The sequence below is a fragment of the Rhizophagus irregularis genome, chromosome 21 (genome assembly GCF_026210795.1).
Source record: "Rhizophagus irregularis chromosome 21, complete sequence".
Taxonomy (NCBI): Eukaryota; Fungi; Glomeromycota; class Glomeromycetes; order Glomerales; family Glomeraceae; genus Rhizophagus; species Rhizophagus irregularis.
Genome location: NC_089449.1, coordinates 3,556,539 through 3,670,206, shown reverse-complemented (window position 1 = coordinate 3,670,206; position 113,668 = coordinate 3,556,539). Strand labels below are relative to the sequence as shown.

At 27.3% G+C, this 113,668-nt stretch overlaps 30 protein-coding genes across 30 annotated transcripts; 13 read left to right on the top strand and 17 right to left on the bottom strand.

The window, feature by feature from the left end:
* The first annotated feature begins 2,043 nt into the window (after positions 1–2,043).
* Positions 2,044–7,744, top strand: OCT59_014203 (uncharacterized protein). Its single transcript, XM_066142016.1, has 11 exons — positions 2,044–3,535; positions 3,750–3,988; positions 4,089–4,094; positions 4,176–4,352; positions 4,438–4,749; positions 4,862–5,635; positions 5,713–5,845; positions 5,927–6,079; positions 6,169–6,736; positions 6,806–6,905; positions 6,970–7,744. The coding sequence occupies exons 1-11, from the start codon at positions 3,211–3,213 to the stop codon at positions 7,378–7,380; spliced, it is 3,198 nt and encodes a 1,065-aa protein (XP_066002085.1). The 5' UTR covers positions 2,044–3,210; the 3' UTR covers positions 7,381–7,744.
* Positions 7,745–7,960: 216 nt separating this feature from the next.
* OCT59_014202 (uncharacterized protein) lies at positions 7,961–9,319 on the top strand (the record flags this gene model as incomplete). Its single annotated transcript, XM_066142015.1, has 5 exons — positions 7,961–8,037; positions 8,355–8,442; positions 8,519–8,636; positions 9,061–9,224; positions 9,299–9,319. The coding sequence occupies 5 exons, from the start codon at positions 7,961–7,963 to the stop codon at positions 9,317–9,319; spliced, it is 468 nt and encodes a 155-aa protein (XP_066002084.1).
* A 67-nt stretch (positions 9,320–9,386) lies between these two features.
* Positions 9,387–10,233, top strand: OCT59_014201 (uncharacterized protein; the record flags this gene model as incomplete). The annotated part of the gene is made up of 3 exons (XM_066142014.1): positions 9,387–9,411; positions 9,973–10,143; positions 10,220–10,233. The coding sequence occupies 3 exons, from the start codon at positions 9,387–9,389 to the stop codon at positions 10,231–10,233; spliced, it is 210 nt and encodes a 69-aa protein (XP_066002083.1).
* A 227-nt stretch (positions 10,234–10,460) lies between these two features.
* Positions 10,461–11,368, top strand: OCT59_014200 (SM-like degradation of cytoplasmic mRNAs and positively regulates transcription initiation; the record flags this gene model as incomplete). The annotated part of the gene is made up of 6 exons (XM_025309253.2): positions 10,461–10,524; positions 10,644–10,712; positions 10,812–10,927; positions 11,021–11,156; positions 11,262–11,274; positions 11,350–11,368. The coding sequence occupies 6 exons, from the start codon at positions 10,461–10,463 to the stop codon at positions 11,366–11,368; spliced, it is 417 nt and encodes a 138-aa protein (XP_025179643.2).
* A 7,346-nt stretch (positions 11,369–18,714) lies between these two features.
* On the top strand, positions 18,715–20,283 carry OCT59_014199 (uncharacterized protein; the record flags this gene model as incomplete). The annotated part of the gene is made up of 5 exons (XM_066142013.1): positions 18,715–19,063; positions 19,116–19,228; positions 19,301–19,431; positions 20,016–20,140; positions 20,222–20,283. The coding sequence occupies 5 exons, from the start codon at positions 18,715–18,717 to the stop codon at positions 20,281–20,283; spliced, it is 780 nt and encodes a 259-aa protein (XP_066002082.1).
* Positions 20,284–23,157: 2,874 nt separating this feature from the next.
* OCT59_014198 (uncharacterized protein) lies at positions 23,158–23,845 on the bottom strand. Its single transcript, XM_066142012.1, has 2 exons — positions 23,470–23,845; positions 23,158–23,397 (listed from the first exon to the last, which is right to left on the bottom strand). Exons 1-2 carry the CDS (start codon positions 23,797–23,799, stop codon positions 23,326–23,328), a joined length of 402 nt encoding a protein of 133 aa, XP_066002081.1. The 5' UTR covers positions 23,800–23,845; the 3' UTR covers positions 23,158–23,325.
* A 2,713-nt stretch (positions 23,846–26,558) lies between these two features.
* On the top strand, positions 26,559–27,785 carry OCT59_014197 (uncharacterized protein; the record flags this gene model as incomplete). The annotated part of the gene is made up of 5 exons (XM_025330321.2): positions 26,559–26,765; positions 26,828–26,897; positions 26,967–27,139; positions 27,211–27,544; positions 27,625–27,785. 5 exons carry the CDS (start codon positions 26,559–26,561, stop codon positions 27,783–27,785), a joined length of 945 nt encoding a protein of 314 aa, XP_025179646.1.
* Positions 27,786–31,862: 4,077 nt separating this feature from the next.
* Positions 31,863–33,029, bottom strand: OCT59_014196 (uncharacterized protein; the record flags this gene model as incomplete). The annotated part of the gene is made up of 4 exons (XM_066142011.1): positions 31,863–31,912; positions 32,138–32,675; positions 32,745–32,793; positions 32,890–33,029. The coding sequence occupies 4 exons, from the start codon at positions 33,027–33,029 to the stop codon at positions 31,863–31,865; spliced, it is 777 nt and encodes a 258-aa protein (XP_066002080.1).
* Positions 33,030–52,935: 19,906 nt separating this feature from the next.
* On the top strand, positions 52,936–53,652 carry OCT59_014195 (uncharacterized protein). The gene has a single exon (XM_025316820.2). It carries the CDS (start codon positions 52,969–52,971, stop codon positions 53,263–53,265), a length of 297 nt encoding a protein of 98 aa, XP_025179650.1. The 5' UTR covers positions 52,936–52,968; the 3' UTR covers positions 53,266–53,652.
* Positions 53,653–59,414: 5,762 nt separating this feature from the next.
* OCT59_014194 (uncharacterized protein) lies at positions 59,415–60,508 on the top strand (the record flags this gene model as incomplete). Its single annotated transcript, XM_025325749.1, has 4 exons — positions 59,415–59,450; positions 59,532–59,588; positions 59,680–59,985; positions 60,053–60,508. 4 exons carry the CDS (start codon positions 59,415–59,417, stop codon positions 60,506–60,508), a joined length of 855 nt encoding a protein of 284 aa, XP_025179651.1.
* Positions 60,509–62,151: 1,643 nt separating this feature from the next.
* Positions 62,152–62,600, bottom strand: OCT59_014193 (uncharacterized protein; the record flags this gene model as incomplete). Its single annotated transcript, XM_066142009.1, has 3 exons — positions 62,152–62,178; positions 62,308–62,423; positions 62,498–62,600. 3 exons carry the CDS (start codon positions 62,598–62,600, stop codon positions 62,152–62,154), a joined length of 246 nt encoding a protein of 81 aa, XP_066002079.1.
* A 51-nt stretch (positions 62,601–62,651) lies between these two features.
* OCT59_014192 (uncharacterized protein) lies at positions 62,652–63,830 on the bottom strand (the record flags this gene model as incomplete). Its single annotated transcript, XM_025331949.2, has 5 exons — positions 62,652–62,804; positions 62,891–63,015; positions 63,112–63,273; positions 63,435–63,445; positions 63,814–63,830. The coding sequence occupies 5 exons, from the start codon at positions 63,828–63,830 to the stop codon at positions 62,652–62,654; spliced, it is 468 nt and encodes a 155-aa protein (XP_025179652.2).
* Positions 63,831–64,587: 757 nt separating this feature from the next.
* On the top strand, positions 64,588–65,176 carry OCT59_014191 (mitochondrial 54S ribosomal protein mL59; the record flags this gene model as incomplete). Its single annotated transcript, XM_025316822.2, has 3 exons — positions 64,588–64,868; positions 64,988–65,048; positions 65,129–65,176. 3 exons carry the CDS (start codon positions 64,588–64,590, stop codon positions 65,174–65,176), a joined length of 390 nt encoding a protein of 129 aa, XP_025179654.1.
* Positions 65,177–65,306: 130 nt separating this feature from the next.
* OCT59_014190 (uncharacterized protein) lies at positions 65,307–67,053 on the bottom strand (the record flags this gene model as incomplete). Its single annotated transcript, XM_066142008.1, has 10 exons — positions 65,307–65,423; positions 65,499–65,667; positions 65,747–65,814; positions 65,884–66,028; positions 66,098–66,210; positions 66,289–66,405; positions 66,494–66,633; positions 66,704–66,764; positions 66,896–66,975; positions 67,044–67,053. The coding sequence occupies 10 exons, from the start codon at positions 67,051–67,053 to the stop codon at positions 65,307–65,309; spliced, it is 1,020 nt and encodes a 339-aa protein (XP_066002078.1).
* A 118-nt stretch (positions 67,054–67,171) lies between these two features.
* On the top strand, positions 67,172–68,385 carry OCT59_014189 (uncharacterized protein). The gene is made up of 7 exons (XM_025316824.2): positions 67,172–67,323; positions 67,421–67,506; positions 67,575–67,613; positions 67,691–67,813; positions 67,902–67,992; positions 68,081–68,113; positions 68,187–68,385. Exons 1-7 carry the CDS (start codon positions 67,203–67,205, stop codon positions 68,285–68,287), a joined length of 594 nt encoding a protein of 197 aa, XP_025179656.1. The 5' UTR covers positions 67,172–67,202; the 3' UTR covers positions 68,288–68,385.
* OCT59_014188 (uncharacterized protein) lies at positions 68,362–71,978 on the bottom strand. The gene is made up of 14 exons (XM_025316825.2): positions 71,869–71,978; positions 71,717–71,786; positions 71,592–71,643; positions 71,463–71,506; positions 71,356–71,389; positions 70,930–71,253; positions 70,775–70,852; positions 70,057–70,682; positions 69,937–69,984; positions 69,819–69,866; positions 69,622–69,741; positions 69,314–69,541; positions 68,940–69,243; positions 68,362–68,837 (listed from the first exon to the last, which is right to left on the bottom strand). The coding sequence occupies exons 1-14, from the start codon at positions 71,873–71,875 to the stop codon at positions 68,622–68,624; spliced, it is 2,199 nt and encodes a 732-aa protein (XP_025179657.1). The 5' UTR covers positions 71,876–71,978; the 3' UTR covers positions 68,362–68,621.
* Positions 71,979–72,109: 131 nt separating this feature from the next.
* Positions 72,110–73,946, bottom strand: OCT59_014187 (40S ribosomal protein RACK1). Its single transcript, XM_025316826.2, has 6 exons — positions 73,836–73,946; positions 73,724–73,750; positions 73,561–73,605; positions 72,947–73,362; positions 72,354–72,738; positions 72,110–72,265 (listed from the first exon to the last, which is right to left on the bottom strand). Exons 1-6 carry the CDS (start codon positions 73,870–73,872, stop codon positions 72,228–72,230), a joined length of 948 nt encoding a protein of 315 aa, XP_025179658.1. The 5' UTR covers positions 73,873–73,946; the 3' UTR covers positions 72,110–72,227.
* A 160-nt stretch (positions 73,947–74,106) lies between these two features.
* Positions 74,107–75,559, bottom strand: OCT59_014186 (uncharacterized protein; the record flags this gene model as incomplete). Its single annotated transcript, XM_025316827.2, has 4 exons — positions 74,107–74,684; positions 74,780–75,154; positions 75,231–75,368; positions 75,443–75,559. 4 exons carry the CDS (start codon positions 75,557–75,559, stop codon positions 74,268–74,270), a joined length of 1,047 nt encoding a protein of 348 aa, XP_025179659.1. The 3' UTR covers positions 74,107–74,267.
* A 560-nt stretch (positions 75,560–76,119) lies between these two features.
* On the bottom strand, positions 76,120–77,597 carry OCT59_014185 (uncharacterized protein). Its single transcript, XM_025316828.2, has 5 exons — positions 77,439–77,597; positions 77,253–77,362; positions 76,856–77,179; positions 76,754–76,778; positions 76,120–76,674 (listed from the first exon to the last, which is right to left on the bottom strand). Exons 1-5 carry the CDS (start codon positions 77,557–77,559, stop codon positions 76,307–76,309), a joined length of 948 nt encoding a protein of 315 aa, XP_025179660.1. The 5' UTR covers positions 77,560–77,597; the 3' UTR covers positions 76,120–76,306.
* Positions 77,598–77,807: 210 nt separating this feature from the next.
* Positions 77,808–80,038, bottom strand: OCT59_014184 (uncharacterized protein). Its single transcript, XM_025316829.2, has 8 exons — positions 79,812–80,038; positions 79,503–79,681; positions 79,318–79,423; positions 78,929–79,247; positions 78,599–78,853; positions 78,451–78,525; positions 78,152–78,377; positions 77,808–78,080 (listed from the first exon to the last, which is right to left on the bottom strand). Exons 1-8 carry the CDS (start codon positions 80,014–80,016, stop codon positions 77,976–77,978), a joined length of 1,470 nt encoding a protein of 489 aa, XP_025179661.1. The 5' UTR covers positions 80,017–80,038; the 3' UTR covers positions 77,808–77,975.
* Positions 80,039–80,160: 122 nt separating this feature from the next.
* OCT59_014183 (uncharacterized protein) lies at positions 80,161–81,825 on the top strand. The gene is made up of 6 exons (XM_025316830.2): positions 80,161–80,450; positions 80,526–80,758; positions 80,840–80,931; positions 81,019–81,155; positions 81,246–81,359; positions 81,430–81,825. Exons 1-6 carry the CDS (start codon positions 80,190–80,192, stop codon positions 81,508–81,510), a joined length of 918 nt encoding a protein of 305 aa, XP_025179662.1. The 5' UTR covers positions 80,161–80,189; the 3' UTR covers positions 81,511–81,825.
* Positions 81,826–83,730: 1,905 nt separating this feature from the next.
* Positions 83,731–85,488, bottom strand: OCT59_014182 (uncharacterized protein; the record flags this gene model as incomplete). The annotated part of the gene is made up of 1 exon (XM_066142007.1): positions 83,731–85,488. The coding sequence occupies one exon, from the start codon at positions 85,486–85,488 to the stop codon at positions 83,731–83,733; it is 1,758 nt and encodes a 585-aa protein (XP_066002077.1).
* A 1,794-nt stretch (positions 85,489–87,282) lies between these two features.
* OCT59_014181 (uncharacterized protein) lies at positions 87,283–90,426 on the top strand (the record flags this gene model as incomplete). The annotated part of the gene is made up of 6 exons (XM_025331950.2): positions 87,283–87,495; positions 87,555–87,624; positions 87,841–88,019; positions 88,105–88,435; positions 88,518–89,033; positions 89,114–90,426. 6 exons carry the CDS (start codon positions 87,283–87,285, stop codon positions 90,424–90,426), a joined length of 2,622 nt encoding a protein of 873 aa, XP_025179663.2.
* A 3,816-nt stretch (positions 90,427–94,242) lies between these two features.
* Positions 94,243–96,869, top strand: OCT59_014180 (uncharacterized protein; the record flags this gene model as incomplete). The annotated part of the gene is made up of 6 exons (XM_066142006.1): positions 94,243–94,482; positions 94,541–94,610; positions 94,832–95,010; positions 95,094–95,424; positions 95,507–96,031; positions 96,109–96,869. The coding sequence occupies 6 exons, from the start codon at positions 94,243–94,245 to the stop codon at positions 96,867–96,869; spliced, it is 2,106 nt and encodes a 701-aa protein (XP_066002076.1).
* A 683-nt stretch (positions 96,870–97,552) lies between these two features.
* OCT59_014179 (uncharacterized protein) lies at positions 97,553–97,807 on the bottom strand (the record flags this gene model as incomplete). Its single annotated transcript, XM_066142005.1, has 1 exon — positions 97,553–97,807. One exon carries the CDS (start codon positions 97,805–97,807, stop codon positions 97,553–97,555), a length of 255 nt encoding a protein of 84 aa, XP_066002075.1.
* Positions 97,808–98,437: 630 nt separating this feature from the next.
* Positions 98,438–98,877, bottom strand: OCT59_014178 (uncharacterized protein; the record flags this gene model as incomplete). Its single annotated transcript, XM_066142004.1, has 3 exons — positions 98,438–98,452; positions 98,521–98,750; positions 98,829–98,877. The coding sequence occupies 3 exons, from the start codon at positions 98,875–98,877 to the stop codon at positions 98,438–98,440; spliced, it is 294 nt and encodes a 97-aa protein (XP_066002074.1).
* Positions 98,878–100,541: 1,664 nt separating this feature from the next.
* On the bottom strand, positions 100,542–101,211 carry OCT59_014177 (uncharacterized protein; the record flags this gene model as incomplete). The annotated part of the gene is made up of 2 exons (XM_066142003.1): positions 100,542–100,976; positions 101,188–101,211. 2 exons carry the CDS (start codon positions 101,209–101,211, stop codon positions 100,542–100,544), a joined length of 459 nt encoding a protein of 152 aa, XP_066002073.1.
* A 1,592-nt stretch (positions 101,212–102,803) lies between these two features.
* On the bottom strand, positions 102,804–105,621 carry OCT59_014176 (uncharacterized protein; the record flags this gene model as incomplete). Its single annotated transcript, XM_066142002.1, has 5 exons — positions 102,804–104,362; positions 104,451–104,784; positions 104,889–105,070; positions 105,154–105,226; positions 105,394–105,621. The coding sequence occupies 5 exons, from the start codon at positions 105,619–105,621 to the stop codon at positions 102,804–102,806; spliced, it is 2,376 nt and encodes a 791-aa protein (XP_066002072.1).
* An 814-nt stretch (positions 105,622–106,435) lies between these two features.
* On the bottom strand, positions 106,436–109,136 carry OCT59_014175 (uncharacterized protein; the record flags this gene model as incomplete). Its single annotated transcript, XM_066142000.1, has 1 exon — positions 106,436–109,136. The coding sequence occupies one exon, from the start codon at positions 109,134–109,136 to the stop codon at positions 106,761–106,763; it is 2,376 nt and encodes a 791-aa protein (XP_066002071.1). The 3' UTR covers positions 106,436–106,760.
* A 1,556-nt stretch (positions 109,137–110,692) lies between these two features.
* Positions 110,693–112,229, bottom strand: OCT59_014174 (uncharacterized protein; the record flags this gene model as incomplete). Its single annotated transcript, XM_066141999.1, has 5 exons — positions 110,693–110,889; positions 110,973–111,062; positions 111,223–111,386; positions 111,553–111,622; positions 112,016–112,229. 5 exons carry the CDS (start codon positions 112,227–112,229, stop codon positions 110,693–110,695), a joined length of 735 nt encoding a protein of 244 aa, XP_066002070.1.
* Between the last annotated feature and the right edge of the window lie 1,439 nt (positions 112,230–113,668).

The window sequence follows — 113,668 nt, the reverse complement described above, 5'->3', positions numbered from 1 at the left end:
GGAATTAACAATGTATAAAATTCGTAATAATATTATCATATGTATATCACATTAAATACATGATTTTTAAATGATTTCTTATTTCTAAATTCCCATCCCCCCTCAAATATTCTCCTGTAAATCGATCAATGAACCAATAAAATTAAAAATATCTTACTTTCTTAATTTAGGATGTTATTTTCGCTTGAAAAACTTAAATTAATTAAAAAAAATTCCAGATTTCATTCTCGAATTTTATAACAAACAAGGAAAATAATAATATGTAAATAAATATAAATAAATAATAAATAAATATATAAATATGTATAATTTTTTTTTTTTTCCCTCTCCTTTCGCATGAATTCGAATGCTAATAATATTTGAATAATTCGAATATTCGGCCTATTCTTAATTTACCATAATCAACAACGTGATGGATTCACGTGTTAAAACTTTGCACAAAAAATAAATAAATACAAGATAATCATAATCATAATTTTAATATATGATGTAAGAATTTATTAAAAATTTGATTAACCTATTATGATTATTTTAATGTTGTAATGTTTCAAATTACATTTTTGTATTTTTGCTTAGTTGTCGGTACCCGCCAATAAAAATAACTCCGATATTATTTAACTTAGATTAAACTTAAACTATACTAGGTAAAGAATTATAACAAAGTGATTGCCTTTTATCGTCATTATTGTTTACAATCAATCTAAATGTATTAAATTTTAAAATATAAATTAAAAATTAATTTTTATTTTATAAACTAAATAATATAAATAAATATTTTTCTATATTTAATACAAATTTTTTAATTTATTTTCCTAACCTAATTAATCTACTAACTTAGTGTAGATATACCATATTTGGTTTTGTGGTTTTTGGAAGTTTTTTTTTTTTTTTTGTTTGCATCTCAAAATATTTCTTCCAAAGTTGGATTAGGAATATAAGAATGCAATGATATTTAAAAAAAAAATGTTTGTGATATCATCTTTTATTTATTACACAAAAAGTAAAATATTTATTATAATTCCGAAAAGAGTATATAAAGCGCCAAAATCATCATTTTTTTAAGAAAAAAAATTTTTTTATTATGGTAAAAGTGATTAACAATGTGCGTTTGATTTATTTGTGTTTGTGTTTTTTTTTTATTTTAATAAATAGTAATAATGTATTATTATGTGTGTATATGTACGTAAATGTGAATGTATGTATAAGTGTATATATAATACGTGTGTAAAGTATTATATATTATTATTATTATATATTTTATATATTTTCATTGAGGTTCTAGAATTTTAAAAAAGTGACTTGGGAGTGATCCTGCGAAAATGTAAAAAGTAACCGGAGTAACCAGGGCGAAAAAAAAATAATAATATAATAAACAAGCTAGTACAAATATATTTTTTCGAATTTTAACCTGATGAGATGAGATTTTATTTTTAGGATTAATTTTACCGCTAATTTTACCGGTATAGTTTGCCGTTAATTTTACCTACCGTTAATTTTACCGCCAATTTTACCATTAATCTTACCATTAATCTTACCGTTAATCTTACCGGTATTCTTACCGGTATTTTTCAATGATTATTGGTGCTAAATTTTTGTTAATTTGCCGGTTATTTAATGCATCCCTGTTTATCATTCAATTCATTTATCATTCATTCTTTTATAATTTTTTTTTTTTTTTTTTTTTTTTGAAACAATAAATAATAAATATCTTGAAGATCCTAATTGATATATATATAAAACCGTTTTAGCTTTATAAATAAATATGTGACTTTATTATTTAGGATCATCAATCACAACTCCTTTTGGTCCTTTTGGTGCAAGTAAATCTCAAATCCGTCCAAAGGTCTTTTTTTACCCCACTCTTCTAATTTAAGTTTAATGTGTTCGCCACATATATATACTTTTTTTTTTCCCAAATAATCTCTGTATATGTTATTTATATTATAGTTTTTTTTTCTACTTTAAAAAATTTTTTTAAATATATATAAAAAATTTTTTTTTTTTGTGCATTCGAATTTTTTTTTTCTTTTTTTTTTTTTTTTTATAACACTTAATAACACTTAATATACACACATCCCCTCTAAATTATGAAATTCTTTAATATGATATTCTCGAACTAAAATAACTAAAACATAAAACCAGAATAAATCAAAATTTACCAATCCACACGGCTGAATACAACAGAAGGAGTTTCATTATGATAAAGTGCTATTAGAAGAAATACGGCACACCAACATAACAACAACACGACACACCGACACAACAAACAACTATTATTATATATTAGGCTGGATGTAATTTATAGTCTGAAAAAAAAAATTCTTTCTTTGGTTTTTAACCGTTCCCTTTTTTTTCCTTTTTTTTTCTCTCTGGAAAAAAAAATTTTTTTCCTTTATACCGTTCTTATTTCCCGTTCCCAATTTTAAAATTTTTTTTTTTTTTTATTATTATTATTTTTATTGTTATAGTTGTCGTGGTGTCGAATTTATTTATCTTCCTCGCTTTTTTTTATATACTCTTCTCTTGAAAACAAATACCTTCGTGGCGTTCTCAGAATCTTTAAAGTAAAAAGTGTAAGTCTTTTTACTAAATTGTATCTTAACATACACATTATATACGTATACTTTTTCTTCAAATAAAATAATAAACTTTCTATAAACTTTTTCATAAACTTCTCATAAACTTTATTGTAGAATCATATTAAAAAGATTTGTTATTAACCTATTTTTTACTTTATTTCCAAACTCAAACTTCTAACCTTTTGTTGTTATTTTTACTTTTTCCTTACATCACTTAAAAAATTATTCCCTCAACATTTAAAAGTTCATTCCGCTCCTCATATAAAAAAAAATCATTATATAGACTCAACCTTATAGAGAAAAAAAAAAAGAAAAATAAACGATATACTCCTTTTTACTCTTTTTTTTTACGAAATAAATAAATACCAAGAAAAAAGAAAAACTATTCAACTATTCAATTATTCATATTGTAAAGAAAGGATTTATATCTTTATTTTTCTGTAAAAAACTTATAATATATATATTATAGACAAGAAAAATCAACAAGAGACAAAAATCTTATATATATTATTCCTTTGTCTAGTATTTAAAAAAAAAATATTCTTTAGCTAAAAAAAAAAAAAAAAAAACTCTTCCCTTGTGGAATAATATAATACATCCCAAAAGTAATAAAGTAATTTGATAATTAGGAATGATCCCAGAAATCCCAAAATATTACACAACTAAAGAACGTTCTTCTTTAAGACGTTCTCTCAGAATCCAACGACGTGATGATAGGAGAAGATGTGAAGAATTAGAACGAAGAGCTCTTGAAGAAATGAGAGCTCAGGCTCATGTACCTAAAAGACTTACCAAACAGCCTATAAAACGTCCTACGACCACTAGTACTTTATCTCAAACATCATCAAAAAGGTCAAAGAAGAAGAAAGTATATCATGATCTCTCACAAACAAATACTACAAGTCGTTTGTTGAGCATGCCTCTGGATTTACTATTATATTTATTGGAGTTCCTTGGTATTTATTATTTTATTTATCATAACATTATTATGTTCATTGTTATGTTGCTAATTATTTTTTTTTATTATCATCATCATCTTCCAATTTGATGTCTTTCACTTTACTATAGATGGTAAAGTATCTTTTACTATTTATAATTCTATTTATGATTCTATTTAATGATTTGTTTCAAGAATTTGTTATACTAAATGTTGTTGTAATGTAACTTTAGGACCTTCCCTAGCGGCAATGGAACGAGCATCCAAATCGCTTTATCATATAATACGTGGACAACATAGCCCTTATAGATTCTTGTATTATAAATTATTGGCTACTTATAATCCTATTGATGAATGCGCTATGGAAACTGGTGAACAACCTGAGAGAGCTATTCATGCTCCCGTCTTACCAAAGATCAGACAATCAGTTGTCAAGCAAGAATCAAGAGAATTTAAAGTATCCGATTGGAAGGTAATTTATCGTTTATATAATCATACCTTAAATTATTAAATTAATGTACTAACTCTTAACTATTTAATTTTAATAATTGAATGTTTGTTCAAAAATTTAGGTTCAGGTAATTATTAATTAATTTTATTCATGCTTTTATTTTATATTTTATATTCTAATAAATCTTTTTTACAAATTTATTATTTAGTTTGTTGAATCATATAAGTACTACGTTACAGAAGTTTGCACTGTTTGTGGTGAACCAGGTGATCCAATTCCTGTATGGGAAGTTCGTTTGTGTAGATTTTGTGTCGTAAGACAATTGATCAATAAGAGTGCATTATACGCATTCACATTGTCCTCAAAGGAAATTGAAATGCTTAAGGTATGTTTAAGAAATATTATTATTATGAATATAAATATTATGTTCTTAATTTTTATTTATTTATTTATTTATTTATTTTTTTTAGCCATGGAAAACCTATGTATATGATCTTGGTATGAATTGTACTTTTTACCTTCGAAATCATCTCGATCATTTGAGACGACAAAAATATTCAGACCCTCAATCCGATTTGGACCGTGATGTTGAACAACGTCAATCTGAAAAATTTGCAAAGGAAAATTTTAAACGCAAGAGAAAACAAAAGGAACAAGAAGAATCTTATAATGAAAGAACACAAGCAATTCTTCGTTGTTTTAGAGATTCAAACTTGAAAGAAGAATTATCGGTCATGGAAGAATGGTGGTTCCCAAAGGAACTTAAATTGGAAATCCATGAGGTACTTTATATTTGAAATCACGGGTAATGACCATGACATCATTACACGAATTCACGTGATCAGTATGAACTAAATATATTTATTTTTATTTATTATTATTTTTTTTTTTTAGTATATTTCAAATAAGACAAATAATAGTTTGGCGCGAAAGCGACTTCGTTTATCTACTGGTCAAGATTCTAATGACGATATTACTACACCTTCCAATCCTCAAACAAAAAGTAAAGCATTACGAAAAAATTTGGAAGATATCATGTTTGAATTACAAACTGTTGTTGTCCCTAGAGTAAAAAGATTAATGGAATTAAATAGACTTCTTTTGGCGAATGGCATTTCAATTGTTGATAAATTACGTATGGAATTAGATTTAAAAACAAGACGATTTTACGATGAATTTATACTTGGAGGAGGAATGTCTTCACCACTTTTATCTTCACAAAATTTTTTAGAATACCCATTGACAGTTGCTCGAACATGTAATGAAATCCTATTATACTTTAACCGAGAGAATATGTTTGAATCATCACTTACGCGAACATGGTGTGAGTCAATTAGTCAAAATAATATTGCGTGTTGTGAGGCAGATCGTCAAAGATTTTTACGGGATGCAAAAGAATGGTGGGCAAGACGAGGAAAGAAACCTCCACCGGAAAAATGTGGAGAATTATATTTGGCACGTGTTCGTAAGAGACAAATTTGGTTAAAGAATGATATGTCTTTAACTAGAACACAAGAAAATTGGAGAAGACAATTATTGGAAAGGAAATTAAGAGAGAAAATTGACTGGTATTTCACAGATTTACCGAAATGTATAAAAGAGTTGAGAAATATATATGAGAATAACTTGAAGCGTAGAATGAAGAATAGTGAAATCTATTTAATGAAGGTGTGTATAATTTGCGACATGGCGCAGTAAAATCACTACATTACTTAAGTTTTAGCTAAATCACTTTTTTATAATAGGGTATTTCTTCACAAATTGAAATGTTAGAACCTCCAGAACGATTAAAGTCCATGTATTGTGATTATGAAGATTTCATAAAAGATTGTAATGGATTTTGCTCAACTGAAGATGGTTATTGTGGTTGCTTAGAATGTATGTATAAGGAATAAGTTTATGATTGTTTTCTATTTATGAATTAATTTGATAGATTTAATTAAATTCATTTAAAATTAGATGCTGCAAAGGACATTATTCGAGCAAATACAATATTGAGACGCAAGGAATGGATGAATGCTGAATTGAAAAAATGTAAAACAATCAATTTCCAAGGTCCAGATTTGCTGTTATGTACTGAAGCAAAAGAAGAATATCAGTATGCTACCAGAAGTAAGTTTTCTCAACAATCCTTAAAAAATTTTTTTTTATATTATATGAATAATTTCCTAAAAACAAAATTATTTAATATTTTTTTTTAGACATATCCGTTCCTAAAAGAGCAGCATTAGAATTTATTATACGTGCTGAAACATTCATGCAAAAATTACTTAGAGAAGTCTCAGAGTTTGCTCCAGAATTAATAACTTCTGAAGCGCGCGAGTGGTACAAACGATGTCTCGGTACTATATCGGACTTCTATAAACCACCAAGACGCCCATGTACTTGGACAGCATACACAACAAATTGTTTTTATTATGAAGTGAACAATCTATCAGATAGACCTGATATTGATGAAACCATTGAAAAGATTAAGGAATGTGAACGAATTAGAAACAGTCGATTGAAAGAGGTTGATCGTGCCGCGACTGAAGCAAAATTAAATTCAACTTATTGGAATATAGCAATGATTAAACGACCGACGGATGGTGTGACATTCCAAACCAGAGTTAGATGGATAACTACAAATGGATGGTTCACATTTAATCAGTTAGCTCAAGCCTGGGTTTACGATGAAGAACGCTCTCCGTTGAGTCACCTTGAACCATACATCAAGGAAAAGGTTAAACATATGGAAAAAGAAATACGAAAAGAAGATATTGCCTCAAGGTAATTATAATTTATTATTACATTTCTTTTTATGATATATATATTAACTAATCTATTATAATGTTGCAGAATCAAGGATCATCCAGAATATCAAGCGATATTTACAGAAATTGATGAAGATGCAGATTTCTTTTTACGTGATACATACGAAATCTCTACTATTTATAAGGTATATTGATTAATAATGGCTAATATTTACAAATTGTCAATTATTAACAATTATTTATTTTTAGGTTTCAAATTTATACAAAGCTCACGTGGAGGATGTCAAACCTGGTATTGATCCCGATAAGGTCGTGCGACAAGTCATCGATCTCATTAGAGATGTTAAGACTGGTGTGATAAGTAAAAGTAGTTTGTTCGTTGCAGATCGTGAAAGATTCGCCGAAGAAGATGACGATGATGATGATAACGTCATTGTTGGGAACGTAAACAACAGATTTATCATTGCTATTGGAAACAACAATAACAATAATGGTAATAATTATGTTGCCGTTCCTACAAATGGGACTACGAATACGACCACGAATACGGCCCCGATCACTTATGCCGCTGCTACTGTCGCATCAATTACATCCAATAATAATAACAATAATTCAGCAACGGCTGTACCAAGTACTGGTGGTTCATCAATTTCAATTTAATTATGAAATTTTAAAAATTTTTTAATTTTTAACTGCACTTATAATACTTGTACTATAGGGTAGTTCACTTTATAGGTTAATGGGTTAATATTCGTATTTACAATTGGTGAATTGGTTTAATTATCACTGGTTCCTTTTATCCTTTAAAAAAAAAACAAAAAATAAATTTCGAATTTTTTTTTTTTAAAAGTAATTGAAGAATAAAAAGAGTAATTTTTTTATTTTAAACCCCCTTTCGAACAATCCCCCTGCATACAGTTAGTAATTTTTTATTATTGATTGATTTTTTTTTTTATCTTTCCTCCCCTTTATTTTTTTTCTATTGCACCAAAAAAAGTTCGCATTTCTTTTTTTAAATTTTTTTAAAAATAAAAAAAAAATACAAGATTGTTAAAATTATTTTTGTATAAGAATTACCTTTTATGTTTAATAGGAAATTTAAGTATGAATTGTGAAACCTGAAAAGAAAAAAAATTTCATTTACAAAAAAACCTGGTGATAAATTCCAAATATATACTTGTGAAACGTACAAATGATATAACTGATATAACTCGAATAAAATTGTTTTTTTAAACACGAAATGGAAGAATATAGGATTAGCGATGATGTATATGAACAAATAAAAGATTTCTCCTGGTTAACCGAAGAACAAGACTTGTTAGTGGATAAACTAATATTAAATAAAGAAATAAAAGAACGTTATATAAAATTTAGGTTATGTAAAGGATGTAAACAACCTAAAAGTGCTGCTGATTGGTGTCGGCCATGTTATTATAAACGATTTCAAGAAGATTTTGAAAATTGGACTAGTTGAAATCCCGCAATTGATAAAATTTATTCAAAATATACAAATAAAGGCTAACATTAAAGATGAATGACCTCGAAAATGTTGAATATTTAGCTAAGGGAGGTTTTGGAACCGTCTATAAAGCAATTTGGAGACAATGAAGAATACACACTTGGAATTTTGATAGCAATCGTTGGAAAAGAGATCGAAGTCAACGTGTTGTTTTAAAATATATATACAACTCACAAGATAATATAGCCGAATTTTTAAGAGAAGTAAAATATCTTTTTTCTCCGATTTTTTAATTGAATTAGCATTTTAAGCACTGAATTAACGTGATTTATTTTTCAGGTTGAATCACATGTTATTGCGAATGAATGTGGAAGTGTCGGAGTGATTCGCTGCTATGGTATTGCTAAAAATCCAGAAACAAATGAATATATGATGATAATGGAACAAGGGATGAATGGTAGTTTAAGACAGTCTCTAGATGAGAATTTTAGTTCACTGAATTGATTCTTGATATGTTGAAATGGATGTCATGGGGGTCTTTGCAGCATCCATAAACGAGGATTAATTCATCATGATTTTCATTCTGGAAATATAATAAATATTGCCAATGCAAAGGTTTCTGTTACTGATTTGGGATTATGTCGACCATTGGATGCTCAAAATAACGATGTGTATGGAGTTTTACCTTATGTAGCTCCTGAAGTTTAAGAGGAAAAGAATATACTCAAGCAAGTGATATTTATAGATTTGGAATCATTGCATATGAAATCTGTACGGGATTACCCCCTATCATGATATTGCTCATGACAGAACCTTAGCTATTAAAATTTGTCAAGGATTAAGACCAAAGTCTAATTATAAAATTCCTCGATTAATTTTAGATATAATTTATCAATATTGGGATGGTGACTCTCTAAAACGACCTACAGCAGATGAAATGGCAGCTTGGAATTTTGATAACAATTGTTGGGAACGATATGGAAGACGTGTTGTTTTAAAATGTATACATAACTCACAGGATAATATAGCCGAACTTTTAAAAGAAGTAAGATATCATTTTCTCCAATTTTTAATTAAATTAGCATTTTAAGCACTGAATTAATGTAAAATTTTTTTCAGGCTGAATCACATGTTGAATGAACGTGGACGTTGGGGAGTGATTCGTTGCTATGGTTTTACTAAAAATCCAGAAACAAATGAATTTATGATGATAATGGAACGTGGGATAAATGGTAGTTTAAGGCAGTATCTAGATAAGGATTTTGGTTCACTGAGTTGGATGAATAAGTTGGATGCTATGGATATATGATATATGGTCTTGGTAAAGTCCATGAACGAGGATTAATTCATCGTGATTTTCATTCTGGAAATATGATAAATGTTGGTAATCAAATTATTTCTATTACTGATTTGGGATTATGTCGACCAATGAATGCTCAAAACAACGATACGTATGGAGTTTTACTTTATGTAGCTCCCGAGGTTTTAAGAGGAAAAGAATATACTCAAGCAAATGATATTTATGGATTTGGAATCATTGCATATTGAAGTCTGTATAGACTATAGGGTTACCCCCTTATCATGATATTGCTCATGACAGAACCTTAGCTATTAAAATTTGTCAAGGATTAAGACCAAAGTCCAATTATAAAATTCCTCAATTAATTTTAAACATAATTCACCGATGCTGGGATAATGACCCTCTAAAACGACCTAATGCAAATGAACTGGAGATTTTACTTGCTTATAAGGGAGAAATTATTGACGAGGAAATACTGAGATCTGTAAACAAGCTGAAGAAGCAGATGAAATTAATAAAGATTTACCATCATTAACAGCACTTTTATCAAATACTAATACACTCTCATATACTACACATCCTCAAGCAATTTATACAAGTAGAATTTTAGATTTTATAGATCTTCCAGAATCCAATTTAATCAATCTAAGAATTGATTTTGAAGGTATTTACATTAATATTGTTTTTAAAATTTTTTAATTAAATTCATAATTAACTTTTTATTGTATTTATGTAAATAGATGAAAATAATTGATAAAAGAAGTCAAATTTTTATTTCATTAATTTACAATAAATTAATTTTAATTTGATATTGAAAATTAATAAATATATATACTGTATTATTTATGAATACTTGGTTATTTATAAATTTTGAATTAACTAAATATAATTGACACAAGGTGACATATGATCACGTGAAAATGAAATCTACTAAATAAATTGCGGGGTTGTCGATCTTCATTTTTTTTTAAAAAAAATATAATGGATAATTTTATTCCAGGACAGATTTTTACAACTTCTGCAAGTTTAGTAGATAGTGTTGATAGTAAGTTTTTTTTTTAAAAAAAACGTGGTTTTAATATAAATTATATAAAATAAATTATATTAAGTTTGTAAAATTATATATATATATACATATACACATATTTTTTTTTAAAAAAAAAGGAAAATTGTTAGTAGTGCTTCGAGATGGTCGCAAACTTATTGGTGTATTAAGGTCTTTTGATCAATTTGGTAATAAAGATTCTTGTTTGTTATAATATGTATTATAAAATAAATTTTTTTTTTATTGAAAAATATTTTTTAAATTTTATTTTTTTTTATATTTTGTAGCAAATTTAGTTTTACAAGATACGATAGAGCGCATATATGTTGGTGACGCGTATGGAGATATACCGCGTGGAATTTTCATAATTAGAGGCGAAAATGTGGTTCTATTAGGTGAAATTGTAAGGGGTTTTTTTTATCGAATGAAATTTATGAATAACTAAATTTACCTTTTTTAAACTTACTCTAAAATTACAATTTTTAAAAAAATTTAGGATCTTGATAAGGAGGATGAATTACCGCTTCGACAGGTACCAGTTGAAGAAATTCTATTGGCACAACGAGAGGAAATGGAAGCAAGACAAAAACGTGAAAAACTTAAGAATAAACTATTACATGATCAAGGATTTAGTGTGGACTTTACTGAAACTGATTTATATTAATTAATTACATTTTATATACGTGTATATATTATATTGTAATATTCTTTGTATATTTTAATATGATTGGAGTTAGTTTTTAGTATAAGGTAAACAACAGATTTATTTACTCCCTTATAGTAATGTGAAATTTTTATTAATTAATTTTTTATCTTATAAAGTAGTATATCGATCAGTTCATGATGCGACTTCCATCAAACTTTGTATTTAATTTACATACTCAAACTAATATGTTCGTAATTATATATCTGACAAGGATAATTTTTTTATTCTGATCAACTTTATATTAAAAGTCTCTTTTTTTAATGGTATATTTTCATTATATATCAATTTAATCTGTATTGTATTTAAATATTATATTGTATTAAACAAATATAGCACAAAAATAGTTTATTACATGGTTTAATACAGGAGCGGTCGGAATAGGGGTAAGAAGGATACGAACAACAGCCTCCTATTGTAGGAAATCCGGTTTCGATTATATAAATTTACTTAAAATTAATTACTTTCTTGCAGAGAACCGCATGAATCCCAGAGAGGGTTAAATAAAATTATTTACAACCAAAATTATTATTCTCACTATTTAATGAATAATGAATTAAAAACATCATGTAAATAAATATTCAGACTATTATTCACTTTTTTCCAATATTTAATTATCTCTCAAAGGAATTCTTCTTTTATTTGATAACAATTTGCTCTAAACATTTTCTGTGAAGAAAATTAACAGACTTTATCCACCAAATTATTGAAAAATTTCTCTATATACAACCTAATAGTAATAAAATTACCTTAAATAGTAATAATGATAATAACTAATAATAAACAATAATTAGAGAATCTTTTTGTCGTATAGTTTTATTTATCAAATGACATTGATTTTTTGTTTTCTTAAAGAAATGTCATAAAAAAATTAATGCTATGAAATCTTTGATAAAATGACAAAAAATAATCTAGAAATGTGGTATTTATTTATCAATGTATTTTTTTTTACTATAATATTTAAAATTATAAATTAGATATAAATTTACATTTAAAGCATAAACTTAAGTAATTTTATATTAGACTGTAAATTTACATATACTGTACATTATTGTATCAGGAATTCTGAGAAATTTATAATTATATATTTAAAATTTTTTATTAAAATATATTTAAGTTTACAATTTAATCGCGAAATGATCTAAATAATACAAAGTCACATGTTATATGTAACTTTACTCAAATTAAGTATTATTAAAATAGAAGAAAGCCATGGAATATTAGATAACTTGGAAATTACCTATTGTAATGCCGTAATATAAGATAGGTGGTTAATTTGTAGATCATAAAGGATATGATTAATTTGTGATTTTAGATAATTATGAATGAAATGATCGTTTTGATTGGATACCTTAAAAGTTACTAAATACAGATCCTTATAAATAACAGATCAATTTGATCTCCCCCCAAAAATGAAGTTACGAATTTTGAAAATAATTAATAATTACCATTTACCTTTAGAATAGATAATTTCGATTCTTTTTGCCTTTTTCTTATGATGAAAAAGAGCCACATTAATTAATTTAATGGTATTATTTAAAGGGTTTTAATATGGGGAAACTATCGCATTCTGAAATTTTAGGATAAATATTTAATCGTTATTTAATATTATTAAACCAATCATAGACTTATTTTATCAATATCTAAGGTGGCAACGTGACTTATCACGGGTTTAGGTATTACACTATAAAAGAAAATGGTCGTAGGAAATAAGTGATTAGCATAGTGTAACATACTTATTTATAAATATGTTTGTAATTTTCACAATTTCCCCTCAACGTTTGATGGATTGAATATTAATTATTAAAAGTTACCAAGAGTATGCTCATGGTGCGCCTGAGTTTTAATTAATATTCAATTATTGATAGAAGTAATACCTTAGGAGAAACTCTCGCCAAAAATAAATCAATCCTTTGTCACGATTTATTTATTTTATTTTATTTTTACTTTAAAAAGGCCGTTATGGAAAAATTATATAATACATTTTAAATGGGAGAGACTTTAACCTAGTTGTGAAGGAAAGTCACGTGATAGGCGTAGTACGCACTACGCAGTAAAGTAGAAGAATATTAAGTCAAGTGATTAAGATATCAGCTGATTAATTTGTAGATCATGACGAAAATCTATAATTAGAAAACTTTACAAAAGAAGAAATGAGATTGTAGATCAAAAATGAAGAAAAATTAAAATTTCAAAAACATGAAAAGTATCAAGTACTAATACTTGGAGTTTTGATGCATATATGAAAAGAAAATTTCAGAATTTGACATAAAACATAGTAAAAGGGTATGCGTAGTTAAACTGAACTATTAGAAAATAAATCAATTGGTGAAAAAGATGTGCAATGATAATCTGTAGTTACTATATACAGATTCTTATAAATAACAGATCAATCTGATCTCCCCAAAAATGAAGTTACGAATTTTGAAAATAATTAATATTACCATTTACCTTTAGAATAGATAATTTCGATTCTTTTTGCCTTTTTCTTATGATGAAAAAGAGCCACATTAATTAATTTAATGGTATTATTTTAAGGGTTCTAATATGGGAAATTATCGCATTCTGAAATTTTAGGATAAATATTTAATCGTTATTTAATATTATTAAACCAAGCATTTATTTATAAGACTTATTTTGTTAATATCTAAGGTGGCAACGTGACTTATCACGGTATTACACTATAAGCTGTAGGAAATAAGTGATTAGCATAGTGTAACATACTTATTTATAAATATGTTTGTAATTTTCACAATTTCCCCTCAACGTTTGATGGATTGAATATTAATTATTAAAAGTTACCAAGAGTATGCTCATGGTACGCCTGAGTTTTAATTAATATTCAATTATTGATAGAAGTAATACCTTAGGAGAAACTCTCGCCAAAAATAAATCAATCCTTTGTCACGATTTATTTATTTTATTTTATTTTTACTTTAAAAAGGCCGTTATGGAAAAATTATATAATACATTTTAAATGGGAGAGACTTTAACCTAGTTGTGAAGGAAAGTCACGTGATAGGCGTAGTACGCACTACGCAGTAAAGTAGAAGAATATTAAGTCAAGTGATTAAGATATCAGCTGATTAATTTGTAGATCATGACGAAAATCTATAATTAGGAAGCTTTACAAAAGAAGGAATGAGATTGATCAAAAATGAAGAAAAATTAAAATTTCAAAAACATGAAAAGTATCAAGTACTAATACTTGGAGTTTTGATGAATACGGTTGCATATATGAAAAAGAAATTTCAGAATTTGACATAAAACATAGTAAAAGGGTATGCGTAGTTAAACTGAACTATTAGAAAAAGATTTTTCTGATTCAATCAGTGAAAAAGATGTGCAGTAGTTACTATATACGGATTCTTATAAATATCCGATCAATTTGACTTTGATGAAAAATCAGAAGCATATTATTGTTCCTACTTTAGATTAAGAGCATTTTCTCATCTAACAATGTCAGTAAAGGTCCGTTTAATTAAACAGAATGTTAATTAAGTATGTTTGCTGTCTAGAACCATGATAAGTTGGACAATTTGGTATCTCCTTCGGGTAAGGTATCAGTACGTCCTCCTCTCAATCTTCATGGAACTGGGTAAACATAATATAATTTAATTCTTCTTTTATATAAACGTGACCTGAATTCAAAGCGTCAGAGAAACACATTTCGTAAACGGATTCCTAGATTAATACGGTCCCGATTTTTATAAATCATTAAAGGACTTCAATCTTCCTTTACGTACTTTATGTAAAAAAGATGGAAAAATTCCATTACCTACGTACTTTACGTAAAAAAGATGGAAAAATTCCATTACCTACCAATTCGTATTTGTTATTTAGGAAATACGTTTCTGAAATACGCAAAAAAATGTTAAGTACAAAAATGAGCAAATAGATTTAAAATCTATATTTAAAGTCCTGCGATTTTCAGTATGGCAACTTATCCTCTAAAGAGCGAGGGAATTTTGCTTGAGATATCTCTAAAAATAATTAAATTTTACTTAGATATTTTCTTACAAAAACCCTTTGAGATTTGAAAAGATAATTATTTCTTTATAAAACTCAAATTTAATTTGCATTAGAATAATTAGTAAGTAATTCTCGTCATTCACCAACAATTTGATGGTTTCTTATTTTACGAATTTTTCCTTTTTCTTTAAAAAGTTTTTTACGAATTTTTGTTATAAATATCCTAAAGTTTTATCAGATCCTTTTTTTTTTAAAAAAAAAAAACTTTTGGCATCAAAAAAATTATTTTAAGATGAACACGAACGAACGCATTATTAAATTAATTGTATTCGGATTCATTGTATTCTTTGTTTGTATTGTTTGTATTGTTGTTGTATATAACAATTATGACATGAAAGCGGACTACCAACAATTCAGTCTAAAATTGTCAAAAAACCGCGACGAAGACTACATGAATGAAATCGTAATGAAATCACACTACCGTAACGAAGTTGTCTACGAAGAAACCGTAGCGAAGTCATATTACCGTAACGAAGTTATCTATGATGAAATCTACATTTGTAACGAAAAAACCCGTAGCAAAGTGACATTACGACATCCATATAATTGAATATTACAAAAATTTAAATGCTCAAAATTTTTACTACTATATATAAATATTCCTTTTACATATTTTAACATAATTTAACTTCAAATTTCATATTTTAATTATTTTATTTTTTATTTTTATTTATTACGAATATAAATGCTTTATGTTCCTTTATAAAGTTCAATTATTTTTTAAAAGTTGTGCAAAAATAAATCGTATTCTTTTAATAATTTGTTAACTCATGTTTTAAATAAATGAGTGAATAAATCGGATCGCGAATATTTTTTAATCCAAACTATATTCATATATGAACCATTTTGTATAATTGATATGTATATATGTATCCTTTCACCACTTGATTCTACGGTTTACTTATGGTTAACGAATGTTAAATGATATAGATATATTATACGAAATATTCCAAATATTTTGTCGAATACTTCAAATTTTGTAAAATTTAAATTTCGTTCGATTAAAAAGTTGAATGTATAATATGATTAAAACGATTAATCATATTTTTGAATCTGTCCTAATTGTTACCTTGCTATTTTTCGGTAAAATTACTAATAAAGCATTTATTAACGCTACAATTTCACTTCTAAACGATGACTAACTAACAATATGAATTAGCAGTTTCAAAATCCATGTATCTTTGAATATCGAATAGATTATTTTCATACATTAAATTAATAAATTAATTAATATAATTCTCGAATTATTTTTCTTTTTGTTAATTTTATTGCTAATTCTTAAAATTTTTCTATATTAGCCACATGACTCGCCAAATCAATATTATCACACCTTTTGAATTATCTTCATCTCCTGTAGATCAACTTTTATATCCTTTTCGCCACATTTTCTTTCAGCTTCCGTCAGTTAAACCTATTATATCCCAAGAATTATTTTTGATCTTTCGCTTAGCATATATTTTTTCTTTTCAACACCTAATCCTTGAATGATTGATAATTTTGTTAAATCTAACTTTTTTTTTAATTAAATTCCCTTCAATTTCATTAACCTTTACATTACTCCCATTTTCTATATTTAAATTGTCCAATTCTATATTGTTTATATTAGTTATTATTATTGTTTATGTTAGTTATTTATTTTGTTTTATTATTCGCACCCTCTAACACCAAATTCGTCTCCTTAACCTCTAAAATGTTATTATTGTTGAAATTGTGAATTTTAGTACAAAAATCTCGTACTATTATTTCTTCACCCGTTGTCGCTATTATCTATTTTCTCGATTATTATCTTTTTCAGACATCTTATCTTTAACTAATATTCCTTCAACATGTGTAGTTTCGAAATCTGAAAAAAGTCGTACTTTGTTTGCAGAGTTTCATAGAGCTTCAATTTCTTTTTTATATTTTCTTACTTCTATATCATATCTTCTTTCAAAATTACTTTCTGTTCTATAAATTTTCCATTTCGTCTTCACATCTATCTTATATTAACTCACACAACCTTCTTATAATGATAACGTATAGATCTTGCTAAACGGAATCCAGTCAATATTTACGAATAAGATCTAATGTTAAACATTTCAGCAATTAACAACGAATCTTCAGATGGAGTTTCCAAGTTTAAAATACCATAATAATTAAGTGTATTGTGAAAAGAGAAAAACTATATAAATAAATACTTACCATCTAGTCTGATCCCTCACGTAACAATTGTTGCATATTATTATTAATTTTGTCCTTAGAAAACTTTTTCTTGATTTAAGAATGGTCAGAACAACTTAAGGTTCCTGTTCCATTCGATTTTGTCCAATCTGAGAGATCCACAATTCGGAATTCAATTGACCTGATATTTAGTGATTAGGTAAACACATTATGCAGTCACAATAACATACTGCACTCGCAAATTATCTTTTTTTAATCGTTCAATAACATTTATTCAAATTTCTTCGAGATTTAGGTTTGAGAAAAGTAAGGCAGATACCTGCAATTGCACATTAAAAGATGACAGATATGATTAAAAAGGTGGTTCAAATAAGCGAAGATGTTCTCATTATATTATTACCTTACTTGTAATGATTTTGTCAATTTCTGGTCAGTTTGAAATCACTTCTGTGCGTGCTGACAACCTGACGCCAAACATCAACGCGACTGTTAAAAAGACCCGTGATCCTGTGCTACGATCAACACATAAACCTCATTACGCTTAATAAGTGAAAATGGTGGTTTTGTATTTAGTTTGTAAAATTCTTTATTGAATTTTATTTTTCCCTATAGATTATTATGATAAAGTTACATGCAGCCAGGTATTGATAAACCACTTGAATAAAATAATGTCATAATCGAGTTTAGTGTTTATGAAGATGTGTTATGAGTGCAATTCATCGATGTTGGGATGATAACCCTCTAAAACGACCTAAAGCAAATGGAACTGGGAATGTTATTTGATTATAAGGGAGAAATTATTGATAAGAAAAATACAGAGATCCGTAAACAAGTTAAAGAAACAGATGAAATTAGCCGTAATAAAGATTTACCATCATTAAAAGCACTTTTATCAAATACTAATACATACAAGTAGAATTTTTAGATTTTAAAGATCTTCCAGTAAGAAGGTAATTTACATTAAATATTATTTTTAAAATTTTTTAATTAAATTCATAATTAACTTTTTATTGTATTATGTAAATAGATGAAAATAATTGTTACTACATTTCTTATCTTCTTCAATACACATTATTAATAAGTCAAAAACTTTTGTAACTTTAGATGACATTTAATGTTGAGATGTAGACCTTCTAAAGTGAAAGAAATATTTATTTATGGAAGGGATTAACAAACGATTAGCACAACACTTCTAGTACATGTTTAAAAGATAAAAGAACTGGATAATAAATTCCAAATATATACTTGTGAAAACAAATGATAAAAATTGGAAGGCAATTTTTTTTAAACACGAGATGGAAGAATATAGGATTAGCGATGATGTATATGAACAAATAAAAGATTTCTCCTTTCGCAACTTGACCGAAGAACAAGAATTATTTGTGGATAAACTAATATTAAATAAAGAAATAAAAGAACGCTACAAAGAATCCGGGTTATGTAAAGGATGTAAACAACCCAAAACCACCGTTTCTTGGTGTCAGTCATGTAGTTCTAAACGATTTCAAGAAGAATTTAAAAATTGGACTAGTGGAAATCCCGAAATTGATAAATTTATTCAAAGCATACAAATAAAGGCTAACAAAGAACAAATTATAGAGTGGATTGAACACAAAAACTTCGAAAATGTTGAATATTTAGCTAGTATTTAGCTAGGGAGGTTTTGGAACCATCTATAAAGCAATTTGGAAACAAGGAAATATATACACTTGGAATTTTGATAACAATCGTTGGCAAAGAGATCAAAAACGTGTTGTCTTAAAATGTATACATAACTCACAGGATAATATAGCCGAACTTTTAAGAGAAGTAAAATATCATTTTCTCCAATTTTTAATTGAATTAGCATTTTAAGCACTGAATTAATGTAAATTTTTTCAGGCTGAATTACATGTTATTACGAATGAATGTGGAAGTGTCGGAGTGATTCGCTGCTATGGTTTTACTAAAAATCCAGAAACAAACGAATTTATGCTGATAATGGAACGTGGGATAAATGGTAGTTTAAGGCAGTATCTAGATAAGGATTTTATTTCACTGAGTTGGATGAATAAGTTGGATGCTTTGAGATATATAGTACTTGGTATTGGTAAAATCCATGAACGAGGATTAATTCATCGTGATTTTCATTCTGGAAATATGATAAATATGGCTAATCAAATTATTTTTATTACTGATTTGGGATTATGTCGACCAATGAATGCTCAAAACAATGGTACGTATGGAGTTTTACCTTATGTAGCTCCCGAGGTTTTAAGAGGAAAAGAATATACTCAAGCAAGTGATATTTATGGATTTGGAATCATTGCATATGAAATCTGTACTGGATTACCCCCTTATCATGATATTGCTCATGACAGAACCTTAGCTGTTAATTTGTCAAGGATTAAGACCAAAGTCCAATTATAAAATTCCTCAATTAATTTTAGACATAATTCACTGATGTTGGGATAATGACCCTCTAAAACGACCTAAAGCAATGAACTGGGGATTTTATCTGTTTATAAGAGAGAAATTATTGATGAGAAAAATACCGAGATCTGTAAACAAGCTGAAGAAGCAGATGAAATTAATAAAGATTTACCATCATTAACAGCACTTTATCAAATACTAATACACTCTCATATAGTACGCATCCTCAAGCAATTTATACAAGTAGAATTTTAGATTTTAAAGATCTTCCAGAATCCAATTTAATCAATTTAAGAATTGATTCTGAAGGTATTTACATTAATATTGTTTTTTAAAATTTTTTAATTAAATTCATAATTAACTTTTTATTGTATTTATTTATGTAAATAGATGAAATGATTGATAAAAGAAGTCAAGAAAATTGTCAAAGAAATAGAATTTTTTTCATTTAATTTTAATTTATAATAAATTAATTTAAATATTTTTATATTAATAAATATATACATTTTTAAAGAATCATCAAATATTGATTTTGTCATACTTCTCTATTTATGTACGAACTAATTTTAATTATGTTAATTAAATCTTTTGGATTTAATCAATCGTTAATAATGTTACTTTGATTGGACTACATTTCTTATCTTCTTCAATACACATTATTAATAAGTCAAAAATTAGATGACATTTAATGTTGAGATGTAGATCTTTTAAAGTGAAAGAAATATTTATTTATGGAAATTTTATAATTAATACAAAAGTGAAGGATTAACAAACATTACAATACTTCTACACGTTGGTCTTGTAATTATAGACCGGCATTCACCATGAATCTGTGTTCTCATGTCATTCCTGGGTAAGAAAGATCAAAAATTTAAACAATCAAATAGTAAAGTCGAAATGAAACAAGAAGTATTCATAGTATCGAATTTTTTTCTATTTTGTCATTAAAAGATTTTATTAATTTTTATGTTAATATTATAATTTTTAAGATACCACTACTCTGTCCATTTAACAATCATTTTATTTTATTTGATGAATAATAATTATTTATAATTTTCATTTTCCCTGATTTTTCGATGTTTTCTCATTTCCTTAAGCCATTTTTTTTAAAAAAATCACGTGAACCCCATGAGACAGGTTTACCGTATTTATCGCCAAAAAAATTCAATCAAAAATAGAATTTTACCAATACAATTTTTTTAAAAAATCCTTCTCTTGGTCCATTTATTATTTCTTCACTTTATTCATTCATTTTTTCCTTTCCCATTAATTATAATATAATGGGTATTATTTTTAAAGATCAAATTAATTAAAAAATAAAAATTTTAAGTCAAGACTTTAGAAACGCCGACATCTTATGTATGCTAATTTTCTTTATATCAAAACCCGCAAAATTATTGAAGGATTATAGGGGAGAACGTCCAACATAAAATGGCCCACGGAGTCTCACGCCTGTCTTGGTAAATATTTTACTTTAACTTCATATTAGTACATTATATATTAATGTTTTTATTTAACATTAGAGGGCAACTACGGGAAAGTCTATACGGTTAGGGAGAAGTTTGAAAGAGAGCTTTCCCAGTAAATTGGCTAAAAAGGAAGGTTTGGACGAGGAACAAGGTCATTCACCAAAAAACGAAGCTTAAAAACCTGTATAAAATGACAAAGTTCTTGAATGGTTGAGAAGACGAAGAAGGCCAGAAAAAAATGAAAATGATAATTAGATTAGCCTTAGACGAGAACAAAATTCTTGATGAAAGTTTCATAAGACAATCAAATTCACAAATTTATTAAGCTTGTGAAAATGATATTAGATATCGTGAGTAATTTGACGGCTTTTTTCTATAATAAATTTATATAATGATTTAACTTATTATTCTGTTTCATTCATAGAATTTGAAAGTATTTGATATGTTTATGAGTGATGAAATCATGGTCATATATAAAAAGTTCTCTATTGATGCAGTATATGGAAAGTTTGGATGGTGAGAGTTAGCTCAACAGGAGAAACGGACGTTGGAGTGATCTTGCACTCCAGAATATAGCTTATACATCATAGTTTATTTTAACTTCACATTAATACATTATATATGTATATATATATATTTTATTTAACATCAGAGGTAACTGCAGGGAAGTCTATTCAGCCAGGGAAGAGCTTCCCCATAGGAAATTAGCGCAACAGTAGCAGAGAGATGATGGACGAGGACATTATATGCCAAAAAGGAAACTATACGAAATGAAAGTGGAAGATATAGAAAATGAAAGAGTTCATCTCAGATTGATGTGACCCTAGTTTAGAATCATGTAATGCAATTTTTAAATTTCACCTTTCAATTGGATAGAGGCGCCCATCAACCTTAGATATCATAGTTTCAAATCTCTTCGTGACATTCTTGTTATATAGAAATTGCAAAGAGGTTTCTGTGTTCAAGTTGGAAACCAGTGAACAAAAATTCTCTTAAAAGTATAATAATTGAAAATGAATATCTAGATCTGATAATTTATCACGTTGGGACAATTAACTTTTTGTATTCATCAACACCTGATGATTGTAATGGTTTTTCATTTGATTGAAAAATTATAAGTACAATTTTGTAATACATTTTGTTATAAATGAATTTTATATGATTCAAAATTTGAAGGCTTTAACGTGAAAATCTATACATCACTACATACAAAAACAAAGTATTAACCAGAAATAATGATTTTTCCAAGAGAACAAAATGTCAACCAATTGATTATCATTAATAATAACAATTAAACGCTGAAACAGTTCTCAGAATTATAAAATTTCATCAATGAACTATCTTAAAAATGTCATTAATTTAATAGGTTTAGTTATAATTTTATGTTAAAAGTACAAATTTGCAACATAGATATCTGATTACTATTAGAGAATCATATTAATGAAAAAAAAAACAGCAGATTTTTGATAGTTTAGAATTTAGTTCTTTCTTAAATGAAATCAAATAAAATTTTCTATAATTATATATGGTATTTGAAACAATACAGGGATTATTAATCCAAGAATAATCTCCTTTTATAACAATCTTAAGTGGATCCTTCAGTATATAGTACAATGAAAAATAGATCTTAAAGAAAAACAGAAGACTAAGTAGCGACCTTTGGTAACAATATCGAGTACTCATCCTCTTGATTGAGGATTTCTTCGTCTCTCCAAACGATATTCTTGTAGTTATTTGTATAAATACTCAAATTGTTTTATGTGAAAGAATAGCAAACTTTCCCCATAGAGGAGGGATAAAGAATTTTTTAAAAACATTATAACAAAACATTTGGTTAATCTTAAAAGATAGCAATTCTGAAAATGGAAGAAATTGATCACTTTATCACCTTGTACACATTAATTTTAAATTAATGACTTTACCATATTTTTTACCTAATGTTATAGGAAGAGACGCAAAAATGATTTGAATATTGATAAAAGAATAAGATAATTTATTTACAAATATTAGATAGCCCATTATATACTAGAATTGTTTAATACAAAACATTTGAATGTAAACGGCGATAAAAACAAATAAACTTGAAAGTGAATTCATCTAAAAAAAAAAGAAATTAATGATAAAAAGAATAATTTGAACATAAGAATATTAAGGTTGAATAACTTTTACCAAATCAATGTATAAAAACTTTTCCCGATCACTTTTACAAAAATCGGTAAGGTCAAATAAATATTCTACGATAAATAAATAATCTTTATCGATTTCCAAATGACCGAATAAAGGGTGACTCCATTCTATGATATATGGTTTGTAATCAATTTTATGAAGTTTTAAATGACCGAGTAGACCGTAATTCACATTTGCGGAACATTTATGTTTGATGAATAATGTAATTAGTTTATTTTCAATTGGTTCATTATGTAAAAGAGCAAATTGATAGCCTATATTGAAGGTATATAACATTATTAAACATAATAAAATAAATTTAATTAAACGCATAACTGATAATAACAAACGAAGATAAAATGAGAATGAAGAATGTTTATGTTTATTAAATTATTTTTTGGGCTATTTATATATTTTACCGTAAAAGGCTGATTAAGGTACCGTACAATACTATAAAAGGTAATTTAAATTATTCTTTACTTTTTTAGTAAATTACGTATGGATCTGTAGAAATCTGAGGAATAAATATGGATAAATCTGAATATGATAAAATATTATATTCTTCTTGAATAAGAGACGTGATTTGCATATTGATTATATTGATTAAAAGACCATTTTCTAATTTATTACAAAAAAATTTAGATGACTCGTTAAATAAATAAATAAAAAAGAATATAAGTAATATATTAACTAGAAATATTTACATGTAAGATTACTTCTTTTATTTTCAATTAATAATGAAGATGATTAAAAATAAAAAAAAATGATATCTAAAAAAAATAAAAAAGATATTTTAAAAAAAAATGAACATAATAACTTCAAGATTGATACTTTACCGAAAGATTCAATTTCTATATAAATTTTGACAATTCTCCCTTCGATCGATTTTATGAAATTTGAAATGGCCAAATAAATCATGTTTCCATTCTACGTTATAACCTTGATCTAAGGCATATTTTGTTAATAAAGCAAAAATTATTAAAATTTTAAAAATCTCCATTATTAAGGAAAATAAAAAAAGGAAGTATATTTTAGTGTCATATTTAGGGCATATTTATAGAATAAAATCAACAATAAAAATATTATTTAGTTGATTCGTTTGAACAAGCGGGGTAATTGATTGCATAATGAGATCATTATATACATTGTAGACCATTGTTCATTAGTATGTATTAATATACATTTTAAATAGATCGACTAATGTGTTAATTCATTGTATGAAAATTATTTCCTTTCCCGGATGCTTGGTGATACAAGATGAGTCATTCAATGAAGGTTCTCGTGATACGCACATCATTTACTCATATATTCCCTGTATTTTGTGCATTTTAAAATGTATTATTTTGTATTTATCGTAGATGAATAAATGCTTACATAATAAATATGGGATAAAATAGTTTACGTTAATTCATATGTTCAATATTAAAAATCTTTACATTGTTTACCAAATTGGCAAAGTTGTGTAGTCATTATTATCTTATTTTATTGTTATATAGCACTGTACATTACTGTATTTACGTTTATGCAGCTACATGTGCTCCCATTATTATATTATATATATTAATAATGATATTTTACGTTAATAATATCAATTATGTGATATTATTATTTAATATATCGTTAAGTCATGTGGATTAATGTTATAATACACAATTAGACAGACGCCAATTAAATAATAATACATGGTTAACATCGTCATAATACACAATTCAACAGACGTCAACTAAATAATAATACGATTTTAGCCATCGTCAGCATTTAAAAAATTTTATAAATATGTTTTTCCTCGTAAAATTCCAAATATTTTATTTCTTAAGTAATGGATGTCTGTTTTACGGTCATCGTCATTGTATCGCTTTGCAGTATAACCTATATCGCAAAATATTCAATCGATAACAATTATAAAATTGAGGCAAAGATGCAGTATCTTGATTTATCTTTGTGTAGAAATCAATAAGAATTATTGCGGTAAGTTAATTTTTAATTATGCTATCTAACGCGAAGTCGAAGACATTACCTAAAAAAAAGAAACTATTTTTTTGCAATATCTTCTATATTCGAAATTTAAAACCAATTTTATGACATTTTTAGTCCACAAATTTGTCTATATTCTTTAATTACACATTATTATTATCTTTTATTATATTTTTAATTACAGTATATTTATTTAATTGTTTTTTTAAATTGTATTATTGTATTTTCAGAATTCAGAGTTTTAATCTACGATAAAACTATTGTAGTATTGTTATTACTTGTATTATTTATTTGTCAAAAATCATTAAACATTGTGATAATTATAATAATGAAAACTTAAGTATGGCTGACGTTTAGATTACAGATTATGTTTCTTTTTCATTTTTTTCTTTTTAAAGATGGATAAAAGTTTATCAAAAAAATCTATTATGTATATTACAAAGTTTAAATGTTATTTCACAATGGCCCAGTCAGCTCAGTCGTGAAACACTATTAAATTGTGTTCAAAACTTCGTATAACTGATTGACATTTGATCAAAAAATTAATCAGGAATCGAAACCGGAAAAAATTTACTTCTTTGAAAGTACATCATGAAAGCAAATTACCATATTACAGTAACACGTGTATCAATTGTAACCAATGTAACGCAAAGATGAAAAAAGTACAACTGCAAAAGCAATACGATTATGCAGCTTGGCTGAAATCCACTTAATGTATGTTACATGAAGAAAATTGTATAAATAGAAACGAACTGCTGATATTTTTGACCTTTTGCTCGCTTCTTTCATTATGAACTATTAAGTTAAAGTGAAGTTCCAAAACGACCTCTTTGCATAACTAATTCCCTAACGTTACGCTGGGAACTATAATTTATTTCACTTTTAACTCTGGATTTCATATAAAAAGCGTTAAGAAAATATTAATTTGTCATCAATATAATTTTGCGGAAGATTTTAACATTGGATACTGCGCCATAAAAATGGTTTTTTTTTTACTGCGCATAATTTTTTAATATAAATACGTTCCTCCATTTCCTTCCTTTTCGGAATCAAAAAAATTTTTTTAAACGTCCAATTTTGCATCACGTGCATCATACAAAAATGAATTTTATATTTATATGCATCAGTATCACTACGTCACGCCAATTCAGTTACATTTCGATGAGATATTATTGGATGACAGGAAAATCCACTATTATGGTCCTCAAGATCTTAAGATCCTTCCGGCGACTATCGACTCTGGAAGATCTGCTTCGGTTTATGCTGCAAAATGGAAGAATACATCAACGATATATGCAATTAAAAAATCTGTTGATAATAAAGAAGTGTGTTACTTATAACAATTCGTTATTAAAAATAAAATATTAAGAGTTCCTTTTCTTTCTAGATTTATTTAATGAATATGGCTAATTCGCATAAGAATATAATTCATTTTCACGGAATTACGAAATCAGACGGTAAATTAATAATTATGCATTATCTACTATGATAATTTTTTATATGTTGACATTTTTTAATATTCTTAGATGAAAAAAAATATTCGCTTGTTCTTGAATACGCGGACGGCGGAACACTTAGAGATTATTTAAGAAATAATACTATAACTTTTAAATGGAAGGACCAATTAAAGTTTGCTAAAGAGATTGCAAGTGCGATTTTATGGTTACATGATGATAGGGAAATCGTACACGGGGATCTTGTAAGTACAATAATGCTATTTTGTAATTCATTTAATTAAAATAATTCACTATATTGTGCAATTATTTTTAGCATCCCAATAATATCCTATTACATCAGAATACGATAAAAGTAGCGGATTTTGGCCATTCGTGTCTAAAAGGATCAGATAATAACGCTGGAACATATGGCGTAATACCTTATATAGACCCTAAATTTTTTGAGACTCATTCATACCGCAAAACCGAAAAATGTGATATATACAGCTTGGGAGTATTGTTCTGGGAGTTAACAAGTCGAAAATCACCTTTCGATTTTGAAAATAAAAAAGATGATGAACATCCTTCTATTATCTTAACGATTCTTAATCGTTTAAGAGAAGAACCTGTTAAGAACACGAATGCTATATTTGTTGAACTATATCAAAGTAAGTATGAAATAATTGTTGAGCAACGATTCCTTTAGAGCTAATATAAATTTTCTTGTTGTTGTAAACTAATTGAATAGAATGCTGGGAACACGAACCAGATAAACGACCAGATATTCACCAAGTAAATTCAGAACTTGATAGCATTGATTCTGAAAACATCGATGTATCTACTGTTTCTCCTAAAAAAAGCGAAGAAGAAAGTAAAGAAACGAAGTTTGTACACATTCGTGTCAAATAGATATAGATAAGATTTGCCAAAAGCATTGAATTATTTATATACCCTTTTTTAGATTTTCCGTTATTTTGCTGTTTTACTATTCTGATTGGGTACCTTTTTTTATCTTAAAATTTACAAAGAACATTTATTTCTTTTTAAAGTAAATAAAATGTTAGATTTTTATTATATACTATTTGTGCGACATTCAATAACTCATTTTAATTAAATATGGCGCGATTATTAATTTATTATACATAACTTTATTTGAATCCAAAAAAATGCATAATATTATTGCATTTTGTGGTAGCATAGTGGATCTCATGAAACTGAATAGATATTCAACGCACAACAATATATTTCATAGTCTAAAATATGATTCCGCATTTTTATCTATCAGATAATATACTGTTTTGTCAAAACGAAAAAATCTTTACTTCGGTGAAACATATGTTCCAAGTGTGAACACTATTAATGGTCAAGACAATCTTTATTACGTCATTTTCCCTTGTATATGTGTTTCTAGAAACCGAAAATCCTACCAAGCTTATTTCTTATCAAGGATATTTATTAAGAATATTCGATAACGGTCCTTTGTACTTTTGTTTCTTGTTTCAAGCAATAGCTCAAATTCATCCATAGTGATGTTATAATTATTATCTAACAACTCTTCTAATATTTTGATCATACCATCTCGTTCATCTAGTTCAAAGCCTTTGTTTTAAGAATTCGCTTCTCGAATAAAGCATTTTTTGCTTCATACCATTCACTCTTGCCTAACTCGAATAATAAATAATTTTATGTAATCTCCAATACTTTCACTGTTTAACGTGTCTTTTAACTAGTTTCAGTGTCACTTACATACCGTATAATGCATACGTTATGTCGATCAAATCTATTCTATTACGATTTGTTTAATCAAATTATCCATTCTAATGATCGACCATTTGTTTAATCGGTTTCCATTCTAATATTCTTTAAAAATTAAATTACCCTATTCGTTTAAATTACTTTTCATCTGGATATAAAAGGATCTGATTGGTGCTCTATAATTTCCATTTGTTTAATCAAAATTATTCATTTCATTTTGATGATCATCCATTTGTTTAATCTAATGAATAACTGATTACTCTATTCGTTTAAAAGGATCTGATTGGTACATGGTGATACTGCGCAGATTTCCCTGTAGAACTATATTAAGGATAAGTTTATCAATTTTTTTTTTACGGTTTCAACTTTTTTTTATTTTTTTGATAATGGAAAACAGATATATTTTGATTTTACTTATAATTATAGTTTTTATTATGTGGCTTGATGCATCATCAAAACATGCACTTGATAATTGTACTTTATATACCGCCATATTCATATTTCGGTTTTCAATTGTTTGGAACTTCAAATTAGGGAAAATTTTTTAAATGCGTAAAAAAATAAAATAAAGAATCTAATATTTAATGCCGTCTTCCGTTAAAGATTCGCAAATCAAGAGCCTGGACCTAAAAAGAAAGAAAGGTTAGAACAAATGAAAAAGAACAAACAAAAAAGAGAAATAAGAACAATATGTGCCATCTTCCGTTAAAGATTCACAAATCAAGAGCTGGGACCTAAAAAGAAAGAAAGGTTAGAACAAATGAAAAAGAACAAACAAAAAAGAGAAATAAGAACAATATGTGCCATCTTCCATTAAAGATTCGCAAATCAAGAGCTGAGACCTAAAAAGAAAGAAAGGTTAGAACAAATGAAAAAGAACAAACGAAAAAGAGAAATAAGAACAATATGTGCCGTCTTCCGTTAAAGATTTGCAAATCAAGAGCTGGGACCTAAAAAGAAAGAAAGGTTAAAACAAATAAAAAAGAACAAACGAAAAAGAGAAATAAGAACAATATGTGTAAAGCTCCGCATGAGCCAGCTTGAGCTGAGCCACAGTCTGGCTTGGCTCAGCTCAAAAAAAAAATTCTGGCCTGAGCCAGAATAAGCTGAGCCATAAAAATTTCGGCTCAAGCTAAAGTGAGCTGAGCCGAGCCATAAAAATAATGGCTCAAGCAAAGCCAGGCTCGAGCTTTATCTTCAGAAAAATGTTTTGCAACATTTTTTATTAAAGCATTGAAATAAACGTTGTGAAACGTTTTTTCTAAAATAATATTGTGAAAAAAACGTTTTTACAACATTTTTTTTAATTCTTTAATAAAAAACGTTTCGCAACATTTATTTCTAAAATAATATTGTAAAAAAAACGTTTTTGCACCGTTTTTTATTAAAGAACTTAAAAAAACGGTGTGAAACATTTTTTTCTAATATAATATTGTGAAAAAAATGTTTTTGCAACGTTTTTTTATTAAAGAACTTAAAAAAATGTTGCGAAATGTTTTTTTCTAAAATAATATTGTGAAAAAAACGTTTTTGCAACGTTTTTTACTAAAGAATTAAAAAAACATTGTGAAATGTTTTTTTCTAATATAATATTGTGAAAAAATCGTTTTTGCAACATTTTTTTATTAAAGAATTAAAAAAAACGTTGTGAAACATTTTTTTCTAATATAGGGGGTCTTCACAAAACCCGTGATTGAGATTGGGATTGAGATTGGGATTGAGATCTTGAAATTGAGATTAACGTTTCAATCTTGATTCACAAATTTTTGTGTTACATTAGATTAATGATTTACCGTTATGCTTTAAAAATTTTTTTTTTGTACTTTCTTTTAAAATTTTACATAAATTTTTATAATTACATATTATTTTCTCAGTAATGAACAGGGAATTCCAAATTTCAATTTGTATATTAATAATCATTATACTTATTAAATATAATGAATTTGAAGAAAATTTAATTGCTACTTATCAAACTGAACAAGAAGAAGAGGAAGAAAATTTTAACATTTTACCTTTAAACTTGCTATATTTACAACTTAATAAAATAGAAATTAATGAGTGCATCAATTTAAGAAGATTAAATAGATCAATATCTCAGTATTGGTTTAATGAAATATGTTTAAATATGCAAGATTTTGAATTTAAAAGACATTTTAGGTTAACCAGGTCTACATTTGAATGGTTATGCTGTGAAATAATACCACATTTAAGAAGAGAAATTACAGGACCTGGTATAGTTGGACTTGCATGGGAACAAAAGGTTGGTGCATCATTATGGTTTCTTGCTACTGGAGAATGTTTTAGGTCTATAGGTAATAGGTTTGGAATGGGAGAATCAACTTTTAGTTATGCATTAAGAGATTTTATTAATGTAATAGTTACAAAATTTCTAGCGGAAAAAATTGTTTTTCCAAATACAGAATCAGAAATTAATGAAATTACAAATGGATTCAAAGGTACTGGAAGAATTCTTAATGTTATTGGAGCTATTGATGGTAGTCATATACCAATTAAAGCACCTCATCTATTTCCTGTAGATTATTTTAATAGAAAAGGATTTTATTCAATTGTTTTACAAGCAGTAGTTGACCATAAAAAAAGTTTTTTAGATATATGTGTTGGTTGGCCAGGTTCTACACATGATAGTAGAATTTTAGTAAATTCTAATCTATATAATAAGTTTAATAATTTAGTAACAACTTTTAATAATAAATACATATTAGGTGATGGAGGATATCTGAATCTTATATATTAGTTGGTTAATAGTTCCTTATAAAGATATAGGTAGAGGATTAATTCAAAAACAAACATATTTCAATCATAAACATTCACAAACAAGAATCAAAGTAGAACAAGCTTTTGGTTTATTAAAGGGTAAATGGAGATGTCTTCTTCATAGTTTAGAAGTTTTATTTGAAATAATACCACATATCATAACTACTTGTTGTATACTCCATAATATTTGTGAAGAAAGACACGATTTTTTACCACCAGAAGAACAATATCTGAATATCATGATACAGGAACTGATGTAAATAGTGAAACAAATGTTAATGAAACATCAGAAGGTAATGCTATAATAAGAAATGCAATATGTGATTTATTATGGAATAATCATCAGAGGAGATATTTAAATACAAATGATAATTAAGTAATAAATCAATGAATTAAAAAAATTGTTACAAACATATATTTTCCAATTTATTTCATAAAACATTTAAAAGAATTACATTATTTATTATTCAAGTACATGAAATTTGAAGAAAATTGAGGTAAATCATCTATAAATTGAATTAAAATTAAATTAATTAAATTAAAATTAGAATTGAATTTAATATAAAAAATCAGATTTTGATCGTAATATAAAAATTTGAATTTGTACATGACACAAAAATCAAAATTTAAATGTGACACAAAAATCAAAATTTGAACACAACACAAACATTTGAATTTGAACGTGACATATAAATAAACTTAATATTACCATTGGAATTAATAATAAATACCTTGTAAATTTTTTTCTGATTGATTATTTGAATTTCCTTGAGAAGAACTCAAACATTTTGTAATATTATTTAATAAACCAAATAACATCATATCTGATTGATGTTTCATTATAAGCAATTCTGACCTTTTCCTTTGATCTCTTTTTTCTTTTTCTTCTCTTCTTTTGTCAAATTCTATTTGCCTAATTTCTTGTTGCTCCATCCACTTTTGAATAGTATTTTCCAAAATAACTCCATGATTTTTGGATTTTTTTCTGCTTTGATTATCTACATTAACATCAACTTCTTTATTTTCACGTTTATTTGTATATTTTCTACCAATTTTAGGGAATTTATATGTAATTTCTGTCTTGTTATTATCTTCAAAATCTTCTTGTGCAAGATCAAAATTTTCTATTCTTGGTAAGGGTACAGAAGAATCAATACAAGATTTTGGATTTAATGTAGGCCTATCCTTATTCAAAATTGCCTCAATTTCTTCTTTATATTGAATAACAATGGGAGGTCTACCACTTTTTTTTGAAGCTGCAAGTTGCGACTTAAATAAAAAAAAATTTATTAATAAATTTAAATAATAAGTAAAGAAAATTTAATTTTAAATAAAAACCTTATAATTATCTACTAAATTCTTCCACTTGTTAGCAATTTGAACAACACTATAAGATTGTTCAAATTCAAAAGTCAAAAAAAAAGCTTCGGCATCTTTCCACTATTGAACACTCTCTGAATTAGATGTAGCACCATGTTTATACTTTAAATCTTCAAGCTTTTCTTTATGTTCAAGAAGAAAAGATAATAAAGCTTTAATAGCTAGTTCAGTCCATCTGATTCTTGAAGCTTTAATAGGTTTCTCAGTATTTTTATCTTTTTTATTTTCGTGAGTAGATTCCATTTTTTTTTATTAAAAAGATCACCAACTTTTAGTGTTTAAAAGAAAATAGTTTAAGGAAAATGACAAAAAAAAGTTCGCATTTTGCGATAGTTTTGCATTTAAAAAGTATTTAAATAAAAAATATGCATACATTTTTTAAATTGAAAAAAAAAATTCAAGAAAATTTGCCAGGTTAACGAAGTTAATGCTAATCTTATTCTAATCTTACTTGATGAGTAAGATTGAAATTTCATATAAAATTTCAATCACGATCAGCTTGAGATTAAGCTTAATCTCAATCACGTTTTTTGTGAAATCAGATTAACCTCTAATCTCAATCATAATCTCAATCACGAATTTTGTGAAGATCCCCATAATATAGTGAAAAAATTGTTTTTACAACATTTTTTTTATTAAAGAATTAAAAAAAAATGTTGCGAAACATTTTTTTCTAATATAATATAGTGAAAAAATCATTTTCGCAACATTTTTTTATTAAAGAATTAAAAAAAATGTTGCAGCTTTTGAGCTAAGCCTATTACTGGCTTGAGCTTTTTGAGCTGAGCCTATTACCAGCTCGAGCTCATTTCAAGCTGGCTTGCGAGCCACTGAGCCAATTTAATTGTGTTTCAGCTCAGCTCAAATTGAAAAGTTCAAGCCAGCTCATGAGCCAGCTTGGCTCATGCGGAGCTTTAAATATGTGCCAACTTCCGCTAAAGATTTGCAAATCAAGAGCCAGGACCTAAAAAGAAAGAAAGGTTAAAACAAATGAAAAAGAACAAACGAAAAGAGAAATAAGAACAATATGTGCCGTCTTCCGTTAAAGATTTGCAAATCAAGAGCTCTAAAAAAAAAAAAAGTTACTAGAACAAATGAAAAAGAACAAACGAAAAAGAGAATAAATAAGAACAATATGTGTTATCTTCTGTTAAAGATTCGCAAATCAAGAGCTCGACCTAAAATAAAAGAAAGGTTAGAAAAAAAGAAAAAAAAGAATGAAAAAGTGAAACAAAAACGAAAAAGAAAAAAACAACTCACATGTGTGTGCCATTTTTCATTAAAGATTTGCAAATCAAGAGCCTGGACCTAAAAAGAAAAAAAGGGTAGAACAAACAAAAAAGAAGAATGAAAAAGAAAAACAGGAACGAAAAGAAAAAAACAACTCATATATGTATGCCATTTTCCGTTAAAGATGCAAATCAAGAGCCTGGACATAAAAAGAAAAAAGGTTAGAACAAACAAAAAAGAACAAAAAAGAGAAACAAGAATGAAAAGAAAAAATGACTCACCTGTATGTGCTATTTTCTATTAAAGATTCACAAATCAAGAGCCAGAACTCAAGAAGAAAGAAGGGTTAGAATGAACGAAAAAAAAGACAAAGGAAAAAAAAGAAAAGAACGCACCTTGGAAGAGCTGAAATGCTAAAGAGCCAGGTCCTAAAAGGAAAAGAAGCCTTCCATTAAAGATCCAAGCCAAAACTTAAGAAGAAAATGGAGTTAAAATGAATGAAAAGGGGAAGGAAAAAGAAAAAAAATGCACCTTATAACTAGAGAGCTGAAATAATTAATAAGGAAAATAGTTCAGAAGTCTCCAGAGTCCAGAGAATGCTCCTATAAAAAAAAAGACAATAAAGAATATTAGAAAACATTTTTAAATGAAATTAACAAAAAAAATAAAAAAAATCCTTACAGTGCGGTACCTCTATAATCAACCCAATTTTATAGTCATAATTTGACATTTTCAAAAAGATGTCACATTAGCAAAAAATAATATTTTAAAATTCTAACCGATAATTTTAATAAAGCATATCAAGAGCTTTTAAACTTATTGGGTTAGATTAAAAAATAATAAATTTTGCTAGTGTTACATAAGTTTGAAGTTCAGGTAATTTATTATGATGGGAAAAATTTGAGAATAAGTGATTTTTGTGTAACATAAAAAAAATAATCATTTGATAGTGCTTATTCAAATAAATCATTTTAGCTTATAAACTTACTCATGCTTTATTAAAAAAATTTTGAAAAAAAATCAAAAAAAGTTTTGGTAGTTTTTATTTATTACAAATTATATTATGCTTATTTCTCAAAAAGGAATTACAGGAAAACTTGCTAAAAAAATATAAATCCCATAGAAAAGTTCCTGATGATATACTTAATCAAATTACTTTTAAATAATTATAATGAATAATAAATTATATATAAAAAATTATGCATAATTCTAATTAACATTAAGTATTACATTAGCCAATCAAATTTATTTTAAGTCATGTGATTTTGTATTATGTCAGCAAAAAAAATTGAGAAAATTTTTTTACTTGCTTAATGTATTTATCTTTTTAAAAGCTATCTAATTTTAAAATTTTAAAAAATTCTGACCATTAGATCACAAGATATAAGGGGTACCTATTATAGAGGTAATGCACTGTACCTTTTCATTTTTAAGGGTCCAATTTTGTCTTTAAGGGCATTCTTACAAAAATACTGTGTCACTTAGGATTTTTAAGATGTTGTCTATATATGAAGCCAAAATTAGGTTAATATTGATTTTCAAGATGATCAAAATGGATAAAATTAATTTGATCTTAACTCTCAAAAGTCAAAATAGTTGAATTAAGCCAAATTAAAATGTTAAATGACTATCTTCAATTATCATAAAAATAACAAAAGTGTTTTGAGAATATTTCAGCTTCTAATCATCCAATTTTAATGATCTACAGCTCATTTGAAAGATCTATTTAAGACGATTCATTCAAATGATAATAAGATCATATAGATAGCATTAATATTGACAGTGCTATCATTGTTTAAAGATATAGATGTTTTGCTTATTATTACAGGATCTGCTGATTGCATTTCAATGATTTTTATATGATAAGATTCATCTCATCAAGAGGATTCGGTTCACATTACTGACAATCATTTTACCAACAATCGTTTTACCAACACTCACCGACACTGACAAAATAATCATAATTTTGTATGCAATAAAATAAAGTAATATTGAAATAATTAATTATTTATTTTGCTACTGTTTATTATTAATTGAAAAATTTTCTTTTTTAAAAAAAATTTTAAAAGCTTGCTATTAACATATATTAAACACTTTTCTTACTTGTATCTTGTGAAGCTATTAGGGTTAGGGTTAGGGTTAGGGTTCAGGTATTTTATACAATTCATAGTATGATATTTATTTCTAAATTTCTTTCGTGTTATATTTTCTAACTTCAGAGCGTAATTTCGCCACTTTAGTCAAATGAAATCAACTTGTTTTATTAAGTGAAAATTGTTCAGCGATGTCAAAACTATTTATATCTTGAATATCATAAGCGTAGGTATAATACTATTTGTGTTTTTTATAATAACAATAATTTTTGAATTTTTCATTTTTCCGTTTGTTAACTTCAGAGCGTAATTTTACTACTTTAGTCAAATGAAATCGACTTTCTTTATTAAGTGAAAGTTGTTCAGCGATGTCGAAACTACTAATATCTTAAATTTCATGAGTGTAGGTGTAATACTTGTGGAGATATTCGCGTTTACATAATGGCAATAATTTTTGAATTTTGAATTTTTTGTTTATTGGATTCAGAGCATAATTTCACTATTTTATTATATATAAATATCATTAGCATTTCACATTTTGTTATATTAAACATATATATAATGATAATTTTAAACATTCAAATATATAAAATAAGAGTAAACATATTAATGACGTAATTTTTTGTAATTTGGTTAGTGAATTTTTTTTTAAAGTTTTTATTTTATATATTATGGTAAATTCTTTTATATTAAATATGTATTTTAACTGAAGTGGATAGTGAAATAGTAATAAATACTGTGGTAAAATGAGTGTCAGTAAAATGTACATGTCGGTAAAGTGTATCGCGTTGGCCCTATAAAAAATTTTTATCCGAATATTTCCATTATTTCTCCGTGTCTTCCGTAAAAATTCCGTGAAAATGATACATTCACGGATATCCGTGTTAGCGAGATGAAAATTTCCATGATTTAAGGCTATAATTTCCATGAAAATGATACATTCACGGAAAAAACATGGAAAGATAATACACGGATCAGATTTTTTACAGGGTGGGTATTAGGATATATAATTTTGATTTGGAAGTGGTAAATTGTAAACCCATTATTTTTGATAGCCTGCGCTCCCTTAAGAGTAAATGAAAAGAATTTCCTTTCCCGACGTAAAATTGGGACTAAATTTTTATTTGTATGTAAATATGAAGCCAATAACACCTACTTTAAAAACTATTGTACTAATAAAAGAATCCATGCCGTGATAATATTTTTTATCAGGCAATTTCACCTTCAAATCTTTTCTGACTGCACGTTACTTTATCAACATAACTAAGAAAACAATTTAAATATGGAGTTTTGTAAACTTAAAACATATAATTTCCTTCTCACTTACCAAGTGCAGATTTAGATTATGTGCTAAAAGTAAATGTTACAACGCGAAATTTAACTATACTGAAGATTCAAGCTCACCGTTTGGGCGTTTAATATAGAAAAAATCAGGATCCTGTCAAACACGCACGTGTGGACAGTGTGGTACAACAAAAGGATTCACAAGATGCATAAATTTCACTCCTTAATATGTGCTTTAGCATTGCATATGATTAATTCAACCATCAAAATTATCTTTATTAATTTAGTACACAATAACATAGCAATCTATCGTGACTATAAAGTTGAAACGCAATATCAACAATTAATTGTTTAAATTTGATTCAATATAATAAAGAAAGAGGATATATTTATTTATCTTGCAAGTTAATAGAAATATGCCACGAAATCAATTTATCCTGAGTTAACGGGACTAAAGAAATAATATCTGTGAGTTAACAGATTAACATGTTAAGTTTAAATGTCAGAAATAATACAGACGAAATCAAAATGGCAAACTTTATCTAAAATTCTTTGTAACAGATCCAAAGAAACTTGCCCTATAAAAAATTTTATCCGTTATTTCTGTAAAAACTCCGTGAAAATGAGCCTTTCACGGATCCATTCACGGAAAATGCAAATAAATTCCGTGATATAAAGTTATTAATTCCGGAAATATGAGCCTTTTACGGAAAAAAGATGGAATAAAAAAACGGATTGACTTTTTTTACAGGGTTGAACTTGAAGTATCTTTCATCTAAAGGACATACTCTTAGAGTCCATATCTATTTGATTAATCGGTTTTTCTTTAAACATTTGGCTGTTCCAATGGGCAATTGTATATAGGTTCGAATATATGAAATTTATTCGTTTGAACAAGCGGGGTAATAATTAATAATTGATTGCACAATGAGATCATATATACATTGTTGACCATTGTGACAAAATAGTTTTCGCACTATTAGTACATTTTAAATAGATCCACAAATGAGTTAATTCATTGTATGAAAATTATATCCTTTCCCGGATGCTTGGTGAGTCATTCCTTAATAAAATGTCTCGTGATATATATTTATGCAGCCACCGTTTAAAATTAATTTGCTCCAAAGATCATACTTCATAACTAAATTATTATATTATATATTTTCAATTATGTGATATTATAATTTAATTATTATTTAATATATCGTTATGTTATAATACAAAATTAGACAATTAAGTAATAATACATGGTTAACATAATAATTCGTCATAATACACAATTCGACAGACGCCGACTAAATAATAATACGATTTTAGCCATCGTCAGCATTTAAAAAATCTATAAATATCGCGTTTTCCTCGTAAAATTCCCAAATATTTTATTTCTTAAATAATGGATGTCTGTTTTACGGTCATCGTCATTGTATCGCTTTGCAGTATAACCTATATTGCGAAATATTCAATCGATAACGATTATAAAATCGAGGCAAAGATTATGCAATATTTTGATTTATCTTTGTGTAGAAATCAATAAGAATTATTGCAGTAATTTTTAATTACGATATCTGACGCGAAATCGAAGACAAAACCTAAAAAAAAAAGAAACGAAAAAAAATCAAAAAAAAAATTTCGAGGCCTTTGAAACTTACCGATCCAAAGTGCAATATCTTCTATTTTCGAAATTTAAAACCAATTTTATGACATTTTTAGTCCACAAATTTGTCTATATTCTTTAATTGTATTATTATTATTCTTTATTATATTTTTAATTACAGTATATTATTTAATTGTTTTTTTAAATTGTATTATTGTATTTTCAGAATTCAGATTATTTTTCCTATTTTTTTTGTTTTAATTTACCATAAAACTATGTAGTATTGTTGTTTCTTGTATTATTTATTTGTTAAACAAAAAAATATTTACGCATTAATATAGACTATTTAATTGAATTAAATAAAAATCATTAAATATTATAATAATTATAATAATGAAAAACTTAGCACGTTTAGATACAGATTATGTTTCTTTTTCCATTTCTTCTTTTTTAAAGATGGGTAAAAGTTTTATCAATTAGAATAAAAATCTATTATTAGCTAAAAAGGTATAATTAAAATCACAGCGCAACAGGAATCGAAACCGGAGAAAATTTTACTTCTGACTCCCAAAAAAAAACTTTCCCAATTTACCTATTCGTGTTACCCTTTTAATCACAAAACCATGTCTGTCACATGCCAGCTGAAGTATTTAGAGGATGAAGTTCCAAGAACTTAAACAAACTTAACAATTAAAAAGAGAGCTGAAAAATATTGATAACCATATAGATACTATAGATACTATCATCAAGAGTCAATATATTGATGACTCAATATTTCCTCCTTGATCTTATTGCGGCAGACTTCGGAGTACCAGGCGGTTCAACCAAAATAATCGAAAAGTATTTAGTCAAGTAACAAGCTTCACTTTTACACGCGATCTATATCTACACCATATTTAATTTTATGCTTTTTTTTCTGTTGTTATCAAAGATACATTCGCGTTATTGTAGATCCTGTTACCACCTAATAACGCGAATTTTTGATAACCATTTTTCATCCTCCCTCATTTTGTTTCAGCTTTCTTGGAGAATCTCACAAATCTCTTTGGTCTAATGGTATGTTTGTTAATACAAAGCATTATCTAATTTCAGTACACCATATTTACGGGATTTTTTCTAAACCGTGTCAGGTAGCTTTATCAGCATGACTTACTACTTTGTTAATGAACTTATGAATGCTATGAATTCTATATGTAAACTTTGGAAGTTATTGAAAAAAAATTCATAGTTATGAACAAAGCCTCTGAAGTATTGATTTAACTTGAGAGGAATACTATACCTATCCCTATTCAAGATTATACATCCAGATGTTAAGTTTTGACACTTAATCTCTTCTTCAGATTCCATAAACGCGCAAGAGCTTGTCAGAATGTTTCGTTTGAAAGAGTCGATCAGGAATACTTCGTCAGTAAGACCAGTATTTTATCTTGTGAATTTTTAACCATAAATCGGTCGGTGTCAACAAACGCAGCAGACTTGATTCAATAAACTGGTGAAAGCCTCTCGAAATGGAAAAAGAATAAGAATCTTGTTGTGAAGGATCACACAATAAGACATACCTCGAAAGTCAGATCTCAGCGTATTTAATGAGGAGGATATCAGATATGCCTACATTCCCACGTTAGTACAAACGTTTCTTGAAGTAAAAAAAAAGAAAGGTTTGCTGATGAAGACGAGTTCATTTATTAGATTACATTATCATCCTTATTCAACACTAACAATTACGTGAACTCTTTGCATTATTGGGTTTTATTTTTATGTAATGACTTTCGATAAGAGTCTGTGACCATCTTCAAGATTGGTTTTGCGTCTTTTTTCAATGAAAGCACAAAGATGTACCATCAACTTTCATACATCGACTCAAAATTTATAAGAAATCATCTAAAGAAGTATTTAGATACAGGTTCATCTTTAACAGTACATATGATTGACATGGATGGTACTTGAAGTGAACATCACCTGGAAGTGTCATGCTTTACAGTTCCTTAACCTAAGAAGTATTTATGATATGAAAGTCTTCCATCGAGATGTACATCAAAACATATTATTGGGTGCTAGTGAAAATGTTATACTTACTGACTCCCAGTCAGTAAAACGAACAAGTGTCCTACGAAGAACAATTTCATTTGCTTAACAATGGCCTTAGTGACTCAAATCTTGAAAATCATGTGATGAAAGTGAGAGATTATTCAGCACTATATGATAGAAAACCATGAATACGCCAGATATTTTAAATAACAATATGAGACTTTTACCACCCTGAAGCATCTGATGACTTGCACCCTTCATACGTACACTGTTCATTCTGCATAATCCAATAGAGCTGCCGACTAGAGTGATAAAGTGGATGGTATGGATAGAGTTGGTAAATAATGAAAATTACGACGTATTGAAAATTGATATTTTTAATTCTGGTACATGAATTTAATTATTAAAAGTGTTGAATTTAGGGTTAGATTTGATAGCATTTCGATGTAATGTGAAAAAAGATATTACATTATAAATTTTTGTATCACAAGCATGAAAAATCTAATGACCAAAAAATCACGTGGTAAAAATTTGTTGTAATATTAATATTACACAAATTTTTGTACTTAGATAAACGATATAAAAAGGCTGGAAATTTTACCATGTTCAACATATCAACATATTCAATTTTTTTTCTATTTTTTTTCCTATACCTTATGACTCTTACTCCAATGGAACTTTTTCATTCTTTAATAAAAATACTTATTATGATTTTATATATAATTATTATTTTTCTTATATTATCTGTATCGATTGTTGTATCAGACATGATAAAACACATAATCGATCATGATTATAATATTGAAGCGCAAGTCCAACAAAACTTTATAAGGTTGATTAGAACCTAAAATTAAAATGACTAAAAAACCCACAACGAATTCAACTTTTTAAGGTTGATTAAAACCCCAAATTAAATACCCAAAGTTGATTAAACCCCCAAATTAAATACCCAAAGTTGATTAAAACCCCAAATTAAATACCCAAAGTTGATTAAACCCCCAAATTAAATACCCAAAGTTGATTAAAACCCCAAATTAAATACCCAAAGTTGATTAAAACCCCAAATTAAATACCCAAAGTTGATTAAAACCCCAAATTAAATACCCAAAGTTGATTAAAACCCCAAATTAAAAACCCAAAGTTGATTAAAACCCCAAATTAAAATTAAAATTAAAATGACTAATAAACCCAAATGATAACGAATTCGATCATGGTTATAATGTTGGAAGTGCAAGTCCAACAAAACTTTATAAGGTTGATTAGAACCTTTAAAATAAAAATGACTAATAAATCCAACCAACGAATAACCTTAAAGAAAACTAATGATTAATGAATAAAGAAAAAACCCCAAGCGAACTTACGATACCTAAAGAAATAACGAAGCCCAACCTAACAAATAAAGAAATCTAAAGAAACCTAAAGACAAACCCTAAAGATACCTAGCAACAAACCTAATGAAAATTCTAAAGCATCAAAGTCTGACAAGTTTTAGCATAATGACCGTACTGTTTGCACTTTACAATCTTTCCATACTCATGTCCTTTGGTGTTGCCATTATCGTCAGCATTTTCTTTGTTGTCTGTTGTAGTATGTGTGCTATCCCTTAATATCTGTTTGCACCCTAGATTTAACCTTTTTGGTGGGTACCCTTTATGCCTAGTGATATATTAGAATTGGTAACAAACCGGTAACATCAATAACATTATCATTAGTTGTCATAATTTTTTCTGTACATTATATCATATAGCTCTCAACATATATCAGCTTTAATGGCTGAATCAATAATATTTTTTGATAATCCAAACAGTTCTGTTTAAAAGTACTATTAGGATTAGATATTTTCTTTGGGATTAGAACGTAATATAACGGCCGACATCTGTTGTATAAGTTTTCTTGTTTGTTATTAGGCTCAAGATACCAGCGAGGTGGTAGCTGAATCAATGATTTATTAATATTGATTTATAAACCAAAAATAAAGAATAAATTTGATTCGTCAACTTACTTCTAATAATTGATGCCAATCCATTACATAGTTAATATCATAGCATATCGATTGATAATGTCATCTACCCGACCAAATAATCTATTATATAACATTAGCATTACGATCAATTTTGAATTTTTCGATTGTCCTTCCCCTTTAACATAATCATTAATGTTAACCATCAAATTGCATAAAGAAGTAGACTGATCAACTTTTATCATGTATTTACTTACTAATGAATTCGATTCTTTGTGTGCTTGCACATCACCCGTAAATTTATTACGTATCCATGAGATAACCCATGATTTTTTTACTAAAAGTTTCTGTTATATATTTAGTTGATTCAAGATATTGAACAAGTAGCTGCATCCATCAAGATTCAAATAATTCCTTACATAAAGAATTTCTACAAGCATAAAATTTGTGCCAAATTCCTCAAAACGAGTTCCGAATTTGCCCCTTTAAATTTTTACGAAGATTTAAATCGATATGGAAGATACATAACAAGTGGTTCGTATTGGGATAGATTTCCTTGATCGCACTAAATCAAAAATGGATCAAAAGGTTCTAATGTTTCTTCTTCTATAATTGCAGAAGTCGCGATCCTTGTCTTAAATTGATTATCTATCACAGCAACAACACAATGCATCATTCGGAATCTGTTTGTGTTTGATGTGTATCTAAATTACTAAATCATGGAACTGTTCATTGTGATGGTGGCATCCACAATAAATGATTTAACTTTCTTGAAGTAGGTTCTAAGTGTGGTTGCCCAAAATTGATATATCGCATTATATAAATCCTTTTTATAGATAGTATAGTTAGGACAATCATGTTTAAGTAATGGATAAATAGATCTGAATCCATTCGTCCTTGTATGACATATTTTTCTATGTCAAACAACATTTCCGTAATTAACTTCTGAAATCTTGGAGTTATTTCTTGTATACTTGAGGTAAGAGTATGGTTATGGTTATCTGCAAACGAATTTATCTTAACAATGTTACTTGATTTAGGACAAGTAACAAAGGACATTGTGTACGCTATGAAGTTGCATTTCGTCGCTAGATATCTGTGGATTATGGACGCCTGATCTTGATCATTCGTAAGTAATATTATATATTTCATCCGACTAGTCCTAACCTTAAAATTGAATCCCTTTTTTTTTGCGAAATTATCAATCCAGATTTTAAATTCAATTTTTAGCTCAAACAAATCCTCCGTCTCTTCAGAATCAGTATAAACAATTCATTCATACAAAAATTCTCCTCTGTCAAAGAAGGCTGCCCATTTCAAATGATCCTGATATTCATTAACTAGACTTCGAAGGTTGAATGGATGACTAATAAACCAAAAAAAAAGGAAAAAAAAATAGAAAGGTTAGCCAAAAAAACAAAAAAAAAGTAACAAACATTAGCCGAAAACAGAATTATTTACCTGTGGAAAAGAAATATCGGTATTAAGGTATGTCATTTGTAATCATCGTGCCTTTCTTTGATCTGTATTGAATATTAACACGTTTGATGTTGCAGCATTCCAACAAATGTTTGGTTTAGTTTAACCTAGAGGCTTTTTTTTTTGTTCTTTCAGTAGCAATCGCAGTAATTAGCACGTGATGTAACTATAACAAATGGCGAAATACGATTGTTGTACAAACATATGTTGTATAGCCTCAAATAGTAATTAAATAATTAAATAATAATTTAAAAAGCTACTACGCGGCTACGCCTAAAATTGAGCGGGTAATTTATACTGTAATTACCCAACATATTTTTGTTGTAGTTCAAAAAATCACAGAAATTACCCATGTCCTTCAAAGTAACCTTAATTTATTCTAAACAACTTGGAGATTATATAAATGTTGAAGATTTTCTCTGATTAAAGAAGCAAATATATGCCTAAATATCAGGATATATTTTTATCAGTTATAATCATGATGCATTGTATGAAAATTATATCCTTTCACAGGTGCTTGGTTTCATCGATGCCTACAGTCAGCCCTTTCTATAACGAATTTTAATATAACGAATTTCACGATATAACGCATCTTTAGTGTGGTACGCATTTAATCATATAAAAAAAAATTGTTACACCGAATTTTACTAATAAAATGCAGTATAAGTGTAAAACGTTGAACTTATAAATTCACAGATGTAAGTGACCCTTTTATAACGAATTTCTTTTAAAACGAATTTTTTTTTTTATTATAACAAAGATTTTTGCAAGATAAATTTAATATAAAGGGCAGTTTGATGCTGGTTTTATGAAATTTTTCTCAAATAAGCAATTTTACCACTTTTAATTCATTTTATCAAAGATAGATTATTTATGTTTTAAATTTTCCTTTGCTTTCATGTTCTACAAATGCTTATGTTTTGATTTTCCTCTATTTTACTGAATTATACCAAATTTTTCCAATAATTCGTTATCTGTTATAGCATTCTCATAACGAAGGCCTGATCGGCCCGGACGCCTACTTCGTTATATCGAGACAACTCTCAATACTATGCGACAAATCAGAGTTGAATGCAGACTTTCCTAAATACCATGACCAATAATGTTCAAGAATTGTATATCCTTTTCAACTATATAAGTAACTTTTACCAAAGTAACTAAATGCAAATTTTGATTTTCCATATTTTAGAGGCGTGCAATCTTCATGTGTACAAAGTGTTCGAGAAAGAATCAATTGCCGACCAACTTTCCCACAAATGTTCTGAGACTTTTAACAGTATACTAGCCTTATTTGTTCGTTTCTTACTATAAAGGGGGCCAATACTAATGCTTTTTTAATGTTCTACGGCTTACCGACAACCAGGAACGTTTTAGATTGATGGAATAGTTAAGTAAGTTCTTGAGGCTCAAGATAGTTTAGGCAAATCCTGTAAAAACACGTTTATTATTAGCTTGGGTTATATTCTAATATTTAGATTTAGCAATTGTGATGTGTAATATCAGAAAAATGAAAATATACTTAAAATGTAAAATACTTTTAGGTATCTGCAATATTAATTTTCAAATTAACCCATTGTAAAATTCCGCTATCAATCAAGTCAACTAAATATTGATAGAATAAATTTCTTGTAATAATTCGCGTAAATTTTATGAATCATGATTCACATGAAGATAAATATAAAAGTGTAAGATGTGTAAATGAAATCAAAAAATTTCAAGGAAATTTCTAACTTTCTTTAATCATAATAAAAATCCCTTATTCTTTTTTGTATTATTATTATAATCCAAATGGATTAATTATGTAATTCTAATAGTATATCAATAACCTTTATCAAGTATAAAATCTTCTACCATCAGTCAATCTCTTTGAATTTTTCCGTTAAACAATCCATTAGCACCATTATTTTTTTTTTCAACTTGTCTAAAATCTGTTAAATATTTAATTTCCCTGAATAAACCTGTCAGAATTGGTTAAATATTTAAATTACAATTTAATATGAAAGAACACTGATTTAAATAATGATAAATTGCTGAAACAGCTACTTTAATTGAAGAAATATTATATACTGTATTCATCGCTATTTTGCTAGTAAAAATATTGTGGGGTTTCTACAGCACGTATTCAATTACTAGTATAATATTTGTATTTTTAATTCAAAAAGGTTTTTTTTTCCAATTTATCACTTGAAATTTTATTTCAAAAATCATAAAATTTAAATACTATAACTTACTAAGTTTTTTAATTAGATTCTTTTATATTAAACAAAATAAAAATTATTTTATAAAAATATATAAAAAGAAAATTAATATACAAAAGAAAAACTTATAAAAAAATAAATCATATTTAGATAAATATTTATTGGTTAACAAATACAATATTCATAAAGAGTAATTCTTGAACATTTTTGAAGGAAAGACGTTAAAAATGATTTGAATATTGATGAAAAATAATTTCTAATTATTACAATATTTAGATGAACTTTTAAATAAATAAATTAAAAACATTTAATTAATTCTATACCCTTTTTGAGGACTCTTATCTATGTCAGTTAAAAAATCACTCCGTATTGTATCTCAGTAAATATTAAAGCTAGAAAAATAAAATTATTATCATTGGATTTCTCTCATTAAGACGAACTTAAAGGTATAAATTTTCATTAAATTTGGATTGTTAGTTAGCTAAAAAATAGGGGTATGTAGTTTAGAAATTTTTTAAAAATACCCCTGAAATAAGCCATTTGTTCAGGGGATCCTCCTTTTTGTGTATTGCTTTCATTATCAAAATAATTCGAATTTTAACTTGTTTCTCGTAACAAAATTCCGTTATTTTGTAAAATCAATATAAAATTTGATGTTAAATTCACTGTATTCTTCAAACTTAAATTCACTCTAACTTCACAGGAATCACCAACGTGTTCTCCGAAGTACAGGTATTTACAAACCTACAACATAGAATTCCTACCATTTTTAAAAATATTAATGAGTATAATTACGGCTTTTTTTTTTAAATCCTTTTACGGATGCTTGATAAAGTCAATCAATGAAGGACCTAGGATAAATTCATAGTGTAAGAAATGCTTGTGACACACCCCTCATAAAAATTAATTTATAGTAATTTAATATAACAATATTTTTAATGATTTTCATATGGTTCTCAAACTGGAGCAGTAATCCCACACCCGTGGTGTAACCGGGCTTTACTATTTTTAGTAACAGAAACCCGTCCCAACCCGTCCAAGGTGTGACAAATAAGGTGTGACAAATAGAGATCAGACTGCAAAAAAAATTCTAAGTCGCTGAGATAAATATAAACAACGCGTTCCTCACGGTCACGTGACATGTGACAATAAACATCACCTCGGTTACACCACGGGTGCGGGATTATACAGTAAATCCTCAAACTGTTCTCAACATATCTTCATCACAGTGATCACACGTGTCACATCCTTTTCGCCCCTGATATACAATTTCCGGTGGAACTAAGAATTTTTATTATAAAATAAATAGCCATATTCTAATTCTTTTTTACTAGGTTTCAGTTTTATTTTGTAACAATGGTACATCTAATAAATAACATAATTAACAATTTTACTACGATTGTCTCTTTAGCTATCGTATGTAATAATAGTGAGAAATTTGATAATGGTATTATGTTATCATTTCTGTTAATTATAATTATGTATTGTAATTTAGCAAAGTACACAATTGATGATGGCCATTATGATTTAGAACTCGATATTTCGAGTCAGTACGTTCTGAAACTTCAAATTAAGGAAACGATATTAAGATAAAAAAGAATAAGTAAATAAATTATAATAATGATGATGATTTAAAAAAACCAATTTTTGTGGGAATACTCAGGAAAAATTGGAAAAACCAATTTTTTGTTGGGAATACTCAGGAAAAATTGGTTTTGTTGGGAAAATTGGAAAAACCAATTTTTGTTGGGAAAACGCAGGAAAAATTGGAAAGCCCAAATTTTGTTGGAAAAAATTGGAAAAACCAAATTTTGTGGAAAAAATGTTTAGTTTTTTAAAAAATGTGTAATTTTTTTAAAAGAAAGATTTTTTAAAAAGATGCATTTAATTTTTTATAAACATGTGTTTTTTAAAAAAGATGTATTTAATTTTAAAAATGTTAGTGAACTTCTAAATGTTACTAAATTTTTAAATTTATTAAATGTTATTTGAATTTTGAAAAATTACAAACTAATCTAATCGACAACAAATTGATGGGTGGATACTGGATAGGTTAAGAAAAACAACTTTTAATCAAATTAAAAAATGAATGAAATCGATAAAAATAATTTATCAAATAGTTTTACAAAAAACATTAATGATAAATACTCCAACGTAAAAAAAAAAATTGGAATAATCCGATATCAATAAACGAATGTTTAATACAAATACATAATGAATGTAGGTAAATAGTATATTCAAACTTTGATCACAAAACAAACTAATAAATTAATTGCACGGAATCTATACTAATAATTAATGAAATAAAGATGATTTATTTGGCCAAATAAAAAATAAATCAATCGAAACTCACGTAAAGCTGATAATTCAAGAAATTATTGTAGTAAAAGAATTTGAAATTTTGATATTCGAGATTTCAGATTTGAATATGCACTATCAACTACATAATTATTACAGGAAATGAAGTCATTTTGGATATCAATAAGATACGAATTTGAAATTCAAGGAAAAATATAAAGTCAAAGGTAAGTACTAACCAGATTATGACCATAAACTATATGTGGACGCCTATAAATTTTACTATTAAAGATTTTTCTGATTAAACTATAGGTTAACTCCGTCTTATAATAAATTCCATACTCAATTGATATGTTTTTATACTTCCATAAAATTAAATTCTTCCTATCATTGACACCCCAACATTGTTTCTTTCATGTGACAGTTTGTTTTTTCTAAAAAGAATTTTCTCCTTAGTGTTTTTCAAAAAAGTGAAACTGCTACATTATCTTTCAAATTATAGAGTGTTTATTTGAATTTTTATATTTTTCAAATGCTAAAATGTTAATTAAATGTAAAGTTATCAAACTTTTAAATTTTCGGATTTTTTAATAGTAATGCCTTCGCCAGTTGAAAAGGCACGTGAAATACGAGCCCAAAATTAAAAGAGAATAAAGACAATGATTTATTTATCGTTATGTTATTGTATCTATGTATAGTATAATAATTAATAATAGGGTTAGGAAAATATAATGGGACCAATATTATTGTTGCATGAGATTTGATTTTACTATGCTTTTCATATGGAACATGATCTTGGACGTCTGCATAATAACACAGTTATTAGTTATTGGGTAGGGGGGTTAAAATATATTCCGAACTGCTTCGCAGTTTGGTGATATTTCAACCCCCCTATCCAATAACTATTATTTATGTATTGTATGTAATTTAGCAAAGTACACAATTGATAATGGTCATTATAATTTGAGAAATCAATATTTCGAGTTAGAACGACCTGAAACTTCAAATTAAGGAAATGATGTTAAGATAAAAAAGAATAAATAAATAAAAAAAAATAATGATAATGATTGTTAAAATTAAAAAAGATAAAAATTGATAATATAATTTTGATAATTATATGTATTAGAAAAATGATTTGAATTTATTAAAAATGTAATTAAATTTTTTGAAAAGATGTACAAGGAATTTTTTGTGAAAAAGGGAATTTTTGTTAAAGTGAAACTTTAGAAGAAAAAAGCAATGTAATCCAAGAAAAAGATAAAGAAATCCAAGGAAGATCTAAAGAAATCCAAGAAAAATATAAAGAAATTCAAGGAAAATCTAAAAAAATTCAAAGAAAATCTAAAGAAATTCAAGAAAAAGATAAAGAAATTAAAGAAAAAGATTAAGAAATTGAAGATAAAGATAAAGAAATTGAAGATAAAGATAAAGAAATTAAAGATAAAGATTAAGAAATTCAAGTAAAAGATAAAGAAAATCAACAAAAAGAAAGGAAGTTTTTCTGAAAAAAGGAATGTTTGGTGGAAAAGGGATTTTTTTGTGATAAAAGGAATTTTTGTGAAAAGGGGAAACATGTTATTTAATTTTTTAAAAAAAAGTTAGTGAACTTCTAAATGTTACTAAATTATTATCGCCGTTTTCAGAAATATAATAATTTAGTCTACACGTGAAATTTCGAAACTCGAAATTTTGGTCAAACTGTGTAACATAAACTATCCGAAAATTTTGTTATGAATGAAGAAATAAGTGATTATAAAAAACTCTTTAACATTTGAAAAATAAAAAGTATAAACCAAGAACTTGTATTTAATGTTTTTAAGAATAATTTCTTTGTGTTATTTTTACATAACTAAATTTTCACTAAGACAATTAAAACAACCACAAAGTACGATAATTTAAAGAGCTCACAGTATATAATATCACTAGGAACAACCTCTAATAGCTCTACAAATATTTAAAGTAATTAAAATAAGTAAAAAATTTATATAAATTACAGTATTTAACTTAAATTAACGAAATAAATAAATATTTGCAAGTTTCGTCATAAAAGAATCTTCTATATGTAAATCTTATGTAAAGATCGCCTATAAAAAAATCGCAAACATTACAACTTATCTGTCTTGAAATATAACAATTACCTTATAAAATTCGAGAAGAATCGCTAGAATTCGCGAAACTTTTATGAGTTTCGAGTGTGTTTATATAAAGAAAAAAAAATCGCAGCTTGTCTTACTAAAGTTAACAAAGAAAAAAAAAACTTTTTTTCTTAGATTACACATATTTCTGAAAACGGCGATAAATTTTACTAAATGAGGCCCGGTCAATCAAAAGCCGGAGTTGGGTCCGGTCACGTGATTTCACGATTTTTTAATTATCATATGCTTATGGGGTCTAACTGTTGTGCCCGAAATCTCAATGCAAGAAAATTCTTAAGGTATTATTATAAAGGTGGGCGTTGATTTGGGGCACATCGTCAACATAACCATTTGGAAAAAAGTTTTTCCATTACTTTGAAAATTTAATAGCATTAAATTTATTGAAAATATGTATTATACAAATTTTATGATATAAATTAAATAAATTAATTTTCTGTGAAATTTCGATCAAAGTTATTAAGACCGTTTCCAATTTTTGTCGCAATGATCATCAAAATTGATTACGTAATTACAAACTAATCATATTCATTCAATCAAAGGATGATTTCCTAATCGACATGAAATCTAACAATTGAAGGGGTGGATACTGACCATGATAAATACAATTCTGAATGAATGAAATCGAATTTAACTCCATAAAAATAATTTATCAAATAGTTTTACAAAAACATTAATAATAATAATCAGATAAATACTCCAACGTAAAGATATCATGTTTAAAATGCATACAAATACATAAAGAATGTAGGTTCAAAACTTTGAACACAATAAATTAATTGCACGTAGATATCAATAGAATTTCAAGGAAAAATACAAAATATATTTAAGTCAAGGGCAAGTACTAACCAGATTACGATCGAGAAATTATTATAAACATTCCCCAAAATCAAGCAGTAACTAATATTTCGCAATCAAATAAATAATGCCATAATATGAAACTTACGATAACGTCAAGACAGTCATAAATGGCCAAAAGTTTACGGGAAAGATTAAAAATAAAAGAAAACGAATAAAGTCTTATAGATTACGATTTTGGTAAAAATGGAAAAATGATACTATATAGATACGCATAGCACGTATTTACCTTGTGATCTGTAAAATGTTGATCCGTGTTTTATCGTTCCATGTTTTTTCCGTGAAAATTTTTTATAGGGCCCTTAATTCTCGATAGGAAAAAAAATACTGGTTCGTAACAATCTTTTTCACGAGGTCGCAGTTCAAAAAAAAAAAAACTCTTTTATCATATAATAGCTACATTGAATTATAGTATATTATCCTATATCCATTAAATAAATAATGCACATTTTATAGTGTGCCTAAAAATTTTTCGCAAAAAAACCAAGTTATACTTTTTCCCAAATTTGGTTTGGATCTTAATCATTTTGTGGATATAAAAGGATCAAAAGGGGATGATTAAACGTGCCCGCAGAATTCAAAAAAGGAAATTGTAACAATGTATTTTATAATGTATTTGATTGTAATTTTCCATTTTTGAGTTCCAACGAAAAGCAGCAGAAAGATCTTGCATTCATGACATAAAAATTAGCTATCTATTGAACGCCGATTTTTGTTAACTAAATTAGGGAATTCTAATAATATAATCCAAAAATATTACAATCATCTTATTTAAATCTCATGTAGTATTATATTCCATAAAAGAATAGAAAAAGAGCAATAATATAATAAAACAGGTTGTCAAAAGAAAATAATTATTGTTTCATGATGAAACGATGAAAGGAAAAGAAAATAATTATGATGTATATTGTTTATACTTATTTTCTGTAATTCTGTAAGCTATAAAAAGGCCAAAAAAAATTTCATTACAGAACATCACAGCTTTTGAATCTTTTACAGCAAAACAAATGGCTTCAATAATCTTTAAAATTTTCTTTATTCTATCTCTTATTTCAGTTCAAGCTTTTGCTTGGAAGTTAACTTTAGGCGGAAAAGATTTTAAGGGAGAAGCCAACCAATCATGTAAAGCCGTTACTGCTAATAGTGGCTCTAAATTGAAATGGGACGCAAGACTCCTTGAAAGCTGTTGCGTTCGATTATATTCAGACCCCAATTGTGCAAAAGATGAAATCGGATTTTCTTGCGATGATTTTAATAAGAAGTTAAGCCAAACCGTTCAATCCTTTCAAGTTACAAACTGTTAAAATAAGAATCCGATACGGGACAGAAGAAGTTTCACTTTCGGAAATTCTTAGTGTTATTATTTCTCCTCTTATTACTTGCATTTTTTATCAATATCTTGAATTATGTTTGTCATCTAGATCTTAATCAAGTAGTTCTTTAAAATAATTTTTATCATTTTTTCTTTACTCTTTCATTTTTTTATGTTTCTATCTTAAAATAATTTTATTCTTAAAGGATTGTATTTCAATTCTTTTTACCACTTTAGTTACGTTATACAATCTACTTTATTATTCTTTGCGACAAAATTTTCTCAGTTTTGTACAAGTTTATTATGTTATTTTTCTAGTATTTTGCCATTTTAAATTAATAAACATATAAAATATAAAAGCTTGTTCTGAGGTTTAAAACTATTTACCTGTATAAAAAAGGGTCAGTGACTCCGTAAAATAACTGATTTTTATCACGTATTAACTGTTAAAATTAGATTTTTTGGATCAGAAATTTTGTCATAACGTATATCCGATAATCAAACACGCCTATAACCCTGTATTAACTGTAATAAAGCTACTTGCCATGTTGTATGTGTGCTTATACTTGGAGCTGTACAGTATGTTTTGTACAGACATTTATACTGATTATTTCTTGATTTGGCTATTAAAATTGGCTTACCTCTGGTCCGATTCAATTAATCTAATTGAGCTGGATATTTCACATATTGGAAGATTTATATTGAGCTGCCACACATAGTAATCTAAGGATTATTTTTCTTTCTAAATTTCTTTAAGGCAAAGATGCATTAAACTCGGATCTGGTTCTGAGAATATCTTCTTGATTCGGATGAACTGGATTTAGATAGAGTTTTGAAGCTTGAACCTTTTGCTGCATCATCTAATCATTTAACATCCATTTAAAGCTTTTCAGTTATTCCGGTGGAAATGATAATAATCCAATTTTTACTCTAATGTTCTTGGTGTGACCTGACAGTTGTTTGCTCTGTCGACATATATCAGGCATGTGATACGGTTTCCTAACTTCATTATTCAGCATTGTATGCGCTGTTTGCAATATTAAATTTATCATCAAAATATTTTAACAACTAGTAAATTTTCAGTTTTTTGGATTTTTTATTTTTATTTGTTTGCAGCTCAGTTGATGGTTTTCTATATTTGCCGACATGTTGATTTTTGCATTACGTTCGGATCGATTTAGACGATTTGAAACTTTTTATAAAAATATTTCATCCTAAATGAATATTTTTAATTGCTTACCATTCTGAGAAAATATATTTTACGTGCTATATCAAAAAAAAAATTATCTAATTGAGCTGTATTATAAGGTAATTACTCCACAATTAAAACAGTTGTTCCTAATTATTGAAGAACGTTAAGAAATGCGATTAATAGTTATAACTTCTTTTGGTTCAGAATTAATTGGAAAACTCTATCATTATTTATTATGTCATTATAATCGCATGATTATCACAAATAAGAATTCACTCTTAATATACATGAAGTGATAAGCTGTCCAGTTAACATTTTTTACTAAGGAAATTTACTGATATTACTCCCTAATAATAATTCTCTTCTTTATAAGTTTCAGTGGGATATCTTTAAGTGCACTGCATTAGGTTGGTAGTGCACTTAATTTCCTATCTCAATATGAGGGTTTCTTCTTTCCAAGCTGACTTTAATCTAGTTCTTAAGTCAATCATTATCTAAATTATGATTTATAATTTACTACCATTATTTTGTACATACAGTTAATAATTTATCCATTACTTTCTCACCCTAGCATCACAATTTGGCAGAGAACTTGGATATAAATAAAATACTAATAAACTCTTTGGGAGACTGTTCAATATCCCGACAATCAAAATCCTATCATAACACAAACCCGACTCTCACAAACCCAACAAATCATAATCCCGAAACTTCAAAATCCGTAATCACATTATTCTCATTATCCTGAACACTTATTATCCTTAAGAAATATTTAATTTTTACAATAAAACAAACAAACAATGTTAAAAAAATCATTATATATTAATAAAAATGCAATGTATTATTAAATATTAATAAAAAAGATAATAAAAACATTCATTATTTTTACAATAAAAACTGTAATTTTGCGTTATATTTTAAAAATCATTAGATATTTATTACAAAATATTACAATAATATTACGTCTATAAAAAAAGTAATAAAAAAAAAATAGCGTGTCAGGACTCAGGATAGTTAATGAATGTCGGGGATAACGAATGTCGAGATTTCGTATTAAATCCAAAGATTTTATTGATCCTATCAAAACATTTTGTTATTAACGTTACTAAAGATGGAAATATTTGTTAAAAATATTGTTAAACTATGATAAGTGAGATTAGATTTATTTATTAATTATTTTAATTAGATATTATTATCACTATCAGTTATCATTTTAGATAAATTCATTAGAGAAAATGGCTAGAAAATATCATGCATGAATTTAATCCTCTTATACATTTAATTATATTATAATAGTTGGGCACTTTAATATTATTCAATTAATAATTTAATTTTTATAATTGTCCGAAGCGTAAGCGTAGGACACTTCCATTCTACTCCATAGTCCATACCATGCATGTTCCGCACGCGTGTATGGCCAATAAAATCTAAGGATCAGGTGTAACCTTAGATTTGTTTACGTGCATCTTTATGCCCCTGATTCTAAAAATATCTTTATAAAGTCACATGACTACTGTTTATACGTTAAATTTAAAAATTTTTTTATCCCTGATTTAAATTTTCTTATTTCTTAAAAGTTTTTTATGGCATTCAAATAATAAATTAATTTTTTTTTTACTCATAATTTTTACATTTTGTATTTTTTTTAATTAAATGTTTTTTTTTTGACAATCATGAGAATAAATTAAAAATTTGCAACACAGTACAAAGTATGAAAATATGATAATAAAATGACATTTTTTAGTGATACTATTACTTTTTTTAGCATTTTTAGTGTTATATTTTTAGTGTTCAGTTTAAATTTATGAACATGTAATTTATGATGCTTCGGACGCACCAACGGTTACCGTTTCCTAGTTTTTATTTAGTTTATTATCTCAAACTTACATTTTAGGGTTCGTGGAATAATGATCTTGAGTTTACAGAAGCGATCAAGATTGACAAAAATGATGCATGCTCAAAGAAATTCAAAGAAATGTTCATCAAGATGAAAAGTTGAAAATTGAATCAGCGACTAGATTAGTGTATATATTTTAATAAATCACTGGGCGTGATTCCGCTAGAATTCCCTTTGAATATTACTTTAAGCGATTAGTACGTAATTTCTTAAAAAATTTATGTTCTTGCGAGAATTGATTTATAGCACTAAAGATGAAATGAGATTAAAATGTAAATTATGTAGCACAAAAACATTTTTTCCTAAAATATTTTATTTAGGAGGTTCTTTGTAGACTTGTAGTTATATCCTAAATTTAAGCTATTGAATTTAATATTGTAAGATCGTTCATTTTTTCAGTTTTCAGATAGAATTTTATCTATTACAGAAGAACGCATCCAAAAGATCATATTTAATACGCCGAAAGTCTCATCATTCCACTCATCATAAAATTTACTCCAATCGAACTTATTAAATTTTTTTCGACAGCATCATATAGGACTCTAGTAAAATAAGTCAGTTTTAATGCTAATATTGACTTTGTCCAATAATAATCATTGCCAGAAAGGAGCGCCATGTTTAACATTTGGACTACCGATGTCCAGAAAAAAAGTTATTGTAATGAGTCATTTACTAAAAACAATTGTGAATTTACTTATAACATTACTATATATGGATATAAGAATTATAGAAAATCATATTTTAAATTCCAGTTACTGCATGAATATAGATGGAAGTCATTGTAATGAGATACTTACTAAAGAATAGATTAATTATAATAAACCAAAGCAAAAAAAAACGCGCCTAAGATTCCAGTTTCTGCATGTATATAGATGAAAACTTCTTTGAAATCACTCACGGGAATACTTCGGGCTTAAAACAGGAAACAAATATCGGGACACAAATCAATTATTAATGGGACAAAATTTCCAGAAAACGTTATGAATTATGTGTGTTTCGATATAATTCTAAACTTTATTAAAATTGATACATTTTTTAAACTTCCATAAATTTAAATCCTTCTCAATATTCTCGCTCTAATTTCGACAAGGACATTCCAAGTAACTTTCCTTTTAATAAAATGGGCCGATTTTCTAAAAAAAGTTTCATTTTCACTTCGAAATTAATAAAAATCTATTTCAGAACAACTTCTTTCATAGAAAAAAAAAAAGCTTTTTTTTTAGTATTTTCAAAAACAAGGTATTTCATTGTTCTATAGGTTTTCATGTATTCAATTGAACTTTTCGCACTACTTAAAACATAATAAAACGCAAGTTATCGAATTTTTAAGGTTTCGGATTTTTTAATGGTAAAATGCCTCCATTTCGAAACAATATAATAGTTTATTGATTTTAATAAAATGCATTTTTTTTAGCCTAAATCCGATTACATCAATTTTTCACATGATAAAATCTATTAATAGTATTTTTCTGTATACCATATATAGTTTTAATTTTATTAATAAAACTGAAAGAATAAAAACAATTTAGTATGGATAATAAATAACTTTTAAATTTTTTTTTAAAAGGTAAAATTAAAAAAAGAAAAAAGAAAGAAAAATCAGAGAGCCATTTTCTCAACAATTAAAAATAAATTATTCAGTTTGAAACAGCCTTATGCAAAAAGATATCATCATAAAATTACCTTAAAAAGAATTTTACGAAGGAATTTTTGAAAACATTTTAAACTAAAATAGTAATATGGATTGTTAAAAAATTTTTTTGTGTCTTGTGATCATTGCCTAATAAGGATAACTGACGTAATTGGATTACTAAATCAATAATGACTGCGCTTTTCGCTTTTTACCATGGGCTAAAATTTTTAACTGGGTAGTAATTAGCCGAAATTAGCCGGAATAAATTTGGTGAAATTAGAGGGTGTGACGATGTGATAAATTAAAAATATGTCACATGATCGCTAAATTTTTGTCGGTGAATAAAAATAACTGCCACTAGTAGTCTAGTACTACGCCTCTCTGTTTAGCCTCTGCGTTTTTTCATGATCCATTATTTGTTACGAAACTTTTATTTTAGTTGATCTTGACCAAATGCGATTGTTAAAAAAGATTTCACAATTCATTGTAATTTCTGTAACATTATGATCCTCCTGCATAAATTTCCTTAATAGAAATAATGTGCTTTATGATAGATAATCTGTTTAATCTTTGTTTCTTTAAAATATTGTCTTTATATTGCACAAAGAAGCTTTAATTTAATGCTGCATTAATACAAGTTAACACATGCATGGTTTTTTTTTCAAAAGCATCTAAACTCCAATCTTTTCCTTTTAAATGTAAATGATTTAAATTTTATTTGTCACAAGTAATCGGAATATGAGCTAATTTTTTTTTTGCGTGATTTTATTATTACCTGGCTTAAAATGTGATAAATATTTTTTGCTGTAATGTTTTGCATCCTTTTGCGTTTTTTCATGGTAACATTAAACCAATATGATACTCGGCCCGGAAAATTGGGATAGTAAATTTTCCGCATCTAGTATTTGTCAAATTGTTCTCAAATTTTCTGTGCATATTGTTTATCGTTTAGGCCGAATTAAGTAATAAATAGAATGATTTTATAGCATTCTAGAAATTCAAGAATAATGAAACAATTAATTGTGATACTTTTAATTATTTTTAACCATAAAAACTTATTCCATAAATAAACATAATAAATTAGCCGATAGTAATTACTCCAACCTAAATGTCACCATATTCGTTTATATCCATTCGTTTCTATCCAATATTAACGTTTTACATGAATCACGATCCAATATTATTTTCTGCAGTAGGAAAAAAGCATAGTGATTTATTGTATTGGATAATTGGAACAAGTTTGAAATTCAATAAACAATGATTAAATAAATCAGCTTTTTTGATTTTTATTTAAATGCATCAAGTAATCGAGAAATCTTATTTACTTACTCTGCTATTGTCATTTGATTCTAAATTTTATTATCATTCTTAAAAAACATTTTTTTTTTCAGAAAGTGTCATATTACCAACAATACGATAATGTTCGATGTGCCTTCGTATCAAAATGATGATATTGTAATATTTTTGATTCAAAGTTATTTTGTATTATGTACTCATTTTTTTTATCTAATTTTATTTTCTTTATTATTTTTTTAGTCAATTTCTCCGATTGCGCCTGAAATTGAGCATTATCAAATTGCTTCACAATCAAAGGTAAGGGGGATTGTTTTTTTTTTATTAATTTAATAATTTCCCACGCATCCAAATCTAAAAAATTTTCCCGCATTTTTTTTTTCAAAAATAGTCATCAGAACCTAATCAATTATTCGGTGACATTGAACGAGCAATTCTTAAAGTAACGACACTGAATATTGCTGAAAATGTTGAAAATGATCAAATTTCTACTAAACCACAACAATCACTTCCATTATTTTCTCCCACCTATACCTTAAATGTTACTTCTAATAAACCTAAAAAGATCATATCAAACATTGTTTATAAAAATGTTAATAATAATCGTGAACTCAATGATGTTAATCCTAAACAACGCTATAGAATTCTCAAACGTAGAAGCGATCGTAACAAATCTAATCTCTCTAAAAAACTAAAGGTGTGAAAAAATTTATTATCCAAAAAAAAATATATTTAATTTTTATTAAAATTAAAATTATTTTTAGCACATCATTAACCCAGCTCGCCGTAATCATGCTAGGCGCAGACCACGAGGATCTGATGGTAGATTTTTGAAAAGACGGAGTTCTAATTCAACTTTATCATCTTGCATACCTTCAATTGGAAATAATGATTCATCGAAATTAACACCTGGTTTGTGTATAAAGACAGAACCTTCTTCTTATACTTCAAATGCATCAAATATGAATGAAAATTTCTTGCAATCACAATCAAACGCCATTGAACTTCCTCAAATTTCAAATGAATCAAATATAATTCAACTTTCGATACCAGTCATTCTTTATCCAGCATTATTGGATGCTTTATCATTATTGGATACTTTATCGTTATTGAATCTTTCCCAATCACAAATAGAATCAGATATGATTCAACTTTCGATACCATTCATTCTTTATTCGGCATTATTGAATGCTTTATTGACATTATCGTTATCGCATTAATTTTTTTCACAAACGATCATTTTTTTTTATTACAAAAAAAATCGCATTTCTCGTTTAAAACACAACAAAAAAAACCTTTACCGAATATTACTAAAAAAAAAAAACTTTTCATAGATTACAGACACAAAATTAAAATTTTTTTCGTAAACTAATTTTTTTTTTGATAAGATATTTTAAGTAAATCCAATTTTCTTCCTTTCTCCTTTATTTACACTATACAGTACAACAACAGGGCGGACAGCTTTATTTTATCTATACTTGCCGCCCATATTAATGGGATTGGGAGAATCCCAAATCCCATTAGTCCCAAATCCAAATCCCATCTCACTCAAATCCCATCCCAAATCCCATATAATACTTATTACTTTGTTTAATCTTTTATATATAAAATATTTTCATATGAAACAATTATAAAATCTAAGCTTTTTTTTATTGATTTTTATTACTTTTTTTTTAAAATAGCAATTTAATTCGATTTAATTGCTTAAATATTTATGGCTTTTGTAAAAATCGTTCATATGAAATAATTTAAAAAACAACTACCGTATAATGGGGGCCACAGTACCCCGGGTATGATACAGATTTCAGAGGTTTTGACCTTATACCCCCCCACCATTGTGTGAGTTTTTATTATTAGTAGATATGTATAAAACTTATATAATAATTGGGTATTTATCATGAGTAATACCTAGGTATTTATTAAATTATTTTAAATAATAAAATCGGTAGAAAATGGGAGTTCTTTTTTGTAGGGTACTGTGCATAGGGGGGGTACTGTGGCCCGCAAAATACGGTAAGCCTTTAAATATACCAAAACAATATTACTTTTGTTACTTTTTAAAATTAAATAACTAATAAATTAATTATTCTAATAAAAAATGAAATAATTTATAAACAACCAAGCCCCTTAAGAGTAGAGTATACGTTATAATTAATTTTTATTATAACAAATGTCCATTTGTTTATGGTTCCAAAAACCCGGATTTGTTTATCTCCTTTAAACACGAGGTGCAGATAAAAATATCGGCTAAATAAATTACCGCGTCTTGTACTGGCTATACAAAATTTTGTTAACGCTCTTGTCTCTTCAATAAATTATCTAGGGATTTTAACTTCTTGCTCTCCGAGAAGTCTCAGAGTTTTTTACTTGAATAGAAGGATGTAAGTTGAAATCGTATTTTGTATCAAGACAGTTTTTCCGAATTCAAAGAAAATCACTTTGTTCGGATCAGTTGACGAAGAATCGTAAATATATTCATGATTTTTTATTTTTAAAAAAATGAAAAGATGAAAAAAATTTTCTTCTTGCATTTAAAAGGATTTATCCGGAATTAAAGATTGCACCACACGAACTTGACCATATTTTACTACTCTGATCTGTGGTATTATAATTATGTCACGTATTATTTGTCGGAGAACCCGGTTCTTAGGACTCTAACCGCCGGGGACTCCGCAATTTAATTAATACCATATCGCCTTATGATGCTTCTCACATGATGGGAATAACAAAGTCATGTTTCGATACATAATTACGCACCACATTATAAACTTTATTATTATTAGATAAGCTTTAAGTAATTACAAACTGAGTTATTGAAGTTGAGTTGATAAACATAGAAGTGAAACTTTGAAGTAAGAAGCAACTAAAATCTTAAGCCAAGAATAAGAAACTTTATAAATTTAAAAATCGTTAAGTAAAATTTCAGAGTTTTGTTTCTTAAGTTTCTTAAGGATATCTGATATATGACTTTTTTATTCGCCATAATTCTATATTTTTCTTTTTCGTTTTTATCCCTTACAACATAACTTTTTTCCCGGTAGTCACGAGAGCTTTGAATTGTTTCGCTAATCTTAAGTATAGAAGGTAATAACTTGTAATAAACTTCATCACGTAGTTCTTCATTAATTTCGAGATCTAATATAAAAAACAATAGAATATAAAATTGATATAAAATTGATACAGTACATGATTAAAATTATTGGACTTACCATGTTTTCTTTTTCTGTTGTTTATGCTTGGATCATCTGACTCATCGTTAAGAATTGATTTAATGGAAAAACCGGCTGGTTTTTGAGCAACGCCTACATACATTCCATCAGTTTTTTCTTCATCAGCAAAAATGTGTGTTAATTGCCGTTTCTTCTAGTGTGAGTATGGCACGGGATATCCTGAAACTACGGGTGGTGACCTTTCCTGAGTTATGGCTTCAGTCCGATCGTTATTACACCTTTCCTTAGTTATAGCTTCTTCCAGAATTATAGCTTCTTCAGTAGTTATAATTATCGGTTTTGTCTCCTGAATAACAGAATCGTTAAAGCTACATTTGTTAATTTTATTGTCTGATAAATCATAGATAATTAAATATAACAGTCAATACTTACTTTCAAATAAACAATCTTTCTCTTTGAACCACCAAAATAATATGATTCCTTTATCCCGATGTTCTCGTTGTCTGTAGGACCATCAAGAATGATGTCTTTATAATCATAGTAAAAATTACTCGCATCTTCGTTTTTAAAGAAGTGTATATTAAATTAGAATCAGTGGATGAATTTTTCCAAAAAGTCAACATAAAAAACATAAATAACATAGAAATGCTTACCCAACATGCCGTTTTTTGTGTACATGTTCAAATGAAAGTTTTTGTGTCTCCCGTAACCATATTTCAAGTTCTTCTCCCTCAAGACCGTTAATGCTGTATCTCCATATAACATCACAGATAATTCAGGTTTCCCGCAACAGGGATGTCCGTTATATTTTGGGGCTAAAAAAGAGAGTAAGCAGTTAATTGACATGTGATATGTAGTAAAGAAGGGAAGGTAGCATCTCGCAAAAGAGAAGGTAGACAGCATCCCATCAAGGGAAGGTAGCTTCTCGCAAAAGAGAAGGTAGCATTTCCACTAATAGAAGGAAAGGTATGCTTACCTGAATACAATCTAGGTTATTGAGTAGAAAAAAAATTGTCAAGAAAAATTTGACGAAGAAATGTGATATTTTAACGCGACTTTTTACGCGATTTTATTTACCGTAGGAATCAGGAATTAGGATACAGGTGACATATTATGCAGGTGACAAATAGAGATCAGGCCACTCAAAAAAACAAGTCGCTGAGATAAATATAAACAACGCGAACGCTGCAGTCACATGAACGGTGACGGCTAGGCATCACCTCCCGAGGTGGTGAGATCATTCAGTAGATTGTGGTACAACAAAAAGGATTCACGGGATGTTACATAAATATCTGATTAGATAAATATGAGAGTACTAATATAACTATCCGAATACAAATGCCTTTTTCTCAAACCTATTTTTAAAATCCATGAATCCGCAATTATCACTCAGACTTTTCACTATTTGTCAAAACTGATAAATATGGTTGATTTAATATACATATATAGAAAAATCTTTAATTATTGAAACAATGATCGTTAAAATCTTATTATTGAAATTTTTTCATTTCTAATCACTCCTTAATTTTTTACGTCTTAAAACTAAAAAAAATTTGTAAGTTATCATTATATTGTGTTAACAGTTAACGTTTTATTTCTTATGAACGTATTGTATTATTCAATTCTCTTTATAAAGTTCAATTGGCACCGAATTGAAATTCCTGTCAAAGTTCGGGACAACATGCTTTGAGACAATTTCAGTATACCGCTGAAACAGAAAGAACTGGCAGAAACGCAAATATATCATTATGTAAATAATGAAATACTTGTATTGATGCATTAGCAAATTTTGCTAATTAAGGATATTGATTCTTTATACAGTATTTAGGTTAATGATAAATCTAATAATTATAAAGAGCAGAATAATAATGTAAAACGTTGTTGACTTAATGAATCAAGCATTTTACACGTATTTAGACGATAGTAGTAATAATAATGGAAATATTGACATTTTGAGAGATGTTAATAAACTGTTTGTAATGCATGATCATTTTAATCGCAAAATTTTTACGAATCAGTACATACAGATACTATATTTAATTATAAAATTTGATTGGGCGATAAAGGACCATGATCTTAAATTTAACAAATTCAACACATCTATTCATCCTCCTTTATTTTCCTCTCAAATGTCGGCTATAAAAAGAATATCCGAACAAGCATTAAACCATTTAAGAAGAACTTATACACCTTCAGATTTCAAACCTAAATTTATGTACAAAAATATATGGGGACGTAAAAGATATATGCACCCAAAAGTATCTTTACGTAAATTGGCTGATATGAGAAAAAATGCTGAATGTTTAGGAATAAATACGGAGAGTATTGGGCTTCCACCCAAGAAAGAAAAGAAACCTCCTAGAACTAAACCTCCTAAAGGTGCTAAACACGAAAGAAATGCTCCGGAGAGGTAAGATATATAAGAGAAGTAGTTCTAATTGAACGCCATTCATATATGAGCTCTTTCAGAATTTCATATACAGAAAGAAACAAGGTTCTAAACGTTAAATTTCATTTGAATTTATATAGGAAAGCGAAAATACAGAAAGCTTTGGAAGAAATGCCAAAAACTATCGAAAATTGGAGAAAGGTAAAAATAATTAATAATGTTAATTTATATTTAAACTTGCATTTTATTTTTTTGGCTAATTCGTTATTTTACCTTTCTAGGGAAAACTTGAAGAAAAGGAAAAGAGCAAACCATCATTGCCTTTTTAATTTAATAGATTAAAAAATTATCTTACACCATTTTATATATTTTGGATCAATAATTAGATGATAATGATTACAATATTTATTTTTTTAAATTTATTATTTTGTAAATAAAATAAAATTATTATATCTATTATTATAAATATAATTTAATTAATTCATCACTAACACCAGATGGAGTTAATACACCTAAATCAGTACATAATAAAGTAATATATTCAGGAGGAGTGTAATCCACCGTTGGGTTTCTAGCCTAGAACGATACATATAATATAAAAATTAAAAAAAAATCAATGAAAAAAAAAATAACTTATTTTAGTATAATTACCACAAAATTTTCAACATCATAATCCTCTTCTTTAATGTTTTGTTCGCTATTTTCACCAATTTGAGATTCTTGGTAACAACGGGACTCCAAATCAGGAAATGCTAATAAGTCAGAAGTGTGTGTTGGGAGGTCATACTGATTAAGTGGAAATAAACGAACAAATTTATAACTGTAAAAAATAATGGATTATTAATATTTAGTAAATTCATAAAATCACAATGATTTTAATGATATTCTTAAATAGTTACCTTTCAATTACAGCATAGAATGGTTTATTAGCAGCTTTGGCAACAACTGCAAGTTGATAAGTTCCAATCTAAATTGATTTATTTAATAAATACGAAAGTAATTATAAAGATAATTTTGAAATCTTATAAATTAATACCGCATTGATTAACCCGCCATTCTCAACAACGCCTTCAGCACCAACAAATACAGCATCAACTTTATCAATAACATAACCGACGGCTGTATCAAGTATAATTGTAGCAGGAATACCAGCTTTACACAATATTTTGGCTGATTTAATTCTATTAAATAATCGATTAATTATATTAAATTAAAATATTTTTCTTTTTAAGATATTTGCTTTTTCTTACCCTAAAGATGTCGGCCTCGATTCTGTCACGTAGACATTAAATCGTATCTTATGAGCAGCTGCTTGTTGAAGAAGTAACATTACCACACGAGAATATGAATGAATCAATATCGTCTACACATTCAAAACATTTTTTTTAAATCGATTAAATTTTAAAAACTAAATCAAGCATTTCTACAAAAGAAACTTAACTGCATCATCTTTAATAAATTGTACACCCAATTCAGCAATTTTATGTCTAACTGCTACAGCCTTTTCAACTAAAACCTTTCCACTATTCATTAAATGTTCTTTACATGCTTCAAAATTCTAATATGGTCAATCAATAAAATGCTTTTAAAAATAAATTTTTTAGAAAATAGAGATAAAATGTTCTTAATGTGGTAATTTAACGTACTGTTACATCGTGTGATGTTCTTGTAACAAACCTCAAAAATAGGTCAGCTCCTGCTGATAACGAAATAGAATTCCTCACAGAAGATTTAAGTTTTTGACTTGCATCTTTAAGGGATTCCATAAATTCCGATAGTGTCGTTGCTAAAAGGAATAATGTAATTAAATGAGTTAATTGAGGAAAAATTAATCAATATGAAAAACTAACTATTACCTTTGCTATGTTTTATTAATTCAACTAATGATTCTATTGCTGCAATGGGCATAGATATGTCCTTATCACATTAAATTTAATCACAAAACATGATTAAGATTATCACGCCAATGAAAATTTTTGGGATAAGTTTTTGGTTCATGTAAATAACAGAAGTTCATAAGATATATTTAAGAAAGAAGAAAGAAATACCGGGTTATCTTTTAGAAATTTTTGATAACACGTGACAATATCGAATTGTTCAGCATTATTAGTTGTTGTGGTTACCACCTCTTTATAAATAAATTTCAATAATTATTATTGTTGCTTTATTTTTATTTTGAAACTCATTTGATTTTACCTTCGCTCATTTTTAAACGTATAGTTGATCAAAAAATCTGACGTGTTGATGTATATATATAGGTTCGGAAATTTTCGGTTTATTTACTTACCCGAACATCTCCGATAATAATGACAAAAAACCGGAACAACGAAAAGTAAAACAAATAATTTCTACAAGATGTCTTCCCAAGGAACGCAAATTTCCAATGCTTCTTTCGATATCGCGAAATTAATTGATACTATAGACTTTGCCGCAAAAAAACACTCATTTCAAAAACGAAAGGATTCTGCAGGAACGCGTACGTGGAATATCTTGATTACATATTGTACTGTAGCTTTTGCGTGAAAATTGAGAACTTAAATTAATATTAATTTCATTTATATGGGATAATTTAGCTTATATTAATCATCCAATTGGTGTTGCAAAAAATCTTACGGATGCTGGAGTTTATGATCTTGTCACCATACAAGCTGCAATATTGGTTGGTGAACTTTTAAAATGATAATTTAATAATAATTTTTTTTTATTGAATTTTTTGTTTCAATTGAGCATGATACAGTAGAAGATACGAAAACAACTTTTGAAGAGGTAATGTTAATTTAACATGCTTTTTTTTTTAAAATAATGTCATAATTATTAATTTAATTTTTTTTATGTTTAATCAGATCGAACAGAAATTTGGTCGAGAAGTTAAAAATATTGTAGCAGAATGTACTGATGATAAATCATTAGAAAAGGAAGAAAGACAAAGATTGCAAATCGAGCATACTCCACATATATCTAAACAGGTAATTATGATTTTTTCACATTTCTATTCATTTTTATTGTAGAATAGTGTTAAGGTAATTTATTTGATTTTCATTATTTATTTTTCAGGCGAAAGAAGTGAAGTTGGCAGATAAGTTATATAATTTAAGAGATATAATGAAAGATGCGCCAATAGGATGGTCAAAGAAACGCGTTCAAGGTAAAAAATTGATTGAATAAATTAAATGACAAGTTTTATTAATTTATTAACATCGTATATTTATATATATTTACATATTAAAAAAAAGAATACTATATATGGGCTAAGAAAGTAACTGATGGTAATAATTTTTTAAATAATTTCAAAATGTTTTATAATTTGTTTGTTTAAAAAATTTATTACTTACTTTATAGGAGCAAGAGGAATTAATCAAAAATTGGAAGAACAATTAGATGACATATATGCAAATGGTGTTTTTGTATTACAAGGTGAAGAATATAAATGTCATCCTTAGGAAAGTATCATTAAAAATAAGTTAAAAATGTTATGTTAATAAAGAATTTGATTATTAAATTTTGAATTGGTTCAAAGAAAAGTGAAACTCCCAATTAAAAGGAATAGTTTTTTATTGTGTAATATATCGTTGTATAAATACATTCTGAAAAGGAATTTCCCTCATTTTGTTAACACGTTTTATGAAATATAATTTATTAAAAGCTCTCGATTCAGCAACAAAATTTTACAAAATTTTTTCTTTCCAACTTGATTAACAAGCATTAAGAAAATGTTTATACAAATGCAAATTTATACAAATGCAAATTATAGATTATTCTAACAAAACCAATTAATTACATTTCTGAAGTTTCAGCTACTATTTGTTGACTTCTTAACTCTGCTACTTTATGACATCTTTCAACTAGTAACAACATAGTTTTCACAAGTTCAACTAAATTATTACGATGTGGACTTTCTCCAAGTATATTATCAACCGTCCATTTTGCGATTTCTCCAGATCCAAGAGACATATTTTGCTTGAATGCTTCTCTATGGTTATCGTTGTAAACCTTTAAATAATGATAATAACAAATAATAATATCTCAATAACGGTTAAAAATAATAATAAGAAATGGGAAGTAAAAACATCTGTTTATTATCAAAGTTCTCACCTCAATTGTATAATGTACTCTATTTTTTGGTCCAGTTTTGCCTATTTTTTTAATAGAATTGGGTTGATCGGTAATTTCTAATCTTTCAATACGAGACACTTCTGCGATAAAAGGATAGTGCAATTTGAATTTTGTAACTTGTTTAAAATTAATGGATTTTACTTCGAGAAAGTCTTTAACATCCTCGAACGAAATTGATCGGTTATTTGGGCTAACTGATATCTTCTTGATAAATGTACTGAATGGTTTCACATCATGACGAATAGCGCGTCTCGAAGTCAAAACCGCCGAAAAATCAACTTTTCTGTAAAAAAGAGAAGAGTATTAAATTATTAAAAAAATTCATTAGAAAAAAAAAAAAATTTAAAACTTACCGATCCAATATCGTCCAATCTATGTTTACAAGAGGTTCCCAATTTAACATAACTTTTTCTAAAGAAACGAATCCCATATTAACATACATGAAAACTTCAGACATGGGACCTTGTGGTGCATTTCTTGCTTTCGCTTTTATTTCATAATACGCAGACTTTGACTTGTTGATAGGAGTTGAACCGAGAACATCAATGAAACCCGAAATAAGATTACTGTCGTATGTTGCACTGCAAAATGTTTATTTAATAAATAAAAGATATGGTTTAGAAAAAAATATTTGAAAACTTTGAAAACTTTGAAAACTTACATTTCATTGAATCTTGGGTTGACGCCATGTCCTGAAACAATTATATCTTTTAATTCCGTATAGTCCCACAACTTTCCATTAACTACTTCATTAACTTTAGTGAAATATGCTTTGCCCAAACTAATCATATAATTAATTTGAATTAATAATATTTTAAAGTAACTCATTCAAATTTATTCAAATTCAAAATTATTTACCTTCCAAAGAAACGTACTTCGCCTTTACATACACGTGCATACTCTAATCTAGATACGCGAAACGTGATGGATTAGTATCAAACGATAATATATTATATTTCAGATTGGTATTAAATACCTTTCTGACAGTGCATCTATCATCTTAGCGAAATTATAGTCTCGAACCCTGTATGATAAAAAATAAATAATAATGAAAAAAAAAAATTCGAGAAATTATGCAAGATAACTTATAACATACATTTTACCAATAGTAGGTCTATTTTCGGCGCCCGAATAATTATTTTTATTTGGGTTTTGTTGTCTAATCGCGCGTTTAATTACTGGGGGTTCGTCGTCAAGATCAATCAAAGAACCTTCATTTATTGGTCTGCGCTGATTCTCAGGTGGATAAGGTCTTCCGGAGTTACTAGATCTCCGGTTTGCGGAAAGAGCTGGGAATGCGTCCATTGACTTTGTGTTTGGTGCATTTTGAGACCATTTTGTTTCTTCAGGTCTTGATATAGATCCCCAATTACGTGAAGAGCTATCATAAAAATCATCATTAGGAGATACCGCTTTTGCTTTTCCTTTTGTTGATTTTTCTTCTCTATTATTTTCATTATTTTCTTGCCATTGGCGGTTAAATTGATTATCATCATATGATCTTAGTAAAGTTGATTCAGGTAATTCTTGTGGTAATAAATATTTCTGTGTGAGTGGGTCTAATGTAGCGGGCACAAGCACGTAAAAGTCTTTTATATCAAGTTTCATAGTTTTACTAAAGTATGGGTGCTTGAGGATATGACAGAAATACAATTTGAACAATGTGTACTGATTTGGATAATGCACTAATGGAACGTGTAAATGATTGAATTTTGGTTGAAGCTATAGAAATTTTTCAAAAATTAAATAGAAATTAATAATAGTCCAACTTTTTATCTAACATTGTAAACTATATTAAAAAAAAAAATTCGTACGAAATTCTCTTGCAATTGTGCTAATCTTTTTATTGCCTCTTCAACATCCCTCTCTCTACCTTTATTGAATACTACTTTCTATCAAAAAGGTATAAATAAAAATTAGCATCAGATAATAATATACGCGAATCATAAACATATTATATTTAATTCACCTTTTTTTCTTCAATGATCTCACCCATAACTCCACATTCTTTACAGATATCATTCCAATAATCGCAAGTTGTAAAAAATGCTTCCTTTCGATTCCATCCAAATATCTCAGGAAAATCGGATTCTTTTACGCGAGGATTGAATTTGAATACTCCATCTTCTAATCCAGTATCTTCAGCTTCTTGCTCTTGTGTCATTGTTGGAACATTTTCTTTTTCAAAAGGTAAGGGAGGAGGTAAACCAGGAGGCAAATCAACTTTTGCGGGTTTGGATTTAATTTTTTTGGAGCGACGAGGTATGATGAGGCTTTGTGTAGCGGATCTGGCCTATGAAAATAACGTATAAATATAAAGATGCACTGATCAGACCGAATTCAAATATATTTAGATATATAAAAACATAATTAACATAATTATAACTTATTCTACCATAAGATTGAGCGCTTTGAGCAATTCATCACGTCTATAATAATATACAGAATGATTAATTCATCAATCATCCATAAAAATTTGTTATAATATATAATAAAACTTACGATTCATCTAAGTTTTTATGTTCATCGCCTTCTATCTCGTATGACTGTCATTTTTTTTTTATCAATTAATTATTAATTATTATATATACTTATAAAATTTTCTTCAATTGATCAAATGTAAAAACAAACCTGTTTGTCTCTGATATATTTGATTTCAGTATTATGTTCTCTTCCAATTCTCCTGTTAAAATTCATAAAACTTCAATTATGTAATATGAATTAAATATACTTAAGATAATATGATAATGACTTACCGACACATTTCTTCTATTTTTTCAATGTCATCATCTTTCCACTCCCACATTGTTCGAATACTATATAAAACTTTCGTTTACATTTGACGCGGGCTGTGTAAATAATAGCTCAATATAAAGAACAGCCAAACCAACTGATCTTAAAGAGTTACCTGACATTTTTATATTTCACGTTAATATTAAATATTGTATATTTCTTTTTATAACTTTTATAAATTAGTGTTTATTTCAACAAGTCTTTTTTTTTTGTACGAATTTATGCAAAAGACGTGTCACATGCAAAGATACCAATTTGAAATAACAATCGCTTATGCATCTCGAAAATCTCCCGAAGTTAATCAAAAAAACGTAGTAAAATCGATGATCACTCATCAAGTTTATATCAATCAAAAATAAGATCACAAAAGGGTGTAAATTTAAAAATATTTATTAATTTTGATTTTCTACCAATAACCTATTTTAACCTATTACCTATTTTTTATAATAAATATATTTTTTTTCCTATAAAATATTACATCCTAGTGACTTGCCATACGCGAATATTATTGTCTAAAATTATAAATGAAAAAAAAAATAATAAATAAGAGAATGAATAGATAATATGAATCAATAATATTCGTTTAGAACAATTTTTTACCTGTATAACCAGCAAACAAAGTAGTACCATCAGGAGACCAAGCAAGTGAAATACATTCAGGATCTTTCGATTGTTTACCCGTTTCCGTAAATTCTGGTTTAAGATCATCAACAACAGTCTTTGTTTCAAGATCCCAAATCTTAATGAATGATGCAGTAGCAGCACACAACCAATAACGATTTGGACTGAAAACTAATGCATTGATAATATCACCAGCTTCTAATGAGTACAAATGCTTGCCCTCGTTAAGATCCCATAACATTGTAATACCATCCTTTCCACCTGAAGCGCAAAGTGAACCGTCAGGTGAAATAGTTACAGTATTGATGTATCCAGTATGACCAATATGGTTTGTTCGAAGTTTACATTTAGTAAGTTCCCAAACCTATAATAAATAGGTATATATAAAAAATTATTAGGAAATTTATCATAAAAAAAAAGAATTAGTCAATAAATTTAATAAAAATAAATTAGGCTCAGATTAGATTTTCGTCTCATTGAAGATTTACTCCTCCGAAGTAGCAAATATTTTTTTTAAAAAATAATGACATCTTTGCCAAGTTTAATTAATTCAAAGGTATTTAAATAATCACCTTAACAAGTTTATCCCAACCACATGATACAATTACTGGATTTGATGGGTTTGGTGAAAATCTTACACATGAGACCCATTCAGAATGACCGTCTTCCTGAATATTGAATTTACATTCTCCAAGTGTATTCCATAATTTGATAGTCTTATCTCTTGAACCCGAAACAATTTGACGATTATCAGGTGAAAAAGATACGGAAAGAACATCTTTATCATGACCCACAAAACGACGAGTTGTTGTCCCGGTATTTAAATCCCAAAGGCGAAGAGTTTTATCCCATGATGCAGATAAAGCAAACTGTCCATCAGAGGAAATGACCACATCTTGCACAAAATGATTGTGACCTGTGAGAGACTTTTTAGGTACGCCATAATTGGTTTCATCCCGGGTTAGGTTCCAAACGATTATGGTTTTATCTGTCGATAATGAATCATAATAACATCAATATTATGATTCTTAACTCAAACAAGAAAATGATAATTGCAGATAAATTCCAATTGGACTTTTAATAATTTCATGCTATATTAATATAAAGATAGAAGATAGTATCCTCCCGTAAATTATATTAAATGTTATTTAATTAATCGGTAATAATTTCGAGAAAAATTACACACCACGGGAAGCAGATAAAATCATATCGGGATTTTCTGAAGTAGTAGCTATATTATTTTTTTTAAAAAAAAAAGAAAAAATAACAATTAACAAATGTACGATTAACCTATTTAATTAAATAGTCGAATAAAATTTTATGATATTTTTTTCTCAAAGAACATTTACCAATAGCCGTCACCCAGTTTGAATGGCCTATATATGAATAAATTTTTTTATTAATTAATAATTTTGAAAAATGAAATAATTTTATAATAAATAGACTGTCTCTAATAATTACCATCGAGCGTTCCACGGAGTGAAAGTGTATCGGTCATATCTACTAATGGTTGACTTTGTAGAAATATGAAAATGTTATGAAGATTTTCAGTTAAAAAAAAAAATTTTTTTCAAAAAAAAAATTTTTCGGATCATAATCTACAATCACATCTAAAAATCCAACCAGCATTAAGAAACTGGCCGGCATTACTATGATTTACATTATCATTTTTTTAAATCTGATGTGATAAGACATAACTCATGTATTATTAATTTTTTAATTTTGATATTTTATAATGATGTAATAATTAAAACTAATTTATTACAAAATATTTTCATCGTATACAAAATAAATTGGTAAATGTCTATTTAAAAGAAAGAGATTTGATAAAAACAAAATTGTTACAAAAATAATTTACACTTCTATAACAAATAAATAATAAAATTACAAATGTTAAAATTTCACAGACAAATTATTATTATTTTCAATATTATTGTTGTTATTGTTATTATTTACAGTATTAGCGGCGTTGTTATTGCTGCTACTTCTTGAAATAATAGGTCTATTAGAAGGATTTCTCTTATGACCTTTATTTATCAACGCTGTACGTTCATCGGGAATCAATGGTCTACCATCACGAGCAAGTAATTGATCAGTTTCATTAACATAAAATGGCCCATGTCCAAGACGTCTGGAACGATAATTCCAGCAAACACACATGATGAGAAGTATTCCTTGTAAACATCCTGAAACAAAAAATACAATCCATGTGGTCCAAGTGACACTAGGTCTAATTGAAAGAGTATAAACGAAAATAAATGAACCGGCAACTTGCATAATCATCATTTCAATACTAAGCGCACCAACGGACTAATGAGAAAAAAAAATATTAATAAATTAAAAATTAAATTAAAAAAAATAATAAATATATTTGAATTCATTATTACTGTGAATTCATTGTTTACCTTACGCTTCCAAGTTCTAAATAATTGTGGTATAAATTGAATGCTTATTAATATCATGGACGCTATACCCAAGAATTCTGCCCATAACACTTTCCAATTAATATCTTCATTACCATAAAAAAATAAAAGTAATACTGTAACAACTATGGTAAAAATAATATGAATTGTAACAATAGTTGAAACTATAATAGAATCACGCCACTCAATTGACCATTCAGTTGGTGGTGTATTAAAATGAAGATGTCGAATATATGGTGCAAATTTCCGATGTGAAGGAAAATATAACATGAAGAGAACTAAAATCAACAAACACATAACCCATAGAATCGCAAGTTGAATGATACCCAACATATTCTCAAAACATGTTAAGGGAGACTAAAATACGTGAGAAATAAGTATAAGTAAAGAATGATAAAAATTGAATAAAAATAATTATTCATAATAAACTTACCACAACTCGACAACATTTTATGATGTTAAATTGTAAAATCACAATATTAAAAAGAACACAAGTTGCTGACATAGTTCCCAACATGAGAAACCAGGGACTAATCCCTTCGCTCGTTTTGTACTTAATAATTTTATATACCTAATTAAAATGTAAAAAATAATCTGTGTTAAGTGAGAAAATTAATATATGAAAATATTAAACTTTATCCAAACCTGTGGTAAAAAGCTTATTAACAAGCCAAATGCGACAAAAACGCTTAGAGATACATCGATTGGTTGATTGTCAGTTATGCACGTAACAGGCTCTAAGCCTCTGAATGAGTGTGTCATTTTAATCTTAACGATGAATAAGATTTAAAAATTATATTTCGATGGTTCCTCCAGATTTAATTTAACAAATGCTCCCTCTCTCCAGAAATTCTCTTGACAAAAAAATATCAATGAATTATGTTAAATTTACATTCAAAAAATTACATACATCTATTTTTAAAGATTAAAAGTACAATTTTTTCTGTTTTACGAATTTCACTATAATTTTCTTGTCGAGAGACTTCACCAAATTCTAAATGGGATTAAGGGATTTTGATACAAATTGCCAATAACTATACTATTAGTTTTAGGCTAAAATCTCAAAAGGTAATAATGCGTAATTTACTTTAGAATTTGCGACTTTAATTTTGTAGATTCCTGTCTATAAACTGTCTATTACTAATACTTTTTAAATTTATTAAAAGAAAGAAACCTTGGGTTTTTAATGAGTGAATATCTTTAAGGAGGGAAAATTAAAAATCGAGAAAAGAAAAGATAAAGCAGTGTGACGTAATGGTTACCCTTTAATTATTTGAGAAATATATCTTGCATTATGAATCGTAAGTTACACTTATGCATCATTGTAACGTTTAAAAATACTAAATTAGTTTTATTATCTCATTTTATTTGGTACATCGTACAACCTAAAATAAGGACGAATATTGAATAGCCATTCTATCTTTACATTACTTATTATTAATATAAGATACAAAAAATAGAAATATAAGGTGTATATATATAAATAAATATAAAATATGTATAATAAAATTAATGATCCCAATAATTATAATATTTATCGCCATATTTATCCACATTATCCGATAAAATGTCCCATTTGGTCTTTGGTTTTTCTTCTCCTAACAAAACTTTGTCTCTTTCTTGTTCGGCCTTTTTTCTTTCTTCAGCTTGAAGCAATCTAAGTTCTCTTAAATCTTCTCTTAACCATTGTTCAACAACTTTTAAAAGTGGTGAACCCATATTTCTATATAATTGTCGGTTTGTCAATTGTTGCTTATTGATTAGAAGCTGTTGGGTCATCATATTGTCCAATTCCGGAAAGTTATTATGAAAATCGTGGGATGCTACGATTTTTCCACGTTTTATATGAGTTATGTGAGTAGGCCAGTCTCCAAGTCCTAAATAGTTAAACAAGGAATTTGAATCTTGTAACTTTAAATCGGACTTATTGAAGAGAAATAAATATAATTTTCTTACCATCAAAAATATGAGTTGCATATAACTTTTTTTAACAAAGAATATGTTAATTATTATCATTGAAGCTAAAAATAAAAGTTAACTTACTCTAAAATGACTTACTAAAGTAGCATTCCTCTCTTCGGTTTCTTTTTTTAAGAATTCCAATAAATCTGAACGCACCAATACATCCAAATCAACAGTAATTTCATCCATGAGTAATAAAGTCCAGGGTTTAATTAATCCTAAAACAAGCTGCACTCTACGCCTTTCTCCGTCGGATATTTGGTGCATACGCCATTTTGGATTAATGTCCATTATTTGAATTAATTCTTTTACTCTTTCGGGATATATACCACCTTTCATGTTGGATATAAGGGTAGAGACTAAAACGTCACCCTTAACAACAGGGTTATTTGCCCATTCGGTACCGAGATAAGTGACGCCCTGTTTATAGAAAATAAAGTGATAGGTTATTCGAATCATTCATGGGGTTTAAGTAAATGAATGTTATACGTACAAGTGGAGAATCTTTAAAAGCATCCATTCCCAAAACTAAGACTTTATCTTGAACCATTCTCTTTCCCGCCAATATCGTCAATAAAGTGGATTTCCCGGCTCCATTAGCACCTAAAGTATTAAAAAAAAGTAAATACCTAATAAATTAATTTAGAAAAAAATGAATTCATTTTTTTTAAAAAATTACCAACTAATAAACAACGTGCTCCTTTCTGCAATTTAAAAGTTACGTTCTCCAAAACTGGAGATTCGCCGAAGTTGAAGGTGAGGTCTTCAACATCAATTGCCAATTCTTCGTTATTAGACATATCCTAACAAGATAGTTTTTGAAGAATATTAGGAATACGAGTCATAGAAAATGCGAGTCTAGTTATATAATGTAATTGTTATTAACTGTTAAGGTACCTTTCCATGATTACCTGATCCGGAAATAGGTTTGCGTTTTCGTGTAAATATTAAACTCTAAACAAGCAAAAATAAACACCCCCTGATAAAATGACTTTTTTTATACATAGCTTACAATAACAGTTGTTCATTTGAATAATTTAAGGCTGTTTATAAACTAGTGCTTACTTTTTGAGCGTATAGTTTTATTATTGTATACAAATGATTGTACAAATGATTGTACAAATAAAGTTTAAATAGATAATCGAATTTTATTATTAATAGTAATTAAAATTTTATGATCCTGTGTGAACAATAACACTCGGATTAAATATATTATTTATACAGAAACAGTCTTGAAAATATTGAATCCAGAAGCTGCTGTGCTTATCATACATCCAGGGATTTGTTGATGCCAATGTACTTCCTTGATATCATTTTGACCCTAAATCAATCAATGATAACAATATTAGATTGTAAATTATTCCATACCAAGCTTTTTTTACAACACTTTACCTGGTGTACAAAGAGTAACTGCGGAGGAACTTCTACACCGCTTTTTCCGATAATCTTATCAGAATTTTCTTCGGGATCATGTTCAACCGAAAGATCCCATATAGAAATCTGGTCGTCTGCACCTGATGCACCAAAAACCGATTCTTCAGTGGGGTGCCATTCGATAGATGTAATTGGCGCAGAATGCCACTTGAAATTTGCAACAGGTGAAGGTTTCGTTTCTTTACTGGTAGGATGAAAAACTGAATTTTAATTGTTGATTATATAAAAAATAATAAAAATTGCTATATAATACTGACTTTACAAATGTGCGTAAATCCCATATACTTATCACACCATCATCCGAACCTGAAGCAAGCAGATAGTCAACTTTTCTAAAGAATTCATAATGTTAATCATTTTTGTTAAATTTAGTAGTAATAATAATAGTAATAAATAACAACCAACCGATTCCAAGTAATAACGTTTACGTCCGCATCATGAGCCTTAACACATAAAACTTCTTTCTTTTTGCTTCGAGTATCCCATATACGTATTGTTTGATCTGCCGAGGCACTTGCAAATACATTTTTTTCAGTGGGAGACCATTGTAAATCTTCAACTGATGACGAGTGACCTACGAATGGTATTCGATCCGCTGTAAAGTTTGATTGTGTCTTTGTTGTGAGATAAATATGTGTGTGATTATCTCCTGTTATCAGCCTGTTAAGTAAGTTTGAACGTTAAATCATATATAAAGGAAAGGAAAAAATAAACACAAGAAATAAAATATCGCACCTTCCGGGGACAGTTCCTGACCAATCCATTGCAAATCCTTCAGTGCTGTGGCTCTCTATTGTATATAATGGCTTAGAAGACTTTTGCGAAATTTGGTAACCTTTGGTGTCTAATGCTTTTACAACTGGGCTCAAATCCCAAATATGTACTTTTCCCGTATCAGCCCAAGACGCAGCTATTTGAAGATCTTTTTGTGGCGTGACTCTAACGCGATTGACACCTCCATAATGTTTTAAACTTTTCTCTTCCAAAATTGGATCTTCATCTAATTTTTCATTATTCGAATCAACAGATTCCTTGTCAGAATCATTTAAATCATCTAAATTAAATAAAAACACACTTGGTCAATTCTCATAATCAAATCTATGGTTGCACGAATAAATAATTACCATCATTTTGCGTTCTATGAAGTTGGGACATTTTCATTATTATCAATTCATTATTTTTTGGTTTATCTGCCTGTGTTCCAGCGACGATATATGTTGTAGCAGGATACTGAATTATATATACTCAATTAAAAAAAAGGTTCGCGTTTCTATTAATAAAAAATTTCAACAATAACTTGAATTCCTACCATTTTCCTGTCTTCGCCTAAATTATCCCATAATATATCAAAACTGAGGCATGGCCATCTTACGTTCATAGAATGTAACATTTCATAAGCTGACTGATCAGCCTCGAGAACCTCATCATTTTGCAATTCTTGTCCAGGAAGATATACTTGTAATTCTTCAGTTTCTTCAACGTCCATTTCTTTATATTAATAAATAAATATTTAAATAACGTATGTTAATTAAATATTCTTTATAGAAAACGTATGATAATTTTCTATTATTAAGGTGTTAAATTCCCTCATTTCGTTAAATTTTATCTAATTCCGTACCATCGCCTTCTTTGTCCTCATTATTTTCCTCTTCAACTACTTCTTCTTCAGACTCTGTTTCATATTCGTCTTCCCAAGGGTCTTCAAAATCTCCAATGCCCTCTAATTCTTTTATCGACTTAATTTTTTCCTGGGGTTGACCGAAGGGAGCTTTTGGGACTTTAAAGTCCGAAATATCCATATCTTCTGTAGTACGTTTTGACATTTTTTTTGTGTGTAAAAATATTAAAAAGAAAAAAAATGATGATTTCAATAAAAATTTAGATAAGAAAATTTTTTTCTGATCTCCGTTCGTGATTGGCCAATTTTTGTGGCTTAGATAAAATTTTACTTTAATTACCATAGATTGAATTTGTTTTTTGAAATTCATTAGCAAACATGTCAATTGACGCTGCAACCTCAGCTCTGCATCTTTCGTTCCCTCCTACTACAGCCACGGGCTTTGTTGTTCCCCAGAGCCGTTCCTTTACAGTTTCGGTAAACCCGGTAGTGTTATTTTCTGTCCTCGATCATTATCTTCGTAGGCAAGAAAAACAACACCGAGTAATCGGAACCTTATTAGGTGTTAGAAGTGAAGATGGGAGCGAAGTCGAAGTCCGAAATTGCTTCCCTGTTTCTCATGATGAGACTGACAATCAGGTTTGCATTCTTATAAATGTCAGCGTATATTTTAATTACAAATTATAAAAAAGGACTTGATATAAAATATCTTAGGTTGCTGTAGACATGGAATATCACCGTAATATGTTCGAACTTCACAAGAAAGTCAACGCAAAGGAGGTGATTGTTGGATGGTATGCTACTGGTTCTAATCTTAATCAATGGAACGCTCTTATACAAGATTTTTATTCAAGAGAAGTTATGCCACCATTTCAAGCTATCCATTTAACAATGGATACAGATCTCAAGAATGATGATAAGCTTTTAGGTGTCAAAACATATGTTAGGTAAAATTTAAAAATCATCTTTTTATTTCCTGATTTCATACACAAGCAGTTAATCAACAACAATAATTTTAATTTGAACAGTGCACCAATTGGAATTTCCGCAAAGCCAGAGAATTGTTTATTTTTGCCTGTTCCATGCGATGTCAAATATTTTGACGCCGAACGAAGTGGACGTAAGTGAAATTAATGTTAATAAGTAATCATTATGTCGCTTTTGATTAATTCCTATTAATCCTTGTTCACTTTTTGTTTTTGTTTAGTCGACCTTCTTGCATCTGCAAAAAATGATACGGATCGTTCCACATCCCTATTTTCTGACATGGATAACCTTGAAAAAACGATAAAGGCTGTTTTTGAAATGCTAGAGAGAGTTACGGACTACGTAAATAAAGTCTTGGCATGTATTAGATAAAATGAACTATGCACACATTCTTTTATTTTTAAATTAGATGTATTAAATTATTAATTTTCTTTAATATTGACATAGGATGGAAGCATACCCGCCGATAATACAATAGGTCGATTTTTAATGGATACGATTTCAGTTGTACCAAAAATCGATAAAGTAGAATTCGAAAAAATGTTCAATGGACATCTACAGGTAAAGATATTTGCCTCAGCACACTGTTAACGACAATTTCATAATTACTGATTCTTTTGTTATTATTTAGGATTTATTAATGGTTTCTTACCTTGCAAACATGACACGTACACAACTTGCTATCGCAGAAAGACTACAATTACTTGTATAATCTCATAATTAATTTGAAGATTTTTCCAGTAAAAAAATATACCTTTAAAATTTTTTACCACTTCATATTCTGCTTCATTAATATTTATCATAAAAATGATGGAACTTCAAAAAGAGGAACGAAATGATGAGAGTCACGTGAAAATTGGTTTCGTAGAGTTTATTTTCTTTTTGCATAAGTATTTTTTTAGATCTAACATTGGTTCATTTAAAAGGTGTCATTTACAGATTACTTTTTATTCGCACAATTTTATTCATCATGTAATACTATTTACTTTATTAATAAAAAAATTGTTATTAAATAATCTAATATTCATGTGAATAAATACCTCATCGGTATATAGAATGTAGACAAATACGATTGTTTCAATAGAATGTATTATAAATTTTTTAATGTTCATTTAAACAATCATATTTGTTCGATCATTTGTGACACGGATTAATAGGTGTTTATTATAATTCTATCATTAATATTTTAGAATAATCATGAATCTTCGGGAAAAGGTAGTGTATCCTTTCATATTCACTAATAATTAAAAGTATATTGGAATTAGATGAATTAGATGGTAATCGAGGGTGAATATTTCAATGTATCATCAAATCGATTATTAATAAGGATAATATTTAATTTTTTTGATAAAAAGTTCTATAATTATATCAAAAGAAAGTTAGAATCTCTCTGAGAAATGAAGTTTATAATTAGTAATTATATAAACAATGAGAAGATTTGTTTCATCGATCGTGATTGATAATTCGCGAATTGTCGGTTCATGTTATTTATTGTGATTTCAAAGAAATCAAAGAAATCTTTTCCTATTTGAATTTTAAATTGTGTATCCGAATAATTCCTTTAGATACGACAAATTTTATGAGTAATTTTATAATCAACATTTGAAATTTTTAAAAAATGATCTTTTTTCAACAAAAATTATTTATTTATTTATATATATTATAAAATAAAAAAAAAATTGAAATTGAAATTGACTTTATTGACTTTTTATTACACAATAAGTAAATTATTGGATTATTAATGAATGAAATCAGGAATTTTCCAGATTATGGAGTAGGACAATTTTGTTCGAAATAGTAGATCTGAATAGCATCTTCCAAAATTAATTTTCTTCAGGATCAACGACAATAGGTTTATTAGTATTAATAAATGGACCCATTTTTATTTTAGAGTTTGAATTTCTAGAGTAAGATTTCTTAATTCTTTTGAATTTGTTTCGTTCTTTTTTAACGTTTTGATTATTTGATGGGAAAAATTGGGAAAAGTGAAATCAAGATATTATTATAATAAATCTAAAACAAATGAAATGTTAAAATTAAAAATTCATATTATCATTTATTTGTCTTTAATGTTTCGAAATTTTAAAGTATTAATAATAATTATTAAAAAGTATTATAATATTATCTATGATTTGGACAATATCTGATATCTAATTAATAATTATGAGCAATGTTATTATTTCATCATTTTCTTTCCTTATCTGTTACTTGTGATTATATTATCTTAGATGGATATCAAGCTAATTGACTCCGATAGCATTTACAATAAGAATAATCCTTAGTTATTCAAACAATATTAAGACTTGTGTAACGCTAAATAAACACATCACCATTAAATACCACACGATTGTAAGTAGATCACGTGAATTCATCAGGCATCCTTGATTTTTTGCTTAACATTATTATAACTTTTTCCGTTTTCATTAAACCAGTCGTCACGCCAGTATGGATTTCAAGAATTCAAAATTCGACCAATGGGATGTTCCCTAAATCTTTTCAAAATTGGAGGCTTGCTAGTGTAGCAGAGAAATCAAGAGAAATCATGTATATCAACTGGTATGAGAAGGTCACACGTTAAGATTTTACCGAGTAATTGAATCATCTAATAGTTGTATAAGATTGATCAAGTATTTTGATAATGTATTTAGTTGGTAGAGTGAATTCGTAATAATAAGATTCAATTTTAATCCCTCACCGATTAACTTAATTGAAGAAACATTAAAGGTTGATCGCCTACCAAATATCTGCAGTAATCTATGCTATAAAGTATTCTTTGATATTATTTCTCTTCCTCATTTAATAAATCAAATATATATTATTTATATATTTTCTTTATTATAACAGATAGTCCATACAAAATATGACTTACGTATGCAGAAATATAAAGAAATTTGATGAAATAAAACTAATAAATTCTGATATGTCTATCAATTCATCTAAAATCTCCCTTTTGCATTCTTTTTCGTGCATTACTATTTCCTCCTTTTGCTGCTATTTTATATAAATTAATTGCCCTTTTTAAATCAACGTGTGTTCCTATTCCATGTTCATAACAATATCCAAGCTTATATTTTCCATTTACATCACCCTTTGCAGCTGCTTGTCTATAGAATACGAATGCTCTAGCATTATTTTTACAAACACCTTTTCCTAATTCATAAAATTCACCTAATTTATATAATGCAGCTTTATTATTTTTTGCTGCTTTATGATACCAAAAAGATACTTTATCCAAATCATTACTTATTTTTTCATCATTTCTATATAACAATGAAATATCAATCAGGTTATTTTTTCCAGCTGCTTTATTATATAATTCAAATCCTTTTTTCTTATTGATCTCGGTTCCAATCCCATTTATATAACAATATCCAAGTTGAAATTTTGCATCTGAATACCCATTTTTAGCAGATTCTTTATATAATTCAAAAGCTTTAACTAAATCTTTTTCTACTCCTATTCCATCTTCATAAAATTCTCCTAAATTATATTGTGCAACTTTTTCTCCATTTTCTGCTGCTCTACTAAACCAATAAATAGCTTTCGTTATATCTTTTTCTATCCCAATTCCAAATTTATAGTAAAAGCCCATATTAGTTTGTGTATTTAAATTTCCACCTTCAGCAGCTTTCGTATAACATCTAAATGCCTTGTTTATATCTTTGGTTATTCCAATTCCATTTCGATAACAATTACCTAGTCTATATTGTGCAAATGTATATTCTTCTTCGGCTGATTTAAAATAACATTCAAAAGCTTTCTCATTATTTTTATTTGTTCCTATTCCATTTTGATAACAAATACCTAAATTATATTGAGCATATAAATCCCCTTCATTAGCAGCTTTTAAATAACATTTAAATGCTTTCTTCTCATCCTTTTCTATTCCAATTCCATTTTGATAACAATAACCTAAATTATTTTGTGCGCTTGAATTTCCTCTCTCCGATGATTTTAGATAACATTCAAATGCTTTATATCCATTTTTTTCATTTCCTATCCCATATTGATAACTATAACCTAAATTATTTAATTCTATTAATTCTTTATTTTTAGAATATTCTATTTGATTATGATCTTTATCATTAAAATCTTTATCTAATGATTCAAAATATTTTTCTATAGTAATTATCTCATCTTTACGTAAATTTATTTCCAACCCATCAAAATTTTCAAATTGAATTTGTGATGTCACATGTCCATTTTTTAAATTCCCAAACTCCTTTATAAATGAATTCCTTTTATTTAAAATAATATTTTTATAATAATGTAATGATAATAAAAATTTTCCTATAATAATATTAAGTACTTGATATAAAGATATCAATTTCTTTTCGTTATTAATCGATAACAAATAAAAATCTAAAGATTGATATTGATTTTTATTATCATCATCATCATCATCAATATTATATTCATAAAAAAATCCAATTATACTTGAAAACCAATTCTCTTTTTCTTCATGATTTTTCATTAATTTTAAAATCATTTTAAAAGTTTTATTTTTTTTAATAAAAAAATCTTTCATCCATTCTATTAAAATATTTTCAAATTCTTTATAATTTTCTATTCTTATAATTTGACGATAAAATTCTTTTAAAAATTCTTTTAATAAATTTTCGTTATCTTTTAAAAATTCTGGTGATAAATTTTTATCATCATCTTTTAACTTGTCAATTATTAACGACATGATCGTTGCGGATTGCGGAAAAAAAAAAAATTACAAAAAAATAATGTATTTAAAATGGAATTTTTTTGCGGAGAATTACGCCCGGATCATCTTTTTCGATGGGGAATCTTACCACACTACCCTGTCACAATATAAATAGTACTTTAAACGTGGTAATACAGGTAACATACAATGCGGTGACAAATAGAGAACAGGCTAGTAAAAAAAACCAAAGTCCTTCAGAAACATAATAAAAAATGTAAACAAGTCATCACGTGACAAAGTGACAAAACATCACAGGGTAGTGTAGTACAATAAATTAGCCTAATTTAAATTAAATAAGATTTATTCAAATAAGTTTACATTATCCTTACACGTAATGCAATTATCTAATCGTTAATCGTCATTTGAATTTTAAATTAAATCCCCGTAAATAAAGCAGGAAATTATGTTTGGTAAATCATAATAAACAAATGTTACAGTAATCATATCGATCTACCAAAGTTAGCGTTCATTTTTCATTTTCCAAATGATCAGCATAAATATCGGATCAGGATATTATTTTTTTTCATTGTCAATGAATCAAAAATCTGAGTAATACAAAGTAATGAATAATCCGTACAAAGTAATGAATAATGGAACAAAAAAAATAATAATAATATTTTTTTCTTTCAAAAAAAAAATTCGACTATCATAGATAATAAATAATCCTTTTTTTAAAAAAAAACATTTCAAAATGTTAAGCAACAATTATACCGATTGGATTGAAAAATCAATTTCAAAAGGATACATTAATAAGTTTAACTATTCCGATTTTAACGATAGACAACCAATAGGAAGTGGAAATTTTGGCAAAGTCTATCGTGCTATTATATTCATAAAAAAATCCAATTATACTTGAAAACAAATTCTCATTTTCTTCATGGTTTTTCATTAATTTTAAAATCATTTTAAAAGTTTTATTTTTTTTTATAAAAAAATCTTTCACCCATTCTATTAAAATATTTACAAATTCTTTATAATTTTCTATTCTTATAATTTGACGATAAAATTCTTTTAAAAATTCTGGTGATAAATTTCATCTTCATCTTTTAACTTGTCAATTATTATTAACGACATGGTCGTTGCGGATTGCGGAAAAAAAATTACAAAAAAATTGATGTATTTAAAATTTTTTTGCGGAGAATTATTCCCAGTCATCTTTTTCGATAGGGAATCTTACACTACCCTGTCATAATATAAATAGTACTTTAAACGTGGTAATACAGGCAACATACAATGCGGTGACAATTAGAGAACAGGCTAGCAAAAAAAACAAGTCCTTCAGAAACACAATAAAACAAGTCATCACGTGACAAGTGACAAAAACATCACAGGTAGTGAAGTACAAGAAATTTAGCCAAATAAGATTTAGGTATTCAAATAAGTTTACATTAACCTTGCACGTAATGCAATTATCTAATCATTAATCGTCATTTGAATTTTAAATTAAATTCCCCGTAAATAAAGCAGGAAATTATGTTTGGTAAACAAATGTTAAATTAGCGTTCATTTTTCATTTTCCAAATGATCAGCATAAATATCGGATCAGGATATTATTTTTCATTGTCAATGAATCAAAAATCTGAGTAATACAAAGTAATGAATAATCTGAATACTACAAAATAATGAATAATCTGAATAATATCGTACAAAGTAATGAATAATGGAACAAAAAAAAAAATAATAATAATAACAATAATAATATTTTTTTCTTTCAATAAAAAAAAATTTCGACTAGATAATAAATAATCCTTTTTTTTAAAAAATTTCAAGATGTTAAGCAACAATTATACCGATTGGATTGAAAAATCAATTTCAAAAGGATACATTAATAAGTTTAACTATTCCGATTTTAACGATAGACAACCAGTAGGAGGTGGAAATTTTGGAAAAGTCTATCGTGCTAATTGGAAAAAGTCCGACACCCTTTTGGCCTTAAAATCGTTTGATAATAACAAGTTAACTCTTAAAGAAGTTGTTAATGAGGTATACAAATGTAAATTATTTTTTTTTTAAAAAAAAAAATTCATTAAATTTTTTTACAGATAAAATTACATAAACAAGTTGATTTTCATCCAAATATTCTGCGATTCCACGGTATCACGAAAGAGTCTGGTAAGATTTATTTATTTTTTTTTTTTTGAAAAATACATTACAGAAACTTATTTCCTTAACATAATATGCGATAACTTTATTGTAACTATATTGTAAGTATAATAGTAACCACATAATAAAAAAATATGGCGAATATGCAGTTACTGCGTGCATATTAAGGAAACTAAGTTTCCATATTGTAAGGATTATGTTAATCGTATTTTTTTTATATTTAAGAGCAAATTCATCAAATGAAATACTTATTAGTTTTAGAGTATGCGGATGGTGGTACGTTAAAAAGTTATTTAAATACGCATTTTAATGGACTTGGTTGGTACGATAAATATCAATTAGCATTTCAACTAACAAGTGCTGTAGAATGTATGCATGAATGTGGTATTATTCATCGTGATCTGGTAATAATCAAATTTTATAAACTGTTAATAATTATTATTCACATTTATTAATTATCGTTAGAATTTGGATTTTCTTTTTTTTTAGCATGCAAATAATGTACTTATACATAACAAACAGATTAAATTAGCAGATTTTGGATTATCAAGAAAAATTGCAGAAGAATCGAACAGTAGTTGCAATACTGTATTTGGAGTAGTACCATATATTGATCCAAAATGTTTCAATGATCGAAATCATAAATTAAATAAGAAATCTGATATATACAGTATTGGAGTACTTATGTGGCAAATCTCAAGTGGACGTGAACCATTTTGTACTGAAGATTATGATATAAAATTAGCCTTAGATATATTAAGGGGAAAAAGAGAAAAACCTATTGATGGTACTCCCATGGAGTACATTAATTTATATAAAGGTAAATTATCTATTATTTATTTATTTATATTTTTTTTTAACAGAAAACAAGAATGAAATTATAAAATTTATGTTATCTATAGAATGTTGGAAATTTGAAGAAAATGAGCGTCCAGATATAAAACAAGTTGTTTCAACACTTAAAGAAATAATATTTTCTAATAGTAATAATGAAAAAGAAGAAATTTATTTAACTGCAGAAGACATATCTAATTTTGAATTAAGTAAAACAAGTATAAATTCTATAACGGATGAAAATGATGATTTAATAATAGAAAATATATCAAGTATTATCAATTCTAAAAGTAATGTTAATTCCCAAGATAATTTTTTAAATGAATCTGAGGGAATGGCACAACCTAATTATTGTTACAGTTATGAAACTAAAGCTATTAATAAGTGTGTGACTCAAAATAATTCATTTAAAAATTGTGAAAGTATAGATAATGAGGTTAATGAAATTTCCAATAAAGCAGAATTGATACCGTGCAAAAAATTAGCCGGTAAAGGATATCTAGGTGCTAAATTTAATGGATTTATATGCTTTACTATGTGTAACCCATTTTATATTGAAGATGATGATTTTAGAATATTTTCAGGTAAATTCATAATTATTTATTTATTCATTTTTTAATAAAAGAGTGAAATTATAGATTTATATTATTTATTTATTTATTAGGATGTCAGCAGAAGTTTGAAGAAAATTATCTAAAAATGCAAGTTTTTCCAACATTTAATAAAGAAATGATATTTCCTGAAAAACTTAATAATGTAAAAGAAGAAAATTATTTAACTGTTGGAGAAAAACCAAATTTAGAATTAAGAAAAAAAACAAGTATAAATGCTTTAAATTCCAATGTTATTGTTCCTGAAAATAATAATAATTCAACTTTACACAACCATTCAGTATATTTTAATGTATTAAATATTTTATTAGAGGAAAGCACACAACTTGTTATTAATGAAAATAAAGAAAATAAAATGGCTCAAATCAATCCTAATAATTTAAATAAAAATTGTGGATATATGGAAAATGAGTTTAAAGAAGTTTCTTATTTGTTTAATAAGGCAGTAAAATATTGTGATATGAAATATGTTAAAGCATTTAAGTTATGTAAAAAATTAGCTGGTAAAGGATATCTAGATGCTCAATTTCAGCTTGGATGGTTTTACGATCATGGAATTTATAAAATTGATAAAAAAAAAGCATTTGAATTTTATACAATAGCAGCTGAAAAAAATCATGATAGAGCTCAAAATAATCTTGGTAATTTATATGAAAATGGGGAAGGTGTAGAAAAAGATTTTAATAAAGCATTTTATTGGTTTAAAAAAGCAGCAGAAAATGGGAATGAAGTTGCAATATATAATTTAGGTAAATGTTATGAATTAGGAATTGGTGTTGATAAAAACTTAGTTAAAGCTTTTGAATTATATAAAAAATCTGCGGAAAAAGGAGATTTAGATGCAATGTTTCAATTAGGTTATTTTTATATAAATGGATTTGGAACTAAAATTAGAAAGAAAAAGGGATTTAAATTGTATAATAAAGCAGCTGGAAGAGATTTAAAATTTAATATTTTAACACAATATGAAAATGATGAAAAAATAATAAATGATTTAGATAAAGTTAATTATTGGTATCATAAAGCAGCAGAAGATGATAATGAAGTAGCATTATATAAATTAGGTGAATTTTATGAATTAGGAAAAGGTGTTTGTAAAAATAAAGTTAGAGCATTCACATTTTATAAACAAGCAGCTGAAAAAGGTTATAAGAAAGGAAGATATAAACTAGGATATTGTTATGAAAAAGGAATAGGAACATATATTGATTTAGAGAAAGCAGATAAAATAATAGCAAAAGAAGAAAATATTGATGTACTGGAAAAACTTGAAATATATGATAATCAGAAGCCAAGTATAGGAAAATTTAAAATGGCTATTAATTGGTATATAAAAGCAACAAATATATTAAGTACAATATGGTAGTAAAGATTTATTCACCGTTTCCTTGCAGTGAATATTATCATCTCACTTATAAAAATTATCTAAAGTGCCAGCCATTTCATTACGTGACTGGTAACAAATCCAGGTGGGAAAACAGATTTTAAAAAATCAAATTCTCAATAGAAAAATGAGAAATGAAAGGTGTGATATGAGGCGAAAATATACATAAAAGATGCGATAATATCTTTAAGTATGCAGTGAATAAATCATTTCTATGGTAAATTATGTTTATTTTACTTCTTATCATTTATTATTATTAGTATTAATGCATTTTTATATTTAGATATTAATTTATTGCAATTAATAGTTATAATAGAAAAAAAAATGTTTAGTTTAAAAGTATTTATTATTAATGATTCAGTTAAAACATCAAATCCTATCTAGCAAAACTCTTAAATTTTGGATTAGTTAAACTTTTAAAATTCCCCAAATATTAAAATTTTACATTATTACTAGTAAATATAATTTTTTGTTTATATCTTGTACATTAAATAAAATTATTTATACTAAAACAAGCGAAATCGTAACGGCTATCTATTGTAGTTGATACTGTATAATGTATTATGTGATATAAAATTTCTAAGTGTTTCTAATTTTTATAGTAAAATATAAAATTTAACATTAATGTAAAATGATAAATATATAATAGCAGATAGTAATAAGTACAAAAAGTAACTAAATAAAATAATTATATGGTAATATATGCTTTATTCATATGTATCATTTGTAATAAACATTCTATTCAAACTTATTATAACAAAAAATGTTTAGAATACATTATTTGAATTATTTAACTAGATTATGGAATATTTTTAGCAGATAAAATCGGTAATGATGATAAGATTAAAATATTTGATGAATTTGATGGCTTAGAAGTGGCTTACATATTCGTTTCTAGATTTTCAACTGATCAATATTTAAATACTAGTAAAATTATTTATACTAAAACAAGCGAAATCGTAGCGGCTATCTACTGTAGTAAATACTGTATAATGTATTGCGATATAAAATTTCTAAGTGTTTCTAATTTTTATAGTAAAATATAAAATTTAACATTAATGTAAAGTGGCTAACTTAAATAAATGTATAATAGCAGATAGTAATAAGTATAAAAAGTAACTAAAATAACTTCCCAATACAATACAATGAAACAAAAAGGATTTTCTAATAAAATAATTATATATGCTTTATTCATATGTATCATTTTATTCACATAATGAAAACCAAACTTATTATAACAAAAAAATGTTTATAATACGTTTTATTTGATTATTTAATAAGGTATTTAAAGTTTTATGCTAAATTATTTTAAAATGGAATATTTTAGCTACAATGAATACAATCATATTGTCACATGGTCAGTAGATAAATTACGCTTGATCTTTTTTACTATTGCTCTAGGATTTCTGTTCCTAATACTTTTTAGAAGCCATGAACGGAGCAGATAAAATTGGTAATGATGATAAGATTAAAAGATTTGATGAATTTGATGGCTTAGTGAAATATGATCATGATAATTTTTTTTTTACAAAAAAAAGATCGGCACAATCAAACTCACTCCAAACCGGATTATGGCTTTTGTAATTTACGTAATTACCGTATATGCCATGTGGCTTGGTGGCTTATACATCAATTCGGGATCATAGTTTGTAATGCTTAGTGATTAAAACGTAAAAGTGGCTTACATATTCGTTTCTGGCTTTTCAACTGAACACATTAAGAAAGTGCCGTATTCAAACAATTTTCATTTTTTGATTTTTTATCCAATAAAAATTTTTTTTTTTGAATTTTTTAATTAATGTAAAATGAAATAAAATAGTAAATCATGTGATCCTACTAGTGCTAGTGCAGGCATGTGTACCTAACATCATTACTGCCTGCACCAATCCACATGCATAATAAATGAGTTTGATTTTAATATTTAACATTGAAGTTTGTAGGAATTTAGGCAATTATCGTTCACGTTGAATCGATCATGTGCAATTGATTTTATTGGCTACATATCACGTTGTTCATTCATAGGAAGGAAGGTTATGAGAACATTCTTAGCTAACGGTCGATTAAAATTGTTGAAATATGTATGTCAGGTTGTTGGATAGATTTTTTGTGACCAGTTCTTGAAATAAATATCAACTTTCAGTCTATCTCATGCGGTAATTAATCAAATTCTCAAACCATTTGAAAATGCCACAGCAATTTTACAAACAAATTCAGTATTAAATGCTTTGATGGTAATAATAGAAATTGAATAGCATATTAGTTATAATACTAAAATAATAATTATATCTAAGTTTAATTAGATGTATTGTATTTTTGATCTATTGGTTCAAAGTTTTGCACTTAAATTTGAGATTTGGGATTTGAAAATTGAAATTAGGTTACATTCATATGACGATTCACTGTGTATTATTGATTAGTCTTGTAAATTATAAAATTTACAAATTACAAAAATATTAAAAAAAGTATTAAACAAAATCAATTTTTCGAAAAAATAAACGTAGAATAGCATATTTAACCACTAAAAATTAAATAATATAAACGGCTAAGGAACTAGAACCATTGCAAAGTCCGAAGATTCAATTTATTCAATCGGCAGTAATACACTAAATTGCGATTTTATTGGTTTGTGTATGATACGAATTCTTTGATTTTCTATCAATTCCAATCAGATTAGACACGACGTGACAAACGGAATGAAGTCCTTATGATCGACAGTCAACTAATTCGTAGAAGTATGGCGTCCTTCGCTTCGTTCCGACTTCCGACAATTAGGACAATTAGTACAATTATGTAGTAAAAAAAAATGAACATATGAATATATTTTATAGCAAATGCACCGTCCTATGACCAAACTAGCCACCGCTTTAATTGTATGGCTTGACGAAAAAGTGTTAACTTAACCGATCTGATTCAATAACTATTTTGATGCTTTTTCCTACAATTTTTTGATTAATTATTAGGCAATAATAGAGTAAATTTATTCATCGCATCACCTATGGGCAAAATTACGTAAAGCCGCCCAAAATTAATACACGTGACACAAAGAGGGAGAAATTATACAACAAAAAAAAAATGTCTTCAGAATACAAAAGAAAAGGAAATGATGTGACACGGTTGACAAAGGGTAGCGATAACATCGCGAGTGTGATGAATAAATTATTTCTCAATAATAAATACAGTAATAAGATTTTTATTTCTATCTTTTAAATTAATTAATATTATTAAAATTTATGGGTTTATTAATCTTAATAAACTGTTTGCCAGGATGAGATGCTAAAAATAATAACAATGATGAGGAGTACAAAACAAAATGAATGATTATTAAACGAAGTAATTTAATGAAATTAACAAGAGGAGTGAATAATTTGAGTACTAATTAATAAACAAAGCTCGAAGCATGTTTGTTTAGCAAACCCATTTTAAAAACGAAAGTTACTCTATTGTAAGATCTTGTACTACATTTTGTTTGCGGTGATCATTTTAACCCGATATACAATCCAGGGCCCTTTATTGTATTTCCTAGCACAGCAAGTTATTTATTAGTTTTATTAGTCCAAATTTATCTAATTTAAAAGGTCCCACATAGGTGTGTTGTACTTCGGAATTTTTTTTTTTCGACCACAATGAAATTATTTATGGAATCAGTTGAATGAGGTTATTTGTTAACGATAGATGATTATCAAAAAAAAACGCCTTGATGAACAATGAACAATTTCCACTTTAAGACATTTCTAGCTTGATAAATAGATATAAGTACGTCGTTACAGTTCGTTGGGACTAAATAATAATTTTATCAAAATGCTAAACGTTAAAAAAATAAATAGCAACAATTACGGCAATTGTAACGAATGGGTTGAAGAGTCAATTTCAAAAGGATACATTAATAAGTTTGACTATTATGATTTTAACGATAGACAACCAATAGGAGGTGGAAATTTTGGAAAAGTCTTTCGTGTTAATTGGAAAAAAACCGACACCCTTTTGGCCTTAAAGTCGTTTGATAATAACAAGTTAACTCTCAAGGAAGTTTTTAATGAGGTATTTACAAATGTAAATTATTTTTTTTTAAAAAAAAAATCATTAAATTTTTTTACAGATAAAATTACATAAACAAGTTGATTTTCATCCAAATATTCTGCGATTCCACGGTATCACGGAAGAGTCTGGTAAGATTTGTTTATTTTTTTTTTTTGAAAAATACATTACAGAAACTTATTTTCCTTAACATAATATGCGATAACTTTATTGTAACTATATTGTAAGTATAATAGTAACCATATAATAAAAAAAATATGGTAAATTTGTAGTAGTTACTGCGTGCATATTAAGGAAACTAAGTTTCCATATTGTAAGGATTATGTTAATCGTATTTTTTTTATAATTTTAGAACAAATTCATCAAATGAAATACTTATTAGTTTTAGAGTATGCGGATGGTGGTACGTTAAAAAGTTATTTAAATACGCATTTTAATGGACTTGGTTGGTACGATAAATATCAGTTAGCGTTTCAACTAGCAAGTGCTGTAGAATGTATACATGAATGTGGTATTATTCATCGTGATCTGGTAATAATAAATTTTTATAAATTGATATAATTATTATCTCACTTTGTTATTAATTATCGTTAGAATTTGGATTTTCTTTTTAGCATGCAAATAATGTACTTATACATAACAAACAGATTAAATTAGCAGATTTTGGATTATCAAAAAAAATTGCAGAAGAATCGAATAGTAGTTGCAATACTGTATTTGGAGTAGTACCTTATATCGATCCAAAGTGTTTCAATAATCGAAATCATAAATTAGATAAGAAATCTGATATTTACAGTATTGGAGTAATTATGTGGCAAATCTCAAGTGGACGTGAACCATTTTGTACTGAAGATTATGATATAGAATTAGCCTTAGATATACTAAGGGGAAAAAGAGAAAAACCTATTAATGGTACTCCTGTGAAGTACATTAATTTATATAAAGGTAAATTATCTATTATTTATTTATTTATATATTTTTTTAACAGAAAATAAGAATGAAATTATAAAATTTATGTTATTTATAGAATGTTGGAAATTTGAAGAAAATAAGCGTCCAGATATAAAACAAGTTGTTTCAACACTTAAAGAAATAATATTTTCTAATAGTAATAATGAAAAAGAAGAAATTTATTTAACCGCAGAAGACATATCTAATTTTGAATTAAGTAAAACAAGTATAAATTCTATAACGGATGAAAATGATGATTTAATAATAGAAAATATACCAAGTATTATCAATTCTAAAAGTAATGTTAATTCTCAAGATAATTTTTTAAATGAATCTGAGGGAATAGCTCAACCTAATTATTGTCACAGTTATGAAACTAAAGTTATTAATAAGTGTGTGACTCAAAATAATTCATATAAAAATTGTGAAAGTATAGATAGTGAGGTTAAAGAAATTTCTAATAAAGCAGAATTGATACCGTGCAAAAAATTAGCTGGTAAAGGATATCTAGGTGCTAAATTTAATTTTCGATTTGGATTTATATTCTCTACTGTGTGTAACTCATTCTATATTAAGGATGATGATAATAGAATATTTTCAGGTAAATTCATATTTATTTATTCATTTTTTAATAAAAGAGTGAAATTATAGATTTATATTATTTATTTATTTAATTAGGATGTCAGCAGAAGTTTGAAGAAAATTATCTAAAAATACAAGTTTTTCCAATACTTAATAAAGAAATGATATTTCCTGAAAAACTTAATAATGTAAAAGAAAAAAGTTATTTAACTGTAGGAGGAAAACCAAATTTAGAATTAAGAAAAAAACAAAGTATAAATGCTTTAAATTTCAATGTTATTGTTCCTGAAAATAATGACAATTCAACTTTACACAACCATTCAGTATATTTTAATGTATTAAATATTTTATTAGAGGAAAGCACTCAACTTGATATTAATGAAAATAAAGAAAATAAGATTGCTCAAATCAATCCTAATAATTTAAATAAAAATTGTGGATATATGGAAAATGAGTTTAAAGAAGTCCCTTCTTTGTTTAATATGGCAGTAAAATATTGCGATAAGAAATTATATGTTAAAGCATTTAAGTTGTGTAAAAAATTAGCTGGTAAAGGATATTTAGATGCTCAATTTCAGCTTGGATTGTTTTACGATCATGGATTTGATGAAATTGATAAAAAAAAAGCATTTGAATTTTATACAATAGCAGCTGAAAAAAATCATGATAGAGCTCAAAATAATCTTGGTAATTTATATGAAAATGGTGAAGGTGTAGAAAAAGATTTTAATAAAGCATTTTATTGGTTTAAAAAAGCAGCAGAAAATGGGAATGAAGTTGCAATATATAATTTAGGCGAATGTTATGAATTCAAATTCTCAAATAGTAAAAATGAGAAATTAAAGGGTGTGATATAAGGCGAAAAATTATACGCATAAAGAGATGCGATAATATTAAGAATGCAGTGAATATATTTATTTTATTTATTTATTTTTTATTATTATTAGTATTGCAATTAATAGTTATGAAATAAAATGAATTATTGAAAAATATTTTATTATTAATATATATGATTCATATTCAAAATATCAACTCTTATCTAGTAAAAACTCCAAATTGGTTAAACTTTTTAAATTCTCCAATTTCTAAAATTTTACAATTACATTATTACTAGTAAATATAATTTTTTGTTTATATACTGTACATTAATAAAACTATTTATACTAAACAAGCTGCTATCTGTTGTAGTAGATTGTAGATATAATGTAGTGTAGGATAGAAAATTTCTAAAGCTCTTCCAATTTAGCAATGTAAAGTTACCATCCTATATATGTCACAGACATTGCATTATTATCAAGCGCGGTAATATAAAAATAATTTCAATCGCTCATTTTTATAAGCATTTAGTTATGTGTAAATAATTATATATTGTTATATTGTTAAAAAACTAGTTTTTGTTATTGACGGTAATATATAAAATGAAATCAGCACGTATATCCAGCGTAAATACCAGATCACTTATCTGCAAGATAGGTGAGAGCCAACCAACAAAGTTTACGAAGTAAAAAAAAAAATTTTTTCCGTCCTAATGAATTAAGTTCTATACTTGTGGAGAATTTGGTAGTGTACGCATTGAAGCGGTGTAGTTTTCCATTGTGGCATTTTCAATATTTAAAGTCCTTGTCGATCTTTTCAACACATACGATCCTGCCATTATAAAGTTAAGAAAATGAATTAAGCAAAATTTCTCAAATAAACTCAAAGAAAACATATCATATACCTCTAAAGCCAACAAATGGTGAATTGCAACTTCTGCAAGTGGGATTGTAGTTTTATCGATTACCAGTCCGGTCATGAGAAATGACCCTATTGTATTCCAGAACCATAAAGTATGACTCCATCAAGTCACCTGATTATCAGCAATATTCAGTATATCAAAAAAAAATCATTCTTCATATAATCGCCTTTAACTGAACTTTCAATCCATCTTTCATTTGTTGTAATGGTGTGCATCCTAGAGGTTTAAACTCCGAATTTAAGATTGGTACACCATTTATTACGCAGGAGACTGAAGAGAGGTCCAGCCTTTCTTTGAACCTGCATTTCGTTCATTCTTAGTTATATCCTTTTTCACCTGGAAAATAGGCGAGCTAACAGATAAACAAAATTTAAACAATGTTCTTTTTTGGACATCTTTAATGGAACCTTCGTAACACCATCATATATGTAATGTAAAAAAAAACAATATAAGCCATAATTTCATGTATACTATAAAATTATATAACTTATATGTCATTGAATGAAAGTGCGACTATTTCGATTCGCCATTTTCCACGATATTCGAGAAATATAATGAGAAAAAAGTTGCTTAATATATTCTGATTGTTATGCTAGCCAAATGTTACAATGATTTAGAGTACATACAATAACTTGTAAATATTCTTATTCTTAATAATTTCTATTTAGTACCACCGAAATCGATCAGTTACGTTAATACAACCTAATATTGGAAGTAATTTTTGAGATACATGAAATAAAAGGGAGTCAAAATTTTATCAAGTAGCGTACTTTGACTTCCAGTTCACGTAGAAATTCATCTAAAATTCTTTTTAGGTCGATTTTTATAGCTTCTCCATCTTCATTATTGTTGACATCAGAAGATATTTCACTTTTATTCGTGGTAACTTGATATTTCTGATGTTCTCTTTCTTCCTGACAATTTTGACGCTTGCTCAGATTTGTATCTCTCAACTTCTTCTTGTACAGCGATGCTTCAAATTTCACGCTAATAATAATAACTAATTATAAGAAAATTGTAAATATTTACAGCATGACATACATGAAAAAAAACCAAAGTCTAAACATACTTTATTTACTTGATCCATGACAGCTAGTGTTCCCAACCTTGAGAGATGGTTTTCTCATAATAACCTATTTTCAGGATAGTTATTACAATTCTTAGAGAAAACAATGAAATAGAAAAAGTAGTATTATTGTAAACCAAAAACTTCATTACCAATGACCTAATCAACTGCCTCACCACGCATATATTACCCACTTCAGGCAAAAAACATTTTGCCTTGTGCGAAAAAAATCAATTGCAGAACATGTAATGTGCTCCTAAAGTATGATAAAAAGGAATATATTAACCTCTAAAGACTTTTCCTTTGGAATAACCATGGCTATCAACTGGTAAATCCTCAAGAAGGATATCAAGCCCAAAACTCAATGATTTATGTGCATCACGTTTTGTACACCCATTCCAGTCATTTAAACTTCCCCATGAACTTGGTCACGATTCCAGTATTCTAAAAGAGAGAAATGAGTATATTGGAGGTAACCCTTTTTATAAACATCGAGCTCTCACCTTATGGTGGAGATCAAGTAATTGATAGAAAAATTATGTTTTAAAGAAATTGGAAAATTGATAGGTTAACGCCCGTTGACCTGTTTTGATTCACGATCATGTTATACTAATTATTATTATATTTTTATATAATTCCATGTATCAATTTGATTGTTCACAAAAACAGCTTATATGAAAAAAGTTTTCACTTTTCGAGTTATAAATATAATATTGAAAAATCGGTTTCTTTATTTTCAACAATATTGTTTCTTTTTTTTCATAATATTAAACCTCAAGTTTTTATAAAATGGGTTAATTAACTCAATTGAGAAGCTTGGTATAAGCTTAAGCTGTATTTAGACAAAGTTAAGCCGAAACCATTGAGCAATCTAATAACATTCCTAATCACTAGTCAAAATAGTCCAAATCGGCCAAAATTCAGCCAGCTGATTTTAGGCTGATTTATAGTCTAATGCTGGTCAAACTTTAGCCAATTTTTTGGCTGCAATTCGCTGCCACTCGCCTAAAGTTCGGCAGTTAACATTCGGAACAATTTCAGATAGCAAATTTTGGTGAATAGTTTTACGAATGTTACTTAATTTATGTTGCAAATTTCAATTTACATTTATTTACTAATATTCGGCCACAACTCATTTTATTTGATATTCACAATAAAATCACAACTTTATTTATAAATGCATATTACAAATAAGTATTACTAATCTACAATTCTACATACTTTAAACAATATATTTGGAGTAAGTAACCTGTCATACATTTAGGACGTGCTTATACACTTGAAATTCAAATGTTTGTAAAGTTCACTTGATTCAATATTTAAATACTGAGTCTGTCAAAATTGCGCAGAAGAATGAATGAATCGTGTGGCGTAGTACAGTATGTCAAGTGATAATTTATGGTGCAGTACTTCGCAACGATCAAAAAAATATTACATATTTAAATGCATTACATGCACTCATACACATTTGTAAAGCAAATAAAAATATAAGCCTGAATTGTGGGTAAACTTATTAAAACATTTTAGCCAAAGACTTCAAAAGAAAAAAAGTTACCATATTCTCCTGAAAATGATGACCAAGGCTGGACAAGCTTGTCCAAGCTCGTCAAACCTTCTGCGTTAAAATTTCAGCAATTATATAATTAGTTTCATCTATAGTTAGATTTAAGACGTATATGATGAGGGAATAGATCTAATCCGTGCTATTTTTCTTTACCTATGCTATTAAAAGTTTATATATCTTTTGGGATCTCTCTGTCCTTTTTCGCAAAGCTTTATCAGAGCATTTGTCTCTGGAATCTCCACCCTAATAACCTCTTTTTTAACTAACACTTGAGATCTATCCTTGTCGTAAGTGGGTTTTAACTCCTTGTATAGATTATATACAGCTTCCCAAAAATGAAAATGAGACCTCGAGATATTCTTCATTTTTGATTCGGCATGATCAATTCTCCCAGAGAGTTGTAAAAAGTTACTTGCGCTTTCACTTGTTTCTTCCAAGCTCCTACCACCATCAGAAAGATCAGCAACGCTTTGATAAGTTTTTTCAGCGTATTCGACACCTTCTTCCCACCAGCTTTTTTCGCTTTCTTTACTAGAGGATTTTTCGGTAGATTCATCTGACTTGTTACCTCTGGTAACCTTCCTAGAACGTTTTTCCTGTGCGTCGCTCAGACCCGGGGGTCAGTTAATGGGCATATAGGATACAATTTGTGTGGATTATCGATGCAATGCAGGTTAAATAAATGTACGTGCGATTTCAATAATTATGTACTGCGGTTCGGAGAAATTATGCTGATCATCTGAATCGCGTGATTTGCACAATAAAAGATGAGAATTTTTTACAAAATGTCGCTCAAAAATTACTCACCCACCATTTAATGATAGAGCACATGATATCCAACTTTTTTTTAAGTATGAACGTCCTGAAATTATTGAAAATACACCACAATGTTATGTAGATTTGATTAAAAAGTGTTCCACTAAAAAGGCCATCTTCTGAAGAAGTTTTAAATGTTAATGAAGAATGGATTATGGAAAAAAAGTTGAAAATATTAATGACGGATTGTAATGCAATGTTACGAAGTTTATAAATGCACCAGTTGGATATAGTAATCCACAAGCATGTTATACAAGTCGCTTATTTAAAAAATTGAATGAAATTCTCGAAAGTGAAAATTCACAAGCATATCGTGCAAGTCATTTTACTAGTAAAAAAGTAAGTAAAATGCTAGCAAGTGAAGATTTGAATGATTGTATAATTAAAGATAATGAAGTCATTAGGTATGTAATATAGTATACAAAAAAAAAGAAAGTGATTTATGTGAAATTAATGTAACTAAAACAGTATCAATTATTGTTTACTATAAGTTATAGTGGGGGTTAGCATCGAATTATTGATCCTAAGTAGGATATTACACATTTATAACTATAAATTATGAGTCTGAAACAAAATAAAATTAATGGGCGACTGGTCATTTTAGGATTTCACAAATGTCCGATTTAAGCTATTTTGATCGTTAGATATTTTTAAAAGTCACTTGTTAGTTAGTTAAAGAAATTTGATTTATTTTAATGATGTGTAATTTTTTAATATTGTTTCTTAATTAACAATATCGATTTTTCTACAATTAAAATCAATTATTATTATTTTTTAATTAATTGAAACCAATTTATTTATACTGTATATTTGAAAGAATCTAAATTTTTACAATGAAATTTGTTGTCACCAACAATTGTATCACTTATTGAAATTTATTATAACATTATCAAAATACGTTAAATTCTACTCTACTTCTAGAATATTATAATAAATAGCGCATGATGTACTTAACTTTTGCTAATACGACACTAATTGTAATTCATTTCCCATATATGGAGAATAAAGCGTCAAAATATAACTACTCTTCAACAGCGCCAAATATAAATCCGTCTAAATTGACGTATAATCCAGATTGAGTATTTTTCACCAAATGGATCAGTACAGTGAACGATCTTTTTTTCGAATTATATCTGTATTTTTTCCAATTGGATAACTATCCCATCTTATTGGTTCCTTAAAATCGGTAATGAAGTAAACTTCCCAAAACTTATAATTATTGACAAAAACTCGCCGCTAACCATCAACATAATTACTTAGTTAATTTAAATCAATTGAATTTGTACAATTGTCATAATTGCTTAATATGCTTATTTATTACCTCATTACCTCTATTATTTTCTTATTGAATTCGATTGGATTTTTGCAATAAATCCTTTCCATTGGTCTAAATTTGTATCGGTGTTCAGAATTATTAGAATTAAGTACTGTAGTTCTTTATCAGCCAAATTCTATTGACCTATGTTTTTGTTTCTATGATGTCAAAGGATGGCTGTAATTCTTTATGTCGCTATATTTCATTCTAGGACAGCAAAGATATTCATGCATGACCCTATGCCTCATCTAATAATTTTGAATATATTATATTCAGTTAATTAGTATGTTATTTATCGTAAATGACACTGCTTTTTAGATATTAGATTATCTAAACTTTTTAAAACCTCTACGTTTCCATTGTCTGCAGCTGTTTGATATAACTCACATGCTTCTGACATATTGATATCGGTCCCAATTCCCTTTTCATAATAGTATCCAAGTCTATACTGAGCATTTGAATATCCTTTTTCAGCTAATTCTTTAATCAATTCAAATGCTTTTTCCTCATCTTTACTAATCCCTTCTCCTAATTCATATAGTTCACCTAAATTATATTGTGCATCGTGATTTCCTTTATCTGTAGCTACTTTATATAGTTCGAATGCCTTTCCTTTATTTATACTAGTTCCAGTTCCAGAACTGTAACACTCTCCAAGTCTAAATTGAGCGTTTGAATATCCCTCTTCTGCTGACTTTTTATAGTAACTGAAAGCTTTGTAAGCATCTTTTTTGACATAATATTGAGCTAAATTATATAGTACTACACCATATTCATCTATAGCATGATCTCCTTCGATATCCTTTACTATTCCATCATAAATACCAAATGTAAATGACGTTAAGTAAAGAACTATTAATATTACTACTATCAATAACGTTTTATTAACTTTGGCGGTTGTTGGTTTCTTGCTTATATCGATATCAGTTATTTCATCGGGTCTAATTCTTTCACTTAGTTTATATAACAAGCTTAATCGGTATTGTGCATCAGATTTACCAATTTCCTTTTTCTTTTCTAAAACCATTTTGTATAAGTGATATGACATTGCTATATCTACTTTAGTACCGATCCCTTTTTCGTAGAAATATCCGAGTAAGAATTGAGCATCTAAATATTCTTTCTTTGATAGTTTATTAAGAATATTAAATGCTTTTCTCTCATCTTTATCAACTCCTTCTCCTAATTCATACAATAAAGATATATTATATAGAGCGTCATAATTTCCTTCTTCTGCGGCTATTCTATAAAGCTCGTACGCTTTTTCTTTATTGACTTCCGTACCAAAGCCTTTATCATAATAAGTTCCAAGCTGATATTGAGTGTCTAAATATTTCTTTTCGGCTAGTTTCTTAATTAGATCAAATGCTTCTTTTAGATTTTTTTCAACACCCTCTCCTGATTTATATAGAAAACTTAATTTATACTGGGCATCATTATTTCCTTTATCAGCAGCTATTTTATAAAATTCAAATGCCTTTGCTTTGTTGATCTCGGTACCGATGCCTTCGTCGTAACAATTTCCAAGTTTATATTGAGCATCTACATAATCTTCGTTAGCTAATTTCTTAATTAATTCGAACTCATTTTTGTCATTTTTGAAAGCTGCATTCGATGAGCTATTTTCGGAATTCATTATATTTAATTGTGAACTTGATATATCTCCTATCGCTAAATCACAATTTAAATCTATATTTTCACTTAATTCTGGATTACTTTTATCTCCTATGATTGCTATGATTGGTAGATGATCTTCTTTTATATTACTTGTTTCAGGACTGATTATCGTTTTGAGCGTTGAAGCGATTTTGTCAATATCCGGACGTTTATCATGTTCATGTTTCCAACATTCTTATTTAAGTTAAAATGTTAGATAAATATATATTATGAATTCGTTTTCTTAAAACCTCCTATTAAAAATAAGAAAGAAATAATTTACCTTTATATAAGTTACTATACTTCTGAGGAGTACCTTCAACAATTTTTTCCCTTCTTCCGCCTAATATGCCCAAGGCTAATGTTGCGTCATAATCTTCGGTATAAAATGGTTTACACCCGCTTGATATTTGCCACATTAGTACTCCAATACTATATATATCAGATTTTTTATTTAATTTATAAAGAGTATTATTATTTTTCTCTAATCGTTTTGGGTCAACGTAAGGTATTATACCGAAAATTGAAGCGTTACTTGATGCTTCTGAAATTTTTCTTGATAAGCCGAAATCTGCCAACTTAACATTTTTCTGATGTATAAGTATGTTATTTGCGTGCTAAAAAAATTTTATTTATTTCATTTTAGTTAAAGAAAGATATTTTAGCCTTTTTTTTCAAATTTAAAACGATAATATAATAAATTTAATCAATCATTAATTACCAGATCACGATGGATAATATCTAAATCATGCATACATTCTACGGCTTTTACTAATTGAAATGCTAATTGATATTTATCATTCCAATCAAGTTCATTAAAATGTTTATCTAAATAAGTTTCTAACGTTCCACTATTCGCATATTCTAATACTAATAAATATTTGCTAGTTTGATAAATCACATCTGAAACAAAAGGAAATTAAAAATGAATAAATAATAATTTGTTAAATTTTAAATACATATATATATTGTGTATATTACATTACCCGAATCTATTTTTGTGATACCGAAAAACCGTAGAATATTTGGATGAAAATCAACTCTTTTTTGTAGTTTTATCTATAAAAAAAAATTTAAATTTGTAATGATTAATTTATAAAACCAAAACTTTTTTTATTTTCAAATTTGTATGATAATAAAAAGAATCTTAGATCCAGGATTATTAAATTTAATCTAAATAATTATATAAAAAAAAAGAAAAAAAAAGGTTGATAAATTAAACATACTTCATTTACAATTTCTTTTAGAGTTAATTTACAATTATCAAACGTTTTTAATGCGAAAATGGTGTCAGAATTTTTATAATTAGAACGAAAGACCTTTCCAAAATTACCGCCTCCTATTAATTGTGTATTTTTAAAATCGGAATATTCATAATAATTTAAGTATTCATCTATAGTCGATTTTTCTAACCAATTTATATAATCATTTGATTCACTGGGATCATTTGACATTTTAACTAATTTGTGAAAGAAAACAATCATTAAACGTCAACACAATGGAAAGATTTTTAAGTGTTTTACAGGTGGCGCAGTACTTCAAGTAACGTGATACAGAAGAATAAACATAAACACAAGGCGCAGTAATTCTATGAGAAAAATCCATAGAACCCTTCTGTTAAATTAACATGATGTAAGATTAGTAAATATACTTTTTTTTTTTTGAACAATTAATATATTATATTTTCGTCTTTTCCAAGAATTCCTTGAGGAAGGTCGGTCCCATTAAAAAGAACAAAAAGAAAGTAGTCTGATGTTCATATAAAAGTTACCATAAATATAAAATTATTTAAAATCAAATTTTGTATCACATTTCCGAAGTAATGTAGAGTATTATTTTTTTTTAAAAAAAAAACTTACCCAAAAAGTATAAGAAAAAAGACGATATTATGTATTACCTAGTTCAATTGGTTGATTATAGTATTATATAATAATTTATAACAACAATGAATTTTACAATATTTGGTAACCGATTATTTTATTTCTCTGTTTTATTTTATTTATTTCTTAATTTGATAACCATTAATAGCTAGGGCGTATTACTTAATTGATTATGAGCCGAATTATTTGATTATTCTTCCTAATAAAGACATGATTTATGTCGATGGCGTAGTAAATTGATTTCCATAATCGGAAATGTTCCGATTGATGATTTGATCTTCATTCATTATCCAATCAGTTATCATATTCCGAATGATTTTTTTTATATTATGTCAATTGGACCATAGTTTTTATCACGTGATTGTATCAACAAGAGAATAAAATAAATAAATAAATAAATAAATAATAAAATTGATATATAACAGATAATAAATAATAAATAATAAATAATAAATAAATACATTAAAAGACACAAAGGGCAAATGATTCTATGATTGAAATTTTATCGTGTGATTTTACAATTCTGATCAAACTTATTCTTGCCTACTTTAACAAAACGAAAAATGACTAGGAAATAAATTACTAAACTCATTTTCTTCTTTAAAGGATAAAAAAAGCATTATTATAATCTTAATAATAAATTATAAGTACTATTAAATTCATTTTACTGTTTTCTAATATTCACTTAATTTTCATTTTATCTTTAAATTTCTTCACATAATAATACATTTTGACTCGTCTGTTTTTTTATTTGAATTAATCACCTCCTCATCATTATGTGTCTCAGTGCAATCATTTTTTGATTCAGCTGTTTTTTCATATGGATTGATCACCTTCTTATCATTATGCGGCTCATTTTCATTTTCGTGACAGTATCCAAGCTCAGCGGCTTGCTTATAAAATGCATTTGCCCTAGTTATATTTTTATAAACACCTTTTCCTGTTTCATAAATTTTACCTAATTTATATAATGCAACTTTATTATCATTTTCTGCTGCTTTATAATACCAATATAATACTTTATCCAGATCATTATTTATTCCATCTTCATTTTCATAGTATGATAAAATATTAAATTTTTTATCTTTTCCGACTGCTTCATTATATAATTCAAGTCCTTTTTTTCTCTTAATTTTAGTTCCAAGTCCGTTTATGTAACAATATCCAAGTTGAAAATATGATTCTAAATGATCCAGATCATAGGATTTTTGATAATAATTAAATGCTTTACTATAGTTTTTATCAACACCAATTCCTAGTTCATAACATTGCCCAACATTATACTGTGCAACTATATTATTACTATCTTCTGCTGCTTTATTATACCAGTAAAAAGCTTTCTTAAATTCTTCATCATTTTTGTATAAATCACCAAGATTATTTTGAGCTATACTATGATCTTTTTCAGCTACTATTTTATATAATTCAAATGCCATTTCTTTATTAATTTTAGTCCCAATTCCATGATTATAATAATATCCAAGTTGATTTTGAGAATCCAAACATCCTTCTTCAGCTAATTTTTCAACTTTTTCAAATAGATCTTTCTCAACTTTGTTAATCCCTTCTCCTGGTGAATATAATAATAAACTTAAGTTATATTGTGCATTATTATGACCTTTTTCTGCGGCTATTTTATATAATTCACATGCTTTTTCTGTATTAAGTACAGTTCCAAATCCATTTGAATAACAATATCCAAGTTCAAATTGTGCATTTAAATACCCATTATTAGCAGATTTTTCATAAAATTCAAAAGCTTTAAATAAATCTTTTTCAACACCTTTTCCAAATCTATAACAATTACCAAGATTATATTGTGCTATTGCATTTCCTTTTTCTGCTGATTTTTTATACCAGTAAATAGCTTGATTTAAATTTTTTATTCTGTTTCCACTTTTATAAAGGTCGCCTAAATTATTTTCTGCATCCGAATTTCCTCTTTTGGCAGCCCTTAAATAACATTCAAATGCCTTATATTCATTTTTAGATGTTCCAATTCCATTTTTATAACAATCACCTAATGCAATATCCGCAGCGTTTGAATTTCCCCTTTTAGCAACTTTTAAATAACATTCAAATGCTTTGTTTTTATCTTTTTCTATTCCAATTCCATTACTATAACAATTACCCAATACATTTTGTGCAATTGATAATTCTCCTTCTGCAGATTTAAAATACCACTCAAAAGCTTTTTCATCATCTTTACTTACTCCTATTCCATTTTGATAACAAACACCTAAATTATATTGAGCATAAATATCTCCTTGATTAGAAGCTTTTAAATAATATTCAAATGCTTTACTTTCATCTTTTTCTATTCCAATTCCATATTGATAACAACATCCTAAATTATTTTGTGCATCTGAATTTCCTTCTTTTTCTGAGGAATTTAAGTAAAATTCAAATGCTTTAAATTCATTTTTTTCTTTTCCTATTCCATATTGATAATAATACGCTAAATTATTTAGGTCTACTAATTCTTTCTTTTTAATATAATCTATTTGATTATCATTTTTATTATCATTAAAATCCTTATCTAAAGATTCAAAATATTTTTCCATATTAATTATTTCATCTTTACATAAATTTATTTCTAATCCATTAAAATTTTCAAAATGAATTTGTGACATTATATGTATATTATTTAAATTCTCAATTTTCTTAAAAATCAAATTTCTTTTATTCAAAAGAATATCTTTATAATAATGAAATGATAATAAATATTTTGCTATAATAATATTAAGTATTTGATATAAGGAAATCAATTTTTTATTTTCATTATTTATTGTTAATAAATATAATTCTAAAGATTTATTTTTATCAATTTTAATGACTCCTATACCATACTCATAAAAAAATCCTATTAAACTAGAAAACCAATTTTCATTTTCTTCATGATCTTCCATTAATTTTAAAATTATTTCAGGAGTTTTTTTATTATATTTAATAAATTCTTTGATTCTTTCTGTTATAATATTTTCAAAATTATTATAATCTTCTATAAATATAACATGACGATAAAAATCTTTTAATAATTCTTTTAATACAATTATATCCGTTGAGTTTTCGTTATTGTTTAAGGACATGATTTTATAAAAAGCTTTTGCACTTTTTTTTTATTTTATTCTTATGTTACTTATTTTTATTTTCTTCTTTCAGAAAATTTGTTTTCTATGGAAAGAATTTGAAGTTTATATAAATTATTATAGACCGCAGTGATTAGCCGCAGGTCCACAGACAGTCGATTTGTTACATCAAATATTTGTAACACAACCTTCATTTAACTATCATTTGGTTATGTTACACCGCCTGTGTCTGCGGCGAAAATTATTTGTGAATCAAAATAAATTACTTCAATGACTTTGGTACACAAGTACCACAAGATAGTAATAGTACAATAATCGGCGCAGCTGATGACAACCCTTAATATAGAGTATCATATACTATATTTTTTTTCCAAGTTGAAACTTGAAATTTGGTCCTGAAATGGCATAATTTGAATCTATGAAAATATATACTGTATATATATAATTAAAATTTATTGTTTACTATTCCAAAGTGATTAACAGTTAATCGATTTTGTGAGAACTTTATTCATTTTATTATCTGTTAATTACCTTAATGAATATAATGAAAAATGGCTACAATATTTCATTCATTAACATTTGCTTGTTATTCTGGTAGCAATAGCGGTGGTAATACAATTTCAGACATAATGTTACATTTTATAGGCAGTATGACTCAGATAAAAATGCGTTACGTTCAGAGTAAAAATATTATGGAATAAAAATAGATCTGAGTTGCACAAGAATAAAACTGCGGCGACTCAGTAATTTGCTGCGGAAGCGCAAAATTCATTGAGTATTATGTAATTGTTTTAATCGCACGCAAACGTATGAAATAGACTGGCAATTAGTTTGAAAATCAAATAACTAATAAAGATTAAGGGCTATAAAGTTAAAATTTTTTAAAACTTTATTAACAAATAGTATTACAAATCAAAGAATATGTATGAAATAACAACGTGCCCAAGATGCGAAAAAATAGGAAGATTAGAATTATTTATGGCAAAAAGATATACATTAATACTTTTTTTATATACTGTATAATAACAAGTAATATTAGTTTCAGATTTGAATTTTTCATTCTTTGATATTTCAATTGACATCCCTAATTCTACAAATTTTTTTATATCACTAATATTAATATTAAAAAATAAATTAGTTTTCATAAATCGATCTTGTTTCAGAAATGGAATCTATCAATCTATCAGGGAAAATTTTAAAAATAAATGTCGAGTTTGTAAACAACTCCCCAGCGTAATTAACAAAAATAACTCGATGGGTATGCACATAATAAATATAGTAAGTCAAAAAAAAATATTTGGTTAAAACTTAAAACTTAAAACAGGTAAATTTTATTAAACGTTAGACATTACTAGTAGCACAATAGTTTGACTTCTGGTTGATCCTGGGAATTTTTTTAGACCCCAAAAAAATTTATGAGTGAGTAAAGACTTAGGAAATTATATTCCGGATAGGCATTAATATTATCCGAATATAACAAAAAATACTTCGGGAAATATGAAGTATCGTACGGACTTTTAATTTATCTGCTTATGCGTAAATTGCTGTTATAAGATTCACGTGATTGTTTGAAAAGCAACTCGAGTTTGCAGAACTTTACGTTTTTGAAATGGAGCATGCATACGAGAGCCTGCATTAATTCCATCATCATTGTCAAAAGAAACTCTATCTTTGAAAGCTACTCTATCTTTGAAATCCTTAGGTGAGTGAAATGGTCGCTTAAGCTTCAAATCCCGTAGTGAATCTTTTAATGCTGTACCAAAGATACCTCTGGAGATGTATAGTTTGCGCTGACGGACAATAATTCAAAATCAAATTGGGAGACAAACAGCCTACCAAAGTGTTGATGAAAGTTGTCTCTGCAAACAACAAGAACATCATCAGGAATAGCCGAACGGATGGAATAGTGCAAGTCAGGATTAATCGCTTTTGTCGTGAATAATATAGTAATAATCCGTTGCTTCTTAATCTCTTCAGAAGTCAGAACCACATTGCTTTAAAGTAGCTAAAATTTTTTTATGCTCATGTATAATTTCATTCAATTTCAACGGAATTTGGAAATCTTCTTTTCTCCCTATCCACTTACATTGTAAGCAAAAAAGATACCCATTATCATCATCATCTGCAAAGTCATCATCTGTACTTACATATCGAACAAATAAATCACCAAATTCTGCTGAAGCAGCATTTTTAAATACAATGGCTTCATAAGTTAGTGACTTTTCATTATCTTTCAACACTTTCTCTGTCCTTTATTATTTTTCATACAATTTTTAATCAAAGCAAAGGCAAGATCTTCATGTTCTTCAACAAATGCCGTTATAGCATAGCTGAGCAATAAAAAAATGTGATTAACACATGAGTGACTGAAAGGATTTATAATTGACGATTATTTTTTTATTTTTTATTAACATACCTCATGTCTAACCTGTTCACAATACTGTCAAAGAAATTAGATGGATTCCAGATATGATTCCTAAAAAAGCCTGTTTTAAAAATACCATCAAGAATATATTCGATTGCACGTGGGAGACTATGTCATAATCTAGAATTTTAATAAATGGTTGATCAAGAATCCACTGGTAATTTATATCATTTTGTTTAACTGCGAAATCATTTACAATTTCTATATAAGCATTCATTGAGAGAAAAGGACAATTAATATAGTTGAAACTAAAGCTTGTTGGTTTCTTCAACTTGACAACCTCCTGTAATGCTGTTCCAGATATAAATGTTTGGATAAAAGCTTCATTATTCATCATATAGTGGCCCACTACGTGTAATAACTCCTTGGTAAGCCCCTTATTATACTTGAACATTGTTTGAATTTCATCAATATGGAGGAAGAATTTGATTATCCTTTAACTGGCGAGACTCACGAATGCTCTGAATTACATGGTTAAGGTTCATGATATATTCAAATTTTGCGAGAGATTTAATTGTATCATTCACATTGAAAAGACCATAAATATTTTGACGGAAACCATTAAAATCCATTTCATACGATCCCCCATCAATAAAGAATTTAAAAGCAATACGTAAAGCAATTACAGAATCAGCAGTCAAATTGTTATCATAGATACCCAGCTCCATATCTCGTCCAAAATCAAGGTAAATTGATAAAAAATCAGGATCGAGAACAGGCCGCTGAGAGAATGGATCTTTTAAAATATTTTCTGGATTATTTTTTAAATGGTTAAACAATTCAACTCTAAGTACTATTAGAGAAATCAGGAGTTTTGTCACTTGATTTAATAACGTTTTTTAATATCTTTCCCATGAGCTCATTAATACTTGAAGGTTCTATGATAAATTTTTGGGTGATGATTGATGATAAGAAGCAGGAAAGAAAAAAAAACAAAAACATTATTATATGAAATAAAGGTATCCAACTAAACTTGATATTTTGTTACTGCAAATTTCTTGTTCGGGAGGTAAAACATTGGGATACATTTACTAGTGGCGGGCACTTGCACGATGATGTGAATGGATTACTTTATTTTTAACAAAATATCTGCTAAGAAAGTGTTGAGATTCCATATACTCGCCTCCAAGATCATTTTTAATTTCATCTTCGGTAAAAAATCCTTCAAGTTTATTTTAGTTATTTTTAACCTTTTTACCATTGACCTTCCAAAGTTCCAGACTGTCAGAATTGTTAATATTAAGTGATTTAAGTTTATAACTTTTTCTATCAAAGACAAGAGACTTGATATGCGAAACTTTGATATCATCATAGTTGACTTCATAGTTTCAGAATCAAAAATTGTGTCAATATTAATCGAGAAAGAATTATTAAATCCATTGCCTAGAAGTAAACAATTTAAGGAAAAATACATGTTGAATATTTTTCTGTAAAGAGATAAACGTATTTTTTAGAGAAAGAAGTTTTAAGAAAATTTGAGAAAACTAAAAAATTTGAGGATATAAATATACTTTTAAAAATCTTTTTGGATACATCGTGACTAATAATAATATACAAGCAGTATAATTTCTATATAATTATGACATATATTTAACAGCACGAACATTACTTATTTTTCTTTTTTCAAATTTCTCTATCTCAAAGAATAAAAACAAATAAAAATAAAACAAAAATTAAATTCCCAACCTATGCCCATTTGTGTTGAATCTTAATTCTTTGTTCATCCATTTCGTTAATATTTTTTATTCCTCTATATTATCCAGTAAATGTTGAATTCACTTTTTGTTTTCTCTTTTATCTTCGTCTTTAAGAATTCTTCCTTGTTAATAGTATAGGATTTAGTATTGGCACTATTTCAGAAATTCTTGATAAACTTGTAATCATCATTATAATCATGTATTTTCCTATAAAAATTTCCTAATTCGTCAGTAAAATTCCTAAAAATTAGGAGAAAAAATACATGATTATATCATCATTTCCGTCGAATTTTCAAACATCTTATTTGCGATTTTAATCGTTTTTCTTCAAAATCATTATTATACTATCTCCATTAAGCATTACTCTTTCATTATCTTTTTGAACATTGCTTCCCACTTGTTTGGGGTCA

Bases quoted from the DNA above. Each gene is read 5' to 3' on its own strand.
- OCT59_014203 (XM_066142016.1), top strand. From the start codon at position 3,211: ATGATCCCAGAAATCCCAAAATATTACACAACTAAAGAACGTTCTTCT. The intron at 4,750-4,861 runs GTACTTTATATT...TTTTTTTTTTAG, and splicing joins TTAAATTGGAAATCCATGAG to TATATTTCAAATAAGACAAA. The intron at 5,636-5,712 runs GTGTGTATAATT...TTTTTATAATAG, and splicing joins GTGAAATCTATTTAATGAAG to GGTATTTCTTCACAAATTGA.
- OCT59_014198 (XM_066142012.1), bottom strand. From the start codon at position 23,799: ATGCGTTTAATTAAATTTATTTTATTATGTTTAATAATGTTATATACC. The intron at 23,398-23,469 runs GTAAAAGTTATT...TTTTTTTTTTAG, and splicing joins AGTTTTTATACATTGATTTG to ATGAATTCACTTTCAAGTTT.
- OCT59_014195 (XM_025316820.2), top strand. From the start codon at position 52,969: ATGGCTTCAATAATCTTTAAAATTTTCTTTATTCTATCTCTTATTTCA.
- OCT59_014189 (XM_025316824.2), top strand. From the start codon at position 67,203: ATGTCTTCCCAAGGAACGCAAATTTCCAATGCTTCTTTCGATATCGCG. The intron at 67,324-67,420 runs GTACGTGGAATA...GGGATAATTTAG, and splicing joins AAAGGATTCTGCAGGAACGC to CTTATATTAATCATCCAATT. The intron at 67,614-67,690 runs GTAATGTTAATT...ATGTTTAATCAG, and splicing joins CGAAAACAACTTTTGAAGAG to ATCGAACAGAAATTTGGTCG.
- OCT59_014188 (XM_025316825.2), bottom strand. The intron at 71,254-71,355 runs GTAGAATAAGTT...TTATTTTCATAG, and splicing joins TCAAAGCGCTCAATCTTATG to GCCAGATCCGCTACACAAAG. The intron at 69,244-69,313 runs GTAAGTTTTAAA...TCTTTTTTACAG, and splicing joins GATTGGACGATATTGGATCG to AAAAGTTGATTTTTCGGCGG.
- OCT59_014187 (XM_025316826.2), bottom strand. From the start codon at position 73,872: ATGACCGATACACTTTCACTCCGTGGAACGCTCGATG. The intron at 73,363-73,560 runs GTGTGTAATTTT...CATTATCGACAG, and splicing joins GATTTTATCTGCTTCCCGTG to ATAAAACCATAATCGTTTGG. The intron at 72,266-72,353 runs GTAAAAAATTGT...TTATAATTTTAG, and splicing joins TTTGTTTGCTGGTTATACAG to ACAATAATATTCGCGTATGG.
- OCT59_014185 (XM_025316828.2), bottom strand. From the start codon at position 77,559: ATGTCTAATAACGAAGAATTGGCAATTGATGTTGAAGACCTCACCTTC. The intron at 77,180-77,252 runs GTACGTATAACA...TTCTATAAACAG, and splicing joins CTTTTAAAGATTCTCCACTT to GGCGTCACTTATCTCGGTAC. The intron at 76,675-76,753 runs GTAAGAAAATTA...TTAACTATTTAG, and splicing joins TGCAACTCATATTTTTGATG to GACTTGGAGACTGGCCTACT.
- OCT59_014184 (XM_025316829.2), bottom strand. From the start codon at position 80,016: ATGTCAAAACGTACTACAGAAGATATGGATATTTCGGACTTTAAAGTC. The intron at 79,682-79,811 runs GTACGGAATTAG...ATTAATATAAAG, and splicing joins TGAGGACAAAGAAGGCGATG to AAATGGACGTTGAAGAAACT. The intron at 78,081-78,151 runs GTAAAGTGTTGT...TGATTGATTTAG, and splicing joins AGTTACTCTTTGTACACCAG to GGTCAAAATGATATCAAGGA.
- OCT59_014183 (XM_025316830.2), top strand. From the start codon at position 80,190: ATGTCAATTGACGCTGCAACCTCAGCTCTGCATCTTTCGTTCCCTCCT. The intron at 80,451-80,525 runs GTTTGCATTCTT...AAAATATCTTAG, and splicing joins ATGATGAGACTGACAATCAG to GTTGCTGTAGACATGGAATA. The intron at 80,759-80,839 runs GTAAAATTTAAA...TAATTTGAACAG, and splicing joins GGTGTCAAAACATATGTTAG to TGCACCAATTGGAATTTCCG.